This window comes from Somniosus microcephalus, chromosome 9 (genome assembly GCF_052327205.1).
Source record: "Somniosus microcephalus isolate GS21.2 chromosome 9, FLI_Smic_1.0, whole genome shotgun sequence".
NCBI lineage: Eukaryota > Metazoa > Chordata > Chondrichthyes > Squaliformes > Somniosidae > Somniosus > Somniosus microcephalus.
Window position 1 is genome coordinate 107,274,114 of NC_140995.1, and position 121,896 is coordinate 107,396,009.

A 121,896-nucleotide genomic window follows, 5' to 3' on the forward strand; every position below is an offset into this window, starting at 1 on the left:
GCGTTCCTCCTCGTCTGAGCAGATCCTGTGTATTCGCAGGGCTTGTCCATAGGGGATGGCTTCTTTAACGTGGTTAGGGTGGAAGCTGGAGAAGTGAAGCATCGTGAGGTTGTCCGTGGGCTTGCGGTAGAGTGAAGTGCTGAGGTGTCCGTCTTTGATGGAGATTCGTGTGTCCAGGAATGAGACTGATTCTGAGGAGTAGTCCATGGTGAGTTTGATGGTGGGATGGAACTTGTTGATGTTATCGTGTAGTCTTTTCAGTGATTCTTCGCCGTGGGTCCATAGGAAGAAAATGTCGTCGATGTATCTGGTGTATAGCGTTGGTTGGAGATCCTGTGCAACGAAGAAGTCTTGCTCGAACTTGTGCATGAAGATGTTTGCGTATTGGGGTGCGAATTTGGTCCCCATGGCTGTTCCGTGTGTTTGGGTAAAGAACTGGTTGTCGAAGGTGAAGACATATTGGTCAAGGATGAAGCGGATGAGTTGTAGGATGGCGTCTGGAGATTGGCTGTTGTTGGTGTTGAGTACTGAGGCTGTCGCAGCGATGCCGTCATCGTGGGGGATACTGGTGTAGAGTGCCGAGACGTCCATCGTGGCGAGGAGTGTTCCTGGTTCAACTGGTCCGTGGGTGCTGAGCTTCTGTAAGAAGTCTGTAGTGTCGCGACAGAAGCTGGGGGTTCCCTGTACGATGGGTTTCAGGATGCCCTCGACACATCCAGAGAGGTTCTCACACAGCGTTCCGTTGCCTGATGCGATAGGACGTCCAGGTGTGTTGGTTTTGTGTATCTTTGGGAGGCAGTAGAAGTCACCCACGCGGGGAGTACGTGGGATGAGAGCATGTAGGATGCTTTGAAGGTCTGGATCGAAGGTTTTGATCAGTCTGTTGAGTTGGCGGGTGTGTTCTTTGGTCGGATCTGCGGGTAACTGTTTGTAGTGTTCCTGGTTGTCCAGTTGTCGGGGCAGTCAAGGACATTCAGCCTCCGACCTTCGGGTAAGCATTCTCCAAGGTGGCCTTCGAGACACACGACAACGCAAAATCGTCGAGCAGAAACTGATAGCCAAGTTCCGCACCCATGAGGACGGCCTTAACCGAGATCTTGGGTTCATGTCACGCTACATGTAACCCCACCTGATGTAGGGTCATCCAGACTCGAGTCGACATTGGCTTGTTCTCTCTACACAGATGCGGCCGGACCTGCTGTGATTTCCAGCCAAAAAAAATGTTTTTTGTCTGTTTTTTTGTTTTTCATACAGACCCCAGCATCTGCAATATTTGACCCCTTGTGACCCCACCTCATTGTTCTTTGATGTAATGTTTCCCTGACTGACCTGTTTGGACACCATTCACACCTTTGACTGCTGTGATTATCTCTCTGCCGAGGTGTGATAAATGGCAGTTGGAAAGGTTACCTGTAAACATCTGACATGATTCTCTGACTATATAAGCTGTGTCTTTATGCATTTCTCCACTTCACCTGAAGAAGGAGAAGCGCTCCGAAAGCTTGTGATTTCACATAAAGCTGTTGGACTATAACCTGGTGTTGTGTGATTTCTTACATTTGTCCACCCCAGTCCAACTCCGGCATCTCCACACCATAACTTCATACAGGCCACAGTGGGATGGTTCGGATGAAGGAAATGGCAAGAAGCTACTTCTGGTGGCCAGGTCTCGATGGGAATATTGAGGAGAAAGCCAAAACATGTTCCCCATGTCAAAGGGTCTGGAATGTTCCACAGCTGGCAACCCTACACCCCTGGGATTGGCCTGAAGAAGTGTGGCAGCGAGTACATGTGGACTTCGCCGGTCCTTTCGAAGGGAAGATGTTTATGGTGGTTGTGGACGCTCGTAGCAAGTGGCCGGAGGTCGCTGTGATGAGGTCTACCACGGCAGAGAAAACAATTGAGAAACTTGGTGAGATGTTCAGCCATTATGGCTCACCGGAACAACTCGTAAGTGACAATGGTCCACAATTTGTATCACAGGAGTTTGCAACCTTCCTGCATGTGAATGGTGTCCAACACATCAGGTCTGCGCCCTATCATCCCTCTACTAACGGCCAGGCAGAAAGGTTCGTGCAAACTTTGAAGCACGCCTTGAAGGCATCGCAAGGTCAGGGCTCAATCCACCAACATCTGAACAGCTTCCTGTTGTCGTACAGGAACGAGCCGCATGCCACAACCAAAACTTCCCCCGCTTCGCTCATGATGAAGAGGCAGTTGCGGACAAGTTTTGACTTACTCAAACCTCCAAGGGCAGAGCAGGTTGTCCATCGTCAACAACAAGCTCAAGTTGAAAAGAGAGAGAAAAGAGCCAAGGAGAGACGGTTTCATCCGGGAGAGCACGTCCTAGCTCGAAACTACAACACTGGACCGAAATAGGTTCCTGCTACGGTGATCGCGCAGACGGACCCTGTGTCTTACACGGTTGAGACTGCTGAGGACGTTGTCTGGAGAAGACACACAGATCAACTGTTGCTAGGAGCAGAGACAGCCACAGAGGCTCCAACGGCTGGTTGGCCTGAACTGTTTCCGAATGATACCACAAACCAGCATCCTTTGCCACAGTGCTCTTCTCCAACACAGGAAGTCAAAGAGACTGTTCCACCTGTGCAAACTCCTGACTTTCAACTGACACAGGCACCTTCTCCATCCAGGCCTGTGTCAAAGCCTACTGCTGTGGAAGCCAACGATGACCGCCGGTATCCTGTCAGAGAGCGGCGGCCTCCAAGACGCTTGGATCTGTAGGCTTAGTGACTTACCCACAAGACTGGGGCAGAATAAACCCCAGGGTAAAGTCAGGGTTTGAGGCAGTCTACCTCTACCCTTGGTTAGTTGAGTGTATTGAAAGTAACTTACCTATTGAGGAATACTGTGGACCTTCCATTTAAGAGGGGAGGAAATGTTATGTATTGTGTGTTCTATTGTGTGTTCTCCTCCCACCTGTGGTGGCGCTGTCACAGGAGATAAATGGTTGGGTATTCTCTCGGTTAAGTTTAGCTCTCTTTGTTCGGAACTTGCCAGAACTTCCTTTCCTTCCAATAAAGCACTTCATGTTTGAATCTCTGAGTTCTGAGTCCTAAATTGTGTCTAGGTAGAAAGGTACCGACACAACAGCGACAAAAGAAGGACCACCTCTGAGAAGTCCGTCGGTGTCGACGATAGGTTGCAGCTTCCGTAGACTGCTGTGAGGGGGTAGGTTGCGTTCTGCTGCTATGCCCTTCAACTCTTCTGAGTAACACTCATGTTGGACACTCTATCACAAGGATTTTGGCTCTCTTGAGCTCCTCTTCAGAGGGACTCTTACGACAGATGTGCCACCCATGGCAGCTCCTCTCTTGTGTAGACTGGGAGAAGGTACGAGCTATGTGGGTTAGGCATGCTACTGTCTTTATGAGAATGTTCCATTTGGAGAAACGCTCAAAGCGTTTGGTGCTCATCAGGTCCTTAGAGATTTGAGTAACGTTTGCTGTGACTTGTGGGCGTATCTCGGAGTCAGAAACAGGGTTGAGGAGGTCGAATGACTCATTGAGTTCGGAGGAGTGCAGGGACTGATCCTGAAGAAAAGCAGGTCCTGACAGCCAAGTTGTGCTGCTGAGAAGGGACGCTGTTACAGATCTAGACCCATGGTCAGCTGGGTTCAGGTCTGTGGGGACGTACCTCCACTGGTCGGGGGATGTGGACTGTCGAATACGTTGGACCCTGTTGTTCACGTATACGTAGAACCATCTACTTTGGTTATGGATGTATCCTAGCACCACTTTGCTGTCTGTATAATACGTGATGCTGTCGAACTTCAGATCAATCTCCTCTACTATGAACTCTGCAATCTCAACTGCTAATACTGCTGCGCACAGTTCCAATCTGGGTATGGTGAGGTCTGGCTGGGGTGCCAACTTGCCTTACCAAAGACGAAGCCGACTTTGCTTTGTCCTTCTTGAGTGGTGACCTTCAGATAAGCCACACCTGCAATGGCCTTAGCGGATGCGTCTGCAAAGACACAAAGCTCTTTGAATTGGGCATTTGAGGGAGAGAAGGACGTATAGGAGCGAGGTATTCGGATCTCCTGTAAGTCTTGAAGTGAGTCTCTCCATCTGTCCCACTCTGCTTCCATCTCTTCAGGGAGGGGTGAATCCCACTCTTCAGCGCGTGTGGAGAGTTCCCTGAGGAGCAGCCTGCCTTGTATGGTGACAGGGGCTAAGAAGCCGAGAGGGTCATATAGGTTATTGACTGTAGAGAGCACTCCTCTACGTGTGAAGGGTTTCTTGTCATCTAAGGCTTGGAACGTGAACGTGTCTGTTGCTATGTTCCAAGACACTCCTAGGCTACGCTGTAGGGGGAGGTCATCAGTGAAGAGCTATCTCTGCATGATCGTTGACAAGCATTTTCTTGACAAACTCTAGGAAGTGTGCTTTCATCTTCGGCTTCTTCTCTAGTGTGCGACGGAGTGAGTTAAGACGATTATAGGCATACTCCCTGTTGTTCGGCAGCCGTCGTCTGGGGTGCTGGAAGGGTAAGGGTGCAACCCAGCTGTTAGAGCTGTCACGAGAGACCTCATTGTCCATAATCTGGAGGAATCTCATGTCGTCGATCGATGGAGCAAGTTTGTGGTCATTGGCGGTGCGACAGAAGACTGACTGACCCGGGTTCTCTCCAGTGAGCATCATCTGTGTGCTGTTTGTGGAGATCAGTGCTGGGGTTTTCTGAGGCTGGGCCGTATGACCGAACTTCTCTGTCACTCGGATCTGACTACTGCATGGGGTAAGGTAGCTTGGACGACCATTCTCCAAGATGGAAGTCTTGAGTGTGCTCACCTGAGATGGCTTGTGAGCACCCTTGAGGCACACGTCTCCAACAACGACCCAGCCAAGGTCTAGCCTTTGGGCGAAAGGGGCGTCATGTGGACCGTTGATCTGTTTCCTTATCTTATCTACCCTCAGGATGTCCCTTCCCAACAACAGAAGTATGTCTGCATCTGCATCAAGAGGTGGGATCTCGTCTGCAATGTGTCTCAGATGATGGTGGTGGTGATGAGCTACATTCGGAGTGGGAATCTCAGAACGGTTGTCGGGGACTTGATTACATTCGATCAGTGTAGGAAGGGGGAGACTAATCTTCCCGTCGGCTGACTCAACAACATAACCACAGGCCCTCCTGGCGGCTGTCTCTGAAAGTCCAGCACACGTCTTCAACGTGTAAGGCAACGGACTCCCTTTGACCTTGAAGATGTCGAAGAACTCGGATCTTGCTAGAGAACGATTGCTTTGTTCGTCTAGTATGGCATACATCTTTTCAGATTCCTGGCGACGTCCTACAGGGTACACATTAACGAGGCATATCTTGGAGCATGCTCTTGTGCTCACTCCTTCTCCACACACCTCGGTGCACTTGGATGTAATCTCCGGACCGGCAGCTCCCTCTCTCTCCCCGCCATGCTCTGAGGTGGGAGGAGGCGACCCTGACTTCCAAGGAGCCTGGTCTGGGTGGAGTGCTGCAATGTGCCGATCACTTTCACATTCTGTGCATTTTGCATCTACCTTGCAGTTCTTGGCGAGATGGTTCGTGGAAGAGCAGCACTTGAAACAAATAGAGTTCTCTTTGAGATACTGTTTGCAATCTTCCAGGGACATCTCCCTGAAGCCTCTGCACTTCTTTAATGGATGGGGCTTGTTGTGGATAGGGCATTGTTTGCTCATATCCTCAGATTTCTTCTGATCCCTTGTGTTCTCGGTTGAAGACACTTGCATTTTGTGGACAGATATTGGTGTCTTCCCAAGTCTGTCAAACTTATCTCTCCTGGCAAGTGCTGTGTGGGAGGAGAAGAGGTTGAAGCTGGGGTCGGTCCTGGCTTTGGCTTCTTTACGGATGAAGTTGGCAAACACAGAGAATGGAGGAAAGGTAACGTTGTGCTTTAGCTTGAACTCCAACCCGAATGATATCCACTTCTCCTGTAGATTGAATGGAAGCTTCTCAATGATGGGACTTACCCCACTGGAAGTGTCTAAGTACGATAGGCCGGGTAGGTAGCTGTCCTGCTTTGCGGCTTCGAGTTCCGACAGCAGATCTCCGAGGTCGCGGAGCTTCTGGGGTTCCTTATTTGTCAACTTCGGAAAGTTCTCCAACCTGTCAAAGAGAGCCCTTTCAATGGCTTCAGGCGAGCTGTAGCTTTCTTCCAGCCTCGCCCAAGCCATCTTCAACCCCGCTGGCGGATGTCCCACATTGACCACTTTTATCCTGCGTGCCTGTCCGGCGGACTCTGGGCCGAGCCATTTGATAAGGAGGCCGAGCTCTTCTCCTGCAGACAGGTCTAAGCCCGATATGGCAACGTGGAAGGAGGACTTCCAAGCCTGATAATTCTCTGGCCTGTCATCAAACGTGGTTAAACCTGTAGTCACCAGCTGGCTGCATGCAAGGTATTTGGCAAGGTCGTAGGTGCTGGGACCTGTGCCAGGGTTGCCTTGAATAGGGGCTCTGATGGGGGTCTCAAGGAAACGAAAGGGGGTTTGCTGCTGACTTTCTCTCTTCAACGTTCTATTCCTCTGCACCGTGTCTTCTGTTTTGCAGGGGAGGATCCTACGACTTGAGGCACGCTGTCTATTTTGACCTTGGTTGGCGACTTGGGGCATGTTATATGAAGTGATTGCGTCTGTAGAGATGTGCGGGTCTTCATCCCTCTCTCTCGTAAACTGTATGTTGGCTTGGTCGCTCACGTAATCTCTGGTGTGCTGTCGTCGACTCTGCTGCGGAACGGGAATTAAAGGCTTGTTAGCTGTATCAGGATCAGCTTCCACTAAAATTGCCTCGAATACTTGTGCCTCAGCTAATGCAGCATCTGTTAGATCCGTGGTTCAGTGGATAAATAATTACACGGATGCTGTACATAAACAAATAACAGGTCTTTACTGGAGGAGGGTAATCTCTAGACTGGGGTACAGAGGCATGCGCACAGCTTATATACCGGTGTGGTCACTGCCGGTACTACAGTATACAGGAGCTGTAAAAAGTAGTTCTGACTTAAAGCACATACACTACAATTCCTCCCTTTTTAGATTAATAATACCCCCTTAATATTCAAATAACAATTACATTTTTACATGTACATTCAATAACAAAAGTCCATTTATAGATTCAGTCTTTGGGGCGGCTTCCTGACCCTTTCGGGATAGCGCCTTTCGGAGGTTCTTGTTCTTGGTGCAGAGGCGATTCTGACCCCCTTTCATCGGGTAGTTCATCAGGTTCCACTGTGATGGGCCTTCAATAACCACAAAACTAGAAGTTATAGACTTAAGCAAGTTGGTTTTTAATCACTAAGATCAGAGCTAACATCTCAACACACCGACTGGTTCACAGGAATGAGTCATACAGATCCTGGGATCTTTATGTAAGAGAAGTCAGGGGCGGAGCCAAGAGCCAAGACCTGGAACCTCCCAGGTTAGTCGGGAAAGAGGAAGTGAAACTATACACAGTGGGGGAGGGTAATATACATGAGTGCAAAACAAATACAGGATCAAGACAAACAGATTTCATTACATTCACCCCTTCTATAGGTTTAGTCCATCGGGGTGATGTTTCTTAAAAGTTGGTATAAGTGAGTCTGTCAGGAGGTTTTGCAGTTCTCAGTGATCGGTGCAAAGCCGGTTGGGGTGCCTCTAGGGGAGTGGATTCTGGTTCCTCCGCTGTCCGGGCCTCCGCAGTGTCTTCCAGGTTATCTGCAGTGTCCTCCAGGTTAAAGTTGGGTATTGATACCTCTGGGCGTCCTGTCTCTTTGTAGTGTAGGTCTTCATCGGGTAGTCTCCCATCGTTCTCTCCGCTCCCCGAGGGAGCGAGGTCTTTTATGGAAACAGTGTCCTCTCGCCCGTCAGAGTATTCGATATAGGCGTACTGAGGGTTTGCATGGAGGAGCTGTACCTTTTCCACAAGGGGGGCCATTTTATGGCCTCTCACGTGCTTCCGCAATAGTACTGTCCCCAGAGATGTCAGCCACGCGGGTAGAGATATGCCCGAGGTGGATTTCCGGGGGAAAACGAACATCTTTTCATGAGGGGTAGTGTTAGTGGCAGTACATAACAGAGACCTTATGGAGTGGAGCACGTCTGGGAGGACTTCCTGCCAGCGGGAGGTCAGAAGGCCTTTTGACTTTAAGGCTAACGTGACAGCCTTCCAAACAGTAGCATTCTCCCTTTCCACTTGCCCATTACCCCGGGGGTTGTAGCTAGTGGTTCTGCTAGTGGCTATCCCCTGCGAGAGCAAGAACTGGCGCAGCTCGTCACTCATGAATGACGTCCCCCTATCGCTGTGTGTGTAGTTCGGCATGCCAAACATGCAGAATAGATTACAGAGACACTTGATGACCGTGGCACTGGTCATGTCTGGGCAGGGAATGGCGAAGGGGAAGCGGGAATATTCATCAATGATATTGAGGAAGTATACGTTACGGTCGGCAGAGGGAAGGGGTCCCTTGAAGTCCAAACTTAGGCGCTCGAATGGCCGTGTGGCTTTGATAAGGTGTGCACGGTCAGGCCTGTAGAAACGAGGCTTGCATTCCGCACAGATGTGGCAGGCTCTGGTCATTGCCCTGACCTCCTCGATGGAGTGGGGCAGATTGCGGGACTTTATAAAATGGTATAGTCGGGTGACCCCTGGGTGACAGAGGTCGTTGTGGAGACCCTGTAATTTGTCCGTATGAATGCTGGCACACATTCCCCGCGATAGGGCGTCTGGGGGTTCATTAAGGGCTCCCGGCCAGTACATAATACCATAGTCGAACGTGGATAGTTCGATCCTCCACCTGAGTATTTTGTCATTCTTGATTTTCCCCCTTTGTTTGTTATTAAACATGAAAGCCACCGACCGCTGGTCGGTGAGCATGGTGAAACGTTTGCCGGCTAGGTAGTGTCTCCAGTGCCGCACTGCCTCCACTATAGCCTGTGCCTCCTTCTCGACAGAAGAGTGCCTGATTTCAGGTCCCTGAAGGGTTTGGGAGAAGAAGGCCACAGGTCTCCCAGCCTGATTGAGGGTCGCAGCTAAGGCAAAGTCTGACGCATCGCTTTCGACTTGAAAGGGAATGCATTCGTCCACTGCACACACTGCAGCCCTTTCAATGTCCTGTTTAATACTGGTGAAAGCCTCCCGAGCTTCAGCTGATAGTGGGAAGGACGTCGATTTAATGAGGGGTCGGGCCTTATCAGAGTAATTGGGCACCCATTGGGCATAATACGAAAAAAATCCCAGGCACCTTTTTAAAGCTTTGGGATTGTGTGGCAGGGGCAGTTCCTTTAGGGGGCGTAATCAGTCAGGGTCCGGTCCAATTACCCCATCTTCCACCACACAGCCGAGGATACAGAGACGGGTTGTGTTGAAGACACATTTGTCTTCGTTGTAGGTTAGATTCAGCTTTAGGGCAGTTTTTTAAAATCTCGCAAGATTTAGATCGTGGTCTTGCTGGTTGTGCCCGCAGATAGTGACATGGTCCAGATAGGGGTAGGTAGCTTGTAGTTTATTCTCGTCAACCATGCGGTCCATCTCACGTTGGAAGACCGAGACCCCATTTGTTACCCCGAAGGGCACTCTGAGAAAATGGTAGAGGCGCCCGTTCACCTCGAAGGCGGTGTATGGGCGGTCCTCCGTTCTAATGGGGAGCTGGTGATACGCGGATTTGAGGTCGATAGTCGAGAAGACTCGGTATTGCGTAATCTGGTTGACCATTTCTGATATGCGGGGTAAAGGGTAGGCGTCCAGCTGGGTATAAATATTAACAGTCTGGCTGTAGTCAATTACCATCCGTTTCTTTTCGCTATTTTTAACTATGACTACTTGGGCACGCCACGGGCTGGTACTGCATTCAATAATGCCTTCCCGCAGGAGTCTGTCCACTTCCGCCTTGATAAAGTGTCTGTCTTCCAGACTGTACCGTCTACTTTTGGCCGCTATGGGCCTACAGTTCGGAGCGAGATTAGCGAATAAAGAGGGCGGGCTGATTTTTGAGGTTGATAGGCCATAGACTGTGAGTGGCGGCTGGGACCCGCCATATGCTAGCGTGACACTTTCGTGGTGGCACTGGAAGTCCAGGCCCAAGATTACATTAACACAGAGTTCTGGCATCATGAGGAGTTTAAAATCCTTGTAGTCCGTGCCTTTTACAGTCAGTGTTGCCACACAGTAGCCCAAAATGTCCGAAGTGTGGGGCTTAGCAGCCATAGCAATTCTGCTCCGTGTAGGGGTTACCGTTAATGAGTGCCGCCATACCAGGCTAGGGTGGATAAACCTCTCGGTACTCCCACAGTCAATTAAACATTTCGTTAAATTCCCGTTTACCTGTATGTCCATCATGGATTTTGTCAACGGGTGTGGCCTGGATTGATCCACCGTGATCGAAGCCACTGTTGGGCCCTGGGCGGCCGTTGAGTCGGGAAAAGATGGCGGATCCCAAGATGGCGGCCCACACGGCACGCACGAGGCGGTGACGGAGTTGGAAATCGGATTCCCCCTGCAGACTTTGCTAAAATGCCCCTTTTTCTTACATTTGAAGCATGTAGCGTCCTTCACTGGGCATCGTTGTCTGGGGTGCTTGGCCTGGCCGCAGAAGTAGCATTTCGGGCCTTGAGACATTGCCGCTGTAGTAGGACTCCTGGGTGAACTTCTGTGTGGGGACTCCGGCGGCGTAGAGCTGGCCTGAGACCTGGATGGGGAAGATGGCTGATTCCAAGATGGTGGCTCCCTCGGCGCGCACGAGGCGGTGAGGGCCGCATGGCCGGAAGAATAAGAGTCAGAGTTTTTCTGGGCCATGTCCAGCGATCGCGCAGTGGCCACTGCCTTTTTTAAGTCCAGGACCTCCTTCTCCAGCAGTCTCTGCCGGATATAATTCGATTTGAGGCCCGTGATGAAGGAATCACGGACCAATTCATCAGAGTACGCGTTGGCCGTCACGGCCTTGCAGTTACAGTCCTGGACCAGGTCCTTTAGGCCCTGTAAGAAATTGTCCATTGATTCCTCCGGTCGCTGCCTGCGTGTAGCCAGCAGATGTCTGGCATACACTTCGTTTACCGGCCTCTGGTATTGGGCCTTCAGGATAGTGATGGCCTCCGTGTAAGAGGTGGCGTCCTGGATGAACGAATAAATCCGATGACTTACGCGAGTAGTCAGTAGACTCAGTTTACCTACCTCGCTAGCGGATCAGGCCCCCGCGAAGAGTTCGAAGCATTTGAGCCAGTGTCCAAATTGATTTGATGCTTCAGCAGAATGTGGATCCAAGTCCAGACGCTCTGGTTTTAGGAGTCGATCCATCCTAGTATTCTTTAGTGATTAAAATTGATGGGCCTTCAATAACCACAAAACTAGAAATTATAGACTTAAACAAGTTGGCTTTTAAACACTAAGATCAGAGCTAACATCGCAACACGCCGACTGGTTCACAGGAATGAGTCATACAGATCCTGGGATCTTTATGTAAGAGAAGTCAGGGGCGGAGCCAAGAGCCAAGACCTGGAACCTCCCAGGTTAGTCGGGAAAGAGGAAGTGAAACTATACACAGTGGGGGAGGGTAATATACATGAGTGCAAAACAAATACAGGATCAAGACAAACAGATTTCATTACATTCACCCCTTCTATAGGTTTAGTCCATCGGGGTGATGTTTCTTAAAAGTTGGTATAAGTGAGTCTGTCAGGAGGTTTTGCAGTTCTCAGTGATCGGTGCAAAGCCGGTTGGGGTGCCTCTAGGGGAGTGGATTCTGGTTCCTCCGCTGTCCGGGCCTCCGCAGTGTCTTCCAGGTTATCTGCAGTGTCCTCCAGGTTAAAGTTGGGTATTGATACCTCTGGGCGTCCTGTCTCTTTGTAGTGTAGGTCTTCATCGGGTAGTCTCCCATCGTTCTCTCCGCTCCCCGAGGGAGCGAGGTCTTTTATGGAAACAGTGTCCTCTCGCCCGTCAGAGTATTCGATATAGGCGTACTGAGGGTTTGCATGGAGGAGCTGTACCTTTTCCACAAGGGGGGCCATTTTATGGCCTCTCACGTGCTTCCGCAATAGTACTGTCCCCAGAGATGTCAGCCACGCGGGTAGAGATATGCCCGAGGTGGATTTCCGGGGGAAAACGAACATCTTTTCATGAGGGGTAGTGTTAGTGGCAGTACATAACAGAGACCTTATGGAGTGGAGCACGTCTGGGAGGACTTCCTGCCAGCGGGAGGTCAGAAGGCCTTTTGACTTTAAGGCTAACGTGACAGCCTTCCAAACAGTAGCATTCTCCCTTTCCACTTGCCCATTACCCCGGGGGTTGTAGCTAGTGGTTCTGCTAGTGGCTATCCCCTGCGAGAGCAAGAACTGGCGCAGCTCGTCACTCATGAATGACGTCCCCCTATCGCTGTGTGTGTAGTTCGGCATGCCAAACATGCAGAATAGATTACAGAGACACTTGATGACCGTGGCACTGGTCATGTCTGGGCAGGGAATGGCGAAGGGGAAGCGGGAATATTCATCAATGATATTGAGGAAGTATACGTTACGGTCGGCAGAGGGAAGGGGTCCCTTGAAGTCCAAACTTAGGCGCTCGAATGGCCGTGTGGCTTTGATAAGGTGTGCACGGTCAGGCCTGTAGAAACGAGGCTTGCATTCCGCACAGATGTGGCAGGCTCTGGTCATTGCCCTGACCTCCTCGATGGAGTGGGGCAGATTGCGGGACTTTATAAAATGGTATAGTCGGGTGACCCCTGGGTGACAGAGGTCGTTGTGGAGACCCTGTAATTTGTCCGTATGAATGCTGGCACACATTCCCCGCGATAGGGCGTCTGGGGGTTCATTAAGGGCTCCCGGCCAGTACATAATACCATAGTCGAACGTGGATAGTTCGATCCTCCACCTGAGTATTTTGTCATTCTTGATTTTCCCCCTTTGTTTGTTATTAAACATGAAAGCCACCGACCGCTGGTCGGTGAGCATGGTGAAACGTTTGCCGGCTAGGTAGTGTCTCCAGTGCCGCACTGCCTCCACTATAGCCTGTGCCTCCTTCTCGACAGAAGAGTGCCTGATTTCAGGTCCCTGAAGGGTTTGGGAGAAGAAGGCCACAGGTCTCCCAGCCTGATTGAGGGTCGCAGCTAAGGCAAAGTCTGACGCATCGCTTTCGACTTGAAAGGGAATGCATTCGTCCACTGCACACACTGCAGCCCTTTCAATGTCCTGTTTAATACTGGTGAAAGCCTCCCGAGCTTCAGCTGATAGTGGGAAGGACGTCGATTTAATGAGGGGTCGGGCCTTATCAGAGTAATTGGGCACCCATTGGGCATAATACGAAAAAAATCCCAGGCACCTTTTTAAAGCTTTGGGATTGTGTGGCAGGGGCAGTTCCTTTAGGGGGCGTAATCAGTCAGGGTCCGGTCCAATTACCCCATCTTCCACCACACAGCCGAGGATACAGAGACGGGTTGTGTTGAAGACACATTTGTCTTCGTTGTAGGTTAGATTCAGCTTTAGGGCAGTTTTTTAAAATCTCGCAAGATTTAGATCGTGGTCTTGCTGGTTGTGCCCGCAGATAGTGACATGGTCCAGATAGGGGTAGGTAGCTTGTAGTTTATTCTCGTCAACCATGCGGTCCATCTCACGTTGGAAGACCGAGACCCCATTTGTTACCCCGAAGGGCACTCTGAGAAAATGGTAGAGGCGCCCGTTCACCTCGAAGGCGGTGTATGGGCGGTCCTCCGTTCTAATGGGGAGCTGGTGATACGCGGATTTGAGGTCGATAGTCGAGAAGACTCGGTATTGCGTAATCTGGTTGACCATTTCTGATATGCGGGGTAAAGGGTAGGCGTCCAGCTGGGTATAAATATTAACAGTCTGGCTGTAGTCAATTACCATCCGTTTCTTTTCGCTATTTTTAACTATGACTACTTGGGCACGCCACGGGCTGGTACTGCATTCAATAATGCCTTCCCGCAGGAGTCTGTCCACTTCCGCCTTGATAAAGTGTCTGTCTTCCAGACTGTACCGTCTACTTTTGGCCGCTATGGGCCTACAGTTCGGAGCGAGATTAGCGAATAAAGAGGGCGGGCTGATTTTTGAGGTTGATAGGCCATAGACTGTGAGTGGCGGCTGGGACCCGCCATATGCTAGCGTGACACTTTCGTGGTGGCACTGGAAGTCCAGGCCCAAGATTACATTAACACAGAGTTCTGGCATCATGAGGAGTTTAAAATCCTTGTAGTCCGTGCCTTTTACAGTCAGTGTTGCCACACAGTAGCCCAAAATGTCCGAAGTGTGGGGCTTAGCAGCCATAGCAATTCTGCTCCGTGTAGGGGTTACCGTTAATGAGTGCCGCCATACCAGGCTAGGGTGGATAAACCTCTCGGTACTCCCACAGTCAATTAAACATTTCGTTAAATTCCCGTTTACCTGTATGTCCATCATGGATTTTGTCAACGGGTGTGGCCTGGATTGATCCACCGTGATCGAAGCCACTGTTGGGCCCTGGGCGGCCGTTGAGTCGGGAAAAGATGGCGGATCCCAAGATGGCGGCCCACACGGCACGCACGAGGCGGTGACGGAGTTGGAAATCGGATTCCCCCTGCAGACTTTGCTAAAATGCCCCTTTTTCTTACATTTGAAGCATGTAGCGTCCTTCACTGGGCATCGTTGTCTGGGGTGCTTGGCCTGGCCGCAGAAGTAGCATTTCGGGCCTTGAGACATTGCCGCTGTAGTAGGACTCCTGGGTGAACTTCTGTGTGGGGACTCCGGCGGCGTAGAGCTGGCCTGAGACCTGGATGGGGAAGATGGCTGATTCCAAGATGGTGGCCCCCTCGGCGCGCACGAGGCGGTGAGGGCCGCATGGCCGGAAGAATAAGAGTCAGAGTTTTTCTGGGCCATGTCCAGCGATCGCGCAGTGGCCACTGCCTTTTTTAAGTCCAGGACCTCCTTCTCCAGCAGTCTCTGCCGGATATAATTCGATTTGAGGCCCGTGATGAAGGAATCACGGACCAATTCATCAGAGTACGCGTTGGCCGTCACGGCCTTGCAGTTACAGTCCTGAACCAGGTCCTTTAGGCCCTGTAAGAAATTGTCCATTGATTCCTCCGGTCGCTGCCTGCGTGTAGCCAGCAGATGTCTGGCATACACTTCGTTTACCGGCCTCTGGTATTGGGCCTTCAGGATAGTGATGGCCTCCGTGTAAGAGGTGGCGTCCTGGATGAACGAATAAATCCGATGACTTACGCGAGTAGTCAGTAGACTCAGTTTACCTACCTCGCTAGCGGATCAGGCCCCCGCGAAGAGTTCGAAGCATTTGAGCCAGTGTCCAAATTGATTTGATGCTTCAGCAGAATGTGGATCCAAGTCCAGACGCTCTGGTTTTAGGAGTCGATCCATCCTAGTATTCTTTAGTGATTAAAATTGATGGGCCTTCAATAACCACAAAACTAGAAATTATAGACTTAAACAAGTTGGCTTTTAAACACTAAGATCAGAGCTAACATCGCAACACGCCGACTGGTTCACAGGAATGAGTCATACAGATCCTGGGATCTTTATGTAAGAGAAGTCAGGGGCGGAGCCAAGAGCCAAGACCTGGAACCTCCCAGGTTAGTCGGGAAAGAGGAAGTGAAACTATACACAGTGGGGGAGGGTAATATACATGAGTGCAAAACAAATACAGGATCAAGACAAACAGATTTCATTACATTCACCCCTTCTATAGGTTTAGTCCATCGGGGTGATGTTTCTTAAAAGTTGGTATAAGTGAGTCTGTCAGGAGGTTTTGCAGTTCTCAGTGATCGGTGCAAAGCCGGTTGGGGTGCCTCTAGGGGAGTGGATTCTGGTTCCTCCGCTGTCCGGGCCTCCGCAGTGTCTTCCAGGTTATCTGCAGTGTCCTCCAGGTTAAAGTTGGGTATTGATACCTCTGGGCGTCCTGTCTCTTTGTAGTGTAGGTCTTCATCGGGTAGTCTCCCATCGTTCTCTCCGCTCCCCGAGGGAGCGAGGTCTTTTATGGAAACAGTGTCCTCTCGCCCGTCAGAGTATTCGATATAGGCGTACTGAGGGTTTGCATGGAGGAGCTGTACCTTTTCCACAAGGGGGGCCATTTTATGGCCTCTCACGTGCTTCCGCAATAGTACTGTCCCCAGAGATGTCAGCCACGCGGGTAGAGATATGCCCGAGGTGGATTTCCGGGGGAAAACGAACATCTTTTCATGAGGGGTAGTGTTAGTGGCAGTACATAACAGAGACCTTATGGAGTGGAGCACGTCTGGGAGGACTTCCTGCCAGCGGGAGGTCAGAAGGCCTTTTGACTTTAAGGCTAACGTGACAGCCTTCCAAACAGTAGCATTCTCCCTTTCCACTTGCCCATTACCCCGGGGGTTGTAGCTAGTGGTTCTGCTAGTGGCTATCCCCTGCGAGAGCAAGAACTGGCGCAGCTCGTCACTCATGAATGACGTCCCCCTATCGCTGTGTGTGTAGTTCGGCATGCCAAACATGCAGAATAGATTACAGAGACACTTGATGACCGTGGCACTGGTCATGTCTGGGCAGGGAATGGCGAAGGGGAAGCGGGAATATTCATCAATGATATTGAGGAAGTATACGTTACGGTCGGCAGAGGGAAGGGGTCCCTTGAAGTCCAAACTTAGGCGCTCGAATGGCCGTGTGGCTTTGATAAGGTGTGCACGGTCAGGCCTGTAGAAACGAGGCTTGCATTCCGCACAGATGTGGCAGGCTCTGGTCATTGCCCTGACCTCCTCGATGGAGTGGGGCAGATTGCGGGACTTTATAAAATGGTATAGTCGGGTGACCCCTGGGTGACAGAGGTCGTTGTGGAGACCCTGTAATTTGTCCGTATGAATGCTGGCACACATTCCCCGCGATAGGGCGTCTGGGGGTTCATTAAGGGCTCCCGGCCAGTACATAATACCATAGTCGAACGTGGATAGTTCGATCCTCCACCTGAGTATTTTGTCATTCTTGATTTTCCCCCTTTGTTTGTTATTAAACATGAAAGCCACCGACCGCTGGTCGGTGAGCATGGTGAAACGTTTGCCGGCTAGGTAGTGTCTCCAGTGCCGCACTGCCTCCACTATAGCCTGTGCCTCCTTCTCGACAGAAGAGTGCCTGATTTCAGGTCCCTGAAGGGTTTGGGAGAAGAAGGCCACAGGTCTCCCAGCCTGATTGAGGGTCGCAGCTAAGGCAAAGTCTGACGCATCGCTTTCGACTTGAAAGGGAATGCATTCGTCCACTGCACACACTGCAGCCCTTTCAATGTCCTGTTTAATACTGGTGAAAGCCTCCCGAGCTTCAGCTGATAGTGGGAAGGACGTCGATTTAATGAGGGGTCGGGCCTTATCAGAGTAATTGGGCACCCATTGGGCATAATACGAAAAAAATCCCAGGCACCTTTTTAAAGCTTTGGGATTGTGTGGCAGGGGCAGTTCCTTTAGGGGGCGTAATCAGTCAGGGTCCGGTCCAATTACCCCATCTTCCACCACACAGCCGAGGATACAGAGACGGGTTGTGTTGAAGACACATTTGTCTTCGTTGTAGGTTAGATTCAGCTTTAGGGCAGTTTTTTAAAATCTCGCAAGATTTAGATCGTGGTCTTGCTGGTTGTGCCCGCAGATAGTGACATGGTCCAGATAGGGGTAGGTAGCTTGTAGTTTATTCTCGTCAACCATGCGGTCCATCTCACGTTGGAAGACCGAGACCCCATTTGTTACCCCGAAGGGCACTCTGAGAAAATGGTAGAGGCGCCCGTTCACCTCGAAGGCGGTGTATGGGCGGTCCTCCGTTCTAATGGGGAGCTGGTGATACGCGGATTTGAGGTCGATAGTCGAGAAGACTCGGTATTGCGTAATCTGGTTGACCATTTCTGATATGCGGGGTAAAGGGTAGGCGTCCAGCTGGGTATAAATATTAACAGTCTGGCTGTAGTCAATTACCATCCGTTTCTTTTCGCTATTTTTAACTATGACTACTTGGGCACGCCACGGGCTGGTACTGCATTCAATAATGCCTTCCCGCAGGAGTCTGTCCACTTCCGCCTTGATAAAGTGTCTGTCTTCCAGACTGTACCGTCTACTTTTGGCCGCTATGGGCCTACAGTTCGGAGCGAGATTAGCGAATAAAGAGGGCGGGCTGATTTTTGAGGTTGATAGGCCATAGACTGTGAGTGGCGGCTGGGACCCGCCATATGCTAGCGTGACACTTTCGTGGTGGCACTGGAAGTCCAGGCCCAAGATTACATTAACACAGAGTTCTGGCATCATGAGGAGTTTAAAATCCTTGTAGTCCGTGCCTTTTACAGTCAGTGTTGCCACACAGTAGCCCAAAATGTCCGAAGTGTGGGGCTTAGCAGCCATAGCAATTCTGCTCCGTGTAGGGGTTACCGTTAATGAGTGCCGCCATACCAGGCTAGGGTGGATAAACCTCTCGGTACTCCCACAGTCAATTAAACATTTCGTTAAATTCCCGTTTACCTGTATGTCCATCATGGATTTTGTCAACGGGTGTGGCCTGGATTGATCCACCGTGATCGAAGCCACTGTTGGGCCCTGGGCGGCCGTTGAGTCGGGAAAAGATGGCGGATCCCAAGATGGCGGCCCACACGGCACGCACGAGGTGGTGACGGAGTTGGAAATCGGATTCCCCCTGCAGACTTTGCTAAAATGCCCCTTTTTCTTACATTTGAAGCATGTAGCGTCCTTCACTGGGCATCGTTGTCTGGGGTGCTTGGCCTGGCCGCAGAAGTAGCATTTCGGGCCTTGAGACATTGCCGCTGTAGTAGGACTCCTGGGTGAACTTCTGTGTGGGGACTCCGGCGGCGTAGAGCTGGCCTGAGACCTGGATGGGGAAGATGGCTGATTCCAAGATGGTGGCCCCCTCGGCGCGCACGAGGCGGTGAGGGCCGCATGGCCGGAAGAATAAGAGTCAGAGTTTTTCTGGGCTATGTCCAGCGATCGCGCAGTGGCCACTGCCTTTTTTAAGTCCAGGACCTCCTTCTCCAGCAGTCTCTGCCGGATATAATTCGATTTGAGGCCCGTGATGAAGGAATCACGGACCAATTCATCAGAGTACGCGTTGGCCGTCACGGCCTTGCAGTTACAGTCCCGGACCAGGTCCTTTAGGCCCTGTAAGAAATTGTCCATTGATTCCTCTGGTCGCTGCCTGCGTGTAGCCAGCAGATGTCTGGCATACACTTCGTTTACCGGCCTCTGGTATTGGGCCTTCAGGATAGTGATGGCCTCCGTGTAAGAGGTGGCGTCCTGGATGAACGAATAAATCCGATGACTTACGCGAGTAGTCAGTAGACTCAGTTTACCTACCTCGCTAGCGGATCAGGCCCCCGCGAAGAGTTCGAAGCATTTGAGCCAGTGTCCAAATTGATTTGATGCTTCAGCAGAATGTGGATCCAAGTCCAGACGCTCTGGTTTTAGGAGTCGATCCATCCTAGTATTCTTTAGTGATTAAAATTGATGGGCCTTCAATAACCACAAAACTAGAAATTATAGACTTAAACAAGTTGGCTTTTAAACACTAAGATCAGAGCTAACATCGCAACACGCCGACTGGTTCACAGGAATGAGTCATACAGATCCTGGGATCTTTATGTAAGAGAAGTCAGGGGCGGAGCCAAGAGCCAAGACCTGGAACCTCCCAGGTTAGTCGGGAAAGAGGAAGTGAAACTATACACAGTGGGGGAGGGTAATATATATGAGTGCAAAACGAATACAGGATCAAGACAAACAGATTTCATTACACACTGCTACTGGGCCTGAAGTAGATGCTACCGGTATGTCGGATTCATCCCCAGGTACTCGAGACATGGGGTTGACGCATTCCTCTGATGCTAAGATCTGATCGACGTGGCGTCTCACAATGTTCTCCCCGACATCCACTGTGTACATTAATGGCCCCTGCCTTGTACATATCGTTCCGGGTTGCCACTTCTCTGTTCGATAGTCCCGGGCCAAGACTGGTTGCCCTACATTGAAGTGCCTTGTCGGCTTCTCGTTGATGTGCTGGAATTGTTTGTCCTCAACATTTCTTCGCACATTTGGTCTGAGCAAGTCCAGACGAGATCTCAACCTTCGGTTAAAGAACATCATGGCCGGGGTCTGGTTGGTAACTGCATGTGTCGCGTTTCGGAAGGCTAATAAGAAATTTTCCATCTTATGCTGTAGTGGAATTTCCTCGTCGCACATGGCCTTTATCGCCTTCTTAAAGGTTTGTACGAACCTCTCAGCCAATCCATTGGTGGCTGGATGATACGGGGTGGATGTGTAATGCCTTACCCCATTCCTTTTCATGAATTTTTGGAACTCGTCAGACACAAACTGTGGTCCATTATCAGAGCAGATCTGCTCTGGCAAACCGTTTCTGGCAAATATGGTCCGTTGGACTGCAATCGTTTTCTCTGTAGTGGTTGAAGACATCTTTATCACCTCAGGCCACTTTGAATGAGCATCCACTGCTATTAAGAACATTGAGTCCATGAATGGACCAGCAAAATCAATGTGCACCCATTGCCATGGAGAGGAGGGCCACTCCCATGGGCGTAGAGGGGCATGTGGTGGTGCATTTTGGACCTTCTGGCATCCTAAGCAGCTCTTAGTTAGGTCTTCGATTTGTTGATCGATTCCCGGCCACCACACATAAGCCCTAGTTAGGCTTTTCATTTTCACTCCCCCCAGATGACCTTCATGTAGCTCATTTAGCACTCTCTCCCTTAACTTGGGTGGAATCACCACTCTGGATCCACACATCACTGTCCCCTGGCATACTGACAGCTGTTCTCTTCTGGATGAGAATGCTGGCAACAGTGAGTCGCCATGTGTTGGCCATCCCCTCACCGTCAATTCATATACCCATGACAGCGTCGGATCATTGCGGGTCTCCTTCTCTATATCCGCGTTTGTTACTGGCAATCGTTCAATTATCGACGAATAAAATATCTCGATAGGGTCCACTGCTGGTGCTTCCTCCACAGTAGGCAGTGGCAGGCGCGATAGCCCATCAGCGTTCCAATGCTGTCTCGTGCCTTTATATTCTATTTCTTATTGATTCGCCTCTAGAAACAGGGACCATCTTTGTAACCGCTGTGCACTCATTACTGGCATGCCCTTCTTAGGATTAAAGATGGAGACAAGTGGTTGGTGGTCAGTCAGCAAGGTGAACTTCTGTCCATGCAGATAGTGGTTGAATTTTTTTACTCCCCATACTAGGCTGAGGGCCTCCCTGTCAATCTGGGCGTAGTTGCGCTCGGCTGAGGTTAGTGACCGATACGCAAAGGCTACTGGCCTCTCCAACCCGTCTGGGAATTTGTGCGACAGCACCGCTCCAATGCCGTAGGGTGATGCATCACATGCCAAACAAATTGGTAGTGCTGGGTTGAAATGGGCCAACACCTCTTTTGATGTGATCAATTCTTTACACTTCTGGAAAGCTCGTCTACGTTCGTCATCCCACTTCCATGGTACCCCTGTTTGCAGTAGGGTGTTCAGCGGGTGTAATACCGTAGACAAATTTGGTAAGAACTTGTGGTAATAGTTTCCCAGCCCGAGGAACGACCTCAGTTGTGACACATTTTCCGGTGCTGGAGCCTTGACTACTGCCTCAATCTTGTCAGGGGACTTATGTAACCCCTCTTCATCGATGATGTGGCCGTAATAAGAGATCTGTTTCTGGAAAAACTCGCACTTGTGGCGATTAGCTCGTAGCCCATATTCCTTTAATCTGGTGAGCACCTTCTCCAAGTTAGCGAGGTGATCACCGTCATTTTCGCCCGTGACCAAGATGTCGTCCAAATAACACTGGGTCCCTGGAATCCCTTGCAGGACCTGATCCATCGCCCTTTGCCAGATAGCCGGAGCTGAGGCTACTCGAAACATCAGCCGGTTGTATTGATAGAGACCTTTATGGGTGTTGATCGTAAGGTAATGTTTCGAAGCTTCTTCTACCTCCATTTGCAAGTACGCCTGGGCTAGATCAATTTTGGTGAAGCGTTTACCTCCAGATAGCGAGGCGAAAATATCCTCAATACGTGGAAGCGGATATTGCACCATGTGAAGGACTGGGTTCACTGTCACCTTAAAATCCCCACAGATGCGGACCTTCTTTGGTTCCCCAGGCGTATTACTCAATGATCTCTTCATTACAGGAACGATGGGTGTAGCCCACTCGCTCCAGTCCACTTTGGACAGTACTTCTGAACGTTCCTTCACTTTGTAGCCCACACACAAACTTGCCCCTTAACATGTCTGCTAGTCCCGCTCCAAACTGGCAGTGTTTCGATAGCTTGCGCAGTTCCGTTAGGTACTCAGCATTGCTTTCGTCTTTGTGTTGGTTCCTTTTATGGAACTTAAATCATTCTGCTATCAGCAGCGGTGTGGGGTTTAAGTGGTCCTGTAGGATTTCTACTATGCTTTCAAAATTCTTGTTTACCGGCTTCTCTGGGGTTATTAGATTTCGCAGTAACCCATAAGTTTTTGCACCCATGGAATTTAACAGAACCAGTGCTTTATTAGCATCTGGCACTTCATTCGCCCTGCAGTACACCTCAATATGTTCCACATATGTCACCCAATCTTCGACTTCATTATCGAACGTAGAGATACTGCCACTCTTCGGCATCCTTGGTTGTGCGTTAACTATCACCAATGGCGCCTCCCGCGCTTCCCCTTCTTCTCCGCTGGCACAAAATGGCGTCTCCCGCGCTTTCCTTCCTTCACGCGCTCACCCGTCTTCTCCGCTGCGGCCTCGCAAAATGGCATCTCCCGCGCTCTCCCTGCTTCTCCGTGGCTCAATGGCGTCTCCCCTTGCTTCGCCTCACGGACCCTGATCAGCCCGTGATCCCTGGCTGTGCTCTGCGCGTTCTTCTCTTGATATTTGTCGACGCCGCTCAGTCTAGAACCCGGCTGTTTCTTACCCTCTCTCTCTCCGGTTTGCAGTATTTTTCCTCGACGCCGCTCGGTGATCAACCCCCGGCTGCGCCCTGCTCTCTTCACCCTCTTTCTTACCCCGTCGACGCTGCTCGGCTCTCTCTCTCTGCCATCGGTCGGCTCCAGCCACCGCTGCTCGGGAAGGGTCTGCTCTGGACCTGTCGTCGGTCTCTTACTGCTCGTTGTGGCTGGGGAACCAAGCCCGGCTCTCCACAGCCTCCCCAGCGAAGTTGGATCTCTGCCTGACTGCTGGGCGGTTGCTCGCTGTCGACGCCTGTGTTCCTGGACTCGACAATTTTTTTAATTTTTTTTGTTTTATGTTGCAGGTAGATTCGCATCGACACTCGTCGCCACTGTTAGATCCGTGGTTCAGTGGATAAATAATTACACGGATGCTGTACATAAACAAATAACAGGTCTTTACTGGAGGAGGGTAATCTCTAGACTGGGGTACAGAGGCATGCACACAGCTTATATACCGGTGTGGTCACTGCCGGTACTACAGTATACAGGAGCTGCAAAAAGTAGTTCTGACTTAAAGCACATACACTACAGCATCTATCTCTTTTTCTTGCTGCAGAGCGTCTAATGTAGCTTGGAGATGGGCCTGTTCAGCTTGGCGTCCTACTTGGAGACGGGTCTGGTCAGCTTGGAGTTCAGCTTGGAAACGGGCCTGTTCAGCTTGGAGACAGGCCTGGTCAGCTTGGAGTTCAGCTTTGAGACGGGACTGTTCAACTTTTATTTCAATTTCTCTGTCGGCATGCACAGCTCTGGCTTCAGCTGCTTCTAGCTTAGCCCATGCTTTGGCGATGGCCATGCTTACCCTAGAACCACCTGATGACCATGAACCAGCTGATGACCCTGAACCAGCCAATGACCGTGAACCAGCTTGCGATATGTAGTAACCGGAGCTTATAGACCGATTGTCACATTCTACAGTTTCATCTAACTGTTTAAGGTCTTCTACTCGCTGAGTAGCGTTTTCAGTATTATGTTCTGACATGTTGATGTGAGGTAAGTGTGGTGTACAAGGTGAAGACTTAAGCTGGCCCTGTCGTGATGGCCTACTCTGAGTTCCTGCTGCTCCACTCTTCACAGCTAGCCGTATTGCTGTCTTTTCACTGTACTGGTCTCGCTAGACGTGCTCCTATCTAGTTATCCAGCCAGCTAAACACTCATTCAAATAATTCCTCGACAAGCGGGTTTGCTGTTTTGAAGCTTTACTTGAACAAATTTGTGAAAAGACATTGGCCTAGAAATTCACTTGGGCGCGGGCAGCTCGCTCGCGCCCAAAAGTTAGCGCTGGGCGGGGAGGCATTAGCGCACGCCGTATATTCGTCTTCTGCGCCCCAATTCGGAAGCGGGCGCTATACCAGGGTGTGCCCGCCTCCGTTTGGGGCGCTGCAACTGAATATCGGCGCGCTAGTTGCTGCAGCGCCACCCAATGCGGTGCGGCAGGCTGCGGTACTGCAGGCCTCCCCCTTCTCTTAAGGGGGAGGTGCCTGCAACGGCCGGAGCCCCGATCGCGAGTGCCGGCAAAAGAGCCCGGCACAACGGAGAAGTGCCGGGCTCCACGGAAACCAGCCAGCAATGCCGCGGGGGGGGTGGAGGAGGCCGGGGAAGGAGGTGCAGGCAGGCGGCCGCCAAAAAAGCGGCCGGCCGCACCTTCAGCTTTAAAGCGCCCCACTATGGCAGCAGGACGGCCCCGTTTTCTGTTCGCTGTTTGCGCCCGCTTCGGAGGAGGCGGGCGCAAATAAATATGGGGATCGGCGCGGTTTTGGGGCGTTACGGGCCACCGCGCACACCGATGACGTCATCGGTCCCGGCGCAGCGCTAACGGCTACCGCCGCCAATACCGCTGCAGTCAATTTCAGCGCTACCACCCCGCCGGCGCAAAAGACCCCTTTAGGCGCTAAGTGGGCGCAAGGCCCACTGAATTTCTAGGCCCTTGCGTCCTGCCCAGCATATAAGATGAGATGACACAGGATTGAGAATCCCTCATGGGAGATTCTCCATAACTCAGTAGGTTCTTTCTGGAATACTACTTCCAGGTTAAAACAGGAACAAGGTCAAATGACCTATTGCAGTATACTAACACTGCTATACACTAACTACCACTAGAGAGTGCTATCTGCATGTAATAAGTCCAGAACAAACAGGAAGGATTGATGAAGGGAATGCAATGGATGTTGTCTACATGGAATTTAGGAAGGCATTTGACAAAGTACCACATAGAAGGCTGGTTAACAAAATTGAGGCTCATGGAATAGGTGGGTCAATGGCAGCTTGGATAAGGAATTGGCTTAAGGACTGAAAACAGCAAGTTGTGGTAAATGGCTGTTTTTCAGGCTGAAGGGTGGTAGACAGTGGTGTTCTCCAAGGGTCAGTGCTGGGGCCACTGTTTTTTTTTATATATATATATAAATGACCTGCATATTGGAATACACCGTAGAATTTCTAAATTTGCCGATACTGTCTGTGTGGAGTTTGCACATTCTCCCCGTGTTTGCGTGGGTTTCCTCCGGGTGCTCCGGTTTCCTCCCACAGTCCAAAGATGTGCAGGTTAGGATGATTGGCTATGATAAATTGACCCTTCGTGTTAGGGGGATTAAATACATGGGGTTAGGGTGGGATATGTGTTGGTGTAGGGGTTACGGGTTCGGGTGGGATATGTGTCGGTGCAGGCTCGATGGGCCGAAATGGCCTCTATCTGCACTGTGGGGTTTCTGTGATTCTGTGATTCTGTGAAAAGGACATAGAAAGGCTAGCAGAATGGGCAGACAAGTGGCAGATGGAATTTAATACAGAGAAGTGTGAGGTGAAGCATTTTGGCAGAAGGAACAGGGAGAGGCAATATACACTTTATGGCACAGTTTTAAAGAGTGTGCAGGGACAGAGGGACCTGGGAGTTAATGTGCATAGGTCCCTGAAGGTGGCAGGATATATTGAGAGAGTGGTTAACAAAGCATATGGGATCTTGGGCTTCATAAGTAGAGGTATTGAGTACAAAAGTAGAGAAGTTATGCTGAACCTTTATAAAGCGCTGGTTAGGCCACAACTGGAGTATTGCATCCAGTTCTGGTCACCACACTTTAGGAAGGATGTAAAGGCCCTTGAGAGGGTGCAGAGGAGATTTACCAGCATGGTTCTGGGGATGGGGGATCTTAGCTACAAGGACAGGTTGAAGAAGCTGGATTTGTTTTGATTAGAGCAAAGGAGGTTGAGGGGTGATTTGATAGAGGTGTACAAGATTATGACGGGTTTAGATAGGCTAGATGGGGAAATGCCGTTCCCACTAGTTGATGGCACAAGGACTAGGGGACACAAATTTAAGGTTTTGGGCAAAAGATACAGGGGCATGTGAGGAAAAACTTTTTTACGCAGCGAGTGGTGAGGACCTGGAACTCGCTGCCAATGGAAGTGGTGGAAACGGAGACACTCAATGTTTTCAAGGGGAGACTGGATTGGCACTTGAGGGAAATAAACTTGCAGGGCTACGTGGATAGAGCGGGGGAATGGGACTGACTGGATTGCTCCACAGAGAGCTGGCATGGACTCGATGGGCCGAATGGCCTCCTTCTGTGCCATTATGACTCTATGAGCTGGATTTTCCCAGCCTTGAGGAGGCGGGTTTGGAGGCGGGACTGCCGGGAAAATGGCAGAAAATGGGAGCGGATACCAACCCCGCTCCCAACCCGTCTCCGTGCCATCTTCCCGGGAGGCGGGTCGAGTCGCACAGGGACCCTTCTCCTCAAGGCGGGAAGGGGATTAGAGCCAATTAACTGCCTGTTAACAGATAGTTAACAGGCATTTTTGAAGCTTTTCACCATTTTACGCCTGCAAGTGCGGGCTTCCCGACAGCTGCGAACCTCGCCAGGGTCAACAAGGCAAGCAGTGAGTCTGCGGGGGTGAGAGGGGTCGATATGTCAGCTGTAGAGGTGAATGATGGGTGCAAGTGTGGACAGGTAAGTATGAGAGGTGAGTGTTAAGTTTTGGAAAAAGTTTGCTTACCTTTGTTTCTTTCTGTAGGCTTCAACCGTTGAGGATCCAGAGGTGCCTCATCTCAATGGCAGAGATGACAGAATGGCTGCTGCATTCTCAGATGCAGCAGCCATCTGCTTTCTGCTGCAGAGAGAGGTCTTGGTAAGCCTTTGTGCAAGGGCTCACCTTAGAACAGAGATTGTCAGTGTTTGACAGCTTCTCAAAGCTGTCAAACGCTGACAATTCATCTGTCAAAAATGTTTCACCAGATGAAGCGTCATACGCTGACTTCCTCTGTCACTGGCTTTCCCTTATTTGGCCGGTACAAGGCCAATCAAGGGAAAATAGTGTGGGTGCATCAGGCATCGCTGAGGGTGGGACTAGAACCCGGAAGGCAGCAGTCCCACCCCCAACTCGTCTCGGCTGGCAAAATCCAGCCCTATGACTCTATAAGAGGAAGAAGGTGCATTAAAGCGTGAGTGTGTTGGATAGTACTAGAGAAGAAAGTAGCACTAGAGGTGGAAGTAGTACCACATTAGATAGGAGCAGAGTAAGAATGACTATGAAAAATTCAAAAATGGGTTTAGAATGCATGTGCATAAATGCACAAAGTGTGGTGAATAAGGTTGGTGAGCTACAAGCACAATTAGCCGTGTGGCAATATGATGTTGTGGCAATAACGGAAACGTGGCTTAAAAACAGTGAGAACTGGGCACTTAATATTCAAGGGTACAAGGTGTTCAGAAAAGATAGAGAAAGAAAAAGGGAGGTGGGGTGGCAGTGCTGATTAAGGAAGACATTGTAGTGTTGGAAAGGGAGGATGTTCCTGAGGGAACAAGGACAGAATCCATTTGGTTAGAGTTGAGGAGCAAAAAGGGTATGATCACGCTATTGTGGATATTCTATAGGCCTCCAAATAGTGAGAGGGAGGTAGAGGAGCAAATCTGCAGGGAAATCACAGAGATGTGCAAGAGCTATAGAGTGGTGATATTGGGGGACTTTAATTACCCAAATATTGATTGGGATAATGCTAGGGTAAAGGGAAAGGAGGGGGAGGAATTTCTGAAATGTGTTCAGGAGAATTTCCTTGACCAATTTCCTTGACCAATATGTTCTTGGCCCAACCAGGAAGGAGGCATTGCTGGAACTGGTGCTGGGGAATGAGGTGGGCCAGTTCGACCAAGTGTCTGTGGGAGAACATTTGGGTACGAGTGATCATTGTATCATAAGATTTAGATTAGCAATGGAGAGGTGTAAGGAACAATCTAGAGTGGAACTTCTAAACTGGAATAGGGCTAACTTCAATGGGATGCAAAGGGATCGAGCCAGGGTAAAATGGAAGCAAAAACTAACAGGAAAAACTGTAACAGAACAATGGGTGATCTTTAAGGAGGAGATGTTCCAAGTACAGGCTAGGTGCATTCCCAACAAGAGGGAAGGGTAAGGGAACCAAAGCAAGGACTCCTTGGATGATGAGGGAGATAGAGAAGATGATGAAACAAAAAAGAGGGTGTATGATGCATGTCAGGTGAATTCTTCAAGGGAGAATCCGACCAAATACAATAAGTTGAGAGGGGAAGTGAAGATGAAAATAAGATTGGCAAAGAGAGAATATGAGAGTAGAATGGCAGTTAACATAAAAGGGAACCCAAAAATCTTCTACCGGCATGTAAACAGTAAGTGGGTAGTAAGAGGCAGGGTGGGACCTATTAGCGACAAAGAAGGTGTTACAGGAAACTCTCTTTTAACCGGCACCTAAATATCCGGAAATCTCTCTTAACCGGCAAAATTCAGGAGTAGGTTCAGGTAAGTTTTACCATATATTAGTGGCCATGTAACCGGGGTTCCTGGATCTGCGGCTGTGTAACCGGGGTTCCTGCACCTGTGGCCGTGCAACAGGGACTCCTGGATCTGTGACCGTGTAACCCAGACTCCTGCACAAGTGCCGTGTAACCGGGGCTCCTGCACCTGTGGCTGTGTTTGGGGCTCTCGTACCTTGGTAAATATACCTCTCTGTAATCCGGACTTTTTGATCAACCGGCACCACGCCGGTCCCGTCGGTGCCGGATAAAAAAGAGTTTCCTGTATATGCTTAGAGGCGCAGGGCAAGGCTAGAATACTCAATGAGTACTTTGTATTGGTGTTTACTAAGGAGATGGATGCTGACAAAATATCGGTAGCAGTGGAAAAGGTAGAAGCAATGGAAGGGGTGAAAATTGCTAGACAGGTTGTACGAGAAAGGCTGGGTATGCTTAGAGTGGATAAGTCACCTGGTCCAGATGGCTTGCATCCCAGATTGCTAAGGGAATTGGAGGAGGAGATAGTGGAAGAGCTTGCCATAATTTTCCAATCTTCCCTAGAAGCGGGGGAGGTGACTGAGGATTGGAAAGTGGCAAATGTGACACCATTGTTCAAGAAAGGGTGTTAGGACAATCCTAGAAACTACAGGCTGGTCAGTTTAACATCAGTGGTGGGTAAACTTTTAGAGATAATAATCAAGCACAGCGTCAACGGGCACTTGGAGAGGTTTAAGCTAATTAAGGAGAGCCAACACGAATTTGTATAAGGCAGGTCATGTTTGACAAATCTAATTGAATTTTTTGATGAAGTAACAGGGAGGATCGATGAAGAGAATGTAATGGATGTTGTCTATATGGATTTTATGCTTAGAGGCGCAGGGCAAGGCTAGAATACTCAATGAGTACTTTGTATCGGTGTTTACTAAGGAGATGGATGCTAACAAAATATCGATAGCAGTGGAAAGGTAGAAGCAATGGAAGGGGTGAAAATTGCTCTCTCTCTCTCTCTAATATCTGGGTTGCACTCTCTCTCTCTAATATCTGGGTTGCACTCTCTCTCTCTCTCTCTAATATCTGAGTTGCACTTTCTCTCTCTCTATCTGAGTTGCATTCTCTCTCTCTAATATCTGGGTTGCACTCTCTCTCTCTCTCTCTCTCTAATATCTGAGTTGCACTTTCTCTCTCTCTATCTGAGTTGCATTCTCTCTCTCTAATATCTGGGTTGCACTCTCTCTCTCTCTCTCTCTAATATCTGAGTTGCACTTTCTCTCTCTCTATCTGAGTTGCATTCTCTCTCTCTAATATCTGGGTTGCACTCTCTCTCTCTATCAGCGGCAGTGGCGAGAGGATAAAATCAAAGAGTGACATCACAGGAGAGCAGGTAGGTGATTGGTTGGTGAGTATTACAGATTATTTTTGCTCTCTAAGTTAGGGAAGGGGTTAAATGAAGAACGGAGAAACTGTAACTTGCTAGTACTTATTAAATTGATAACTTAAACTAGATAAAATAATCAAACAATTAAACTTAAATATCGATTGAATAAAAGCTTTAACTAATTAATTAATAAATAAAACAAGGTTGGAGATGGCAGGGCAGGTGGTGGTGTAACTGCAGCATGTGGGAGTCTGTGGAGAGCATCGCCATCCCGAACAACCACATCTGCAATAAGAGTCAGCAACTCGAGGAACTTCAGCTCAGAGTTGTTGAGCTGGAGTACGAGCTGCAGGCATTGCAATGCATCAGAGAGGGGGAGAGTTACCTGGACAGTTTGTTCCAGGAGGCAGTCACACCCTTTAGGTTAAGTAGTGATGTGCCAAATAACTGCCTGAATCCATGAGGTTAAAACTTAAAACTAAAGGCTTTTATTAAGTAAGAATCATGGCATCAAGTTAATACAGGGCAACCATCATTCATCACCGACCCAGCCCTTATGAGTAAAACCCAGCTCTTATAAATAAGACTCACACCAATCAGGAGTATCCATAAAGGCGGAGCTAGGGAGGAACATTAGTGGTTACACCTGTAAAACATTCCAGACATTAACAAGTACAACAACAGACAATCCAGAACACAGAGTTATTTCATCACATTCACCCCCTGCTATAGATTCAGTCTGTCAGGAGGTCTGATAGTCCTCTGGGAACGACGTAACTCTTGCCGAGGCTCCTCCCGGAGTACCAACTCCGGTTCATCCGAATTCCCAGAATCATCAGTGTTTTCCACACTGAGGGTTTGTGTCTCTGAAGGTCCAATACCACGATTGAAAACTCTACTCTCAGAGTCAAACTCTTTGAGCTCCAGCAGGTGCAAGATCTTTAATAGAGACCGTATCCTCTTGCCCATCCAGATATTGAATGTACGCATACTGGGGATTAGCATGAAGGAGTTGTACTTCCTCCACCAGTGGATCAGTCTTGTGGCCTCTCACATGTCTGCGCAACAGCACAGGGCCCGTGGTCGTCAACCATGTGGGTAACGATACTCCATTAGTAGCTTTTCTTGGAAAGCTAAACATCCTTTCATGAGGGGTGGCATTCGTCACTGTACACAAAAGAGACCTTATGGAATGCAGCACATCTGGCAGGACATCCTGCCAGCGAGAGGTCGGCAGGCCTCGCGACTTCAGAGACAATGCGATAGCCTTCCACACTGTTGCATTTTCTTTCTCAACCTGCCCATTACCACGAGGGTTACAGCTGGTAGTTCTACTCATTGCAATCGCTTTCGATAGCAAAAACTGTCGCAATTGTTCGCTCATAAAGGAAGAACCCCTATCACTATGTATATAGTTAAGCATGCCAAACAAAGAAAACAGTTGGCAGAGGCATTTAATTACAACAGCACTGGTCACATCCGGACAGGGGATAACAAAAGGGAACCGAGCGTACTCATCTATAATATTAAGAAAATAGACATTACGGTCGCTCGATGGAAGGGGACCTTTCAAATCGAGACTCAAACGCTCAAATGGTCGAGTTGCTTTAATAAGATGAGCTGGCTCGGACGGCTTATAGAAGTGGGGTTTGCATTCAGCACAAACATTGTCCGGACCTCCTCAATAGAGTAGGGTAGATTGTGGGACTTAATGAAGTGGTTCATTCTGATAACCCCAGGGTGGCAGAGTGCATCGTGGAGACTTTGAAGCTTATCTATACCTAGACTAGCACATACTCCTCGTGACAAAGCATCCGATGGCTCATTAAATACTCCAGGCCTGTACTGAATATCATAGTCATATGTTGACAGTTCTATTCGCCATCTTAAAATCTTATCATTTTTGATCTTGCCTCTCTGCTTAGTATTGAACATAAAGGCCACAGATCGCTGGTCAGTAATGAGCGTAAAATGTCGGCCAGCGAGATAATGTCTCCAATACCTGACTGCTTCGATAATCACCTGCGCCTCCTTTTCCACTGAAGAATGTCGAACTTCTGGTCCTTGCAATGTACGAAAGAAGAAAGCTACTGGTCTACCAGCTTGGTTAAGAGTTGCTGCCAACGCAAAATCAGATGCATCACTTTCCACTTGAAAAGGGATCTTCTCATCCACGGCACATACCACTGCCTTCTCAATGTCCCGTTTGATATTACAGAAAGCCTCCTGAGCTTCCACCAATAGCGGAAAAGACGTCGACATAATAAGAGGTCGGACTTTATCTGAGTAGCTAGCCACCCACCGGGCATAATACGAAAAGAATCCCAGACACCTTCTTAAAGCTTTTACAGTGTAAGGCAAAGGCAATTCCTTAAGTGGGCGTAATCTTTCAATCTTTCAGGATCCGGCCCGATTACCCCATTCTCCACAACGCAACCAAGAATACACAAACGTGTAGTATTGAAGGTACACTTGTTTTCGTTGTAGGTCAGGTTTAACCTCTTTGGCGTCTCTAGGAACTTCGCGAGATTTTGATCATGCTCCCGTTGGTCGCGCCCACAGATAGTAACATTGTCCAGGTACGGGAATGTTGCTTTCAATGCATATTCATCCACCATATGATCCATCTCCCGTTGGAAGACGGATACCCCATTCGTCACTCCAAAGGGCACCCTAAGAAATTGGTACAGGTGCACATTAGCTTCGAAGGCCGTATAAGGTCGGTCTTCTATTTTGATAGGGAGTTGATGGTAGGCAGACTTTAAATCAATGGTGAAGAACACGTGATACTGAGCTATCTGGTTCACCATCTCAGGAATACGAGGCAAAGGATAAGCATCCAATTGGGTAAACAAGTTTATAGTCTGGCTATAATCGACCACAAGTCTTTTCTTTTCATTAGTTTTAACCACCACCACCTGGGCACGCCACGGGCTATTACTGTGTTCGATGATTCCCTCTCGTTGAAGCCTTTCCACTTCCTCTTTTATAAATGTTTTATCTTCTGAACTATGCCGTCGACTCTTAGTCGCTATAGGTCTACAATTAGGAGCACGGTTCACGAACAAAGAAGGCGGACTTACTTTTAAAGTAGAAAGGCCGCAGACTGTGAGTGGAGGCTGAGACCCACCATACTTAAGGGTAACGCTCTCATGCTGACACTGGAAGTCCAAGCCTAAAATTAAGTTCACACACAACTGAGGTAATGGGGCAGAAATTCGGGCCGGGGGCTTGCCGCGCGTGCAAGCCCCCGATCTGCACTTACCCGACGCGCCTGCCGTTCACCTCCAGGGACGCCTGGAATTCCTGTTTGAAAGAGAAGAATCCCGGGCAGCGTCTGACGTCACGCCGCCCAGGAGTGCAGCCAGCGCGAAGCCTGGAGCGCGCTGTGCAAGTGAGACACGCCCCTTGAGGTTTCAGTTTAATAGGACACGCCCCCAATATTTCTCACAAGCTGAAAAGCATTTTTACATGCAGAGCAGCATTTCAAATAGGTTTTTGGTATTTTTATGAAGCTTTTGGTAACTTTTATAAACTTTTTAAAACGTTTACATTATTTTGAAGAATCTGAAGTAGTTTTAAACAGAATTAAAGCAATTTAAAGACTTTTAAAAGCCCTGAAAGAATTTTTTTCATTCCATTTATTTATTTAGCAACGTCGTCGTCATACGTGTCTTCACACTGTTCCCTTTGGGGAACTGTATGAAGTGGTGGAAGGATTTATGGCCGTGATTAACGCTCCTTCCGTGACCGTAACCATCTTTGAACCAGCCATTAGGGTGGTTAGTCCTATGGCGGGAGGGTTTTACGGGCTCCCACAAGTTATACGAGGAGGGGGGGGCCACCCACACCCACGGACGCAAATATCCCACTGGATGTCAACACAGAATTTAGAGCCGGAGCTCCGACTCCACTTGCCAGGACTGTCTGGAGCGGGGTTCGAAACCCTACCCCGTCTGGCCCAGCGGCGGGGATCCTACCGCTACGCCAAAGACCCACTCCGATTAGCAACGTGAAATGGCTGGAATGAGCACAATTCACGGCATTAAAAGAACACACAATTGAACTGATGATGACCTCAGCAATCTCCTCAACGAGGTGGAGGCGCAGTGCCTGCTCATCATTGGTAATGAGAAGTCAAAGGCGCCGCAAAAAGGACAGATGATAGCTTGGTCTTTCAAGTGGCAGCATAGGGCTCCAGTCACGGGGAGGGAAAAGGCGCAGGAAACGTATGGGTGTCACCTTTTGCGCGGAGTGGGCCTTTTGCGTAGTGGTAAGCATCCCCGCCGCTGGGCCAGAAGGAGTAGGGTTTCGAACCCCGCTCCAGACAGTCCCGGCAAGTGGAGTCGGAGCTCCAACTATAAATTCTGGGTGGACATCCAGCGGGATACTTGCGTCCGCGGGTGTGGGTGGCCCCCCTCCCCCCCTCCCCCCCCCCCTCAGATGCGTAAAACCCTCACGCCATAGGACTAACCACCCTAATGGCTGGTATGAAGATGGTTATGGTCACGGAAGGAGCGTTAACGTGGCCAGAAATCCTTCCACCACTTCATACAGTTCCCGAAAGGGAACAGTGTGAGGATACGTACGACGATGACCTCTTGCGCAATGCACCTCCTTGGACCCTCAGTCACAGATGCGAGGGGGCAAATCGTGCAATTGTTAAATTTTTCATTTTATTGACATGTAAAATGTTGGCCCAGTAATTCTGTTCCAAACGCGTGAGTACGGTCGGGGTACTCGCGCGTCTGGCCAGAGGAAATGCCGGTTTTCAGCATGCACAGCGCATGCAGGGAAAACCGGCATTTCCTGCCCTCTGAACGAAGGGGTTCAGAGGCAGAACGCGTGCGACTGCACAGGCAGCGCGTGCGCAGTAAAATTCGCCCGTTTCATTCATGCTTTCAGTGAGGTTAAGTCCTTACAACTTACACATGAAAAAAGCACGAGTACAGTTGCTCCAGAGGCTGCGGAGGAAGATATATTTTATCGTGGAGCTTCTGAAAGGCAATATTTTTGTTTGGGAAAGGGAGGAAAGTTATTTTAAGAAATGCTGAGGTAAGTTTTAAAGTTTATTTTTGTTTTTTAAAACGGGTTTTCAGTACTGTAGGTAGAAGGAGCAATTGTGGCTATGTGAATTGAATTTGCTGTGTTTATTAAATGTGAAAATGACTCCAACATTTTTAAGAAAGAAACTTTTCATCAGTAATATATTCTTTTAAGTAATTATGTATGTATGTCTGTATATATTCCTTTGCGTATATGTATGTATGTATATATTCCTTTACTTATGTGTATGAATGTATGTATTTAATTATGACTTTCAGAGAAAGTAACTTATTGGAAAATCATAATTAAATACATACATTCATACACATAAGTAAAGGAATATATACATATACGTAAAGGAATATATACGGACATACATACATAATTACTTAAAAGAATATATTACTGATGAAAAGTTTCTTTCTTAAAAATGTTGGAAATGTTACATTACTCATTTTAGAACAGTCATTTTCACATTTAATAAACACAGCAAATTCAATTCACACAGCCACAATTGCTCCTTCTACCTACAGTACTGAAAACCCATTAAAAAAAAAAAATTTTAACTTTAAAACTTACCTCATCATTTCTTAAAATAACTTTCCTCCCTTTCCCAAACAAAAATATTGCCTTTCAGAAGCTCCACGATAAAATATATCTTCCTCCGCAGCCTCTGGAGCAACTTTACACATGCTTTTTTCATGTGTAAGTTGTAAGGACTTAACCTCACTGAATCCATGAATGAAATCGACGAAGTTCACTGCGCACGCGCTGCCTGTGCAGTCGCACGCACTGTGCCTCTGAACCCCTTCGTTCAGAGGACAGGAAATGCCGGTTTTCTCCGCATGCGCTGTGTATGCTGAAAACCGGCATTTCCTCCGGCCAGACGCGTGAGTACCCCGACCGTACTCACGCGTTTGGAACGGAATTACTGGGCCAATATAAGGAGTTTAAAGTCCTTATACTCCATATCCTTAACGGTCAATGTGACTTTACAATATCCAGTTACCTCCAAAGTAAGGGACTTGGACGCCATCACAATTTCACTTCGAGTAGGATACACCTTCAATGAACAGGAGTTAACAAGGTTGGGATGTATAAAACTTTCAGTACTGCCACAGTCTATCAAACACCCAGTAGGATGACCATTAATCTTAATGTCCATCATAGATTTCAACAAGGAACACGGTATGGTCTGGTCAACCGTAACCGAGGCTAGAGTAAAACGATAGGCGGCAGCAGAGAAGACATCGGGTACAGGATTACCCTTACACACTTCACTAAAATGTCCCTGTTTCTTACATTTAAAACAAGTAGCCTCTCTGGCTGGGCATCTTTGCCTGGAGTGTTTAGATTGGCCACAAAAATAACACTTAGACCCATGGGGTACAGCCGCAATAGTAGGATTAAGTGGAGGCTCCATTGGCGTTATGGATACCTCCATACTCGGAACACACGAGGCTGAGAGAGACGCATGGGCTGATGCATACACTTCTAAATTCTTCTGGGCTACATCTAACGATCGAGCCGTAACAACGACTGTTTTTAAAACTAACGAGTCATTCTCAAGGAGTCTCTGTCTAATATAATTAGATTGAAGGCCAGATATGAAAGAATCGCGGATGGCTTCTTCCTGATACAATATGGCAGAGACAGCCTTATAGTTGCAATCCTTAGCCAAAGCCTTAAGATCCTGCGGGAAATCATCCAGGGATTCCTCGGGTAATTGCCTGCGAGTAGACAAAAGATACCTGGCGTATACTTCATTAACCGACTTAAGGTACTGGGCCTTAAGAGCTGCAAGAGCCTCTTCATACGTAGTAACATCTTCAAATATAGAGTAAGTTTGATGACTTACCAAGTTGGTTAAAAGACCCAACTTGTTAACCGTCGGATCGATCGATGCGATGAAGTGTTCAAAACATCCAAGCCAATGCGTAAATTTCTTCGACGCATCTGCCGAATGGGGATCGATATCCAGACGTTCTGGTTTCAAAATTCGATCCATCTGCCAAAGCTGTTACTTAATAAAATTGATGTGCCAAATAACTGCCTGAATCCATGAGGTTAAAACTTAAAACTAAAGGCTTTTATTAAGTAAGAATCATGGCATCAAGTTAACACAGGGCAACCATCATTCATCACCGACCCAGCCCTTATGAGTAAAACCCAGCTCTTATAAATAAGACTCACACCAATCAGGAGGATCCATAAAGGCGCTCTTTCGGTTGAACCAAACATAAACAAATAGACTGTAACTAATTAAACTTTAAATAAACCTTAACAAATTAAATTAAAATTTGGTTGTCCAAATCAATTATGCACTCCAGTCCCCCCGGCGCCCACCGGTCGCGGAAGTATTCGAGCGAGCCGGCGGACACCGCGTGCTCCATCTCCAGGGCCACCCGGGCGCGAACATGGCCACGGAAGAGAGGGAGGCAATCTGGCTGGACGACCCCCTCAACCGCCCGCTGCCTGGACCAATTGATGGCTTTTTTAGCCAGGCCCAGGAGCAGACCCACAAGGAGGTCCTCCAACCTGCCCGCTCCCCTCTGCACCGGGTGACCGTAGATCAAGAGCGTGGGACTGAAGTGCAACCAAAAATCGAGGAGCAGCCCCTTCAAATAATGGAAGAGGGGCTGCAACCTCTCACACTCCGTGTATATATGAAACACGGACTCCTCCAGGCCGCAGAAAAGACAGGCGGTCTGGGAGTCCGTGAACCTACTTAAAAATATATTGCACGGGACTGCTCCGTGCAACACCCTCCAGGCCAAGTCCCCAATAGAACAAGGGAAGACTCCCGCATAGAGAGCCCTCCATTGGGGAACTCCGCCTCTGCCGGAAGGCAAGACGGCACGCCAAGGTGTGTCCGGACGGCAGGCGAAGATGGCAAAGTGGAGAGTGTGCAGGAGCAGCCCGTACAGGAAATACCTCCGTGCGGAATGAAAAGGCACGGAGGGTATTTCCTCGAGACGGCTCAAGCTGTGAGGCACCGGCTCCCGAGGGGAGTTTCGGGGCCGGGCGCCGATGAGGAATTCCGTCCGAACGGGGGAAAGCTCGGGCGGGATCGCCCCACGCGCCTGAGCCGCCTCGATACACCTTGTGGCACCGGGGCGCAGTGTCGCTTTCATCGACTCGATGGCGTTGACCGCGAGCTGGACGTTGGCCCAAGACATGCGCCGCGCCAACTCCTCCGGCGCCATCCAGCCCGCTCCTCCGCCATCGAGCAGGTCCCTGACTCTCGTCACCTTGCCAGGCACAGCCCTGTGCTCCGCCAGCCACCTGAACCCGCGGACGTGGAGGTGCGGATTCCTGAGCAGCGGCTCCCGAAGGATAGCCGCCATTCCTGACGGGGGAGAGGTGCGCCTGGAAGCGACGTAGTTCCAAACCCATAGCAGTTCCTGGTAGAAGACAGGCAGCTCCCGCAGACTGGCACGCGTGCCGCCCACTTTCACAAACAGGAGCTGCATGTCGTAATTGAGGCCGTGCAGCTGGCGGAAAAAATACGTCGCCAGCGCACACCATCTCGGAGGATTCTCGACGTACAGGTATCTCTGCAGCATCTGAATACGGAAAATCGCAGCCTGGGTGCGAAGGCACACCAGCGCCTGACCGCCCTCCCTAAGCGGGAGACTCAGAACCGCGGCAGAGACCCAGTGCTTCCTTTTGCCCCAGAAGAAGTCGATGAGCTTCTTCTGCATCTTGGCGACAAACGCAGGGAGAGGGATCAAAGTGACCAACCGGTACCACAACATGGCGGCCACCAGCCAGTTTATGACCAGCGCTCGACCCCTGTAGGGCAACACTTGGAGCAGTCCTGTCCAGCGTCCTAAGCGAGTGGTGACTTTGGCCTCCAACTCTTGCCAGTTCGCCGGCCAGGCGTCCTCGGCAGGGCTAAGGTAGACTCCCAAGTAGAGGAGGTGGGTGGTGCTCCAGGCGAAGGGCCTGAACTCCTCTGGCAGGGAGTCCACCCGCCACTGACCTACCAGGAGTCCGGAACATTTCTCCCAGTTGATCGTGGCGGAGGATGCGTCCGAGTAAATCTGCTGGCATTCCCGCACCCTCCGCAAGTCAGTGGGATCCGTGACCGTGAGGAGCACGTCATCGGCGTAAGCCGAGAGGACCACCTCCATGCCCGGCCCTTGCAGAGCCAGTCCCGTCAACCTCTTCCGCAAGAGGCGCAGGAAAGGCTCTACGCAAAGGGTGTATAACTGACCGGACATGGGGCATCCCTGACGCACCCCCCTCCCGAAGCAAAGGGGCGCCGTCAAGGACCCGTTAACTTTAATCAGACACTCTGCGGCAGCGTACAGAAGTCGGATCCGGGCGACAAAATGCGCCCCGAACCCGAATGCGCGCAGAGTCCCAAAGAGATACTCGTGATCCACCCTGTCGAACGCCTTCTCCTGATCCAGGGAAAGGAAGGCGACCGACAGACCAGCCCTCTGGGAATGGTGAATCAGGTCCCGGACCAGATGGATGTTATCGTGGATAGTCTGGCCCGGGACCGTGTAGGACTGGTCGGGGTGGATCATGTGGGCCAGCACGGCGCCAAGGCGAGCAGACATGGCCCTGGCAAAAATTTTATAGTCCGTGCTGAGGAGGGAGACCGGGCGCCAGTTCTTAAGGAGGCGGAGATCGCCCTTCTTAGGCAGCAGGACAATAACCGCCCTGCGCCAAGAGAGGGGCATCTCCCCGGTCGCCAAACTTTCCCCCAGGACCCGCGCGTAGTCGCCCCCCAAGACGTCCCAGAACACCCTGTGGAACTCCACGGTCAGCCCGTCCAGCCCTGGGGACTTTCCCCTGGAGAGCTGGCGGAGGGTGCCGGTCAGCTCCTCCAGACTCAGAGGAGCGTCCAATTTTTCGGCGCGCTCCAGGTCGACCTTCGGCAGGTCCTCCCACAAAACTCTGCGCGCATCCTCGCTGGACGGATCCGGAGAGAACAGAGCCCTGTAATAGGCGCGGGCCTCCGCGCCGATTCCCTCCGGATCCGAGACCAGAGATCTGTCGTCAGCCAGCAGCCCCAAGAGCTGCTTACGGACCCCCTGTCTTTTTTCCAGTGAGTAGAAGAAGGGGGAGCCGCGGTCCAGGTCCCGCAGGAACTGGATCCGTGACCTCACATACGCGCCTCGGGACCCGACGAGCTGCAGGTCCTTCAGCGCGCCCTTCTTCTCTTTGTCCACCTTCCGCAGGGCCGGGTCCTCGACGACTTGACCGAGACGGGACTCCAGGTCGAGCACCTCCTTCTCCAACCGCCCAACCCGGGCCTCCCGCCTCTTGGTCGACCCCTTCGCGTACTCCTGACAGAAGAGATGGACGTGGGCCTTGCCCACATCCCACCATAGCCTCAAGGAGGGGAAGCCCCCCTGCTTCCTTCTCCAGTCGGCCCAGTACCGACGAAACGAATCCCGGAGCCGCGCGTCCTCCAGCAGCAGGTTGTTAAAATGCCAGTATGCGGACCCCCCCGCCGCGCGCGCAGCGGAACGAGCTCCGCCCACACCAGGTGGTGGTCCGTGTACGGCACCGGCCGCATGGAAGCCGCCGGAACGCAGGAGACGTACGCCCGGGAAATGTAAAGGCGGTCGATTCTGGACCTTCCTCCTCCAGACCCCACGTAAGTGAAGGCGCTGGAGTCGGGATGGAGATTTCGCCAGACGTCCACCAAGTCGAAGGACCCGACCAGGCCCCTCAACTTTTCCATCGCCGCCGGGCATCGCGGGGGACCCGGACGGTCCCTCGCCTCGAGGGTGCAGTTAAAATTCCCCCCGAGGATGACGCACTCGCCCACGTCGATGGAGCCCAGAAGAGCGGACACTTCTTCAAAGAAGCGCATTTGCTGCGCACCGGCCTGAGGGGTGCACACGTTCACTAGATGGAGCGGCACGTCCCCCAGGCGAACAGTGACCTGGAGCAAGCGGCCCGGCATGTGCTCCTTGACCCCCAAGATCTCCGGCTGAAAATGTGGGGCCAGCAAGATAGCCACCCGGCTGGAAATGTTGGAGAGGTGACTCCTGCTGACCCCTCCTTGCCACTCCAGGAGCCACGTGGCCTCGTCTCCCGGAACGGTGTGGGTTTCTTGCAGGAAGCACACCGCATACTTCCCGTCCCGAAGGACCGAAAGGTTATTAAATCTGCGGCGAGCCTCCCTGCTGCCGTTGATGTTGAGGCTGGCTATGGTTATCTTCATATCAGAAGCATAGTGCAACCTCTACCTACACCTAACGGGAGGAGGGAGCACAGCTGCTAGTCAACCGCCACTCCCTCAGCAGCCCAGTGAGGAACGACCTGAGCCGACGCAGCTCGAGCGGGCTCACGTCCGCGTCCGCGCCCATGATCTTGACAGCGGCGCGGACCAACCCGATGAGCAGCGCCAGCTCCGACCACCTGGCGAGGGCCAGCCGGATCTTGTTTTGATGACCCTGGCACACGGCCACAAAATCCCGGAGTTCCCTAACGGGAATGAGGGGAGACTCAGCGAGGGGCACAAGGTCATCCATCGCCTCGTCGGCGATGGAATCCAACTCGTCCTCCGCGCCCATCACCGAGTCCCCGTCCTCCTCCGGGGGGTCGCCACCAGCGGCCGACCCGTCCGTCGCGTAGTGCGCAGCGAACGGCTCGGCCGCATCGGCCGGCCCCGCCTCTGCCCGGATCCCACCCCCAGGATCGGTGGCAGAGGATTCCTCCCTGGGCTCCTCCGGGGGCGCCGGGCCAGAAGACGGCGGCGGTTCGGAGTACCCCTCCGCCTCAGATGCCAGAATGTCCGGAGAAATCGGGGAGTAAACAAATGGAAATTCCTCTAGGACGTCCGGCGCCGGAGACACAGTCAGGGGGCCCTCCCCCTCCACGCCACCAGCCTCCGACCCAGCGGAAGGGGTGCCTTCAACTAAACCCTCGACCAGATCGAGCAGCCCCTGGGGAATGTCCGGGTCATATTGGGCGAGCTCATTTTCCTCGAGCTCGCCCGACCCAGACCCCAGGCCGCCCGACCCGGCGAGGGGTAACGGCACCGAGAGAATATCAATTTCAGTTTCAATTTCTGCCGCGGGTTGTTCCGCAACCCCCCCCCCCACGGGCAGGGTCTCATCCCCATCCCCAGGAGGCACGTGCCGGACAGACACATCTGCCTCAGCCTCCCGAGGGACAGGCGACCCCTGCCGATCGCTGGTGATGATGACAGCGGGGGGGGGGGCGCAGTACCCGCGGCGGGCGACGACTCCCCCAGGTCGGAGGGACCTTCCTCCTCCCGGTCCTCCTCCTCCTCCTCTAGGGGGTCGCGCCTTCTTTTTAGCACAGAGGGAGCGAGGGAGACCTCTATGTCTGCAGAGGCCTCCTCCTCTGCTCCCTCCGGCGGAGCAGGTTTGTCAGGTTCCTCGGGCCCGAGCCCGGCCGCAGGTATTGATGTTTCCGCCTCGGCGGTCGCGACCACAGGCTCGGGCACGAGGTCCCTCCCACCCTCGTCTGCCCCGACCAACTCCGCGATGAGCGTGGGTGTCAGGGGCTCCAGGTTCAAGGGCCGGCCCTCCATGGGGGGACCCACCCTAAGGTGTTTGGTTTTTCTCCATGCCTTTCTTCCGCCCGGACGCGCTCTCTCCCCCCCGCCAGAGGCCTTGACGGCATCGGCCTCCGGCGTCAACCACGCATCGGTTGTTCGGGGGGCGCGGCCAGACCCGGGGAGAGGAGCGGCGGTGGTGCCAGCCTCAGCCGCACCAGACGATCCAGCGGCCTTGGAGGCGGGGCAGTTTTTCCAGATGTGCCCCACCTCCTTGCAGGCGTGGCACCGCATACCGTCCGCCGTCCAAAAGGCGCGATAGGCGGTCTCCCCATGGAGGATGACGAATGCCCCGTCGGTGTCCTCCTCCTGCGCCAGCTGAATAAAGAGCTGGCGCCGGAAGGAGAAGACGTGCCGAAGGCTGGCTTCCCGGCAGCCGAGCGGGATAGGCATGATCCCCGACCTCACCTCCCCAAGTTGGCGCAAATGGGGGAGGAGGAGCTCACCAGGAATATAGGGCGGGACATTGGAAATAACGATCCTCCGCGCGGTGGCCTCGAGAGGATCCACCGGCAGGAAGGTCCTGCCCACGGTGAGCCCCTTGGCGACGGCCAGGGACACCGCCCGCTCCGACCCCAGGGAGAACACAGCCTTCCCGTACATTTTTGAGGCAGCGAGGATGGCTGAAGGGCCGACAACCCCAGCCATGGCCTTTACACACGCCTCAATAGTCATTGTGGGGTGGGTGTAGCTCTTCACCCCAAGCTTTTTAGTGATCAATCTGAAAGGTGACGGGGCAGCAGAAGCAGCAGGAGCAGCCGTGGCTGTGGCTGCCACCACCGCATACGACCTTGCTGGCCCCGTCACCGGCGATGAAGTAGTCGCCATTATGGGTGGTGTTTTGTTTAGAAGAGCTACACTCACCCCAAGTCACAGGTCTGAAGTTGTTTAATGGCCTCAGGTTATTTGGTGTCCTCTCTTGAGCAGAGGGAGCTGTTAAATTAAAGGCACACCTCTCCCCTTATTAACTAAAATTGGGAGAGGGGCCTTCTCCCCTCTGCTCAAGTGGCAATCAATATATATAAAATAGAGGTGCCTCAGAGAGAGAGACAGAGAGAGATGAAGAGAGAGAGAGAGGGGGGGGGTGGGAAGGAGGGAGGCCGCAAGGGCAGGGTCACCACTCTGGATGGTGGGTGGGTGGGTGTCGGCAGGGGTGCACTCTCCGATGGAAAAAAAATAAAGTCTGCTGTTGTTGGTCTTCCGGTGGGGGGAGAAGATGTCTTCACCCGGGAAAGCTGGAGAATGCCCAGGCTCAGTCCTTTCCACCAGGTCTTAATGATGTTCAATGGGTTTGTTGACTTCGCCTAGGCAGCTCCAGCTGTCCCAGGGCAGGCAATGGAAGGGAGGTTTAATAGTGGTGTGTGTGGCCTAGTGTTTTACAAGAGACACACACACACACACAGACACCCCTTGGTGATCCGGCCTTCTGTCTTCTTTCCTCCCCCCACCTGCAATTCAAAGTCTTTAGGAGAGTGCACAAAATGACACCCACCTGTAGATGTTCTTATTCTTCCCTCCTTCCAAATGGTTGATGGTCGGTGGTTGTTTCTCCCCTCTCTCCCTCTCCTGAGAAGGAGGCCAATTTGGGGAGGCAGTGATGGGAAAAGGCCTCTCCTCTGGTTGATGTTGAAGTTGGCCTTCCCCTACCTCCTCTCCTCCTCTTTCCTCCCTCTCCAGGCACCTCAGTAGTTGAAGTTGGTGGTAGTGGTAGTGGTGGCTTGCAGGCTGGTCAATCTCAAGGAGACCACCACTTCCCACTCGGCTTCTCCTTCACCTTCTCCACAGACAGCAAGGCTGAGAATGAGCAGGCCCAGTCCCTGCCTTGACTCTCTGTCCAGGTCAAGGCTTCAAACTCAGGGCTTTTATTCAGTAAGAATCTTGGCATCAAGTTAACACAGGGCAACCATCATTCATCACCGACCCAGCCCTTATGAGTAAAACCCAGCTCTTATAAATAAGACTCACACCAATCAGGAGTATCCATAAAGGCGGAGCTAGGGCGGAACATTAGTGGTTACACCTGTAAAACATTCCAGACATTAACAAGTACAACAACAGACAATCCAGAACACAGAGTTATTTCATCACAAGTAGTACTTTAGAGTTCGTCGGTGGTCAGGGACAGGAGGGTGTGACTGTGAGTCAGGCAGGTATGGGGACTCAGGATGTAGTGATGGAGGAGCCTCAGCCCTTGACCTTGTCCAACAGGTACAAGGTACTTGCTACCTGTATGGATGAGGAAAAGGACTGCAGGGAGGATGGGCAAACTGACCACGGCACCGTGGTACAGGTAGCCATCCAAGTGTGGGAGAAGGAAGGAATGTGGTAGTGGTAGGGAACAGTATAGTCAGGGGGATAGATACTGTTGTCCACAGCCACGAAAGAGATTCCCGAAGGCCGTGTTGCCTGCCGGTGCCAGGGTTAAGGATATCTCCTCGCGGCTTGAGAAGAACTTGGAGTGGGAGGGGGAGGATCCAGTTGTCGCGGTCCATATAGGAACCAATGACATAGGTAGAACTAAGAATGAGGGTCTGCTGAGGGAGTTTGAGGAGCTGCGGTCTAAATTAATAAGCAGAACCTCAAGGGTAATAATCTCTGGATTACTACCTGAGCCACGTGCAAATTGGCATAGGGTCAAGCAAATCAGAGAGTTAAATGTGTGGCTCAAAGAGTGGTGTGGAAAGAAGGGGTTTCGATTCATGGGGCACCAGTACTGGGGAAAGAGGGAGCTGTTCTGTAATGAACGGGCTCAACTTAAACCGGGCTGGGACCAGCATACTGGTGAATTGAATAACTAAGGCTGTAGATAGAGCTTTAAACTAAAAAAGCAGGGGGGTGGGGGGTAGGTGAGGGGTCATGTAAGGGGAAATTTAGAAATCTAAAGAGAAAGGTCAAGGCAATAGAGCAGTGCAGCGATTTGGGTAAAAATAAGCAGAGTGTGAGAGGAAGGGACAGAGGGGGAGAAATTGGGTGGAGCCGCAAATGGGGCGCCAAGCTTGCCTGGGCGCCGGATTTAGTGCAGCGTTTGGAGCAGTAGCGACCGCCGGAAATTCAGCTTGAGCGCCCCAAGAGGGACACAGGGCAAGGCTCGAGGCGCTCCGCATCCCTCTTAGGGTGCTGAAACTGAATATCGTAGAGCAACGTGCCGCAGCGCCACATGCTGCGGCACGGCGCGCTGTGGTACTGCAGGCCTTCCTCCCATTCTTAAGGGGGAGGGGCCTGCACCAGCACGATCAGAGATCACGAGTGCCGGCAAAAGAGCCCGGCACCGAGGAGAAGTGCCGGGCTCTTGGAAAACAGCCGGCACTGCCGCGGGGGGAGATCAGGAGGCCGGGGACGGAGGTGCTGGCAGGCGGCCGCCACAAAAAACGGCCGCCCCGCACCTCCACCTTAATTTGCACCACTGCCGCCACAGGAAGGCCCCGTGAACCGGGCGCCATTTGCGAACAGCGCTACAGAGGCGGTCGCTGCCAAATATCGAGATCGGGGCGGTAGCAGGGCGCTGCACACACCGATGATGTCATCGGAGGCGGCGCAGCGCAACAGGTTAACGCCGCCATTAGCGCCCCAGCTAAATATCGCGGGAGGCATGGCCAGTGGCGCTAAAGCCACTGAGTGCCCTCTTTAGGTGCTAACTGGTGGCACAGCCCACCGAATTTCTAGGCCAGAGAGTTTAACGGTAGCAGTGCAGCAGAGAATAAGGTCAAAGCAGGGAATAATGGTAAAAAAAAAAAAATTAAAGGCTCTTTATCTGAATGCACGGCACATTCGGAACAAGATAGATGAACTAGCAGCACAAATAGAGATAAATGGGTTTGATCTAATAGCCATTAAAGAGACTTGGTTGCAAGGTAGCCAAGGTTGGGAACTAAATGTTCCAGGGTCCTTGACGTTTCGAAAAGACAGGCAGAATGGAAAAGAGGGGGAGTAGTCCTGATAATAAAGGATGTCATAAGGGCAGTAGCAAGAAAGGATCTTGGCTCGGAAGATCAGGAAGTAGAATCAGTATGAATGGAGATAAGGAATAACAAGGGGCAGAAAACACTGGTGGGAGTAGTATATAGGCCCCTAACAGTAGCTATACAGTTAGACAGAATATTAATCAAGAAATAGTCAGAGCTTGTAACAAAGGTAATGCAATAATCGTGGGGGACTTTAATCTTCATATACACTGGACAAATCAAAATGGCAAAGGTATTCTGGAGGACAAGTTCACGGAATGCACTCGGGACAGTTTCCTGGAACAATGTGTCATGGAACCAACTAGGGAACAGGCTATTTTACATCTTGTCTTGTGTAATGAGACAGGGTTAATTAGCAATTTCATAGTAAAGAATCCTCTGGGACAGAGTGATCATAATATGATAGAATTTCACATTAAGTTTGAGAGTGACTTGACGAAGTCCGAAATTAGAGTCCTAAACTTAAATAAAGCCAATTACATAGGTATGAGGGGCGAGTTGGCTAAGGTAGAATTGTAAGAAATAGCTGTTAGATTCAAAGATGGGTTTTAATTCTTAGAACAGAGACTGACAACATGCAGCTGGGAACAGAAAGCAGAAATGCCAGCAAGGTCGAATATCAAGCATCAAAAGACAAATAGAAGCGATAAGGGAATCGTAAAATGCAAAACATCACAGGGTGGTGGGATAATAGACAAAAATGGAGCCGATAAGTCATAAAATGTCCTTAAAGAAACATAACAAAACATTCCTCAGAAAGATAAGAGGGAGGCTTCATCAGCCATGCAGGAAGGGACGGTGAGGGCTGCCTTCCCGCTTCACAATTGGACAATAGGATGGGGATCAAATGATTGACACCGGGTGATTACCAGCCCACCGAAATAACTATAAATATAGACAACCAAGAGAGGAAATCAGGCAGTCAGGGGCGAAGGCTTCCCCAAGGTGGCTACGGCCTAACACCTTGGTTAAGTTTAGCCTCTGAGGTGGCTGATGGCCTCATACCTCCAACAGCTTGAAGATGACCCAACGGAAGTGACCACTGCAGCAGACTGCAGGAATCCATCTAATCCGAGACCACCGTACTGCCTCCCCGTCCATCCGGTCGTGGCATTCCAATTCGGGAGTCGTAGATCGCTCCTACTGTCACGGGTTGTATGTCTGTTATACTTGGCTTAAACCATATGTAATATCTGATTATGCTTTAAAACTGTAGCTCTTTAATAAAAGCCTTACAACTTCTAAAGCCCTGTTGGGTAATCTGTGTGAGCCTGTGATCCTAATCTTACAGATTGGAAAAATAGATTAAAATGTATGGCAGTAGATAAGCAGTGGCTAGCATTTAAACAAATATTTCATAATTCTCAACAAAAGTACATTCCATTGAGAAACAAAAACTCCACAGGAAAAGTGATCCATCCGTGGCTAACTAAAGAAGTTAAAGATAGCATTAGATTGAAAGAAGAAGCTTCTAATGTTGCAAAGAATAGTAGTAAGCCTGAGGATTGGGTGAGTTTCAGAAACCAACAAAGGATAACCAAAAAATTGATAAAAAGGGAAAAAATAGAATGAGAGAAAACTAGCAAGAAATATAAAAGCAGATTGTAAGAGCTTCTACAAGTATGTAAAAAGGAAGAGGGTAGCAAAAGTAAACGTTGGTCCCTTAGAGGCTGAGACAGGAGAGATTATGGTGATAAGAAAATGGCAGAAACTTTAAACAAATATTTTGTATCTGTCTTCACAGTAGAAGACACAAAAAGCATACCAAAAATGGTGGGGAACCAAAGGTCTAATGAAGGTGAGGAACTTAACATAATTAATATAAGTAGAGAAAAAGTACTAGAGAAACTAATGGGACTAAAAGCCAACAAATCCGCTGGACCAGATGGTTTTGATCTTCCAAAATTCCCTAGATTTTAGAATGGTCCCAGCGGATTGGAAGGTAGCAAATGTAACACTGCTTTTCAAGAAAGGAGGGAAAGAGAAAACAGGGAACTACAGGCCAGTTAGCCTGACATCAGTAGTAGGGGAAATGCTGGAATCCATTGTTAAGGAAGTGGCTTTCAGGGCACTTAGAAAATCATAACATGATTAGGCAGACTCAACATGGTTTTATGAAAGGTAAATCGTGTTTGACAAATTGATTTGAGTTTTTTGAGAATGTAACTAGCAGGGTAGATAAAGGGGAGCCAGTGGATGCAATATATTTGGATTTCCAAAAGGCATTCGATAAGGTGCCACATAAATGGTTATTACACAAGATAAGGGCTCATGGGGTTGGGGGTAATATAGTAGCATGGATAGAGGATTGGTTAACGGACAGAAAACAGAGAGTAGGGATAAACAGGTCTTTTTCAGGTTGGCAGGCTGTAACTAGTGGGGTGCCGCAAGGATCAGTGCAGGGGCCTCAGCTATTTACAATCTATATTACTGACCTAGATGAAGAGACTGAGTGTAATGTATCCAAGTTTGCTGATGATACAAAGCTAGGTGGAACAGTAAGCTGTGAGGAGAACACGTAGGGTGAAAAATGGAGTCGCGCCCCCTTTGGGGCGCTACCTTCGCCGGGTTAGCACCCCGGAAAAATTAGGGCCCCCGTGACCGAAATTGAGTGGTAGCACCTCAAAAGGGAAGCGGGGCGCTACTGGAAGCACCCCGCCTCCCTCTTGGGGCACTTCGAGGGAATATCGTGGTGCTACGTGCCACAGTATTGCAGGCCTTTCTCCCCTTCTTAAAGGGGAGGGGCCTTGCGCAGCGCAACCCGGGGCCCAGCTGGACCCCCGGGAATCGGGAGTGCCGGCAAAAGAGCCCGGCACTCAAGAGAAGTGTCCGGTTCATGGAGCGCAGCCGGCATTCCGTGGGGGGGGGTGCGGGTTAGGAGGCCGGGGACGAGAGTGGAGGCAGGTGCTGGCAGGTGGCCAGCAACAAAAATGGCCACCCCGGCCGCAGGTAGGTCCCCCTGACCCCGTCAGACATAGCGTCCGGCGATAAGTCAGGGGGCGTTACCGAAGATAGTGAGCGGGGTGCTGCGCACGACGATGATGTCATCACTGGCGGCACAGCGCCACGGGGCGCTAACAGTTAGCTGAATTTTGAGGGAGGCGCTTGCGGCGCCATGCCCGGGCACTAGTTGCTTAGTGCCCTCTTAGGGCGCTAACGGGAGGCGCTAAGCAACTGTATTTTTCCCCCAAAGAGTCTGCAAAGGGATATAGATAGACTAAGTGAGTGGGCAGTAAGGTGGCAGATGGGGTATAATGTAGGGAAATGTGAGGTTATTCACTTTGAATAGAAAAACTGAATATTTTTTAAATGGTGAGAAACTTTTAAATGCTGGTGGTCAGAGAGATTTGGGTGTCCTCGTGCAAGAAACACAGAAAGTTAGCATGCAGGTACAGCAAGCAATAAGGAAAGCAAAAGACATGTTGGCCTTTATTGCAAGGGGGTTTTGAGGAACTCTTGCTACAATGGTACAGGGCGTTGGTGAGACCACACCTGGAGTACTGTGCACAGTTTTGGTCTCCTCATCTAAGGAAGGATATACCTGCCTTGGAGGCTGTGCAACAAGACCGATTCCTGGGATGAGAGGGCTGTCCTATGATGAGAGATTGTGTCGAATGGGCCCATACTCTCTGGAGTTTAGAAGAATGAGCGGTGATTGCATTGAAACATACAAGATTCTGAAGGGGATTGACAGGGTAGATGCTGAGAGGTTGTTTCTCCTGGCTGGAATGTCTAGAACTAGGGGGCATAGTCTCAGGATAAGGCCATTTAAGACTGAGATGAGGAGGATTTTCTTCACTCAGAGGGTTGAGAATCTTTGGAATTCTCTGCCCCAGTGGGCTGTGGATGCTGAGTCTTTGAGTATATTCAAGATGGAGATAGATAGATTTTTGGACTCTAGGGGACTCAAGGGATATGGAGATCGGGCGGGAAAGTGGAGTTGAGGTCGATGATCAGCCATGATCTTATTGAATGGCAGAACAGGCTCGAGGGGCCATATGATCTACTCCTGCTCCTATTTCTTATGTTCTCTAATATCTGCATTGCACTCTCTAACACTCTCTAATATCTTCTGGGTTGTACTCTCTCTCTCTCATATATCTGGGTTGCTCTTCTCTCCAATATCTGGCTTGCACTCTCTTTCTCTCTCTATAATATCTGGGTTTCACCCTCTCTATAATATCTGGATTGCACTTGTAGTGTATGTGCTTTAAGTCAGAACTACTTTTTACAGCTCCTGTATACTGTGGTACCGGCAGTAACCACACCGGTATATAAGCTGTGCGCATGCCTCTGTACCCCAGTCTAGAGATTGCCCTCCTCCAGTAAAGACCTGTTATTTGTTTATGTACAGCATCCGTGTAATTATTTATCCACTGAACCACGGATCTAACAGTGGCGACGGGTGTTGATGCGAATCTACCTGCAACATTAAACAAAAAAAAACAAAAAAATAGTCGAGTCTAGGAACACGGGCGTCGACCGCGAGCAACCGCCCAGCAGTCAGGCAGAGATCCAACTTCACTGGGGAGGCTGTGGAGAGCCGGGCTTGGTTCCCCAGCCACAACGAGCAGTAAGAGACCGACGACAGGTCCAGAGCAGACCCTTCCCGAGCAGCGGCGGCTGGAGCCGATCGATGGCAGAGAGAGAGAGCCGGGCAGCGTCGACGGGGTAAGAAAAAGGGTGAAGAGAGCAGGGCGCAGCCGGGGGTTGATCACCGAGCGGCGTCGAGGAAAAATACTGCAAAACCGGAGAGAGAGAGGGTAAGAAACAGCTGGGTTCTAGACTGAGCGGCGTCGACAAATATCAAGAGAAGAACGCGCAGAGCACAGCCAGGGATCACGGGCTGATCAGGGTCCGCGGGGCGAAGCAAGGGGAGACGCCATTGAGCCACGGAGAAGCAGGGAGAGCGCGGGAGGCGCCATTGAGCCGCGGAGAAGCAGGGAGAGCGCGGGAGATGCCATTGAGCCGCGGAGAAGAAGGAAGAGCGCGGGAGACGCCATTTTGCGAAGCCGCAGCGGAGAAGACGGGCGAGCGCGGGAAGGAAGGAAAGCGCGGGAGACGCCATTTTGTTCCAGCGGAGAAGAAGGGGAAGCGCGGGAGGCGCCATTGGTGATAGTTAACGCACAACCAAGGATGCCGAAGAGTGGCAGTATCCCTACGTTCGACAATGAAATCGAAGATTGGGCGACATATGTGGAACGTATTGAGGTGTACTGCAGGGCGAATGAAGTGCCAGATGCTAATAAAGCACTGGTTCTGTTAAATTCCATGGGTGCAAAAACTTATGGGGTACTGCAAAATCTAATAACCCCAGAGAAGCCGGTAAACAAGAATTTTGAAAGCATTGTAGAAATCCTACAGGACCACTTAAACCCCACACCGCTGCTGATAGCAGAACGATTTAAGTTCCATAAAAGGAACCAACACAAAGACGAAAGCAATGCTGAATACCTAACGGAACTGCGCAAGCTATTGAAATACTGCCAGTTTGGAGCGGGACTAGCAGACACGTTAAGGGACAAGTTTGTGTGTGGGCTACAAAGTGAAGGAACCCAGAAACGGCTTCTATCAGAAAAGGACCTTATGCTGGACAAAGCTTTCAGTATGGCAGTATCACACGAAGCAGCCGCAAGGGGCGCTGCAGAGATACAACGGAGACCGCAAGAATATGGCACCAACGAAATGACCTATGGAACAGGGAAGTGCTATCGCTGCGGCAGAACAACACATGACCAGAAAGATTGTTGGTTCAAGGACCAAGTGTGCAGACAGTGTGGGAAAGCAGGACACATAGCAAGAGTCTGCAGGTCTGGGAAGAAAACCAACAGTAAGAAATCTCCACAGGAGAAGTACAAAAAGGTACACCAGGTGATGGACAGTGGGTCAGATGAACAGAAAAGTGACACAGACTCCGGAAGCAAGGAGCTGGGTTGTCTGAAACTACATAATGTAACCGAAATGGAGGATCACCAGACTATCTGGGTTACACTCAAGATAGACGGAGTCCAAGTGGAAATGGAATTGGACACAGGGTCAGCTCTAACAGTCATAAATCAAAGAGACTACAAGCGGCTATTTTCACACATACCCATGAAAGCTACAGAGATTGTCTTGAAGACGTATACGGGGCAAAAACTATTACCACAAGTTCTTACCAAATTTGTCTACGGTATTACACCCGCTGAACACCCTACTGCAAACAGGGGTACCATGGAAGTGGGATGACGAACGTAGATGAGCTTTCCAGAAGTGTAAAGAATTGATCACATCAAAAGAGGTGTTGGCCCATTTCAACCCAGCACTACCAATTCGTTTGGCATGTAATGCATCACCCTACGGCATTGGAGCGGTGCTGTCGCACAAATTCCCAGATGGGTTGGAGAGGCCAGTAGCCTTTGCGTCTCGGTCACTAACCTCAGCCGAGTGCAACTACACCCAGATTGACAGGGAGGCCCTCAGCCTAGTATGGGGAGTAAAAAAATTCAACCACTATCTGCATGGGCAGAAGTTCACCTTGCTGACTGACCACAAACCACTTGTCTCCATCTTTAATCCTAAGAAGGGCGTGCCACTAATGACTGCACAGCGGTTACAAAGATGGTCCCTGTTTCTAGGGGCGAATCAATATGAAATAGAATATAAAGGCACGAAACAGCATGGGAACGCTGATGGGCTATTGCGCCTGCCACTGCCTACGGTGGAGGAAGCACCAGCAGTGGACCCTATCGAGATATTTTATTCGTCGATAATTGAACGATTGCCAGTAACAAACGCGGATATAGAGAAGGAGACCCGCAATGATCCGACGCTGTCACGGGTATATGAATTGACGGTGAGGGGATGGCCAACACATGGCGACTCATTGTTGCCAGCATTCTCATCCAGAAGAGAACAGCTGTCAGTATGCCAGGGGACAGTGATGTGTGGATCCAGAGTGGTGATTCCACCCAAGTTAAGGGAGAGAGTGCTAAATGAGCTACATGAAGGTCATCTGGGGGGAGTGAAAATGAAAAGCTTTGCTAGGGCTTATGTGTGGTGGCCGGGAATCGATCAACAAATCGAAGACCTAACTAAGAGCTGCTTAGGATGCCAGAAGGTCCAAAATGCACCACCACATGCCCCTCTACACCCATGGGAGTGGCCCTCCTCTCCATGGCAACGGGTGCACATTGATTTCGCTGGTCCATTCATGGACTCAATGTTCTTAATAGCAGTGGATGCTCATTCAAAGTGGCCTGAGGTGATAAAGATGTCTTCAACCACTACAGAGAAAACGATTGCAGTCCTACGGACCATATTTGCCAGAAACGGTTTGCCAGAGCAGATCTGCTCTGATAATGGACCACAGTTTGTGTCTGACGAGTTCCAAAAATTCATGAAAAGGAATGGGGTAAGGCATTACACATCCGCCCCGTATCATCCAGCCACCAATGGATTGGCTGAGAGGTTCGTACAAACCTTTAAGAAGGTGATAAAGGCCATGTGCGACGATGAAATTCCACTACAGCATAAGATGGACAATTTCTTATTAGCCTACCGAAACGCGACACATGCAGTTACCAACCAGACCCCGGCCATGATGTTCTTTAACCGAAGGTTGAGATCTCGTCTGGACTTGCTCAGACCAAATGTGCGAAGAAATGTTGAGGACAAACAATTCCAGCACATCAACAAGAAGCCGACAAGGAGCTTCAATGTAGGGCAACCAGTCTTGGCCCGGGACTATCGAACAGAGAAGTGGCAACCCGGAACAATATGTTCAAGGCAGGGGCCATTAATGTACACGGTGGATGTCGGGAGAACATTGTGAGACGCCACGTCGATCAGATCTTAGCATCACAGGAATGCGTCAACCCCATGTCTCGAGTACCTGGGGATGAACCCGACATACCAGTAGCATCTACTTCAGACCCAGTAGCAGTGGAACCCGATGAACTACCCAATGAAAGGGGGTCAGAATCGCCTCTGCACCAAGAACAAGAACCTCTGGAAAGGCGCTATCCCCGAAAGGGTCAGGATGCCACCCCAAAGACTGAATCTATAAATGGACTTTTGTTATTGAATGTACATGTAAAAATGTAATTGTTATTTGAATATTAAGGGGGTATTATTAATCTGAAAAGGGAGGAATTGTAGTGTATGTGCTTTAAGTCAGAACTACTTTTTACAGCTCCTGTATACTGTAGTACCGGCAGTAACCACACCGGTATATAAGCTGTGCGCATGCCTCTGTACCCCAGTCTAGAGATTGCTCTCCTCCAGTAAAGACCTGTTATTTGTTTATGTACAGCATCCGTGTAATTATTTATCCACTGAACCACAGATCGAACAGCACTCTCTCTATATATAGTCTCTGGGTTGCACTCTCACTCCCTCTCTATAGTGTCCGAGTTGCACTTTCACACTCCCTCTCTCTCTCGCTATGTATCTAGTGTCTGGGTTACACACTCACTCTCTCTCTCATGTCTGGGTTACACTCACTCTCTAGTGTCTGGGTTACACACTCTCTCTCTAGTGTCTGGGTTACACTCACACTCTCTCTCTCTCTCTAGTGTCTGGGTTACACACTCACTCACACTCTCTCTCTCTCTCTCTCTCTCTCTAGTGTCTGGGTTACACACTCTCTCCAGTGTCTGGGTTAAACTCACTTTCTCTCTAGTGTCTGGGTTACACACTCACTCTCACACTCTGTGGTGTCTGGGTTACACACACTCACACTCTCTCTCTCTCTCTCTCTCTCTCTCTCTCCAGTGTCTGGGTTACACACACTCTCCCTCTCCCGTCTGGGTTACACACTCTCTCTTCAGTGTCTGAGTTGCAGGGCTACATTTTTAGTGCAGAGACACAGTACCCCAGTGTGAGCAGCGCCGGGCGGAAGTGTCGTGTGGAGCCACTCCTTACCCCCGGTGCGACGGCGTCAGTCTGAACCGAGCGCCTGGGATTTTAAAGGTACTATAACTGCAGCATTCACTCATTCTTTCTCTTTAAATTACGCCTCCAAAACATGCAATGGAAACCAAAGGTCTCTCCGGTTCTCGCCCTGTTTTCAGCCGCTGCAACGAGCGCAGGGAAACGGCTGGGCTGCGAGGCGCTCCCGCTCCCTGTCCAGCGCTTAGTTTCTGGATATTGTTGAGGAGGCGGTTTTGTTGTTCACGCCATTTTTTTGAAGGGACTTTTAAAAAAATGTCTTGAGGAAATATTTGTATTTGCACTGTGTGTGTTCATTGTAAGGGGAGAGATGGGTGTGGAAAAGTAAGATGCTATTTTTTAATTTTGTGTTTTAGTTTTGAAAATAAATGAGTTTTTATTATTAGCTCTTGGATTGCTTTGCTCAGTGGTTTCTTGTGAGTGGAAGTGAAAGTTTAAAGAGACCGTATCCGCCTGCCTTTCCTCCAGTTTCTTGTCTCCTTCCCTCCAAACATGATCTGAATTGTCCCTGTGTTGTGGGGACGTTACACAGGAGCTAGGGGGGCGTTTACCTTTACTCACTGCTTTTGTCCTACTTGTTTGTGCATTTTTAGAAAAAAACAATATATCCATTAACTATTGTGTTGGCCAGAAGGAACAGTATTTTCAGTGGTCCTAGAAATAGAGAACAATTACAAGTTTTGTACCTTTTTTTTATATTATTAATTAATATTGAACAATTAGTGTGGAAGATCCTTTGTTGGTACCCATTCTGTGGGCCAGTTGTGCTGATCTGGGCATCAGCAATTGTAATAAGTTAGCCTTGCACTGTCGTCTGTGCATTCTGGGACAAGTGGGCTGTTCTTGTGTTGCTGACTGAGATGCTGCATACAGTTGAGAACAACCGGCTGGTTCCTCTGCAACCAAATTACAACAGGCTGTTTTGTATCTGGGTTTTTCTATTTCAGGAAATCTGACTGGATCTTCTCACATTTTATAATCTAGTTTAGCTGATTATTGCTCTTTCACTGCTCCGAGTTCAGAACAATGGTATTTAATAAGTTTACCAACTTCCTCATCCAAAGTGTTGACTGAGCTATATAATGTGTGTGCGTTTGTTTGAATTCACAAAGCGTTCCACGTGAGCGTCTTGCTCCTGTCCTGAAGGCATTGACTTGCTGCTGAAGTCTGGTTACTATAAGGGACAGGCCCCCTCCAGTACCTTGCCCAAATGGCTGCTGTCCATGTGTCAGCAGGCTGTCTTATCAAGATGTGCATCACAAGTGAGCTCAATCCAACAACAACTTGTATTTACATAGTGCCTTTAATGTAGTAAAACATCCCAAGGCGCTTCACAGCAGCTTTTATTGGACAAAATTTGACACTGGGCCACAGAGATATTAGGACAGGTGACTGAAAGCTTGGTCAAAGAGGGAAGCTTTAAGGCGCGCCAGTGGTGGGTCAAAGGAAATCGGGAATGCGTTGGAGAAATGCTGAGTTCTCTGGAGGGTTGTAGGGCTGAAGGAGGTTAGAGATGGGGAGGGGCAAGGCGATTGGGGGGGATTTCAACACTAGGATGAGAATTTTATAATCCAGCCCTCAGTTTGGAATTGCTTCTATTAAGGAAGCAAAGTTGTTTGCTAATTATGTCTCAATTTCACCACAAGCTAGCAGTAGAAAAGCATGGCTATGCTACCACTTCTGTTCAAATCTGTGCAGGAATCATTGAACTCTGAAAATAAGATCACCATAATCTGTTGTAGGTGCTTGTTGGTATTAAAGTGAGTGGTGCTATGATGCAATGAGAGTCAGTCTTCCATGAACTGGGAAGTACTCTGGGGATTATGTGCTATAATCTGGGACCTTAATCCATCATAGGAAGGAAATGCCTGATCTATGGAGAGGAAGTGTTTGATTTGGCAGTAGAAGAGCGGTCTTGGGGAAGTAGTTGGAGGGCAGCCCAGGGAGTGGAGGATTCAGCAGAATGACACTTCAGGACTATTGGGAGGGAAAGCCCTTGAAAGGAGGGCATGCACTGCAAACGAGTAGGAAGAGAAACGGAATCCATGGAGGATTAGCTCAAGAAAAAAACTAAAGGTACAGAAAGGATAGTGAGAAAATGGAGGAAAACTTTATTGAACAAAGTATTAAGGAAAATGGTTCAGTAAAGTTGTCAGAACAAGAACCAATAATAGAATCTGAAGTGTGAAAGAACAGAGTGCAGGAATCAGTAGTATACTGAAAGGAAATGGAAACTGTTAAATGAAAAGAATTTAACAAATTGCACAGAACTTCAAGGAGGAAACAAACTAATGGGGATCTAAATAAGAAAAAGTGGAAGTTGCAGCCAGAATAGTGAAGAGAAATTAATAGCTTAGCAAGAAATAAAATGGGGAAACCAACCAATAAAGATATTAGGTGAATGAAGAGAGCTGATGATGATAATGTAAATTGTGTGATGCAAAAAAATGCTTACCAAAGGACAAGAAACAGTAAGACACAGATTGAAAGAGTTAAGGACAATAGCCTGAATTTCCTGAGCCATGGTACTTTTGCTATCAATTAATTCTTGTAGACAACTGTTAAAGGATGATTCTGTTTTAATAAAAGTTGCATGGTTCTGTTGCATGTTCCTGGAGGCCTTGTTCATGTTATTGATGCTATGACTTTATTATCACTTTCGAACTGCTCTTATTTAGGAACATAGGAACAGGAGTGGGCCGTTTGGCCCCTTGAGCCTGTTCCGCCATTCAATGAGATCAAGGCTGATCTGTGACCTAACTCCATATACCTGCCTTTGGCCCATATCCCTTAATACCTTTGGTTAACAAAAAGCTATGAATCTCAGAATTAAAATTAACAATTGATCTAGCATCAATTGCCATTTGCGGAAGAGAGTTCCAAAGTTCTACCGCTCTTTGTGTGTAGAAGTGTTTCCTAATTTCACTCCTGAAAGGTCTGGCTCTAATTTTTATACAATGCCCCCGAGTCCTAGAATCCCCAACCAGGAGAGTTTCTCGCTATCTTACCCTATCAGTTCCCCTTAATATCCTGAATACTTTAATCCTGAATACATTGATCAGATCACCCCCAAACCTTCTAAATTCTAGGGAATATAGCCTTAAATGTGTTGTTTATCTTTATGTACCCAGGAAGTGTCTCTGATATATTGCAGAGACAAATTCTAGTTCAATTACTATTGACAATTGACAATACAAAATTGAAAATAACACACCAGGGTGTAATACTCTATCTAGCTCCCCTGTGTTCCCTTTTCTAACTTTCTTCCTCCTAGAATATGAGAAGTGTTTGATGAAAGGTTATTGTCCTGTCACAAAGAGGAAAAAAACCTAAAACATTCTTGTGGCGTGTAATAGAATTAAACAATTGACTTGCTGAATTGTATTGTGTTGCAAGTGGTTCTTTCCAAAAGTTACTGTAATAATGATTAGAGTCTATTGGAGACCATGAAGGTAATCTATGTGTGGAGGCGGAAGACGTGGGTATGGTCCTTAATGAATACTTTGCGTCTGTTTTCACAAAAAAGAGAGACGATGCAGACATTGCAATCAGGGAGGAGGAATGTGAAATATTAAATGAAATAAACATAGTGAGAGAGAAAGTATTAAGGGTTTAGCATCTTTGAAAGTAGATAAATCCCCAGGCCTGGATGAAATGTATCCCAGACTGTTAAGAGAAGTAAGAGAGGAAATAGCAGAGGCTCTGACCATCATTTTCCAATCCTCTCTGGCTACAGGTGCCGGAGGACTGCTAACGTCGTACCATTGTTTAAAAAAGGGAGAAAGGGATAGACCGAGTCATTACAGGCCAGTCAGCCTAGGTGGTGGGAAAATTATTGGAAAAAATTCTGAGGGACAGGATAACTCTTCATTTAGAAAGACACGGATTAATCAAGGACAGTCAGCATGGATTTGTTAAGGGGAGGTCATGTCTGACTAACTTGATTGAATTTTTTGAGGCGGTAACAAGGAGGGTCAGATTTCAGAGTAGATTTATTTGCCAAATGTAACAAGTACAATGGAATGCTTGTTCCCCGTAGGGACGCGTCAGCTATACATACAGCGCCGCGTTCAGAGTCAATACAATGGCTTCCCGTGGCAGTGGGAGCATGATGTCCTCCTCTTCACCGCAGCCTCCTCCTCGCTGTTGCCGGCTCCACGTGTGGTGGCCTGCTTCTCCCGCTCTGGCCACCATGCCCGGCTCCCCTCCTCCCATCCGGACTACGAGTTACCCGAAATGGAGCTGCCGGCCGACGTGCTGCAGCGTGTCATGAGTCTGCTGCTGCTGCTCGTTGCACTGCGCTCCTCTGCCCGACTCGCCGAACACATCGTCGGGATGTGAATGCTCCAGTGCGGCCTCCTCTTCACCGTCGCCGGCTCCACGGCCCGGGGCCTACTTCTCTCTCTTCACGGGTCGGCCTCTGGCCGCCATGCTTGGCTCCCCTCCTCCCAGTCGGAATTCCTTCCCGCCGCGGAGCTGCCGGCCGATGTGCTCCAGCGGGTCGGCTTGGCTGCTGCTGCTGCTCGCTGCGCTGCCTCTGCCCGACTCGCCGAGCACCTCGCTCCGGTTGCGGGAGCGAGCGGCGAGAGCTGGCCACCCGAAACAGGGAGAGCGACCTCAGCACCGGACCGTCACGGCCGCCATCTTGACTAGTTTGATGTAGTCTATATGGACTTTAGCAAGGCTTTTGATAAGGTCCCACATGGCAGACTGGTCACGAAAGTAAAAGCCCATGGGATCCAAGGCAAAGTGGCAAGTCGGATCCAAAATTGGCTCAGAAGTAGGAAGCAAAAGGTTCTGGTCAATGGGTGTTTTTGTGACTGGAAGGCTGTTTCCAGTGGGGTTCCGCAGGGCTCAGTACTAGGTCCCTTGCTTTTTGTGATATATATCAATGATTCAGACTTGAATGTAGGGGGTATCATTAAGAAATTTGTAGACGATACAAAAATTGGCCGTGTGGTGGATAATGAAGAAGAAAGCTGCAGACTGCAGGAAGTTATCAATGGACTGGCCAGGTGGGTAGAACAGTGGCAAATGGAATTCAATCCGGAGAAGTGCGAGGTAATGCATTTGGGGAGTTCTAACAAGGCAAGGGAATACACAATAAATGGTAGGACACTGAGAAGTGCAGAGGGACCTTGGAGTGCGTGTTCACAGATCCCTGAAGGTAGCAGGACAGGTAGATAAGGTGGTTAAGAAGGCATACGGGATACTTGCCTTTATTAGCCAAGGCATAGAATATAAGAGCAGGGAGATTATGCTTGAACTGTATAAAACACTAGTTAGGCCTCAGCTAGAGTACTGCGTGCAGTTCTGGTCACCACATTACAGGGAGGATGTGATTGTGCTAGAGAGGGTACAGAGGAGATTTACAAGGATGTTGCCGGGACTGGAGAATTTTAGCTATGAGGAAAGATTGGTTAGGCTGGGGTTCTTTGGAACAGAGGAGGCTGAGGGGAGTCCTAATTGAGGTGTATAAAATTATGAGGGGCCTAGATAGAGTGGATAGGAAGGACCTATTTCCCTTAGCAGAGGGGTCAACAACCAGGGGGCATAGATTTTAAGTAAATGTTAGGAGGTTTAGAGGGGATACTTTTTCACCCAGTAGGTGGTGGGGGGGTCTGGAACTCGCTGCCTGAAAGGGTGGTAGAAGCAGAAACTCTCACCACATTCAAAAAGAACGCGGAGGTGCACTTGAGGTGCCGTGGCCTACAAGGCTACGGACCAAGAGCAGGAAAGTGGGATTAGGCTGGATGGCTCTTTGACGACCGGCACGGACACGCTGAGCTGAATGGCTTCCTTCCGTGCTGCAAATTTCTGATTCTATGATTATTCTATTGAAATCATTTAGTACACAATAAATTGAGCAAAATTTGAATGGTCTCCAGAGGTCTGTGTTTTATTTGAAAATAGACTATTTTTCTCTTTCTGCCAATTGTCTCCTCTCTGGAAGGTGTGGATCTCTTGCTGGGGTGCAATTCCATGGCTGCTGAGCAACCTCCTCATCCAAGTGGCTGCTGTTCATATCATCCTAAACAGTGAACATTAGCATAAAAACAGAAAATGCTGGAAATACTAAAGATCAGGCAGTATCTGCGGAGAGAGAAATAGAGTTAACGTTTCAGGTTGATGAATTTTCGTCAGAACTGAAAAAAAGTTAGCGATATAACAGGTTTTAAACAAGTGCAGAGGCAGGGAAAGAGAGGAGGGAGGAAAGAATCATAGAAAGTTACAGCACGGAAGGAGGCCATTTCGGCCCATCGTGTCCACGCCGGCCAACAAAGAGCTATCCAGCCTAATCCCACTTCCCAATAGAAACAAAAGGGAAGGTCTGTGAAAGGGTGGAAGGCAGGAGAGATTAAAAGACAAAATTCCGGAAAAAACAGCCTCCTACACTGTTCCAATAAAGCTCAACATAAGCTCGAGGGACAGCACCTCATCTTTCATTTCGGCACTTTACAGCCTTCCGGACTCAACATTGAGTTCAACAATTTCAGATCATAACCTCTGCCCCCATTTTTTCAGATGGTAGCTGTTGATGATTCTTCTATTTCCATTCGCACCTCCTCTAGACTTATCTTTTGTTTCTTTACTTGTCCCATTACCATCTCCTTTTGCCTTGTGTTTAATTTAGTTTTCCCTCTTAGATGTTCTGATTGACTTGGATTTAATATTAACTTGTGGTAAACATTCTATACTCTAATAACACTGTATGGAATTAAATCCTTCAAACCTCCACCTTGTGCTTCTAGGACAAATCCTGAGTTTATAATCCCGTGTTACAGATTTGCTAATCAGTGGAAATAATCTTCCATTATCTACTCTAGTAGACTCTTTCATATAACTATGAACACTTCTATTACATCCTCCTGTTAATGTTCCTTGAGCCTGAAAATGCAGCATTCAATTTCTTAAGTCCCATTATAATTATGTTCTTTTTTGTTGTATTTTTCAGTTTCTTGTGATGGCACAGAAGAACAAGATCAGCTCTGTTGTGGAGGTTTCAAGCAAGAAGTTGTTCAAACTAAAATCAAAACAAAAGACAAAGGCACGAGGTAAATACGAAAGTCTGATAATCACTTGCTGTACACATTGATTATTAGAAACTGGATTTGTTTGTTTTCATGTGAAATTGATTCGTAATTCTTATTTGAAGTTTCTTTATAGGATTTGTTTTATTGGTATGGTATGACACAAACTTCAAGCTATCAATTATTGTAGCAAACTACTGTACGCAGCCATAATTTGGGCTAGTTGCTATGCTTATCTGACCTATTGAGGAACAGCTGACCCTAAAAATGTGTTCAACATCAACACTTCAAAACCATTGAAGTTGTGAGATGTGAATACTAAAAATGAGTTTTCTTAAATCAGTCTTATTTACTCCAGTTTCTAAATGCTATATTTTTGTAGAAAGTTTTAGTGAGGAATATTAGTGCTGGGTAATATGTTTCCATTTTAGGTACTTAGACTCTGTATTAGACACTTCCAAGCCATCTGGGCTGGATTCAAAGCTAGTCTCGGAGGTGAAAGGGCAGTGTGCTAACCCACTGTGCCGCACAGTCTCCTGACTCTGGCGGCTTTTAGGGTTTCTAATCTTGAAGCATTTCCCAGTAGACGCAAGCTATAATGCAAAACAGTAACAGGAAATGTAAGTTTCCGAGTGCTATGCCTGACCAAGCTTATAGCAAGGAAAAGCTAACCCTGAAAATTAAATATTCAGCAACTACAGTTTAAAGTAAAATATATGGTGAATGCTAGAAATGTATTTTCAAAAAACCTTTAAGTTGTTAATGTCACTGTGAAGGTTGTCCATCAGATGCACTGTTATGCCCTATGTATTGCCTACCTACAACCATCGATGCTGTTTAGCAAAACCGGAAGTATTCCTCATTAACTTTATGTCCTATTAAAAGCTTTTGGATTCAGATGAATGCATTTATATTTTCTTTACCTGGATATATAGTTATTTCAGATTAAACAAAACAAATCCCAATCCAGACATGATGGTCAGCAGAACAAATTGAAAAGTTAGCACAAATATCTTCAGCGGGGCCTGAATTTGGGTGGGAAAGGAGGAGAGGAATGTAGTGAACATCAATTTAGATAAAAAGGTTGCAGAAAACCTGAGGGCCAACAATTCTTCTGGGTTTGTGCCCACTGCAGACCCCACCAGAGTATGTTGACTTAGGGAGGTTGTAAATCTGAATGTTCCTAGTGAGTGTCCACGCCTGTAAGGATGCATCTTGGGCACCCATCTTCTCCCAAGTGTCCAGTGTCGGGGTGGGAGTTTTTACCGAGTCCTCTTTGTGAGAGGGTTGCATTTAACGTAACTTTTAAAGAAACTTATCTTTTTTGCGGTTCTGTCCGCAATCCACACCTATTCTCGTTGGACGTACCTGCCACTGATTCCGGGCTGGGAAAATGGGAAATTCCAATATGGGAGCCCCTCCTCATGGCCCCACACCTTCTGTGTCGGTGGCCTTGTTTGGATTGGGCAGAAGCTCCACTCCACGGGTAACTTCTGGGCAAGGTTAGAACCAAGCATGTACTTGGTATCTGCCCCTTCTGGATGGGCCGAGGATCTTTGGCCCATAGCTTATGCGCAGATGTAATGCAAATGTAAGCCAGGTATTTTTTCACTGTGTATAGTTTTTTAATGTATTTTTGAGTTTTGCTATGGGTGTTCAGATCTTTGATTATTTGTTTGTTATTTCTATTTTGGTTGCTGAATCTTGTTTTATGACTCTGTTTTATGTGATCGAAAGAGTTATATTCCTCTTTATATTGCTGGACTGTAGGGTGGGGATTACTGAAAATTAAATGTGTGATCGTATGACCTATTTGTGTGAATATTTTATTATTTTTAAATTGCTCCTATACAAAATAGAAAAGGATAATAGCTTACTTCAATTTTACACTGCTTCCCTCAGGAAACATTGAGAATTTGGATCTAGATTTTTAGCTTCATGCTTGTATTAATCCTGTCTGTCTTGCTGCAGTTGTACAGTGTCTTGGTGAGACCACACCTTGAGTATTGTGTGCAGTTTTGGTTGCCTTATCTGAGGAAGGATGTTCTTGCCATGGAGAGAGTGCAGTGAAGATTCACCAGACTGATACCTGGGATGGCAAGAATGACGTATGAGGAGAGATTGGGTCGATTAGGCTTATATTCGCTAGAGTTTAGAAGAATGAGAGGGGATCTCATAGAAACTTATAAAATTCTAACAGGACTAGACAGACTAGATGCAGGAAGGATGTTCCCGATGGCGGGGAGTCCAGAACCAGGGGTCACAGTCTAAGGATAAGGGATAAGCCATTTACGACTGAGATGAGGAGGAATTTCTTCACCCAGAGAGGTGAACCTGTGGAATTCTCTACCACAGAAGGCAGTTGAGGCCAATTCATTAAATATATTCAATAAGGAGTTAGATATATTTCTTAAGGCTAAAGGGATCAAGTGATATGGGGAGAAAGCAGGGACAGGGTACTGAATTTGGATGATCAGCCATGATCTCATTAAATGGCAGAACAGGCTCGAGGGGCCGAATGGCCTACTCCTGCTCCTATCTTCTATGTCTTATGAAATAACTGCAGATCCTGGTGGGCTACCTAATAATAGAATAGCATTTAGAGTTAACTTACAGTAGCTTGAATTTAGAGTGAATGAAACACGAAGTGTGTATGTGCTTGCGTGCAGAGTGTGGTGAATGTGTGGAGTGATCTACCGAGATAGTGTATAACAACTAAAGGGAGAATTGGATAGATATTTGAAGCAGGTAGGCGATTGAGAGATGATAATTTCTGGATCCCCCAGATGTATTACCGAGCCTCCTCCAGGAACACTTTTATTACCCTCTGTCATAATCCAGCATTCCCAGGACAGGGATGGTGCTGGTTAGACGCAAGGTGAAGTTTCCTTTTACAATGTATTTTAACCTGAGCCTCAGGAGCGCCCCAACTGCACAAAGCCAGTCAGAAATGGGGCTTTTCTGAGTGAGATTGCTGAGCAGTTTTTGTGCTGTGTGACCACAGTCACTAAGAGATGAAGTTAATTGTGCAAAGCCATTTCGCCAAGTGCCCCTGCTGTTGTCCAATTTCTGAGTGAGCCCCATTTCAGTTCAATAGATGTGCCATATCCCAACCACTTCAAATACATGGGGATTTTAAGATGCCCGAATCCAGTAAAACTCACCGATATGGCCAGAATTGCAATGCCTTGTACAGTCTTGGGTGCCTTTCAAGATCTTTTATTTAAGATAAATGTCATGGGAACAGAAAGATGAAAGGAACAAAGACATTAGCTATTCTGTAGAAGTTGGTGAAGCAGTAAGAAATGGGACGCAGTTTTGTATTGGCAGTTACAAGGAACTCTGACTTTTTTCGTGCCTATGTCGGTGTTTGGTTTTACACACGTGTGGTATTAAATAGTGTGATGTCGCTTGTATTATTCTGCTGGTTTTTTCCACCGCTTGTCCTCCTGTTCTTTGGGTTTTTAGCTGCAGTTTTATAGGACCACCAAGATGTGACTTTTCTAGGCATATGACTAGTTTGACAAGAAACTGCCTGTCATCTATAAACAGGCTTTGAGGATGCCACAGTGTCAGACTTAGTAACCATATAAAGAATAATCCTGGCATAAATGTTAAAACTGCCTGTTTGAGGTACAGCTCTTTGGGGGAGAAATTGGGTATAACCCCGTTTGGGGCGCTAGTTCTGGCAAAGCGCAAAGCCTAGCGCCAGTTGCGATTTAGCGCCACCTGGCGCGATATTGGGTTGCAGCGCCCCTAAAGGTGATTGCGGCGCTAAATCAGGCGCTGCACGCTACTCTTAAGGTGCTAACCCGGCGGCGCAACCCAATTTCGCGGCGGCGGGGCGCAGCGAGGGTGCTGTCAATACTCACTTTCCCTGAGACACAGTGGCGCCGGCCAGCTCTTAAAGGGGCAGGTCAATTGGCATCACCAGACACACTCACTGCCTTGTAGGCCTTCAAAGCGGTGGGAGCCTACCTGTGGCGCACCAGCCTAGCAAGACATGGAAAGGGTGAGGCAGAGGGCGGAACGACTCACTGATGGGGCATTGGATGCTTTGGTTGGCGCAGTGGAATCGAGGCCAAGGAAGATGGTCGGAATGTGATTTATGTTTTGGACAGTCTCCCGGGTGTGAGAGGCAGTTATGTGTCAGTGTATTAGTTTTGCTTTCTGTTGCCATAGCTTTCTCATGTTTGAAGGAACCACATTTTGTTTAATGAAACACTTTCTTCATTTACAATGGCCATGCCTGCTATTTACATGCATCTTGCCCTTCACAGGCTTGGGGGTATCAGACCGGTTCCATTCCTGTTCTTGGAATGGCAGTAAGCACTCCGTGAGAGGGGCCTAGAAGCTACTTCTGATCAGCCTCTGACGCGCAGCCTGAGAAGAGCTGCTCGCGTAGAAGTTCAGGCCAGCAGGCATCTTCTCAGCCACCGACAGAGATGCCCTGCACCTTATCTGAGGCTGCAGATCTGGCTGAAGCAGCTGGCACAGCTCAGTCACCACCTCCTTTCTAAATCGCAGCCTTCTGACACACTGCTCCTCCGGCGTGTTCATGTAGGAAAACTGCTGTCGGAAAACCCTTGCCAGCGTAAGGTCTGCTGTGGCGACGTCTGTTGGCCCGCCCCCCTCTCCCAGCGTCTCAGTGCCCTTTCCAGATGATTCAGCAGCAGGACGTTCCCCTCCAATGCAGCCCCCATAATAAGTGCCCACAGGAAGGTTCCCCATTGTCAAGGCTCACCAACAGCAAGGTGATGGTCAGAAGGCTGAAGATCGTCTGCCTGCGCTGGCTCAGTGGTCAAATGGCTCTCGGTGTGCAGCTCAGCAACTCTTTGTAGCTCTCGAGGAAGTTGTGCTCCAAAAATGGCTGCCGCTTTTAAACCACACCAGTCCCCTTTAAATAACGCTCCTCCAGCCCGAGAGCGACTTGGTAAGGTCCAGGTAAGCTGTCACTATTAGCGCCAGGCGCTACGGAGGGGGGCGCCACTGAATTTCCGGTCCGGGGCGCCCAAAAGGCGTTGCATACTCAAATGACATCATAATCAGCCTGCGCCCATGAGTGGGCGCTAAGATTTAGCGCCGGCGCTAAATGCATGCTCAATATGGGGCTAGGCGCCCTGCGCCCGCCCGGAAATTGGCTAGCGCCCCACTTCTCGGCCTCTTTAGGCGTTAATCGGTGGCGCTAACAACCGAATTTCTCCCCCTTTTATGTCTTATGAAGTATATATTTTTTTAAGTTACTTCTCATTTGATTGTTATATCTCAGATCATTTGCAATTCTTACTCCTTCAAACCTTTTTTTTTTGGTGTGTGTCATCAATTGCAGGTGATGAAAATGTATACATAGGCTATACAGCACAGAAACAGGCCATTCGGCCCAACCAGTCTGTGCTGGATACAGTATAAGGAATGGAAATTTCAGTGACCTATTTTGGATAAGTAAGGTTTTTAGATGAGATTTTAAAACTTAGTTTTACTTGTTTATTATAAAGGAACTAAAAAGGACACTGGGAGTGAAGCTAAATCATCACAAGGAAAAAGTGCTAAGCATTTGGAATTTCAGGTAAGAGTCCATTTTCTCTTTTGGTGAACAGGCCCATAAATCGAGAATTCCTCGCCCACACTACCCATATTGAACGAATGCTCTCGTCTGTTGCAGTAACGTTCTTCAATGCACTTTAAGCCTCTTATTTACAGCTTCCTCTGCAATAGGGAACCCTACGACAGTTATAATTTAGCAAGGATCATATACATATGGGGAATTTTCTACAGCTTCTGTTTGCAGTTTGGATTTAACAGACCTGAAAAAGTTGTAATCATTTTAATTTCTGCTCTAGTTTTCTTACCTTACTCCCCTTCTCTAAAGTTGGTGACTTGCTGTGGTTCTGTTTTCTTGGGCAGTTGTGACTCTGATACCTCAGCCAAGTGGCTGTTCTTGATGAATGAGCTTGGACAGTGACCGTCAGCAGGATATTGCAGCTGATTCACTGAGTTGCCCCATTGATACTGTTGACTTTCAGCAGTGTTCGTGCACAGATGTCACTTATTTTTCACCTTTTGTGCATCACACCACCTATGTGTGTAATTCCCCCCCCCCCCTCCCCCCCCACACCTATATAGTCAGCAAAACAAATAAGAGCTGGTATGGAGTGCACATGGAAAATCACATTGGCAATCCTGTGACTTCGGGAGTCAATCTCCCAGATCCAGCTGGGGATTAGGATTGCAATTTACCATTTCTTTCACATGTTGTCCCCCTCAGTTGTGGCATCTTTCTCTCTTTACCTCCCAATCTAGCTTTGGCCCCACTGAGAATCAAGTAGGCTATTAACTCTCCAATATGAATTACATTATACTTCAGTAAAGTTTGGCTCCAGCTACACCAAAGTACATAGATTACATAGTATATATAGCACAGAAACACGCCATTCATCCCAACCAGTCCATGCTGGCTGGCATTTATGCTCCACACGAGCCTCCTCCCATCCTTCCTCCTCTAACTCTTATCAGCATAACCTTCTATTCCTTTCTCCCTCATGCTTATCTAGCTTCCCCTTAAATGTATCTATACTATTTGCCTCTTAAGTTGCTCCAACGAATAGTGCACCAAGTGAGAGTGCACTTATCTACCTGGTTATCTTGGAAAATGTTTACCTGCAAGGATGAAATACACCTCCAGGCTGAGAAGGGTGATTTCCTGACATCTCGAGGATGTCAACTTGATAAACGTCATCTTTTGGTGGAAGTCGTCGATGGGGTGCACTGATCCCCGACTTTGCCATTGAGGAAGTGGATTTCTGCTGTTTTGGAGGAGCCCAGAATCGCCATTCGACAACAGTTTTTGGTGCGAATATTCAGCTGTAGCTCGTAGGGCGCGTCTCGATCATAAGAAACGGAATCCAGAAGAAAGAGGGTCAAAATACAGGGTAAATATTACAGTGGCCGTCTTTTTCTTTTCCCCAAGCTTGACCATATTAATCCTGTGCAGTGGCAGATCTGCACTGAGGCAGCAAGCGGTGATTGTGGCATTTATAGTGCCTGTATTCAGTGTTCGCACAGCATTGCAGGAGATGCAGTTGGCTTGTTGAGGGTAAACGCTAGGACAGTGGGGCGGGCGGGGGGGATTTTAAACCAGCGGGGGCGGTTAAAGCCTTTAAAAATCTGAAACCTGCTGCGAGCGCGCCTACTTTCGGTTTAACTGGGGTGGGGGGGGCGGGTGGGAGAGGTGTAGGCAAGTAACCTGCTCTCGAGAGGTGGGTCAGTAAGTCCCCTCCAGTCCCTGGCTGCAGCCTTCTAGCGCAGGCCTTCCCGCCCGAAAGACAGCCAGCCTCTCAATCTGGCTGGCTGCCAGCCAGGGAACAGAGAAAGAAAAATTCAAATGAGGTCCTGCCATTAAGTTCAGCAGACCCTCCGCGTTCCCCGCATTTCCTGGTTTCCCGGCTGCTACAAATCCTCCCTTCCCCCTTCCTCGTAAATGTCAGGGCCTTTGTGTCTGAAGCCGGCTTTGCATCACCACCAAAACTCAGCCAGACACTCGGAAGTGTAATTTTTCTTTTTTGTTGGGGACTGAAGAGATTACTGAAAACCTAACAAACATCAACTTGTATTGGGTTGAATAAGGGACAAGACAATGTGGGGAAGGCAGTAGTTTTCCAGCTGCCAAATTAAAGATAATTTGGATTTATTAATAAATGTTCAGTCATTTTCAACTTCCCCAAGTGGGCAGTAACCTGACTGAGCAGGTTGCCCGCCCATTTCAATGGAAAGAAAATCGGGCGGATTCTACAATGGGTGGGAAATCTGCTCCGCCAGGTTACCGCCCAGTTGGTGAGGTTAGAAATGACTGTCCTAATGACTAGGAATAGTGCAGAAGGCACAGTTTGTGGTGAACTTTGCTCTTGCTGTCTTTTCTGTTCTGCAGTGCTGAAATGTTGGAAATTTTAAGCTGCTATTCTTGGAATTTCAGAATATTTAAAATGGCCAATATATTATGATTGGGAAAAGTATAACTGCAAATCCACCAAACATGGTTTCTGTGATTCACATGACCTCCGTGTGTCTGGAATTGTGGCATTTAGGGATGGAGCATATACTGATTTGATTCTTAAATCACAAAAACCTGATGGAATTCAGGTAAATCATTTGGGTTTATTGAAGTATAATGCAATTCATATTGGAGAGTTACTAGCCTACTTAATTCTCAGATTTATGGAATAAATACTTTCCGAGTGTGTATGTTCCATTGTAATTTTATAATAAATATTTACAGAAGTTTGTCTTTTTCAGACTACTGATCCTCCTGAAAAGGATTTAGAACCAAGAATACAAAAGATAAAGATTACTTTGGGAGATGAGAAGTACGTACAGCTTGCTGGATGGAATAATTTGTTTTCATTTAAAATTCTGAGTAGGAAATTTTACATTTGTGTTTGATATAATATTTCTTCTTTTGGTTTACTAGTTGCCTCTCTTACAGATTTCCCTCCTGGTTAATAAAAAATATTATTTGGAATGCATTTTTGCTTATAGAACTGTTTTGGCAAAAGAATCAGAGGCGACATAGGGAAATATCTTATAACACAGCGAGTTATGATCTGGACTGCACTGCCTGAAAGGATGGTGGAAGCAGATTCAATAGTAACATTCTAAAGACAATTGGATAAATACTTAAAGGAAAAAAAAATTGCAGGGCTCTGGGGAAAGAGCAGGGGAGTGGGATTAATTGGATCGCTCTGCCAAAGAGCCAGCACAGGCACGATGGGCTGAATGCCTCCTCCTGTGCTGTATCATTCTATAATAACTAGATGAATTGAATTTATGTTATCTACATTCAGGCATATCTAATGTGTACCCAACACCAGGGCTGTTTTTTTTTTTTTACAAAGTATTTACAGCACAGAAACAGGCCATTCGGCCCAACAGGTCCAGGCTGGTGTTTATGCTCCACACGAGCCTCCTCCCACCCTTCTTCATCTCACCCTATCAACATATCCTTCTATTCCTTTCTCTCTCGTGTGCTTATCTAGCTTCCCCTTTAATGTGTCTATGCTGTTCGCCTCAACTACTCCTTGTGGTAGCCAGTTCCACATTCTAACCACTCTCTAGGTAAAGAAATTTCTCCTGAATCCCCTATTGGATTTATTAGTGACTATCTTATATTTTTGGCCCTTATTTCTGGTTTCCTCAGCAAGTGAAAATATTTTTTATTTTTAAATAAGTAGTGAGGATTCCCAGCAATGCCTTCAGTTAAAATACTCCTCTTTCCCCTTCCCATAGCTATTCGAATCGCCTCTTTGTGAACCGTGTACCCGTCTGCAGTGGTTTAATGGTGGTCAAATAATAAGCCAATCGCAATATTTACTTGAACTTTTTTTTTACTAGGGCTAAACAATACAAAAGTAATTTTGTTCCCAAGGACAGCCAAGAAGAGTCTTTTAGTGATGCGTCATCCTCGACATCAGAAGATAAGGTTAATGGAGAAGATGATGGACAACTGGCAATCAGAAAGCCCAGATACTGGTTAGAGATGAAGGGAATGGAGGCTTATGTGGAAAAATGCAAGCAGAAAGGGAAAGGTAAATTACAGATCTTATCTTTATAATTGTGTAGTTCGCACACAATCTCTGATTTTCATAAACCTGAAGCTGGGTAGATCATTTTGAAGAATTGGCAGGCATCAAGGTAAAGATAATGCTGGCTGTCTGCAACAGTAATCATAACCTGGGAAACGGCCCAGTTCTGAAGATATGTTATCTAACTACAGGAGAGCCTAAATTATCTGCAATTCTATCATCTGCACTCTTGATTATCCAAGAAAGATTTTGTGGAAGTTGGGGATTAGTTTAGCATAAATCAGTTAAAATGCATTTGCACATTTTGAACTGATTTTTCACAGATTCTGTGCTGTACTCTGAATTCAGAAAATAAGTAGCAGTTATCTGAATGTGCAGTACCTGGTAGAATTTACTCTCCATGCAGCTGTCGGTCTGGACACCAACACAGTAGCTGGAATAGGCTATTTAGCCCCTCGAGCCTGTTCCGCCATTCAATGAGATCATGGCTGATCTGCGACCTAACTCCATATACCCTCCTTTGCCCCATATTCCTTAATACCTTTGGTTAACAAAAATCCATCAATCTCAGATTTAAAATTAACAATTGATCTAGCATTAATTGCCGTTTGCGGAAGAGAGTTCCAAACTTCTACCACCCTTTGTGTGTAGAAGTGTTTCCTAATTTCACTCCTGAAAGCTCTGGCTCTTAACTTTTTAGACCATGCCCCCTACCTAGTCCTAGAATCCCCAACCAGTGGAAATAGTTTCTCTCTATCTACCCTTTCTGTTCCCCTTAATATCCTGAAAACTTTGATCAGATCACCCCTTAACCTTCTAAATTCTAGGGAATACAACCCTAATTTGTGTAATCTCTCCTCGTAATTTAATCCCTGGTGTCCAGGTATCATTCTGGTAAACCTACGCTGCATCCCTCCAAGGCCAATATATCCTTCCTAAGGTGTGGTGCCCAGAGCTGCTCACATAATTCCAGGTGTGGTCTAACCAGGGCCTTGTATAGCTGCAGCATAACTTCTACCCCCTTGTATTCTAGTCCTCTAGGTATAAAGGTCAGCATCACATTAGCCTTTTTGATTATTTTCTGTACCTGTTCATGACATTTTAAAGATCTATGTACCTGGACCCCCAAGTCTCTGGATCTCCACTGTTTTTAGCAAGAGTCATGGCTCAATTCTTTCAAGTATACCTCCTTTTTAAAATGAAAAAACATGGAAACTTGTGTGCACATGCTGGGAGCATGATTGGGTAATCCAAGTAGACAAAATACTCAGACAAAGTATACGGGTACTCTGGAGCACTGGCAAGGGTGGGGGTAAAATCCCTTCGTTATGGCATTTGATTAAGGTTTAACTAATTACATTTGACTTGAGGTTTCTGGAATCATTGTTTGTCACAAAAGAACTATGTTTCTTTCAATAAAAACAGAAAATGCTGGAAATACTCAGCAGGTCAGGCAGCATCTGTGGAGCGAGAAACAAAGTTGATGTTTCCGGTCTAGGACTTGTCATTAAAACTGGAAAAATTTAGCGATGTAACAGGTTTTAAGCAAGTACAGAGACAGGGAAAGCGGGGAGGGGAGGAAAGAACAAAAGGGAAGGTCTGTGATAGGGCGGAAGGCTGGAGAGATTAAATGACAAAAGGGATGATGGTGCAAGGAGATGGTAATGGAACAAGTAAAGAAACAAAAGATGGGTCTAGAGAAATAACAACAGAAAATGCTGGAAAAACTCAGCAGGCCAGGCAACATCCGTGGAGAGAAATTAGTGACGTTTCGGGTCTAACCCTTAGACCCGAAATGTCACTCTAATTTCTCTCCACGGATGTTGCCTGGCCTGCTGAGTTTTTCCAGCATTTTCTGTTGTTATTTCGGATTTCCAGCATCTGCAGTATTTTGCTATCGGGTCCAGAGAAGGTGTAAATGGTAATAGCAGAATCATTACTGACAGCTGCTGTCCAAAAAAAATGGGAGCGGTGGTTATGATCTGAAATTGTTGAATTCAGTGTTGAGTCCAGAAGGCTATGAAGTGCCTAATTGAAAGATTAAGTGCTGTTCCTTGAGCTTCCATTGAGCTTCATTAGAACAGTGTAGGAGGCCAAGGACAGAGTGGGAATGAGGCGGATAATTAAAATGACAGGCGACCGGAAGCTCAGACTCTGTTTTTCTGTGGACTCCTCATCATAAAGATTTGTGTTACAATCTGCTCCTAAGATAAAATTGGTTTGGAGAGGGATTGCCATTTTAGTGACAAACATGGTGATGTGTTTCTGTCCAAATCTGGAAAAAACAAATGGTGTGTGACAATTTGACTTCTTATTGTTGCACATTGAGCCCTTTCACACAACTCAGGACAGCATTAGTAGGAGTTACTGACAAATCTAGATAAATGGCGGCAATTGATTGATATAGATGAGCTTTTTTTTTTCAGTGATGCAGCAGCTATTTTATTGATTTTTTTTTTTGGTATGGGTTTCTTATTTTTAAACTGTGACCTGCAATGGAATATCAAATTTAATGGTGAGTATGTTTGTTACTTGCTTTCAATTTCACTTCAATTCAAATAATGATACGGTAAACTCTTTCGTATCCAGCACCTATGGGACCGGGATGGTGCCGGTTGATTAAAAATTCCAGATAACGAAGAGGTATACCTACCAAGGTACGAGAGCCCCATTACACAGCCACAGGTGCAGGAACCCTGGTTACACGGCCATGAGTACTTGAGCCCCAGTTACACGGCCACAGATCCAGGAGTCCCTGTTACACGGCCACAGGTACAGGAGCCGCGGTTACACGGCCACTTCTGCAGGAGCCTTGGTTACACAGCCACATGTGCAGGAGCCCCGGTTACACGGCCACAAGTGCTGGAGGCCCGGTTACACAGCCACAGCTACAGGAGCTCCGGTTACACGGCCACTTGTGCAGGAGCCTTGGTTACACGGCCAGATGTGCAGGAGTCCCAGTTACATGGCCACAAGTGCTGGAGTCCCGGTTACACAGGTACGGGGACCCGGTTACGCGGCCACAGGTACAGGGGACCCAGTTACACAACCAGAGGTGCAGGAGCCATGGTTACATGGCAAAAGGTACGAGAACCCCGGTTACACAGCCACAAATATACAGTGAAACTTACCTTTGGGTTCCTGAACCTACTCCTGAATTTTGCCGGTTATTAGAGAATTCCGGATAATTAGGTGCCATTTAAACGAGAGTTTACTGTAGATGGATTCTGTGCAGAGAAGAAGAGTAAATTTCCTGGGAACTGGGCAATGTGGTAGGACAGCACACTACTCTTTCACTTCCGTAGCCTGACTTCAAATGCAGTCAAAAGAGATCAGATACATGGCTTGACTCTGCCAGTTGCACAGATCCTACGTAAAATGACTTTTGACAGTCGCAACTCTGTTCCTATTTAAGAGGGACTACAAATCTGCCCCAAGTTTGGTACCAATTGCTGATCCTATGAAAGTAGGCCACAAGGATGGTGTGACAAGTGATCTTGCGTTTCCTACATTACAACAGTGACTACACTTCAGAAGTACTTCATTGCCTGTAAAGCACTTTGGGATGTCCTGAGATTGTGAAAGGCACTATATAAATGCAAGTCCTTTCTTTAGGTTGGAGCTAAAACATATTATTGAAGCTGAGTAGAGGAAACTTTACTTTGCACCTGGTGTTGTTTTCCTGACCTGAGATTGCTTTATGCTGATACAGTGTCAAAATGGACGTACTGAGTTCCCTCGCCTTGGTGAATGCAAAATTAAAAGTATGACAAGATCAGTGTTTTTCTGTTGGCTCTACATATGAGTTGGTCTTGTGTTCTCTGACTTGTACATTCTTTGCTACTTGATGTTTCCTCTTGCCCTTAATACTGTTTATCTGATTTTGCAGCTTTCTTCCCATCCCCGTAATCTTAATGAATACATCCTGCATTTTCAGCATTTACACTAGCTCTTCAGAACATGCTTTGTATTGTACCTTAACTGACAAATTAGTTATAAAGCAAAGGCTGTGTTGCAATATAATTACAGTATCTTATTTGGACGTTTTGCGTTTTAGTGGGTAGAACACTAAAATAGATTTACAGTGAGAATTTCTCGCTCTACTGATTTATTTTATCTTGATTATGCGGAATGTCTTTCTGCTTTTGTGTCTTTAATCTAAGCACAAGTGACTACAAGCTAAGCAGGTATTCGATTGCTTGCTGCAGCACCTGCTTGGTCCTCCTCAGGTCTTTACAGTATTTCCTTTGTGGCAGTTGGTCTTGCACAACATCTATTAATTTTGAATTCTCTTAAATTTTCCGGTCCTGAATATCTAAACTAAATGTAAGTACAAAACTGCATTTATATATTTGTATTCTGTAATCTTAACCAATGTATAGATTTGAAATATTTCTAAGGCAAAGAATACAAAATTGTTTCAAGAGTGTATCTGGGTATTCTATTACAGCGGAAAGCAAAGCTATGCAGAAGAAAAGGAAGATGAGTAGTGCTGACTCTGATGATGAATCTGTTGGGAAAGAAAGAAAGCTTACAGGTATAAAATTTGTGTGTACAAGAAATTTAAAATGTCTGAGTGACAGTGTGCAAAGTCCTTAACATTAGTTTTTGGCATGTTTTTCTGAGGTGGCTGAAGCCTACCTTTCTCGTTGTGAATTAATCTTGCTTTGCCCTAGGTTTAAAAAAAAAAAAAAAAATTGTTCTATACTTCCGGATCCCCTCCAGATATAAATTTCTTAAGCTAGGGCTGATGGTCTTTGCGACATGATGTGCAACTATGAGTCCTTCAAATATACATTGGCCTCGTTTCACATTTAGCACTAGGTTCTGGCATAAATCATTACTTTGTGCTACAGTTCCTTCACTCCAAGAATGATTATTTTAGGGGTTTGTGCTGGTGCTATTGCCTATCATATGGTATGTGTAACAGAAATTTACGGTTTATTTTTTCTTTTTAATAGTTGCCATATAAGGAAGTATATACCTGGTTTTAAGAGTAGCATATTCCATGGGACCAAGCCACAAATTAAAAGTAAAAGGTTTCTAAAGATACCTTTTAGAAAATAAATAAACTTTATTCCTGAACAGACAAGAGTAATATGATCTTTAAAACTTGTGGCTATATTGAGATGCAATCTCCCTGGTGTGCCTGGCAACCTCAGCATTCGTACCAGATCCTGTGGGTACAACTGGGCTGCTTGGCAAGCCAAAATGGTTTTGAATTGAGTAGAGTTGAAATTTTGTCCAAAGCATTGTGTTCTGTGCACCCAAACTGTGCAAATACACATCTGGCCCAATATTCCTCCAGCAGCTAAACACAGACTGTTTATCTACACTGTTTATTTCTTGTCAAGTAATCTGGTCTATTTTAGCATTGATGTTTTGTATTAATTGAGTAAATATTGTTTACATTTTTTTATTCTTTCATGGGATGTGGGCGTCGCTGGCAAGGCCAGCATTTATTTCCCATCCCTAGTTGCCCTTCAGAAGGTGGTGGTGAGCCGCCTTCTTGAACTGCTGCAGTCCATGGACTGAAGGTACTCCCACATAGAGAGAGAGTTCCAGGATTTTGACCCAGCGACGATGAAGGAATGGTGATATACTTCCAAGTCAGGATGGTGTGTGACTTGGAGGGGAACTTGGAGGTGGTGGTGTTCCCATGCGCCTGCAGCCCTTGTCCTTCTAGGTGGTAGAGGTCATGGGTTTGGGAGGTGCTGCCGAAGAAGCCTTGGCGAGTTGCTGCGGTGTATCTTGTAGATGGTACACACTGCAGCACGGTACACCGGTGGTGGATGGGGTGCCAATCAAGCGGGCTGCTTTGTCTTGGATGGTGTCGAGCTGCAGGGAGGATGTTTCCTCTGGCTGGGGAGTCTAGAACCAAGGGTACACAGTCTCAGAATAAAGGGGCGGCCATTTAGGACTGAGATGAGGAGAAATTTCTTCACTCAGAGGGTGGTGAATCTCTACCCCAGCGGGCTGTGGAGGCTCAGTCAATGAGTATATTCAAGATGGATATCAATAGATTTTTGAATATTAAGGGAATCAAGGGATATGGGGATAGTGCAGCAAAGTGGAGATGAGGTAGAAGATCAACCATGATCTTATTGAATGGTGGAGCAGGCTCGAAAGGGCCAAATGGCCTACTCCTGCTCCTATTTCTTATGTTCTTATGTTCTTGAGTGTTGTTGGAGCTGCACTCATCCAGGCAAGTGGAGAGTATTCCATCACACTCCTGGCAAACATTCAAAGACCGCATGGATGAACTACAGAATTTGTTCATCCCAGTTTGGCATAAAAATAAAACAAAAAATGTGACTCAACCGTGGCTAACGAGGGAAATTAGGGATAGCATAAGATCCAAGGAGAGGACATATAAATTGGCCAAAAAAAGCAGTAATCCAGAGGATTGGGAGCAGTTTAGGATTCAACAAAGGAGGACAAAGGGATTAATTAAGTAAGGGAAAATAGAATATGAGAGTAAGCTTTCAGGGAATATAAAAACTGACTGTAAAAGCTTTTATAGATATGTGAAGAGAAAAAGATTGGTGAAGTCAAGCGTAGGTCCCTTGCAGTCAGAATCAGGGGAATTTATAATGGGGGAACAAAGAAATGGCAGACCAATTAAATACATATTTTGGTTCTGTCTTCACAAAGGAGGACACAAATAACCTCCCGGAAATGTCGGGGAACATAGGGTCTGATGAAAGGGAGGAACTGATAGAAATCAGTATTTGTAGGGAAATGGTGTTAGGGAAATTGATGGGATTGAAGGCGATAAATCCCCAGGGCCTGATAATCTACATCCTAGGGTACTTAAGGAAGTGGCCCTAGAAATAGTAGATGCATTGCTGATCATCTTCCAACATTCGATGGAATCTGGAACAGTACCCATGGATTGGAGGGTAGCTAATGTTACCCCACTATTCAAAAAAGGTGGTAGAGAGAAAACAGGGAATTACAGACCGGTAAGGCTGACATCGGTAGTGGGGAAAATGCTAGAGTCCATTATAAAAGATGTAATAGCAGAGCACTTGGAAAACAGTGACAGGATCGGACAAAGTCAACATGCATTTACAAAAGGTAAATCGTGCTTGACTAATCTACTGGAATTTTTTGAGGATGTAACTAGTAAAATAGATGAGGGAGAACCAGTGGATGTGGTGTATTTGGACTTTCAGAAGGCTTTCGATAAGGTCCCGCATAAGAGATTAGCGTGTAAATTTAAGGCACATGGGATTGGGGGCAAGGTATTGACTTGGATAGAGTACTGGTTGGCAGATAGAAAGCAAAGAGTTGGAATAAATGGGTCTTTTTCCGAGTGGCAGGCAGTGACTAGTGGGGTGCCGCAGGGATCGGTCCTTGGACCCCAGCTATTCACAATATATATTCATGATCTAGACAAGGGAACTAGATGTAATATCTCCAAATTTGCAGACGACACAATGCTGGGGTGGGTGTGTGTGCTGTGAGGAGGATGCCAAGAAACTACAGGATGATTTGGACAGGTTGGGTGATTGGGCAGAAGCATGGCAGATGCAATATAATGTGGATAAATGTGAGGTTATCCACTTTGGTGTCAAAAACAGGAAGGCAGATTATTATCTGAATTGCAATAGATTGGGAGAAGGGGAAGTGCAACGAGACCTGGGTGTCCTTGTGCACCAGTCGCTGAAGGTAAGCATGCAGGTGCATCAGGCGGTTAAGAAGGCAAATGGTATGATAGCAAAATACTGCGGATGTTGGAAATCCGAAATAACAACAGAAAATGCTGGAAAAACTCAGCAGGTCAGGCAACATCCGTGGACAGAAATTTGAGTTGACGTTTCGGGTTGAACCCTTCTTCAAAACTGGAAAGAAAAGATAGATTGGAGGCAGGGCTGCGATCGGATAAAAGAAACAAAAGAAGTAAAAAGACAATAAAAGGTGTTAGAAGCTAGACGAGATGGTAATAGGCTGAGATTGGGTGTAAAGTGTACTGGCAGGGCAAGGGATAGCTGCCAGGTGTGAGAGCGAAACAAAAGGAAAGGGGGGGGGGGGAAGGGAGTGGAAAAATTGCAAGAAAAAATGAAATAGGGGCCGAGGTTATGATCTGAAATTGTTGAACTCGATATTGAGTCCGGAAGGCTGCAGAGTGCCTAATCGGAAAATGAGGTGCTGTTCCTCGAGTTTACGTTGAGCTTCCGTGGAACAATACACGAGGCCAAGGACGGTGAGGTCCGAGTGGGAATGGAGCGTTGAATTAAAATGACAGGCGACCGGAAGCTCGGGGTCACCCTTACGGACTGAACGGAGGTGTTCCGCAAAGCGATCACCCAATCTGCGTTTGGTCTCCCCAATGTAGAGGAGACCGCATCGTGAGCAGCGAATACAGTATACTAGATTGCGAGAAGTACAAGTAAATCGCTGTTTCACCTGGAAGGGGTGTTTGGGGCTCTGGACAGTGGGAAGGGGGGAGGTATAGGGGCAGGTGTTACATCTCCGCTTGCACGGGAAGGTGCCAGGCGAAGGGGAAGGGCTGTTTGGGGTGATAGAGGAGTAGACTAGGGTGTCTCAGAGGGAGCGGTCCCTGTGGAATGCTGAAAGGGGAGGGGAGGGGAAGATACATTTGGTGGTGGGATCACTTTGGAGGTAGCGGAAATGCCGGAGGATGATCGGTTGAATGTGGAGGCTGGTGGGGTGAAAGGTGAGGACAAGGGGAACCCTATCGTGGTTCCGGGAGGGAGGGGCAGGGGTGAGGGCAGAAGTGCGGGAGATAGAACTGACACGGTCGAGGGCAGTGTCAATCACGGTAGAGGGGAATCCTCGGTTGCGGAAAAAGGAAGACATGTCTGAAGCACTGGTGTGGAAGGTGGCATCGTCGGAGCAGATACGGCGGAGACGGAGAAACTGGGAGAATGGAATAGAGTCCTTACAGGAAGCGGGGTGGGAGGAAGTGTAGTCCAGGTAGCTGTGGGAGTCAGTGAGCTTGTAGTGAATATTGGTCGATAACCTATCCCCAGAGATGGAGACGGAGAAGTCGAGGAAGGGAAGGGAAGAGTCAGAGATGGACCATGTGAAGGTGAGGGAAGGGTGGAAATTGGAGGCAAAGTGAATGAAATTGTCAAGTTCGGGACGAGAGCAGGAAACGGCACCGATACAGTCATCAATGTATCGGAAAAAGAGGTGAGGGAGGGGACCCGAGTAGGACTGGAACAAAGATTGTTCCACATAGCCCACGAAAAGGCAGGCATAGCTAGGACCCATGCGGGTACCCATGGCAACACCTTTGATTTGGAGGAAATGAGTGGAGTTAAAGGAGAAGTTGTTCAACGTGAGAACAAGTTCAGCCAGGCGGAGGAGGGTGGTGGTGGATGGGGACTGGTCGGGCCTCTGTTCAAGGAAGAAGCGGAGCGCCCTCAGGCCATCCTGGTGGGGGATGGAGGTGTAGAGGGATTGTACGTCCATGGTGAAAAGGAAGCGGTTGGGGCCAGGAAACTGGAAACTGTTAAAGTGGCGGAGGGCGTCCGAAGAGTCGCGGATGTAGGTGGGAAGAGACTGGACAAGGGGAGAAAAGATAGAGTCAAGATAGGAAGAGATAAGTTCCGTGGGGCAAGAACAGGCTGAAACGATGGGTCTACCAGGGCAGTCCTGTTTGTGGATCTTGGGAAGGAGGTAGAAGCGGGCTGTGCGGGGTTGGGGAACTATGAGGTTGGTGGCAGCGGGGGGAAGATCTCCAGAGGAGATGAGGTCAGTGACAGTCTTGGAAACGGTGGTTTGATGTTCGGTAGTGGGGTCATGGTCCAGGGGGAGGTAGGAGGAGGTGTCGGAGAGTTGGCGTTCAGCTTCCGCTAGGTAGAGGTCAGTGCGCCAAACAACAACAGCACCACCCTTGTTGGCCTTCATAGTGAGAGGGTTTGAGTACAAGAACAAGGATGTCTTGCTGCAGTTGTACAGGGCCTTGGTGAGACCACATCTTGAGTATTGTGTGCAGTTTTTATCTGAGGAAGGATATTCTTGCCATGGAAGGAGCTCAGCGAAGATTCACCAGGCTGATACCTGGGATGGCAGGAATGACGTATGAGGAGAGATTGGGTCGATTGGGCTTGTACTCGCTGGAGTTTAGAAGAATGAGAGGGGATCTCATTGAAACTTACAAAATTCTGGCAGGACTGGAATGACTAGATGCAGGGAGGATGTTCCCGATGGTCGGGGAATCCAGAACCAGGGGTCACAGTCTAAGGATAAGGGGTAGACCTTTTAGGACAGAAATGAGGAATTTCTTCACCCAGAGAGTGGTGAACCTGTGGAATTCTCTACCACAGAAGGCAGTAGAGGCCAATTCATTAAATATATTCAAGAAGGAGTTGGATATATTTCTTAAGGCTAAAGGGATCGAGGGGTATGGGGAGAAAGCAGTGACCGGGTACTGAACTTGGATGATCAGCGATGATCGCATTGATTGGCGGAGCAGGCTAGAGGGGCCAAATGGCCTACTCCTGCTCCTATCTTCTATGTTTTCTATGACTTGTGCCTTGTAGATGGTGGAAAGGGAGTCGGGAGGTGAGACACTCGCCGCAGAATACCCAGCCTCTGACCTGCTCTTGTTGCTGCAGTATTTATGTGGCTGGTCCAGTTAAGTTTCTGGTCAATGGTGACCCCTAGGATGTTGATGATGGAGGGTTTGGCAATGGTAATGCCGTTGAATGTCAAAGGACGGTGGTTAGATGCTCACTTGTTGGAGATAGCCATTGCTTGGCAATTGTGTGGCACGAATGTTACCTGCCACTTATCAGCCCAAGCCTGAATGTCGTCCAGGTCTTGCTGCATGCAGGCATGGACTGCTTCATTATCTGAGGAGTTGCGAATGGCACTGAACACTGTGCAGTCATCAGCGAACATCCCCACTTCTGAGCTTATGATGGGGGGAAGGTCATTGATGAAGCAGCTGAGGATGGTTGGGCCTAGGACACTGCCCTGAGGAACTCCTGCAGCGATGTCCTGGGGCTGTGATGATTGACCTCCAACCACCACAACCATCTTCCTTTGTGCTAGGTATGACTCCAGCCAGTGGAGAGTTTTCCCCCCGATTCCCATTGACTTCAGTTTTACTAGGGCTCCTTGATGCCACACTCGGTCAAATGCTGCCTTGGTGTCAAGGGCAGTCACTCTCACCTCACCTCTGGAATTCAGCTCTTTTGTCCATGTTTGGACCAAGGCTGTAATGAGGTCTGGAGCCGAGTGGTCCTGGCGGATCCCAAACTGAGCATCAGTGAGCAGGTTATTGGTGAGTAAGTGCTGCTTGATAGCACTGTCGACAACACCCTCCATCACTTTGCTGATGATTGAGAGTAGACTGATGGGGCAGTAATTGGCCAGATTGGATTTGTCCTGCTTTTTGTGGACAGGACATACCTGGGCAGTTTTCCACATTGTCGGATAGATGCCAATGTTATAGCTGTACTGGAACAGCTTGGCTAGAGGCGTGGCTAGTTCTGGAGCACAAGTCTTCAGCACGACAGCCGGGATGTTGTCGGGGCCCATAGCCTTTGCTGTATCCAGTGCGCTCAGCCGTTTCTTGATATCACGTGGAGTGAATCGAATTGGCTGAAGACTGGCTTCTGTGGTTGTGGGGACCTCAGGAGGAGACCGATATGGATCATCCACTCGGCACTTCTGGCTGAAGATGGTTGCAAATGCTTCAGCCTTGTCTTTTGCACTCGTGCTAGGCTCCTCCATCATTGAGGATGGGGATATTCATGGAGCTTTTTGTATAAAGTATATTATATTACAAGCTATGAGATATGAATAATAATTTGTCGGTGTTTTGTATAGCCATCTGTTACTAGAACAGAGTTAGCACAGAGTCCTTTCTCCTCTGCAAGCTGGGTTCAGATCAAACCCAGACTGAAGGGACAAAAATGTCCTCTTTCTATGGTTAGAACTGTCTCATGTGAAATGAGTTTGAAGAGACTGAACCCAGTTTCGAGTGGATATGAGATAGCGTAAAACTTATCCTAATTTGTACTAAATTAGTAATTGCACTGAGAGGCCACGAGTGTGACTGGCGTAATAAGTTGAAGATGTCTCACTGCTGCAGGTGGGGAAATGCTCTTCTGATATTGGAGCTAACGCATGTTAAAGAGTTGGATTGGAGGGAGCATTATTCTGCATCTAACCCATACTACATCTGACCTAGGAACCCGTATACAAAGAGTCAACTAGGAGAAGAGGGGGACCTCTGTGCAATTCTAGAATTTTGAGGATGGGAAAGGGAGATGTGACCTTTGTCAAAAAGAAATTAGGGTGGGACATGCTCTCGCTCATTCCACCGAGTGCTTGGGATAGTTTATTGATGGCACTAGCTGTTTCAAATGTGACAAGAAGTAAGGATTTTGTAGGCATAACATATATATGACTTCAAAATGGGGACCGAATCATGTCTCTGTGCCCTGGTCCAATTATCTCTGGTGCTCTAACCATGCTTAACCTGAACCTTAACACAAGGGCCCGGATTTTGCAGTCAGCGGCAAAGGAACAGCGTTCGCCGTTCACTACGCTGACAGCTGCCCACAGATGTTTCGTGGGCTTTTGAGCAGCAACTTAGAGCCATCGGGTGTCTGATCCAGCACGGCGCCCTCTACAGGGGATCTGTGGTGTGTGTGAGCAAGCAACAGTGAGGCTCTTGAATCAATCAGATTGAAGAATGCTCACTGAGACACGCAGGCCACGATTTTATTAATGGAGGCAGGTTGGGTGCAGGTCAAGTGGTTTCCGGCTTCCAGTCCTGCCCCAGCTACATCCGCTCCACAGACGTGATTTTGCCTTGATTGACCTTATTAAGCCTGTCCTGTGGGCTTGCCGGCCAATTAACAGGAAGTGGGTCTGATGACATCATTTGATGATGCGTCATCTGCCAGTTTCCTTAAAGGGACCACGCACAATTTTATTTTGACAGTTAATTTCTCAGTGTTTGACAGCATTGAGGTGCTGCAAACACTGACAATCACTGCACAAAGGTGACCTCTTGCACCCAGGCTCTCCAATGACTCCCTCCATAGACTGGAATAGATGGCAGCTGCAGGTGAGGTGACAGATGCGATCTGTCACTGGTGAGAGAGGTTCTCCCAATGAGGTGGCACTGGACATGGATTTTAAAAACTTGTAAGCTAAAGAAATCTGTAAATGTATTAAAAATGCAGTACCCAACATTTTCTTTCCTCTGAAACTCACCATCACAGAATCACAGAAACAGAATCACAGAAACCCCACAGTGCAGATAGAGGCCATTTCGGCCCATCAAGCCTGCACCGACACATATCCCACCCGATCCCCGTAACCCCTACACCAACACATATCCCACCCTATCCCCGTAACCCCACGTATTTAATCCCCCTAACACTAAGGGTCAATTAATCATAGCCAATCAACCTAACCCGCACATCTTTGGACTGTGGGAGGAAACCGGAGCACCCGGAGGAAACCCACGCAAACACGGGGAGAATGTGCAAACTCCACACAGACAGTCACCCGAGGCCAGATTCGAACCCGGGTCCCTGGCGCTGTGAGGCATAGTGCTAACCACTATGCCACCGTGCACCATGTGCAACATTGGATCCTTCACACTACCTCTGCAGCTGTCATCAATCCAGAAACATTACAGCAGACTTTCAACACGCCACACTTACCTGACGTGGTGTCCGGACGTCGGGAAACCCGAGCCAGAAGCGGCAAAATCCATAAATAGGCTGACAACTACTGGCAAGTACCTGTTAATAGGCAGGTAATTCCCTTTAATCTGCTTCCCGCCACTAGGTGTCAGGTCCATTCGCAAATCAGGGACCCGACACTTGGGGAAAGCTGCTTGGAGGCAGGTTGACGGTGGGATCGGAACTCGCTGTCAATCAAAACGAATTTAACCTATGACCTGCCTCCAAACCCACCCTCTAAGCGCCTGCAAAATTGCAGTCGCAGAATCAAAACCAGGAAGTATAAATGAGATTTAAATCATGTACAGGAAGCTAAATAAAGATTGGGAAAGAAAGATGGGATTAAGAGAGAGAGATAAGAGATAGACAGAACAAGTTTTTAAAAAATAATTAACATTTTTTTTAAATCTCCAACATTAATTAAATTCTGAAGGAATGAAACTCCATACTTGTAAAATTAAATTTTCAGGGCCAGAGAGGTCGTTTGGCAGTAATTATGACTGATCACGCCAATAAAAATTAACTTATACTTGAATGCACCAGCCCTAACTTTTTCTGGCATGTGTAGTGGGTAAGTACCGCAACTTCACGCCATTGCATTGATTTCAATGCCGAGTCTATCAGCGAGGTACTGTTATTGGTGTGGAGGTGCAGGGTAACTTGGACAGCAACATTTGGATTTCCGTGTTTAACTGTGCATGTGCTTACCCCGGAAGTTGCTGTCCGATTTACTCCATAATAACGGTGAGCACTGTTAGCCTCACCATTCAACGCAAAATCCAGGTCATTGTGTTAACTCTGTTTAATACCACATGAGATTGACTGTTGTACGAATAAAAGGATAGGCTGACTTCCTGTGGTGCTTCAGTGATGCACCAATACAGCTCTAATACTACCTATATGTGTAGTACTAGCGTATTCAGTGTGCAGTAAGCAGGGCGTACCTTTCTTGCGGCGGTGTTGGTTTAGAAAGCTTAGCCTGGATATGTATTACTGTTTCAATCAATGCTATCTTTTATTTACAGTTACAAGTAAACTTGCCAAAAAACAAAAATCCTTTAAAGTCAATGCAAAAGTACAGAGTCCAAAATCTAGAAATCGCTCTCGGTATGTGAGAAAGGATCCTCCTTCGTATCCAGCAGGTATGAGGTAAATGCTGCTGTGTTGAAAGTAACTTGTCATCGCAGAGCTTCACTTTTCTTTTAAGTATTTCTGCTGAGATGTATATTTCAGACAGGGATGTTTATGGACGTGTGCATCAGTTAAGAGATTGCTTTGCTAACCTGTGCTAGCTATACCGTGAGACGAGGTAACGAGCAACATGCTTGCCTTGTAGTTATTACTCAATGTATCTTTTCCAGTGATGGATTGTTTCACTTTGATTTAGAAGGCTTATTCAATTTATTTTATCTTTAGTAACATCAACTGTAGATGATGCATTTGGAAACTCCTTTTTTCTGATGATTCTGACTGATCCAGTAGATTGATCGATAGAAATTTAGAGCACAGAAGGATTCAGTTCATGGTGCCTGCGCTGCTCTATGCCAGTGCAAATGAAAACTCATCCCACTACTACGGTGCTTCCTCTAGCTCTGCATCTTCAAATATTTATCCAATTTTCCCTTAATAGATGCAATGGTCTGTGCCTCAACTGCCCCCTGTGGCAAAGCAACCCTTGCTCTCATCAACCCTCTGTGTAAAGACATTTCTGCACTCTCTTTGTAACCATTTTAATTTGATGACCCCTTATTACTGACTCCACAATCAGAGGAAATAGTCTTTCTCTCTCCATTCTATCAAACCTTCTTTATTTTAAAAATCGTTATTTAATCTCCGCCTCTCCTTTTCTCTGGTGGCAATAGTCCTCGTGTTTCAAATCTCTCTTCATAATTATAGTTTATCATCCCTGGCATCACCCTGATGAATCTATGCTGTATGTGCTCTATGAATTTAATGCAAAGGCAGCTTGTTACCTAGAATCATGTACGTGTGCAGTGTGTGAATGGGAGTGAGTGTCCCTGTCGGCAGCAGCCTGAGCCCTGGGTGAGTAGGTTGGAGCCAAGCGGTGGGGCCGTGCGCCACTCTTTTCTTTGATCTTGCTTTCTTCTTGTAATGAAAGATACCTGGAGAAGCAAATAAATGCATTGCGTATGTGTGAAGGGCCTGTTGCCATGGTAGTACGCTGGCTTGGTAAGGCATGTATAGCTCTGCCTTGCCTGTTTAAAAAGGTCGCCAGCTGCCACTGCTTTAATGCCTTTTCTGTAATGTGGTGCTCAAAACAGCACAGAGTACTTTAAATGTGATCTAACCAATGTTTTGTACAACTGTAGCAATTTATTTCTTTATTCTTGCACTAAAGGTGCCCAAAGCTGGGCACAGTATTCCGTGGGCTAACTAATTATTTATGTAGGTTCAGCATTACTACTTTGCTTTTGTACTCAACACCCCTATGTATAAAGCTTAGGATCTCTGTTACAAATTTGTGAGTCTGCAATCGAGATATTCTCATGTGCGGTATCACCAGTTAATTCCATAAGCAGACTTGGCGTCCCCTATGATCCAGAGCACATATTTACTGCCCCCCCCCCCACTTTTGTGTTTAGTGGATTCTGTGATCTTGCACAGGCTGCCGTGTGCATTTCTTTGACTTTTTGGAAGGTGGATTGAAAAGCACTCTAATGAGACAATTGTAAACCACCTTATTGGTTTATTTTACATGCAATAAACAAAATAGTTTTCCAGTCAGATAAATCTATTTCCTACCACCCCTAAATTGTCAGACTGCTTGTCCGACATCCAGTACTGGATGAGCAGAAATTTTCTCCAATTAAATATTGGGAAGACCGAAGCCATTGTCTTCGGTCCTCGCCACAGACTCGGTTCCCCAGCCACCGACTCCATCCCTCTCCCAAGCATCTGTCTGAGGCTGAACCAGACTGTTCGCAACCTTGGTGTCATATTTGACCCTGAAATGAGCTTCCGACCACATATCTGCACCATATTAAGGGAATCAAGGGATATAGGGATCGTGCAGGAAAGTGGAAATGAGGTAGAAGATCAGCCATGATCTTATTGAATGGCAGAGCAGGCTCGAAGGGCCAAATGGCCAACTCCTGCTCCTATTTCTTAAGTTCTTATAACTAAGACCGCCTATTTCCACCTCTGTAACATCGCCCGTCTCTGCCCCTGCCTCAACTCATCTGCTGCTGAAACCCTCATCCATGCCTTTGTTACCTCTAGACTTGATTATTCCAACGCACTCCTGGCTGGCCTCCCGCATTCTAGCCTACGTAAATTTGAGGTCATCCAAAACTCGGCTGCCTGTGTCCTAACTCGCACCAAGTCCCGTTTACCCATCACCCCTGTGCTCACTGACCTACATTGGCTCCTGGTTAAGCAACACCTCGATTTTAAAATTCTTATCCTTGTTTTCAAATCTCACCATAGCCTCACCCCTCCCTATCTCTATAATCTCCTCCAGCAACCCCCCCCCCCCCCCCCAACCAAAGACCAAAGATATCTGCGCTCCTCTAATTCTGGCCTCTTGAGCATCTCTGACTTTAATCATTCAATCATTGGTGGCTGTGCCTTCAGCTGCCTAGGCCCTAAGCTCTGGCATTTCCTTCCTAAACCTCTCTACCTCTCTTTTCTCATTTAAGATGCTCCTTAAAATCTACCTCTTGTCATCTGCCCTAATTTCTCCTCCTGTGGCTCGGCGTCAAATTTTGTTTGATAACGCTCCTGTGAAGCGCCTTGGGATGTCTTACTACGTTAAAGGCGCTATATAAATACAAGTTGTTGCTGTTGTGAGAACTTGACATTTTATCAATAAAGTAACACAAATTAAACCAAAATCCCTTTCAGGCCATACAGGTAAAATTCCCAAATCATTACAATCCCATATTTCTCTTTGCAACTTGATCAACTTGTCCTCCTACTTTTAAAAAATCATGTATCTGAGCTTTTAAACCTCTCCGCTATTCTAATTTTAAAGTTTTACCATTGAGTGTAAATATCCTCGACTTACTCTTCTTCCCAAAATATATTGTCTCACATTTCTCCACATTAAATTTCCTCTGACACGTCTATTAAATCTACTAACATAACTAGGTCATCCTGAAGTTGCTTTAGTCTTCAGTCACACTCCCTATTTTTGTGTCATCTGCAAATTTTGATATTGTGCCCCCATACCCAGGTCCAGATCATATATAACCCCTCCAGTTTGAACATCCATTAACCACTTCTGTCCTTTAACTAACTCCTCAGCAATGCTGCTACACTCCATTTACTACCACACACCTTAATTTTATGAACAAGTCTCCTGTGCAGAACCTTTTCAAATGCCTTTTGAAAATCCATATTTGCAACACCCTCTGCATTTTCCTGCTCAATAGACTCCATTATCGCCTCGAAGAACTCTATCAGACACGAATTACCTTTTACAAATCCATGCTGGCTGTCCTTAATTAGCATATTATTTTCTAGTATTAATTTTACTCTACATTATGGCCTCTAGAAGCTTACCCACTACTAATGCTAGGCTGACTGGTACATAGTTACCTGGTTTATACCTTTCTAAACAGAGATGTTACATTGGTAACCCACCAGTTGTTGCCACAACTCTCATATCCAAGGACGTTTGCAGAGGCTCTATGTCCTCTCTGACTTGCCTCAGCAATCAAGACTTGGTGCCTTTTCCACTTCCACCAGTTTGACCCATAGGATGGCAATAGATGAGCAATTTCTATCTAATTTCTCCACTTCCCCCTCTTGTGTGGTTTAATTTCCACTAACACACTCTACTGTGAAAATCAAGGCAACATACTTATTTAGTATCTCTACCATTTCTTCATCCTCCATAAGTTTTCCTTTTTCATCTCTAAGAGGCTCTACCCTTTCTTTATCTATTTTACTTTTTATATGTGCTTATAAAATCCTTTACTATTTTCTTTTATGTTATGGGTCAGTCTTTCTACATACCCTCCGTTAGTCTTTCTCATCTTTTGTTCCTTCCCCTCTATTTTCTAGATTCCACTTGATTTTCTTTTGTAGCCCTAGATTTGTCATACACCTCTTTTCTGAAGTCTCATTTATTGCTCTACTCATTTAAGGAACTTCAGCTTTTACTGCACTCATTTGGGAAGGGAAGGGGGCAACTTGAAAAATGTTATTTCACACCTGAAATCAGTTTTAATTTTAAAAATATAGAATTTACATATTAGCTACGTCTTTTTAATTAATGCGATTTTTAAATGTGATTGGATTTAATTCGTAGGAAGTCTGGAGGAACACTGGTATCTGGAAATTCTGGAAAAAGGAAAGATTACATGCCCTACTTGTAAGGCTGTCATGAGGAAGACAGTAGAAGGACTGAAAAAACACATGGCAAACTGCAAAGAGGTGCCTATTAGTTTTACTGTGTAAGGTCTCCCAGAGAGAACGGAAATAAGTTATTTCATGTATCCTGCTACAAATTGGATCAAGTAATTTAAAACATTAATTGATATATGGTAGTCTTGTGACTCCCTACAATACAACTGTTACATGCACTTTGTTTACAAGATGTGGATTTGGCGATAACAAATGCAGTAGCCACCATTTTGAGTTGTAAGCCTTCGGCAAGGTTGAAGGCACTTCATGTGACTCCTGCCATTAGTGGTGTAGGTATATATTGGAAACTCAGTGATGTGGGAAACTTTATATAAACTTGCTTCCACTGTGCATGGTGCATGTGCTGGTGCTCCAGGGTAATGCACTGGTGCTTCGGTTTGCTTTAAAGTTGTTGACTGAAGTATAGTCACTGTTGTACTGTAGGAAACGTGGTAGCCAGTTTGTGGACAGCAAGGTTGAGATAATGACCAGATAATCTGTTTTTTAATGATGTTGGTTGAGGGATAACTGTTGGCTAGGATACCGGGGAAAACTCCCCTACTCCTCTTGGAATAGTGTCATGACATCTTTTACGTCCTCTTGAGAGGTTAGGCAGGCCTCACTTTAATGCCTTATCCGAAAGACGGCACCTCCAACAGTACTACGCTGAAGTGTCAGCCTGGATTATGGGCTCTGGAGTGGGGCTTGAACCCACCACCTTCTGATTCAGGGGTGAGAGTGCTACCACTGAGCCACGGTTGGCACACACGTCTTAAGTGTCTTTTCTACAATCTCTTAGAAGTACAGTATTATCACCATCCACGTTTCTGTCCTGCTGCACAGCACAGGCAAAACTGTGCAACTCTCAAACGTCTGACACTAATGATGTCAGAAGTGTAACCAGATGGGCAGCTCTAAATGTGGCACGGATGATAAATGACTGGTGGTTACACGTCAGAGGCAAACTGAATCTCAAATACATTCTAATTATTTGCCTATTTTGTTTGAAGTGTTTCTGAGTTATTTTGAAGATTGTTGCATTATTTATTTACTGAACATTTGAAAGATGTTATTGCCTAAAGCAGTGTTGTGGAATTTTCTGGCCTTTTAAAAAGGTTCTTTGGTCATTTTTTTGTTTTAAATTAACTAACGATATTTGTATTCCTTGCAGTAGAATAAGGTCACAAAAAGCATTTTGACATTCCATTCTAAGAATTGCTCTTCTTCTTTTAGGAACCCTTTGTATGCCAACACTGTGGAAAACAATTAAAGTCTTTAGCTGGGCTCAAGTATCACTTAATGGCAGACCATAACAACATGGTAATGTAGTTACAATCTAAGCGAAACCTTGCGTTTTCTTTGCTATCGCAACACATGACTGAGCTAATATGTTTTTCTACTCCTTCTACCCCATGAAATAAACCTGTATTCTTGGGTCATTCATGAGATACAGTGCTGGGCTTTCTGGACAGCAAACCCAGTCAAACCTCATTGGCAGTTGCTATCAGTTTAACATTCCTGTTCTGAGTCTTGATCAGTTGGCAGGTGTTGGATCCAAGCTTGATTTAACACCTTTTTAATGCAAAATAAATAAATCGCCTATCCGACGAATGGCGTTCTGTCTAATAGTCTGAGAACTCATGAAATTCGACCAAATGAGTGAAGCGAGTTGACGTCCGGAATTCAAACTTGCAAGTTTGTGGCTCATAGCTAAACACTCATCTTTGCGATCGAACGTGTACTCGTCTCGCACCATTTAGTCTTGGCACTTGACATTCTTGTGGAAAGAATGTGTGTAGAAGAGGTGAGCGCCTTAATGGTGGTATGATGGTATCTTTAGGGTGGGGGAGGAGGGGAAACTAAATGGCATCCAGGACTTGTCCAGTACTATTTGTATAGCTTTGACAAAGTGTGCACATATGCTCACATATGCCAAAATAATGCTTTCAATTTCTTCTTTCCAGCCAATTTTGAAAGATGGGGATGTGGTTGATGAGCAGACTGATAGGGAGAGACTTCGAAAGGTGTTGAGGAGAATGGGGAGATTGAAGTGTCTCCGTGAGGTAAGGTCAGAAAATGTTGAATACAGTTACTGCCACTGGCTAGTATAAATTCAATAAAAATAAATGTAAACTCACAATTTGCATTAAAAAGTTCACTTAAAAATGTTTAAACTGATTTACTTCTTTCTGAAATAAATGAAAGAAATATTGAGATAAAGTGGTTCAATCTTGCACTGATCTTATCCTATACGTGAGCATTTATCTTGTACTAGAGTATTTGTGCAATAAGTACTCCTCTTCCCCACAAAATAATTTATTGTTTGAAGAAAAAACATTAATCTTACGATGCAGTGGCTGGCTTTGACTAGCCTCCAGTTTGAGGCTGCCATCGTTGCAGTGTTTGAGGCAAAGCAAAGAAACACGTTACTTGTTCTTGAGCCTCAGCTCCCAGTATCATTTTCTGTTGCAGTGAAAGCGGCAAGTAGAGGGTTTCTGGGATGGGAATACATGTGCACCCGTACATGTTCTTTGCTCAGTGTGCACTGGGTCTCAGCAACTTCAGCTCTGTAACTGGTCAGTAGATGTCGTTGGGCAGGATGCGGGACAGCACATGGTCGCAATGTCAGGCCTCCCTTCTGGCACATCTGCAGTTTTAGATGCCAGTCCAACTAATCATTTTTTGAATTGCGAAGACCAGCCATTGTTTCTGTGTTTCATCAAGTGATCTAAGGCACATTCTTTTGAAAGATAGATGCTGAGAGATTGTTTGCCCTGGCTGCAGAGGCTAGATCTAGGGGGCATAGTCTCAGGATAAGGGGTCGGCCATTTAAGACTGAGATGAGGAGGAATTTCTTCACTCAAAAGGTTGTGAATCTTTGGAATTCTCTGCCCCAAAGAGCTGTGGATACTCAGTTGTTGAGTATATTCAAGGCTGAGATAGATTGATTTTTGGACTCTAGGGGAATCGAGGGATATGGGGATCAGGCAGGAAAGTGGAGTTGAGGTCGAAGATCAGCATGATCTTATTGAATGGCGGAGCAGGCTCAAGGGGCCATATGGCCAACTCCTGCTCCTATTTCTTATGTTCTTAATAGTCCAGTATAGAAAAATCTGAAATTTAGGGAGTGTCTGAACCGCGCCCCACCCACCCCAGCCTACGCCACTGCCTGTCATTTCAACTGGTTAGCTGTGATTTGCTAAGTAAAGATAAAGCATTTTTTTGGTTGGAATAGAAGAAAACAGCTGTTACAGAACATATTTCAGGAACGGTCTTTTCCTTCTCTCCCCATTTTGCTATGCCAGCTAGGTCTTTCCCTTTGGACAACATAAGAACCCTTGACAAATATAATAGATCAAACTATAATACTGTATTTGGCATTTCTATTATTTTAATTAGATATTTCAACTAAACTTTGAAGTGAGTTACGACCGATCGTATTTCATTTTAAAATTGAATGGGCCTGATTTTAATTGGGGAGTAGAAAGTTTGGTATGTAAACTTTACTTTTTTAAATAAAAAAAAAAGTTTTTTATTGCATACATGTTCTTGAAATTTGGATTCATACTGATGCATTCCATGTACTGAAGTCTTGACTAAAATATGTGTGATTATATAATCTGATCTCTTGAAGTCAAATGGCATCAATCATATTAAGCATGTGCCTATTTCTTCAAGTAATGACACTGCCTTTCCATTCATTGAGTTCTATGAAATTGCTAACTGTGTACCTTTCTGATCTTCCTTCAGGACTGTGGTGCCAACTTCACTAGTATAATGGGTTACCTCTATCACCTGAAGAAGTGTGGCAAGGAAGAATCTGAGCTGGTAAAACAGTTATTTAAATGCCAACACTGTGGGAAACTGTACAAGTCAAAGGCAGGCCTGGACTATCACTTGAAATCCGAGCATGCACCGGTATGTACATATGTAATTAAAGTTTCCACACCATTTATTTTCATCCTTGCTAGTTGCCAATCTTGGACAGTACAGTGCATGGACCTGGGACAAGAATGTTAGTCTGCATTGTTGAAGACTTTCTTGTGATGAGACTTTTGATGCTGCAAATGTTTAGTATGTACCTGGTCCTTATTTCAATTGTATTTCAAACTGATAGTGATTGGTAATGCACATTAAGATTTTTTTTTTCCTTTTTCCTTCTGCCTATTTCTCTTTGCTATTAAGTGGGCTGGTAGCACAACACATCATTAGCACATTGTTAATACTGTGCCATGACACAGTGAGTTCCTAGTTTCAGCTGGACTGTCTGATGGGGGAGCTGCTGAGCTAAAGCAGGGCAGTCCCTTCAAAACTCCTTCTTCTGAAGGAAAAGGAAATAACAGGGTTAATCAACCCAACACTCATCGCTGTTGCCTACCTAGCGGAGAGATCAGCATAGATACAAGAGGCTAGTGTGCTTCGAGTCATTGCCTGGTGCAATTGCTGTAAGTTACGACTTCTATGCTAAAATGTATGATTAATAGCGCAACGTTTAGTGTCCAGAATCTTTGCTGGTCAACCAATTCCTTGCATTTGTGTCGGATTAACTAGTCACCAGAAACTACAGATGACGAGGCTGCTGAAAAAGAAAGTGAACCCGAAGTGGAGAGAACATCCAGTGGAAGAGTGCGGAGGAACTCTGCCAAGCTAGCTGCTTACCACCTGCATGAGATAGTAGCAGACGAACTTGCTCGAGAATGGCCTCGGAGGAAAATCCAACGGGACCTGGTACCTGATGATGATAAGGTGAGAAAGACGCTGTGTAACTCGGAATTTGGCTATTTCCCAGATAGGCATTGATTGGTTGTTAAGAGATCATCAATTTCCTCAACTTCAGCTACCACTTTAGAGAACTCGAATTTAAGACTTTCAACATATTTAGAAAATATGAGGATTTTAAACCTGCAGGTCCATGAATCCCACCACTGAAATTTCAAACGTTGTTATGGCATTGTTTAGAAGTGGTTTCATGTTCTATTTAATCCAGTGAAGATAAGGTGAAAATGCTTTTTTATCAAATGTTAAGTTAGACACCACAAGTCACTCTCATACATCTAGTGCCCTGTTATTACATAGCACTGGTAGCTTGCCTGTAGTATGTTGCCCAAGGGGGACATATAGCAAGATCAGTTTGTTTGTGTTATTAAAAGTGGACTCTGCATTTCTTCATCTTAAAATAGTTTTGCTACTTCCATGTTCCACCTTACTTTCAGCATGACAAAAAGGACATTGCAGTTCAAGACATTACAAGTCTATAATTGTTCTGGGACATTCTGGGTGAAGGAAGAGCAAGATGTTGGAACTGTTTTTTTCTGCTTTTCCCCTCTTCTCCTGGAAGCAGTGTGTCTTTAAGGGAAACGGATCCACAGGTGCCAGGACCCTTTGCTACTTGCCCAAGTGGCTATTCATTATGTGTGAGCCTAGACAGTGAGTGTTAGCAGGTAACTGGCGAAGGATCGGATGAAGGAACCTCCCCGCCTCAGGACTGCTGAAGTCAGGTAGCTCAGCACAGACTTGTATCAAAGCTATACAGTAAAGCATAGGAGCAAGCTACAAGAACGTACCTCAATCCAGGCGTTCAGATAATGTAATGAACAATAGGTGTGAGAATACTTTGACATGAGCTTCATTTCCCCACCCAGATAACTTGCTGTCCATTTTTTTTTTGCTTATAGTATATACTAGTGCTTCTCCCATGATGTTGAGAACAGGAGTGGAGACAGGGAGGTGCCTCTGACATTGGTGGCGGGGGTTCAGGCTGCGTGTAGGGGTGAAAAGTTGTTAATGAAGTGTGTTACTGTGCTGGATAAGTAGATGCACTTTGTGTGTTGGACCCTCATGAACTGAAGTAGCCATAATGGTAGAAGTGTACACAGGAGGGGGGTAGTGAGAGCACGTGTGCAGAGGGGTGAAAGGTCATATGGGCAGGAAGGGGGGAGGAATTCCCACCTGGGGCATAGTTAATGTCCTAGTGAAGGCTGAGGAGAAGAATAGAAACTCCAAGAACAGAGCTGAAGACAACTGATAAAGTGGAGGCCTGTGGTAAGGTGTAGTGGATAACTGTGTTGGTCTTTTATTTTTAGATTCTTCAACTTTGTGTATATTATTAATATTTTAAGGATACATAGGAGGGTGGGTGAAGAAAAAATATGGCTGCTGGTAGGTTTTTCCTACCATTCTTTAGTTGATTGATTTTGAAGGTTATTTCATCCAATCAGATCTGTGATTGTGCTACAAACATATTAAATATGTGCACATTATATGCAAAATAATTGTATAGAAGACCGATATAGATGTATATCAATAGAGAGACAGAGTGAGTATTGAAGTCTGTTTCTTGGTGCGATGCGGGAGAGTAGTGTTTCTGCTACTTTTTGCTTTAAGTGTAAAGAGCATGAGATATTTGACAAGGTAAAGAAACAGCTCTATTGTTGCCTGTTTGATTGTGGAATTTAAGAGTTGATGAGCAAAAAACGTAGCTGCCATTTCTATTTATTTTTTGGTGCATTTTATAATAATCAAGGTAGGGAATGAAACATCATTTCTACTTTTTGCACCCAGTGAACTTCCAGGTTAGTTAAAGCATGGAGCAGACACAGAGTCAAACTCTCTCTCCTCTGCTTCAGCAAGTCTTAAACTCTGAAAAATACTACCTACTGCAACAATATGTGCATAGTTTGTCTCTATTTTTTCCAACTTCTCACACATGGGTCTGGCCGTTCTAATATTGACTGGCAGTTTTATTGTTGCCCACTGACTTTAGACTGCCCAAGCACAGTTCAGTAAGGAGTGTTAGTCAACAGAGAAAGAAGACTTTGATCGAATCAAGTCGGGCTGAATTCAAATCCATATACCAGAGGTGAAAATGCTGTGTGCTAACCCACTGCATCCTGTCCCCTAGAGTTTGTCTTTACAACAAAAGTTTTAAAAACTATTTCCAGTCTGTTTTTGTCAGACCAAAATTCTGTATTTAAGAAGAATATGTGGTAAGAGTGATTTTTGTCTTTTCTGTAGTTAAAGTACACACGGCCTGGCTTGCCTACATTCAGTCATGAAGTGCTTCGCAAGTGGAAGAATGAGATGAAAACCTATAAGAGGGTGCAATGTCCAAACAAGGTACTGTAAATACAATAGGCAAAATAACAACAGAAAACGCTGGAAAAACTCAGCAGGCCAGGGCAGCATCCGTGGAGAGAGAAACAGAGTTAACGTTTCAGGTCGAAGACCCTTCGTCAGAACTGGAAAAAAAGCAGGAAGAGGGATAGATTTTAAAGCAAGTGGGGGCTGGGGAAAGGGGGAGGGGATGAAAGAACAAAAGGGAAGGTCAGAGATAGGATAGAAAGCAGGAGAGATTGAGACATTGAGAGAAATACAATAGCCACTTGTCTTGGTATTAGTGGTTGTGAAGAAATTCCACCTTGGTCACATCACTGTGGAAGACCCTTCTACCTTTGGTCATTATGTAATGTTGTCTTGGTCACAGGTCATTGTACAACAAACGTACAGGTTTCCTTCCGCAGTACAAAACAAGCCATTACACTTCTAAATAAATTCATTGTATGAAGCATTTTGAGGTGTTTTAACAGGAAGTCAGTGTATATGTAGCACTTTATGCCATTATTTTTCTGCCTGGTAAGATATAAACAGGTTAAGTGAGTGGGCAAGAACATGGCAGATGGAATATAATGTGGAGAAATGTGAAGTTATCCACTTTAGTAGAAAAAATAGAAAAGCACTATTTTTTAAATGATGAGAGCCTGGGAAATGTTGGTATTCAGTGTGACCTGGGTGTCCTTGTATACGAATCACAGAAAGTGTACCTGCAGGTACAGCAAGCAATTAGGAAATTAAATGGTATATTAGCCTTTATTACAAAAAGTTTGGAGTATAAGTAAAGGGCCCAGAAATTCGTCTTGGGCAGTGGCGTAAAATGGGCAGCCCATCTGATACCGCTTGCTTTGCACCAGACCCCGAAATGAATTTCTAGGCCAAGAAGTCTTGCTGCAATTATATAGGGCCTTGGTGAGACCACACCTGAAGTATTGTGCACAGTTTTGGTCTCCTTACCTAATGAAAGGGGGAGGTGGGAAGATTCAGGAAAGAGTAAATTTAAAAGCAGCGAAAGAAATGTCAAGGCTCTAGAGCAGAGTAGAGTTTTGGGGAAAAATAAACAGAGTGGGTCAGGAAGGGACAGAGAGAGTAACAAAGGTAATAAGGCATCAGTGACTACGGTGACATCAGGGAAAAATAGAAATGTTAAAGCTAAAGGCACTATATCTGAACGCGTGAAGCATTCGTGACAAAATAGATGAATTAATAGCGCAGATAGAAATTAACAGGTTTGATCTAATAGCCATAAGGGGGACGTGGTTGCAAAGTGGCCAAGGTTGGGAATGAAATATTCCAGGATACTTCCATTTTGCCTATCTCTTGTAAAAGTTAAGAGGAGGAGGGGTAGTAACCCTGATAATAAAGAATGGGATAAAGATAGTCGAGAGAAAGGATCTTCGCTCCGAAAATCAAGAAGTAGAATCAGTTTGGGTGGAGCTAAGAAACAGCAAGGGGCAGAAAACATTGTTGGGAGTTGTTTATAGGCCTCCAAACAGTAGTTGTAATGTAGGGCAGAGTATAAATCAGGAAATTAGAGGCGCCTGTAACAAGGGTAATACAGTAATCATGGGGAACTTTAATCTACATATAGACTGGGCAAACCAAATTTGCAGTAATAGTGTGGAGGACGAATTCATGGAATGTATGCAAGATAGTTTTCTAGCTCAGTATGTTGAGGAATCAACTAGGTAACAGGCTATTTTAGATCTAGTATTGCACAATGAGAAAGGGTTAATTAATAACCTTGTAGTAAAGGGGCCTTTAGGGAAGAGTGACCATAATATGATAGAATTTTATATTGAGTTTGAAAATGATTTCATTAAATCCGAAACTAGGGGCTTAAATCTAAACAAAGCAAACTACGTAGGTATGAGGGGCGAGTTGGCTAAGATAGATTGGGAAACTACATTAAAAGTTATGATGGTAGAGAAGCAATGGCTAGCATTTAAAGAATTAATACATAATTTACAACAAACATACATTCTTTTAAGGTACAAAAACCCCACAGGAAAAGTGGTCCAACCGTGACTAACGAGAGGTTAAAGATAGTATTAGATCAAAGGAAGAGGCTTATAATGTTGCCAAACAGAGTAGTAAGCCTGAGGATTTTAGAATTCAGCAAAGGAGGACCAAGAAATTGATAAAGAAAGGGAAAATAGAATATGAGAGTAAACTAGCGAGAGACATAAAAACAGACTGTAAAAGCTTCTACAGGTATGTAAAAAGGAAAAGATTAGCAAAAGTAAATGTGGGTCCCTTGCAGGCTGAGACAGGAGAAATTATAATGGGGAATAAGGAAATGGCAGAGAAATTAAACAAATACTTTGTGTCTGTCTTCACGGAAGAAGACACAAAAAACTTCCTGGAAATAATGGAGAACCAAGGGTCAAACGAGAATGAGGAACTGAAAGAAATTAGTATTAATAAAAAAAATAGTACTGGAGAAATTAATGGGACTGAAAGCCGATAAATCCCCTGGACCTGATGGCCTACATCCTAGGGCTTTGAAAGAGGTGGCTATAGAGATAGTGGATGCATTGGTTGTCATTTTCCAAAGTTCCATAGATTCTAGAATGGTTCCCGTGGATTGGAAGGTAGCAAATGTAACCCCACTATTTAAGAAAGGAGGGAGAGAGAAAACAGGGAACTACAGACCAGTTAGCCTGACATCAGTAGTAGGGAAAATGCTAGAATCTATTGTTAAGGACGTGGTAACAGGGCACTTAGAAAATAATAATAGGATTGGGCAGAGTCGACACGGATTTATGAAAGGGAAATTGTGTTTGACAAATCTGTTCGTTTTTTGAGGTTGTAACTAGCAGAATAGATAAGGGGGAACCAGTGAATGTGGTGTATTTGGATTTTCAGAAGGCATTCGATAAGGTGCCACACAAGAGGTTATTAAACAAAATTAGGGCTCATGGGATTGGGGGTAATATACTAGCATGGATTGATTAATGGACAGAAAATAGAGAGTAGGAATAAACGGATCATTTTCGGGTTGGCAAGCTGTAACTAGTGGGGTACTGCAAGGATCAGTGCTTGGGCCTCAGCTATTCACAATCTACATCAATGATTTAGATGAGGGGACCAAATGTAATATATCCAAGTTTGCTGATGATACAAAGATGGGTGGGAATGTAAGTTGTGCGGAGGATGCAAGGAGGCTTCAAGGTGGTATAGACAGGCTAAGTGAGTGGGCAAGAACATGGAAAATGGAATATAATGTGGAGAAATGAGAAGTTATCTACTTTGGTAGGAAAAATAGAAAAGCAGAGTATTTTTTAAATGGTGAGAGATTGGGAAATGCTGGTGTTCAGAGCGACCTGGGTGTCCTTGTACATGAATCACTGAACGTTAACATGCAGGTACAGCAAGCAATTAGGAAAGCAAATGGTATGTTGGCCTTTATTACAAGAGGATTTGAGTATAAGAGTAAAGATGTCTTACTGCAATTATGTAGGGCCCCGGTGAGACTACACCTAGAGTATTGTGTACAGTTTTTGTCTCCTTACCTAAGGAAGGATATACTTGCCATAGAGGGAGTGCAACGAAGGTTCACCAGACTGATTCCTGGGATGGGGGGATTGTCCTATGAGGAGAGATTGAGTAGACTAGGCCTATATTCTCTGGCGTTTAGAAGAATGAGAGCTGATCTCATTGAAACATACAAAATTCTTACAGGGCTTGACAGGGTAGATGTTTCCCCTGGCTGGGGAGTCTAGAACCAGGGGTCACAGTCTCAGAATAAGGGGTAGGCCATTTAGGACTGAGATGAGGATAAATTAGTTCACTCAGAGGGTGGCGAATCTTTGGAATTCTCTACCCCAGAGGGCTGTGGAGGCTCAGTTGTTAAGTATATTCAAGACAAAGATCGATAGATTTTTGAATATTAAGGGAATCAAGGGATATGGGGATAGTGCAGCAAAGTGGAGATGAGGTAGAATATCAACCATGAACTTATTGAATGGTGGAGCAGGCTCGAAGGGCCAAATGGCCTACTCCTTCTATTTTTTATGTTCTTATGAAGGAAACACTTGCCATAGAGGGAGTGCAATGAAGGTTCACCAGACTGATTCCTGAAATGGGGGGATTGTCCTGTGAAGGGAGATTCACAGAATCACAGAAACCCCACAGTGCAGATAGAGGCCATTTCGGCCCATCGAGCCTGCACCGACACATATCCCACCCGATCCCCGTAACCCCTACACCAACACATATCCCACCCTATCCCCGTAACCCCACGTATTTAATCCCCCTAACACTAAGGGTCAATTTATCATAGCCAATCAACCTAACCCGCACATCTTTGGACTGTGGGAGGAAACCGGAGCACCCGGAGGAAACCCACGCAAACACGGGGAGAATGTGCAAACTCCACACAGACAGTCACCCGAGGCCGGATTTGAACCCGGGTCCCTGGCGCTGTGAGGCAACAGTGCTAACCACTATGCCACCGTGCTGTGAAGACTAGGCCTATATTCTCTAGAGTCTAGAAGAATGAGAGATGATCTCATCGAAACATACAAAATTCTTACAGGGTTTAACAAGGTAGATGCAGGGAGGATGTTTCCCCTGGCTGGGGAGTCTAGAACCAGGGGTCACAGTCTCAGAATAAGGGATCAACCATTTAGGACTGAGATGAGGAGAAATTTCTTCACTCAGAGGGTGGTGAATCTTTGGAATTCTCTACCCCAGAGGGCTATGGAGGCTCAGTTGTTAAGTATATTCAAGACAGAAATTGATAGATTTTTGGATACTTAGGGAACTAAGGGATATGGGGATAGGACGGGAAAGACAATTGTGTTGAGGTAGACGATCAGCCATGATCTTATTGAATGGTGGAGCAGGCTCGAAGGGCCGAATGGCCTACTCCTGCTCCTATTTCATATGTTATAATAAAGGGAAATGACTGACGATGGTTCAGTTTTCTTGTTATGGTAACAATATCTTCTCCAGCCATAAAAACGGGGAAAATGGGAGCAATTTATATGCAGATGATTAATGATCAAATTTGATATTTATCCTAATTATTGATTGGCATGAGCTACTATTCAAAATGAATGTGTTATAGTGTATCTTGGATACGTTTTGAATGATTGTGAGTTGTGCCTGTGCTATAACTGTTTAATGTAGCAGCTCCAGACAATAACTTTTATCTTTTTCCTGGTAGTGTACATTTGTTCTATTATGTTTGTTGTAGTTGTATACTAAACATTACTTGCAAGTGATAAACTTTTAAAAATGGTACATTTTCTATCTGCGAATCAGTTTGACAAAACATTCATTTGTAAAAATAAATGTTATTTGTAATCTATGTTTTGACTGAAACATATAATGCTATATTGGGTCAGATTGAGCCAATGCTGGATGCTGGTGTGAAGAGCTGCCCTTGTTGATAACTTTTAGTTTTACACTCTGGTTTAGCAGTTGAGTACAGTGTAGCCTGATTGTTTCAACTAATCTGCTTCCACAAACTTGCGTACAAGTGGAATTGATTCTACTGGTATCTATATCACAAGGCTGTGCTGTTGTTCAATAATGGGTGGTTTTAGCCATGTTGAGCATGAATAAGTACTGACTCCCGTAATAGTAACTAACTCCAATTATGTGGCATAATCTGATGTCTTTGATACATAAGTCTATTTCAATAGGTTTCATGGGTCCTGTCTCACTAAGAATTTTAACATTCATTCTGATCTAAGGGAAGAAATATTACACTGAGGCTATACCATTCCCTAACCCCACCCCTGCTTTCCTGCTTAAAAAAAAAATGAACAATTACTATTGAAGGGAATTTTGAAATAACCCCAGTTCCTATTAGGCATGCACGGCATCATAATTTAGTTGTCTAGCAACTCATTAATGTAAGTTGCTAACTATTCTGGAGAGTGGCAAGGAGACAGGAGAGGGACTGCTGCTGTGGTTCAGCGGAAAATTATGTAAACCTCAGCTGTATGCAAGTTAAGGAAGGTGATTTGTATAAATTCAGGATTTGCATTAAGGACTCGGATAACACTTGAATGGCATCCAGGATTGGAAAAAAATGCCAATCTGCTGAGTTTCTGTCCTTGGCTGCTCAGTGAAGGAGAGGCCAGACGGAGGGAAAAAAATTAGGAGCGAGTCAACCTAGAACTGTTCTGAGTACTTCCTAGCAGCTGCAGAGAACTGGAAGCAGACACTCTCTTTACATATGCAACCAACATATGGGTAATTGCACAAAGGGAGATGAAATCCAAAATATTGGTGAGGAGCCATGAGATTGCTGGGTTATACTTTATAGATCAGAAATTCCATGTAGTCTGACATGTTATAGTCAATCTTTATTTTAAGTATGTATATTTTGAGCACACTTGGTTACATGTTTTTTAAGTTTAACTGCAGAATGCTTAGATTCCATGACATACATGGAACTGAAATGTTCAAACTAACGTCACTTGTAATTGCATTTAACAGTTAATTTTTTTTTTAGGATTGTGGTTCTAATTATACCAGCGTATCCGGATTGAAGGCTCATCTTGGTTCTTGTACAAGGGTAAGTATAACTTTTTTTTTAAGATTTAGGAAAGGATATTTATAATGCCTTTGTATTTTAAAGTCTGTACTGGGGTTTTAGCCTTCTCGAAGTCTCTGTAGTATGTTGCAGCAATTTGTAGCATTGTATTTGAGCTAAATCTAACTCTATTCTGACCACCTGACAGGTCAAAGCCATTGCCCTGTCCATGTCTGTTCAAGAACACTTACCTACCGTCCCTATTTTTTTCCCTCATACCTTTCGTCTGATTTTATAGGGGGAGAACTTCATAACATCCTTTGGGAAGTGTTGATGGAGATGGTTATGTTATTTTCCTTCCTTTTGATGGATGTTGCTTATAGTACTATGTTTTACTCTATTTCTAGACTGCTGTGGAAAAAATATTTTCCTGTCCATTCCGTAAAATTTGGAGAAAATTGGTGCCAAATTGAATATCTTAGATATTTTCTGTAACTGTGAGATAACAAACGGATTTGTTCTCCCTACATACCTTTCCAGTTGTAAATCAGAGTAGGAATTGATAAATGATTATATGGTGGAATCTCATGTCTTTGATGCATGAATGGTTATTTCAGTAGGTTTAAGGGTCAAGTTATAGAGCTCAAATTTCATAGGTTAAACATTTGCTCCTTTTTAAGGTAATTCCAAGGAAAGAAATACTTAAGTATAAGGTTTAAAAAAATTATTGAAGTAATAATGTGTACGTATTTATGTGTGTCTGTGTGTATATATTCACCCCTGTCCTTTTCTGTTGGAAATGAACATTTACAACTGTGAGGAATTTTAAAATAAACCCAATTCCTATTAAGCGTACACCCAGTGCATCATAACTTAGTTGTTTAGGGGCTCCATCTTGGATCAGGTGCCAGGGGAATAGTTGAATGCCATTTTTGTTTTGAATTCTTGGTTTTGAGCCAAAAGATGTTTTTATTTTCTTGTGTCTATCCTATTGGCATATTAATTTTATGAAATTATGTACTTTTTTTTATATTGGGAGTCCTAGACATTGGGTACCACAAAGGTGGAAAATACCAGACAAATCAAAAAATAGTGATTAGATGTTGCCACTCTTGGTTTTTAAACCCTGAACATGATAGGAGGAAGGGAAGACTGAGGGAGATAAGAATTCTTGATTTCTATGCAGGAAGGGACAGGACCATGTAGTGCGGCATTGATGTGCCTTCAATAACCACAAAACTAGAAGTTATTAACTTAAACAAGTTGGCTTTTAATCACTAAGATCAGAGCTAACATCTCAACACACCGACTGGCTCACAGGAATGAGTCATACAGATCCTGGGATCTTTATGTAAGAGAAGTCAGGGGCGGAGCCAAGAGCCAAGACCTGGAACCTTCCAGGTTAGTAAGGAAAGAGGAAGTGAAACTATACACCGTGTGGGGGAGGGTAATATACATGAGTGTAAAACGAATACAGGCAAGACAAACAGGTTTCATTACATTCACCCCTTCTTTAGATTTAGTCCATCGGGGTGATGTTTCTTAAAAGTTGGTATAAGTGAGTCTGTCAGGAGGTTTTGCGGTTCTCAGTGATCGGCGCAAAGCCGGTTGGGGTGCCTCTAGGGGAGTGGATTCTGGTTCCTCCGCTGTCCGGGCCTCCGCAGTGTCTTCCAGGTTATCTGCAGTGTCCTCCAGGTTAAAGTTGGGTATTGATACCTCTGGGCGTCCTGTCTCTTTTTGGTGTAGGTCTTCCTCGGGTAGTCTCTCATCGTTCTCTCCGCTCCCCGAGGGAGCGAGGTCTTTTATGGAAACAGTGTCCTCTCGCCCGTCAGAGTATTTGATATAGGCGTACTGAGGCTTTGCATGGAGGAGCTGTACCTTTTCCACAAGGGGGTCCATTTTATGGCCTCTCACGTGCTTCCGCAATAGTACTGTCCCCGGAGACGTCAGCCACGCGGGTAGAGATATGCCCGAGGTGGATTTCCGGGGGAAAACGAACATCTTTTTGTGAGGGGTAGTGTTAGTGGCTGTACATAACCGAGACCTTATGGAGTGGAGCACGTCTGGGAGGACTTCCTGCCAGCGGGAGGTCGGAAGGCCTTTTGACTTTAAGGCTAACGTGACGGCCTTCCAAACAGTAGCATTCTCCCTTTCCACTTGCCCATTACCCCGGGGGTTGTAGCTAGTGGTTCTGCTAGTGGCTATCCCCTTCGAGAGCAAGAACTGGCGCAGCTCGTCACTCATAAATGACGTCCCCCTATCGCTGTGTATGTAGTTCGGCATGCCAAACATGCAGAATAGATTACAGATACACTTGATGACCGTGGCACTGGTCATGTCTGGGCAGGGAATGGCGAAGGGGAAGCGGGAATGTTCATCGATGATATTGAGGAAGTATACGTTACGGTCGGCAGAGGGAAGGGGTCCCTTGAAGTCCAGACTTAGGCGCTCGAATGGCGGTGTGGCTTTGATAAGGTGTGCACGGTCAGGCCTGTAGAAACGAGGCTTGCATTCCGCACAGATGCGGCAGGCTCTGGTCATTGCCCTGACCTCCTCGATGGAGTGGGGCAGATTGCGGGACTTTATAAAATGGTATAGTCGGGTGACCCCTGGGTGACAGAGGTCGTTGTGGAGACCCTGTAATTTGTCCATATGAATGCTGGCACACATTCCCCGCGATAGGGCGTCTGGGGGTTCGTTAAGGGCTCCCGGCCTGTACATAATATCATAGTCGAACGTGGATAGTTCGATCCTCCACCTGAGTATTTTGTCATTCTTGATTTTCCCCCTTTGTTATTAAACATGAAAGCCACCGACCGCTGGTCGGTGAGCAGGGTGAAATGTTTGCCGGCTAGGTAGTGTCTCCAGTGCCGCACTGCCTCCACTATAGCCTGTGCCTCCTTCTCGACAGAAGAGTGCCTGATTTCAGGTCCCTGAAGGGTTCGGGAGAAGAAGGCCACAGGTCTCCCAGCCTGATTGAGGGTCGCAGCTAAGGCAAAGTCTGACGCATCGCTTTCGACTTGAAAGGGAATGCTTTCGTCCACTGCACACATTGCAGCCCTTTCAATGTCCTGTTTGATACTGGTGAAAGCCTCCCGAGCTTCAGCTGATAGTGGGAAGGACGTCGATTTAATGAGGGGTCGGGCCTTATCAGAGTAATTGGGCACCCATTGGGCATAATACGAAAAAAATCCCAGGCACCTTTTTAAAGCTTTGGGATTGTGTGGCAGGGGCAGTTCCTTTAGGGGGCGTAATCAGTCAGGGTCCGGTCCAATTACCCCATCTTCCACCACACAGCCGAGGATACAGAGACGGGTTGTGTTGAAGACACATTTGTCTTCGTTGTAGGTTAGATTCAGCTTTAGGGCAGTTTTTAAAAATCTCGCAAGATTTAGATCGTGGTCTTGCTGGTTGTGCCCGCAGATAGTGACATTGTCCAGATAGGGGTAGGTAGCTTGTAGTTTATTCTCGTCTCACGTTGGAAGACCGAGACCCCATTTGTTACCCCGAAGGGCACTCTGAGAAAATGGTAGAGGCGTCCGTTCGCCTCGAAGGCGGTGTATGGGCGGTCCTCCGTTCTGATGGGGAGCTGGTGATACGCGGATTTGAGGTCGATAGTCGAGAAGACTCGGTATTGCGCAATCTGGTTGACCATTTCTGATATGCGGGGTAAAGGGTAGGCGTCCGGCTGGGTATAAATATTAACAGTCTGGCTGTAGTCAATTACCATCAATTTCTTTTCGCTATTTTTAACTATGACTACTTGGGCACGCCACGGGCTGGTACTGCATTCAATAATGCCTTCCCGCAGGAGTCTGTCCACTTCCGCCTTGATAAAGTGTCTGTCTTCCAGACTGTACCGTCTACTTTTGGTCGCTATGGGCCTACAGTTCGGAGCGAGATTAGCGAATAAAGAGGGCGGGCTGATTTTTAAGGTTGATAGGCCACAGACTGTGAGTGGCGGCTGGGACCCGCCATATGCTAGCGTGACACTTTCGTGGTGGCACTGTGATGCGCTATCAATTACTCATAAAAGACTGAGAGTTAAGAGAGTAACTAAAGGCTTTTATTAACAAAAGAATGAAGGTCTGCCTTGAGTGGTCGACCGGTCCAGAAATACAAAGGGCTGGGGAGCAGTCACCTTTATACTAGGACTTGTGGGAGGAGTCAGCCGAGGCATGTCCAGGCATGTACACAGTGGAATACAAACAGTGGTTTACCACATTCACCCCTTGTTTAAAATTGAGTCCGGCGGGGTGAAGTGTATTAAAAGTTAGTGTATTGGAGTCTCTCCGGAGGTCTTGTCTGGCGCTGTGATCGGCGTGGCGACGGCAGGGGTAGTGGAGCTTCCGGCGTCGAGTCCTGCGTGGGCTGTGGCACAGGCGTGTCGTCCTCGTAGATGTCGAGCGGGTCGCGGGGCCCAGGCCTGCCGTCTGCTGGGGCTGGATATCGGATCGTGGGGGGGGGGGCGGTGGTAGTGAGTAGTGGGTTACTGCGGCCCCCGAGGGTGCAAGGTCTCTTATGGAGACTGTGTCCTCCTGCCCGTCCGGGTATGCAATGTAAGCATACTGGGGGTTGGCGTGGAGGAGGTCGACCCTCTCGACCAGGGGGTCCGTTTTATGGGTCCTCACGTGCCTTCTCAGTAGGACCGGCCCTGGGGACGTCAGCCATGGCGGTAGCGATGTCCCCGATGTGGACTTCCTTGGGAAGACAAACATTTTCTCATGGGGGGTGGCGTTAGTGGCAGTGCAGAGCAGTGACCGAATAGAGTGGAGCGCATCGGGGAGCACATCCTGCCAGCGGGAGGTTGGAAGGCCCCTAGGCTTTAAGGCTAGCAGGGCGGCCTTCCAAACTGTCGCATTTTCTCTTTCCACCTGTCCGTTCCCCCGGGGGTTGTAACTGGTGGTCCTGCTTGTGGCAATACCCCTAGTTAGCAGGTACTGACGGAGTTCGTCGCTCATAAGCGATGAGCCCCCGTCGCTATGGATATAGCTGGGGAAACCGAACAGGGTGAAGAGGTCGTTCAGGCATTTAATGACCGTGGCACTGGTCATGTCCGGGCAGGGGATGGCGAACGGGAAACGGGAGTACTCATCAATAATATTGAGGAAGTACACATTGCGGTCGGAGGAGGGGAGAGGCCCTTTAAAATCAACGCTCAGGCGCTCGAAGGGGCGAGTGGCTTTTATCAGGTGGGCCCTGTCTGGTCTATAAAAGTGCGGTTTGCACTCAGCGCAGACTTGGCAGTTCCTGGTCATGGTCCTGACCTCCTCAATAGAGTAAGGCAGGTTGCGGGCCTTGATGAAGTGGAAGAACCTGGTGACCCCCGGGTGGCAGAGGTCATTGTGGAGGGCCCGCAGTCTATCGATCTGCGCGCTGGCGCAGGTGCCACGCGATAGCGCATCCGGGGGTTCATTGAGCTTCCCGGGCCGGTACAAGATCTCGTAATTGTAGGTGGAAAGTTCGATTCTCCACCTCAAGATCTTGTCATTTTTGATTTTGCCCCTCTGCTTGTTGTTAAACATGAAAGCAACTGAACGTTGGTCAGTGAGCAGGGTAAATCGTTTTCCGGCCAGGTAGTGCCTCCAATGACGCACAGCCTCCACAATTGCCTGGGCCTCCTTCTCAACAGCGGAGTGTCTGGTCTCCGGGCCTTGGAGGGTTCGTGAAAAGAAGGCCACGGGTCTCCCCGCCTGATTGAGGGTAGCAGCCAGGGCAAAGTCGGACGCGTCGCTTTCCACCTGGAAGGGGATGGATTCGTCCACTGCGTGCATGGTGGCTTTGGCAATGTCTTCCTTGATACGGTGGAAGGCTAAGCGGGCCTCTGCCGTCAAGGGAAAAGAGGTGGACTTGATCAGCGGATGGGCCTTGTCCGCATAGTAGGGGACCCACTGGGCATAATAGGAGAAAAACCCTAGGCACCTCTTCAGGGCCTTGAGGCAGTGGGAGTTCCATAAGGGGACGCATCCGGTCGGGGTCGGGGCCGATGACTCCGTGTTCCACAACACAGCCAAGGATGGCGAGGCGGTTTGTGCGGAATATGCACTTCTCCTTGTTATATGTCAGGTTCAGGAGTTGGGCGGTGCGGAGGAATTTTTCGAGGTTTGCGTCATGGTCCTGCAAGTCACGGCCGCAGATGGTCACATTGTCCAGATATGGGAAAGTGGCCTGCAACGCATTTTGATCTACCATCCGGTCCATCTCCCTTTGGAAGACGGAGACCCCGTTGGTGACGCCAAAGGGAACCCTAAGGAAGTGATAGAGGCGGCCGTTTGCCTCAAAGGCAGTATACTGGCAGTCCTCAGGGCGGATAGGCAGCTGGTGGTACGCTGATTTCAGGTCAATGGTCGAGAAGACGCGGTACTGCGCGATCTGGTTGACCATATCAGCTATGCGGGGGAGTGGGTAGGCGTCCAGCAGGGTGTAGCGATTTATTGTCTGGCTGTAGTCGATGACCAGGCGCTGCTTCTCGCTGGTCTTAACGACCACAACCTGGGCTCGCCAGGGGCTGGTGCTGCCCTCAATAATCCCTTCCTTCAGGAGCCGCTCCACTTCGGTTTTAATGAAAACCCTGTCCCCGGCACTGTATCGCCTGCTCTTTGTGGCGATGGGCTTACAGTCGGGGGTGAGGTTAGCAAACAGTGGGGGGGGGGGGGTGACTCCGAGTGTGGAGAGGTTGCACCTGGTGCGCGGTGGGCAATTTGGGAGCTGCTGGCTGCGGACTGTGAGTGGGGGTAGGGGTCCACCGTACGCCATCGTAACACTTTTAAGGTGGCACTGAAAATCTAACCCCAGCAGGACGGCAGCGCAGAGGTCGGGCAGGACCAGAAGTTTAAAATGATCGTACACGGTCCCGTCTACTACGAGTGTCACTACGCAGTAGCCGCCGATGTCCGCCGACTGGGACTCGGAGGCCATAGAAATCCGCTGGTGCGCAGGCAGGACTGGGAGAGAGCAACGCCGCACCGTGTCGGGGTGGATGAAGCTCTCCGTGCTCCCAGAGTCAAAAAGGCAGATTGTATCGTGGCCATTTACCTTAATGTCCATTGTGGAACTGGCCAGCTGGTGTGGTCTCGCTTGGTCCAGTGTAACGGATGCCAGCGTAGGGGTCGGTGTGTCGCTGCGGGTATCAGATGAGGTGGTTTTGGGGGCCTGCTGCGTTCCGGCTGTCGTCCAAGATGGCGGCGTCCATGATCCCCATGGGGCTGGAGGCGTCCAAAATGGCTGCTGTACCGGTGGTTCGCACATGGCCGGGGAGGCCCAAGATGGCGGCCCGCATGGCCCACACGCGGCGCTGCTGGGGTTCGGGGTGGCTTTGGCCCTGCAGACGTTAGCGTAGTGTCCCTTCTTCCCGCAGCCCGAGCAGATCGCGTTTTTCGCTGGGCAGCGCGCTCTGGGGTGTTTTGCCTGGCCACAGAAGTAGCATTTCTGGCCTTGGGGCACTGCTGTCTGGCCTTGGGACACTGCTGCGGTAGTTGGGCCGTGGCTGGGGTGGCACGGCGCTATGAGGCGGTCCTACCGTGTCCCAGGCTGTCATTCCCCGCGGCGTCCACGGTGCAGAGGAGTAGGCATCCATGCCCCGGTAGGCTGCATCCAATGATAGTGCGAGTTCAGAGGCCTTGTTGAGGTCGAGGTCACTCTGCTCCAACAGTCGCTGTCGGGTGTAATTGGATCTGTGGCCCGCTACAAAAGCGTCCCGGATAAGTTCCTCTGTGTACACGGCGGCCTTTACATCCTTACAACCACAGGCCCAGCCAAGCACAGACAGTGCCTGAAGGTATTGCACGGTCGATTCCCCAGGTGGTTGTTTACGACTCCCCAGAAGGTGCCTGGCGTACACTTCGTTCACTGGGCGCGTGTACTGGTCCTTGAGGAGCTTGATAGCGTCCGCGTACGAGGTCGCGTCTTGGATGACCGAGTACACTCGGTGGTTCACTTTGGAGGTCAGGACATCCAGTTTGTCCTCGTCCGATTTGATTGCTGCGGAGGCGGTCAGGAATTTTTCGAAACACTTAAGCCAGTGAGTAAACTTGGTGGATGAGTCCGCCTCCCGATGATCTAAGTCCAGGCATGCTGGTGTGAGGATCTTCTCCATTATAAAAATTTTGTTAATAAAATTGATGCGCTATCAATTACTCATAAAAGACTGAGAGTTAAGAGAGTAACTAAAGGCTTTTATTAACAAAAGAATGAAGGTCTGCCTCGAGTGGTCGACCGGTCCAGAAATACAAAGGGCTGGGGAGCAGTCACCTTTATACTAGGACTTGTGGGAGGAGTCAGCCGAGGCATGTCCAGGCATGTACACAGTGGAATACAAACAGTGGTTTACCACACACTGGAAGTCCAGGCCCAAGATTACATTAACACAGAGTTCTGACATCACGAGGAGTTTAAAATCCTTGTAGTCCGTGCCTTTTACAGTCAGTGTTACCACACAGTAGCCCAAAATGTCCGAAGTGTGGGGCTTAGCAGCCATAGCAATTCTGCTCCGTGTAGGGGTTACCGTTAATGAGTGCCGCCGTACCAGGCTAGGGTGGATAAAACTCTCAGTACTCCCACAGTCAATTAAACATTTCGTTAAATTCCCGTTTACCTGTATGTCCATCATGGATTTTGTCAACGGGTGTAGCCTGGATTGATCCACCGTGATCGAAGCCACTGTTGGGCCCTGGGCGGCCGTTGAGTCGGGAAGAGATGGCGGATCCCAAGATGGCGGCACGCACGAGGCAGTGACGGAGTTGGAAATCGGATTCCCCCTGCAGACTTTGCTAAAATGCCCCTTTTTCTTACATTTGAAGCATGTAGCGTCCTTCGCTGGGCATCGTTGTCTGGGGTGCTTGGCCTGGCCGCAGAAGTAGCATTTCGGGCCTCGAGACATTGCCGCTGTAGTAGGACTCCTGGGTGAACTTCTGTGTGGGGACTCCGGCGGTGTAGAGCTGGTCTGAGACCTGGATGGGGAAGATGGCTGATTCCAAGATGGCGGCCCGCTCGGCGCGCATGAGGTGGTGAGGGCCGCATGGCCGGAAGAATAAGAGTCAGAGTTTTTCTGGGCCACGTCCAGCGATCGCGCAGTGGCCACTGCCTTTTTTAAGTCCAGGACCTCCTTCTCCAGCAGTCTCTGCCGGATATAATTTGATTTGAGGCCCGTGATGAAGGAATCGCGGACCAATTCGTCAGAGTACACGTTGGCCGTCACGGCCTTGCAGTTACAGTCCCGGACCAAGTCCTTTAGGCCCTGTAAGAAATCGTCCATTGATTCCTCGGGTCGCTGCCTGCGTGTAGCCAGCAGATGTCTGGCGTACACTTCGTTTACTGGCTCTGGTATTAGGCCTTCAGGATAGTGATGGCCTCCGTGTAAGAGGTGGCGTCCCGGATGAACGAATAAATCCGATGACTAACGCGAGTAGTCAGTAGACTCAGTTTATCTACCTGATGCGCTATCAATTACTCATAAAAGACTGAGAGTTAGAAGAGTAACCAAAGGCTTTTATTAACAACAGAATGGAGGTCTGCCTCGAGTGGTCGACCGGTCCAGGATACAAGGGCTGGGGAGCAGTCACCTTTATACTAGGACCTGTGGGAGGAGTCAGCCGAGGCATGTCCAGGCATGTACACAGTGGAATACAAACAGGACAAACAGGAATACAAACAGTGGTTTACCACATTCACCCCTTGTTTAAAATTGAGTCCGGCGGGGTGAAGTGTATTAAAAGTTAGTGTATTGGAGTCTCTCCGGAGGTCTTGTCTGCCGCTGTGATCTGCGTGGCGACGGCAGGGGTAGTGAAGTTTCCGGCGTCGAGTCCAGCGTAGGCTGTGGCACAGGCGTGTCGTCCTCGTAGATGTCGAGCGGGTCGCGGGGCCCAGGCCTGCCATCTGCTGGGGCTGGATATCGGATCGTGGGGGGGGGTGGTAGTGGGTAGTGGGTTACTGCGGCCCCCGAGGGTGCAAGGTCTCTTATGGAGACTGTGTCCTCCCGCCCGTCCGGGTATGCGATGTAAGCATACTGGGGGTTGGCGTGGAGGAGGTCGACCCTCTCGACCAGGGGGTCCGTTTTATGGGTCCTCACGTGTCTTCTCAGTAGGACCGGCCCTGGGGACGTCAGCCATGGCGGTAGCGATGTCCCCGATGTGGACTTCCTTGGGAAGACAAACATTTTCTCATGAGGGGTGGCATTAGTGGCAGTGCAGAGCAGTGACCGAATAGAGTGGAGCGCATCGGGGAGCACATCCTGCCAGCGGGAGGTTGGAAGGCCCCTAGACTTTAAGGCTAGCAGGACGGCCTTCCAAACTGTCGCATTTTCTCTTTCCACCTGTCCGTTCCCCCGGGGGTTGTAACTGGTGGTCCTGCTTGTGGCAATACCCCTAGTTAGCAGGTACTGACGGAGTTCGTCGCTCATAAACGATGAGCCCCGGTCGCTATGGATATAGCTGGGGAAGCCGAACAGGGTGAAGAGGTTGTTCAGACATTTAATGACCGTGGCACTGGTCATGTCCGGGCAGGGGAAGGCGAAAGGGAAACTGGAGTACTCATCAATAATATTGAGGAAGTACACATTGCGGTCGGAGGAGGGGAGAGGCCCTTTAAAATCGACGCTCAGGCGCTCGAAGGGGCGAGTGGCTTTTATCAGGTGGGCCCTGTCTGGTCTATAAAAGTGCGGTTTGCACTCAGCGCAGACTTGGCAGTTCCTGGTCATGGTCCTGACCTCCTCAATAGAGTAAGGCAGGTTGCGGACCTTGATGAAGTGGAAGAACCTGGTGACCCCCGGGTGGCAGAGGTCATTGTGGAGGGCCCGCAGTCTATCGATCTGCGCGCTGGCGCAGGTGCCACGCGATAGCGCATCCAGGGGTTCATTTAGCTTCCCGGGCCGGTACAAGATCTCGTAGTTGTAGGTGGAAAGTTCGATTCTCCACCTCAAGATCTTGTCATTTTTGATTTTGCCCCTCTGCTTGTTGTTAAACATAAAAGCAACTGAACGCTGGTCAGTGAGCAGGGTAAATCGTTTTCCGGCCAGGTAGTGCCTCCAATGACGCACAGCCTCCACAATCGCCTGGGCCTCCTTCTCAACAGCGGAGTGTCTGGTCTCCGGGCCTTGGAGGGTTCGTGAAAAGAAGGCCACGGGCCTCCCCGCCTGATTGAGGGTAGCGGCCAGGGCAAAGTCAGACGCGTCGCTTTCCACCTGGAAGGGGATGGATTCGTCCACTGCGTGCATGGTGGCTTTGGCAATGTCCTCCTTGATACGGTGGAAGGCTAAGCGGGCCTCTGCCGTCAAGGGAAAAGAGGTGGACTTGATCAGCGGACGGGCCTTGTCCGCATAGTAGGGGACCCACTGGGCGTAATAGGAGAAAAACCCTAGGCACCTCTTCAGGGCCTTGAGGCAGTGGGGCAGTGGGAGTTCCATAAGGGGACGCATCCGGTCGGGGTCGGGGCCGATGACGCCGTGTTCCACAACACAGCCAAGGATGGCGAGGCGGTTTGTGCGGAATATGCACTTCTCCTTGTTATATGTCAGGTTTAGGAGTTGGGCGGTGCGGAGGAATTTTTCGAGGTTTGCGTCATGGTCCTGCAAGTCACGGCCGCAGATGGTCACATTGTCCAGATATGGGAAAGTGGCCTGCAACGCATTTTGATCTACCATCCGGTCCATCTCCCTTTGGAAGACGGAGACCCCGTTGGTGACGCCAAAGGGAACCCTAAGGAAGTGATAGAGGCGGCCGTTTGCCTCAAAGGCAGTGTACTGGCAGTCCTCAGGGCGGATGGGGAGCTGGTGGTACGCTGATTTCAGGTCAATGGTCGAGAAGACGCGGTACTGCGCGATCTGGTTGACCATATCAGCTATACGGGGGAGTGGGTAGGCGTCCAGCAGGGTGTAGCGATTTATTGTCTGGCTGTAGTCGATGACCAGGCGCTGCTTCTCGCCGGTCTTAACGACCACAACCTGGGCTCGCCAGGGGCTGGTGCTGCCCTCAATAATCCCTTCTTTCAGGAGCCGCTCCACTTCGGTTTTAATGAAAACCCTGTCCCCGGCACTGTATCGCCTGCTCTTTGTGGCGATGGGCTTACAGTCGGGGGTGAGGTTAGCAAACAGTTGGGGGGGGGTGACTCTGAGTGTGGAGAGGTTGCACCTGGTGCGCGGCGGGCAGTTTGGAAGCTGCTGGCTGCGGACTGTGAGTGGGGGTAGGGGTCCACCGTACGCCATCGTAACACTTTTAAGGTGGCACTGAAAATCTAACCCCAGCAGGACGGCAGCGCAGAGGTCAGGCAGGACCAGAAGTTTAAAATGATCGTACACGGTCCCGTCTACTACGAGTGTCACCACGCAGTAGCCGCCGATGTCCGCCGACTGGGACTCGGAGGCCATAGAAATCCGCTGTTGCGCAGGCAGGACTGGGAGAGAGCAACGCCGCACCGTGTCGGGGTGGATGAAGCTCTCCGTGCTCCCAGAGTCAAAAAGGCAGATTGTATCATGACCATTTACCTTAATGTCCATTGTGGAACTGGCCAGTTGGTGCGGTCTCGCTTGGTCCAGTGTAACGGATGCCAGCGTAGGGGTCGGTGTGTCGCTGCGGGTATCAGATGAGGCGGTGTCGGGGGCCTGCTGCGTCCCGGCTGTCGTCCAAGATGGCGGCGTCCATGATCCCCATGTGGCTGGAGGCGTCCAAAATGGCTGCTGTACCGGTGATTCGCACATGGCCGGGGAGGTCCAAGATGGCGGCCCGCATGGCCCACACGCGGCGCTGCTGGGGTTCGGGGTGGCTTTGGCCCTGCAGACGCTAGCGTAGTGTCCCTTCTTCCCGCAGCCCGAGCAGATCGCGTTTTTCGCCGGGCAGCGCGCTCTGGGGTGTTTTGCCTGGCCACAGAGGTAGCATTTCTGGCCTTGGGGCACTGCTGTCTGGCCTTGGGACACTGCTGCGGTAGTTGGGCCGTTGTTGGGGTGTGGCTGGGGTGGCACGGCGCTATGAGGCGGTCCTACCGTGTCCCAGGCTGTCATTCCCCGCGGCGTCCACGGTGCAGAGGAGTAGGCATCCATGCCCTGGTAGGCTGCATCCAACGATAGTGCGAGTTCAGAGGCCTTGTTGAGGTCGAGGTTACTCTGCTCCAACAGTCGCTGTCGGGTGTAATTGGATCTGTGGCCCGCTACAAAAGCGTCCCGGATAAGTTCCTCTGTGTACACGGCGGCCTTTACATCCTTACAACCACAGGCCCGGCCAAGCACAGACAGTGCCTGAAGATATTCCACGGTCGATTCCCCAGGTTGTTGTTTACGACTCCCCAGGAGGTGCCTGGCGTACACTTCGTTCACTGGGCGCGTGTACTGGTCCTTGAGGAGCTTGATAGCGTCCGCGTACGAGGTCGCGTCTTGGATGACCGAGTACACTCGGTGGTTCACTTTGGAGGTCAGGACATCCAGTTTGTCCTCGTCCGATTTGATTGCTTTGGAGGCGGTCAGGAATTTTTCGAAACACTTAAGCCAGTGAGTAAACTTGGTGGATGAGTCCGCCTCCCGATGATCTAAGTCCAGGCATGCTGGTGTGAGGATCTTCTCCATTATAAAAATGTTGTTAATAAAATTGATGCGCTATCAATTACTCATAAAAGACTGAGAGTTAGAAGAGTAACCAAAGGCTTTTATTAACAACAGAATGGAGGTCTGCCTCGAGTGGTCGACCGGTCCAGGATACAAGGGCTGGGGAGCAGTCACCTTTATACTAGGACCTGTGGGAGGAGTCAGCCGAGGCATGTCCAGGCATGTACACAGTGGAATACAAACAGGACAAACAGGAATACAAACAGTGGTTTACCACACTACCTCGCTAGCGGATGAGGCCCTCGCGAAGAGTTCGAAGCATTTGAGCCAGTGTCCAAATTGATTTGATGCTTCAGCAGAATGTGGATCCAAGTCCAGACGCTCTGGTTTTAGGAGTCGATCCATCCTAGTATTCTTTAGTGATTAAAATTGATGGGCCTTCAATAACCACAAAACTAGAAGTTATAGACTTTAACAAGTTGGCTTTTAATCACTAAGATCAGAGCTAACATCTCAACACACTGACTGGCTCGCAGGAATGAGTCATACAGATCCTGGGATCTTTATGTAAGAGAAGTCAGGGGTGGAGCCAAGACCTGGAACCTTCCAGGTTAGTCAGGAAAGAGGAAGTGAAACTATACACCGTGTGGGGGAGGGTAATATACATGAGTGCAAAACGAATACAGGCAAGACAAACAGGTTTCATTACAGGCATATTTGTTGCTTAGGAGCAAAAGAAAGGAAAATTCAATGGAGCAATAATCCTGATGGTATTAATGAAGTCAAGAGAGAGACAAGAAAAGTTGAGCGAAGTATCATATCGAGCAATAAGCTTTTCCTTGTTTCCTTTCCAAGAGTGTGAGAGAGTAGCTAAAGTCAGTTTTGAAGGCTTGGACAGGCAAGATTTATAGAGAATGAAGACTTGTTGAGGTATGTTTGATATGAAATGGAAAGCAAACTTTTTTTTGTGGTGCAGGTGGGGGGGAGGTGCTTTAAGGATGGTGAAGATGGAGTTCCCTTTGAGGTCAGTGGAGATCGTGAGGCCAATAAAATTGCTGGGTGATGGACTAAATGTTGAGCCATCTAAGGTTGCACCTGTCAGTTGGATTCTCGAAGTATGGCGAAACTGCCTTTGAAGGACTGAAAGTTTGTTGCTTCATTTGGCTGGTGTGGAGAAGATCAAGATGTTGTGATTCAGCCATTGCACTCTGGAAATCGAGATGTATGCACTGATAATATTGCCTCTTTTGCTTTCCATTAAACCATATAAAACATAAGGGAACTGGATGGTGTGGCGAGTTGGACAGTGACCTTTCATCTGTATGACTTGGGTTCAGTTGCAGCCCATACTGATGAGCTGAAAGTCTCCTATGAGAGTTATGAGTGTATAGCCTCAATCCATTCTCTGCTGGTGTAGGAATAGAAACAATATTTTTCTGAGATTGGGACTAAATCATATTGTTCGAACAGAGTAGAGGAAACTTTACTCTGTATCTAGCTGTGCTTTACCTGATCTGAGGGCTTAATGCTGCAATGGCTGTCTGAAATGGGAAGAGTTCCATTCCACAGCACTAACATCTCATCATGGTGAGTAAAAAAAAAAGGCTGTACTGTATCTCAACTGAAGCTGGTCTTTTATTACTATTATTAAATGCTGATGTTTGTGTTTTTTTAACCCACTAGGGGGAGTATGTTGCTGGAAAGTACAAGTGCCTGATATGTGAAAAGGAATTCGGCTCCGAGAGTGGAGTAAAGTATCATATTAATAATGTACACTTTGAGGTAAAAAAAAAACTTTACAATGTCTATTTTGCATCTTCCTAACCAAAATTTTCTTTGCTATCAATCATAATTAGTTAATTGCTTTACTCTGTTTTTAAACATTTTTTTTTACTCCCAAAGAACTTGTTGGAGACTTGCCCTTTGAATAATATGTTTGTCTTGGTTCAAATTTCAAAGCAGAGAGTGTGTCCACTCTTTAGTGGATTTCTGCATTGCTAAGCTTTAGGCATGTGGGTGCTAGTGGTAACCTTGTGAATCCCAGATTTCACTTATTAACTTCACATCGTGCTGTATCAAACTGTCTCATTATACATATCTTCAAGGACTTTGAGGCATTTTTTTATTTGTTACAGAACAGGGTTTATAAGTTCAAGATATGAGTGTTATCTATTTGTCTGGCTAACCGAGATCTTGTCAGTAGCTGCCTCATACTCTCATCAGAACACTGGCCTAGAAGGTTGCTGGGCTCAACAGTGTGATGCAGCTGAATCAACATCTATATTTAATGCTGAGTTTATGTTTGTCTTTGCTAATGCAAATTATGTTCCTGGGCTCAGTAATTCCTTCAAGCCCATCCCTGACTATGTAAGCTACACTTGTTTAAACAAAGAACAATTTTGAATACCAACAGAAATGAGACCAAAAAAATGCTGCTAATAATTCTATGTAACTTTTTTTTTAATGGATCCTTAGGTGGAGCTCTCAAGTATCTGGAGAACATTGATCATTTCTGATTGTATCTTAAGGGCATAAAAAGTCTCCAAGACTGATAAATGTAATTCATGAGTTATATAGAATTGATGGTCAATAAAGTAATACTATTAACATATCTGCACTTTCCCTTTTTTACTGATTTATTTCTCTTGTTTAACACAACATTCATTTTTACGGACAGGACTGGTTTCTTCCCACTTCTAAAGCAGCTAAAGAATTCAAACCCTTGGTGAAAATTAGCAAAAAACAACCTAAGACGTCAACCAAGAAAAAATCATCTACCAAAGTTGGCAAGAAACAAAATGCACAAATAGTGTCAGTAAATGACGAATCCTTCCTTAAAAAGGTCCATGAGCCTTCGAAAGAACGTGATCAATACAGGTTTACTGATAGTGAGGAAGACCAAGACGAACAAGAAAAGGTGGGAAACTGGCGCCTCAAAAGGCCGAGTGCAAAAGCTGAATTAAAGACTGATCGAGCCAAAAAATGAGCAACTCTGGAAGATAAAGGATAGCGAACAGATTATGTAGCTTTGCAGAAAAAAGCAACAGTGATGGGCATTGATTAAAACACAGTAACGGTTCTGCAGATAAATAGAATTTGGTGCATTTTGTCTACAAGATTTTTTTTTTAATTTTAAATTGTACCCTTATCCCCATTTATTATTGGGAATAAGGAATTGGGCCAGATCAATTTTTGGGTACAAGTTTGGAAAAGGGAAAGAAAAACAATCCAGGTTGTGTATGTAGATTTAGTAAAGATTGTGGATGTGGTTTTGTGTAATGTAATCCTTCCACCTCGAACGTCCTTAATAGTTATAGTTTGATATCCACATGATGGAAATATTGTGCTATTTTTTAGAAGGGAAGAAAATTATTAATACTGTATGTCTTCACCTTTTATATAAATAAGGAATCTGGGGTCTTTCATTATAAATTCACTCTGGGTAAATGTGTTCTACTTTTGTGCATCACTGGCTTAAAAGAGGCTACAAGTCATTGGTGCTGTGTATTGGCAGTGATGAGGTTGCTTTATATATCCTACAAACTGCCTCTGTGCAAGGGA

At 47.4% G+C, this 121,896-nt stretch overlaps 1 protein-coding gene across 2 annotated transcripts; it reads left to right on the top strand.

Annotated features, from left to right (window-relative positions):
• The first annotated feature begins 55,355 nt into the window (after nt 1–55,355).
• znf512 (zinc finger protein 512) lies at nt 55,356–121,592 on the top strand. 2 transcript variants are annotated; one of them, XM_085996962.1, is made up of 16 exons: nt 55,356–55,567; nt 62,502–62,601; nt 68,073–68,143; nt 70,867–70,937; nt 71,962–72,155; nt 76,603–76,689; nt 86,863–86,979; nt 91,113–91,237; nt 92,441–92,527; nt 93,172–93,270; nt 94,958–95,125; nt 95,759–95,953; nt 98,222–98,323; nt 104,790–104,852; nt 120,019–120,117; nt 120,811–121,134. In XM_085996962.1, exons 2-16 carry the CDS (start codon nt 62,511–62,513, stop codon nt 120,868–120,870), a joined length of 1,629 nt encoding a protein of 542 aa, XP_085853088.1. In that variant the 5' UTR covers nt 55,356–55,567; nt 62,502–62,510; the 3' UTR covers nt 120,871–121,134. The 2 variants fall into 2 exon arrangements, with proteins under 2 accessions (XP_085853088.1, XP_085853087.1); XM_085996961.1 differs by having other exon boundaries at nt 55,358–55,567; nt 121,013–121,592.
• Nucleotides 121,593–121,896: the final 304 nt, after the last annotated feature.

Excerpts from the sequence above, each read along its gene's own strand:
- znf512 (XM_085996961.1), top strand. The coding sequence starts at position 62,511 with ATGGCACAGAAGAACAAGATCAGCTCTGTTGTGGAGGTTTCAAGCAAG. Across the intron at positions 95,126-95,758 it reads TGAAATCCGAGCATGCACCG|TCACCAGAAACTACAGATGA; the intron begins GTATGTACATAT and ends CGGATTAACTAG. Across the intron at positions 98,324-104,789 it reads GGGTGCAATGTCCAAACAAG|GATTGTGGTTCTAATTATAC; the intron begins GTACTGTAAATA and ends TTTTTTTTTTAG.